This window comes from Nasonia vitripennis (genome assembly GCF_009193385.2).
Source record: "Nasonia vitripennis strain AsymCx chromosome 1 unlocalized genomic scaffold, Nvit_psr_1.1 chr1_random0001, whole genome shotgun sequence".
Classification (NCBI taxonomy): Eukaryota; Metazoa; Arthropoda; class Insecta; order Hymenoptera; family Pteromalidae; genus Nasonia; species Nasonia vitripennis.
The window spans coordinates 555,816-699,994 of NW_022279587.1; the positions used below are offsets into that span (position 1 = coordinate 555,816).

The 144,179-nt window shown below is 37.7% G+C and overlaps 3 protein-coding genes across 6 annotated transcripts; all 3 read left to right on the forward strand.

Moving 5' to 3' along the window:
• The first annotated feature begins 9,742 nt into the window (after positions 1-9,742).
• Positions 9,743-83,605, forward strand: Crc (calreticulin). Of its 4 annotated transcripts, XM_032601200.1 has the most exons (9): positions 9,743-9,934; positions 10,011-10,276; positions 13,778-13,882; positions 25,108-25,311; positions 48,473-48,624; positions 58,711-58,977; positions 67,101-67,337; positions 72,426-72,569; positions 83,122-83,560. In XM_032601200.1, the coding sequence occupies exons 2-9, from the start codon at positions 10,192-10,194 to the stop codon at positions 83,137-83,139; spliced, it is 1,212 nt and encodes a 403-aa protein (XP_032457091.1). In that variant the 5' UTR covers positions 9,743-9,934; positions 10,011-10,191; the 3' UTR covers positions 83,140-83,560.
• Positions 83,606-92,806: 9,201 nt separating this feature from the next.
• On the forward strand, positions 92,807-94,431 carry LOC103317082. Its single transcript, XM_008213808.1, has 3 exons — positions 92,807-92,908; positions 93,385-93,951; positions 94,048-94,431. Exons 1-3 carry the CDS (start codon positions 92,807-92,809, stop codon positions 94,429-94,431), a joined length of 1,053 nt encoding a protein of 350 aa, XP_008212030.1.
• A 16,817-nt stretch (positions 94,432-111,248) lies between these two features.
• On the forward strand, positions 111,249-112,382 carry LOC116416375. The gene has a single exon (XM_031924778.1). The coding sequence runs from the start codon at positions 111,249-111,251 to the stop codon at positions 112,380-112,382; it is 1,134 nt and encodes a 377-aa protein (XP_031780638.1).
• The last annotated feature ends 31,797 nt before the right edge of the window (positions 112,383-144,179 follow it).

Consider the following 144,179-nt stretch of genomic DNA (forward strand, 5'->3'; position numbering starts at 1 on the left):
TCGTAATCTTAAGGTTCCGGGTTCAACTCTCCTCGAGTCTAAGTTTTTTTCAATATAATATTTATTCAAAATTAAATTCTATAAGTATCTTACAAAGCTGTGGTAATAAAAAAGAATCTAATAAAAGTCAGAATGCACGGTAAAGTAAGTAATGTGGTTATTTATGTTTATGAAAAATCGCGATATATCATATGAGAGCTCATATGAGAGCTCATATGAGAATCCGGTCGAAAATCTCATATGATCGCTCATATGTTTGCTCATATGATGGCTCATATGATCGTTTATATGATGGCTCATATGAGCTCTCATATGATTATTTTCAGCCGGGCATAGGATTGCTCATGTTGTAAAAATTCCCATATGCGATATAAAGCTTCAGGTGCACATACATATCTGGTGGAGAGATGTTGTGATATTTCATCATATTTATATGTATCGTTATTTTCGTTTAAATTGTCTTCATTACCTGGATTATGTTGATTTACAAAATTCACATGCATTAAAACTAAGGGTCCTAGTTATGGTTCTAAAATGTCTTTTTACGTTATACTAAAACTAAGTATAAAAGTCCTCGAAAATTTGTTGAGCTTTCGTATTAGATTTCTGGTGATAAGTAAAATTGTTTTCCCGAAGATTAAACTTCTCTTAAATTATAATAACAAAAGTATAACAAATGACTATCGCGGTTTATGCGTGTGGAATGGAACTGTTGGTTAGTATTAAATTTTTGAATTGTCGACTGAGGAAAGTACTTCGAATAAGTAAAAGAGTCCTTTAATAACTTTAATGATGGTATTGCAGTTTAGTTAAAAAACAAATAATATTTTTGTATAAGATGTTGAACATTACTTTGCGAATTGAGCGGTATATTCTGAATTAGTAGAATTCTCAATCTGGTCAAGTCAAATATTGTCAATCATGTGGATTATTGTGAATAAGTAAAAAAGTCCTTGAGATAATTCAAATAAAAATATCGTAAATCAAGAACATAAATTTTCACTTCCATAAGTAAACAACACGGGGATGCTCGTGTTTACGTCGCTCGCGCGACCTCTGAAATTCGCAACGGTTTCTCGCTCGCGCCTAAAATCGCGAAAATTACAATATTTGCGCGTTCCTTCCTAAGTAACCCACGAACTGGGCGCCAATGTAATGGGGTGTAAATTCGATCAACGAATAACTCGTTAAACGACTAGATCGCGTTCCCTGGATGCGGCGAAGAACTCCTCTCCGCCCGCGAAACACCTCCGTTGCATGCAGCTGTCTCAGCTGCTTCTGTTTTGCTGGGTCTACGCGTCGCCTGGCGCACGCTTGGCTGCCCAACTGCGTTAAATAAGTACTAATAAATAACGCCCGCGGAGGCGGCGGTATGTGCAGGAAAGAACAGGAATCGGAAGTAAGTGAGCGAGGTTTAGAAATGACGACCAATCACGTAAAATAATAAGACTATGGTTATATTTGCTAGTCGCGAAATAAACGTGAATTTACAATCATAAAATAATAATACGGGAGTCGCCAACAACTTTGCGACTCGCCGCGACGCCAGAATAATCGCGCTCGCACGCGTATATCGTCGTGAAGGTAGCGTTCGCCGGATCACCCTTGTATGGGTGATACACACTCGCACATACACTCTCTCCCATACACTGCGCGTCACACAAACCTTCTCTCTCCCGTCGACGACGTTCCTAATCCTGGACAGGCTGCGAGACTTGGCCACTGCGCTGGACCGCTAGGCAGGAGGATCAGGATTACCCGGACTCCGCGTCGCACTCACACACAAGGTACAATTCGATCCGCTGGACACAGCACAGCTCACGATATCACGAAAGTTTCCGAATTGTACGAGCGAAGTCCTGTGTTTACCTTTCGAAGGCCGAGAGCTATCTGAGCGCGCACCTGAAGGAATAGCCCGCGCGCTCGCTCTCTCTATCTCTTTCGCGCCTATTGCCGAATTCACACATTTATTATCGCGCGCGCGAATCTACACTGTTTCGGCGCGGCGCAGCGGTACTCACCGCTATGAGTTAGCCGCGGTGCTCAACTCGTTGCAACCTCTTTCTAAAAATATATATGTAACAGTTACTGCAGAATACTGTTATTAGAATGTTTTAGGGACAAATTTACTTAGCAATATTATTTAAAAATTTCTGAAATCTATTTTACTTACCCAAAATATTTCGCTGTTTATGCAAATGAATATCGGATATCATTTAGACAAATAAAATTTGTGAATCAACTGCAGCCGAACACAGCGAATAAAATTATCTGAGGACGATTTCACTTATCCTGGCTATGTCGTAAATTGATAATAAAATACCATAATTATAACCATAAGTACCATTCCACATACATCATCTGTAATAGTCATTCGTCACAGCGTTGTTATTGATAATCAATAGAGCTCCAATGTTCGTAGGGTCAAATTTACTTCTTTAAAGGAAATATCTAATGAACCAAAATTATCTTATAAAAATTATATGTGTACCAGTTACTGCAGATGACTCTTATTAGAATGTTTTAGAAACCAATTTACTTAATACTATTATTCAAAAATTTCTGAGGGCTATTTTACTTACCCAAAATATTTTGCCATTTATGCAAATGAATATTCGATATCATTTAGACAAATAACATTTATGTTCAAATTTCAAAAGAAAATTGGCGGAACTAAAGAGAATCAACTTCTAAGATGACACCTAAGTGATAAAGTGACTAGAAATTCTAGTTACAAGTCAAAAACCCCAAAAAGCACAATGATTCCTTTAGAGAAAGTGGATTTTCTGCCAAAGTGTGCCAAAGTGTGCAATAGTCTGCCATAATGTTCCAAAGTGTTCAAATTCCGAAATTTGCTACACTTTGGCATACTTTAGCACTCTTTGGTACATCTTGACACATGAGTTTTTTGGGAATTGAGGACTTCTCCTGTTAAGGCATGTTTTTCCAACGTTTACGGTGGATAGCAGCTTTAAGGCAATTACGGGCAATTATTAATTAATATTGTAAAAGTACTAAGTATCTAAAGCTGTTTAAAGTACATAAGTCTAAATTCTGGTATTAACTGCTCTACTAAAAAAAATCAGATGATAATCAACTGATAATCAGCTGATAATCAGCTGATAATCATGCCAAAACGTCAATAACGCCAAAACGTAAAAATGCCACCTAGATACCGCGTTTAAATGATTTTTACACCTAGACACCAAAAACCACAGTGCGACCTACCTGGACATCCTCATCGGCCATCCTGTACTAATTGATCATTATATAACTTAACTTTAAGTTAAGTAAGCCCTTTATCGACCAACAAAAAATGTTCAGAATTTTTTTCAAATTTTCAAACATGTTCAAAATTTTGCTAAATAAAGTTGTTTCCCGCATATTGCGAATTGGAATTGAAATAAAGAGTTTATTTCCCGCAAATTTACTTTATTCCCGCATTTTGCGGGAAAAAGTAAAATATGAAGAATTAAAATGCTACTTCAGTCCTGCATTTTAGGGAATAAAGTGGCTATTATAGTTCAATCGTGAATAAAAATACTTATCATTACTGTTGGTAAGTTTTTTTGGCTTATGAGAATGTTTTCTGAGTTAAACTACGATTTCCAACAAAAATATTGTTGAAAAGGCTGTTTATTTTATAATATGTGAGTGTATAATCCACAAATTCTAAAATCACGTTTTTCTTCTTCAGTCTGAAATGTGTTAGGACTGATGGGAATTGCTTTCTCTAGAAAATATAATAATATATAACGATATTTAGAATGAAGAGGTTGCCAGTGCATACACTGCATTTCGGAGCAGTAACCGTAACTAGGTAGTTAGAGTAGCCAATTACAAGGTTCAGGTAGTTTTGAGGGTCTAGGTGTAAAAATCATTCAAAGGCAGTGTCTAGGTGTACAGGGTGTCCGATAACGAGATATAGGAGGCTAGCTTCGTGATTCTTGGTGTCTAAGAGTAAAAATCATTCGAACGCGGTACAGAGTGGCCGATGACGACGTCCAGGTGTTACTCATCACCCACTAAGTCGCTGGCGCACGATTATTTCCCCCTCTACTACTCCCGTCGGCGTTACTGAGCGAAAGCGAATAAAAGCGGGAGCATCTTCTTGCGCGAGACAGTCCGTTCCCGGCCTCCGCTCGGTGAACATCGTTTCCCTCTCTTTTGTCACTCGACTCTCGAGAGAGGTAGAAGTAGTCCTAGGAGTAGAAGCGTGAGTCGAGCGAACACCGTGCGCGAACTATATAAGCGGCCATGATACCGTGAGCCCGCAAGACCATTCCGGCTACCTATGTAGATCCCCCCCCCCTCCCCACGAAACAACCGGCCCTTTTCAGGGCCACCAATACGTCCAGCGTATGACTTTGCGCACACGTTCACCGGCAAGGTGTAACATAAGTAGTTCGCACCGCGGTTTTTGGTGCCAGGGTGTAAAAATCATTTAAACGCGGTATCTAGATGTACAAGGTGGCCGCTGATGAGGTCTAGGTAGCGCACTTCGTAGTTTTTTGTTGCTAGGTGTAAAAATCGTTCGAGAAAGGTGTATAGGTGTACAGGGTGGCCGCTGACGAGGTCTAGGTGGTGCGCTTCGTGGTTTTTGGTCTCTAAGTAGTAAAATTATTCAAGGGCAGTATCCAGGTGTACAAGGTGCCAATGACAAGGTCTATGTGGTGCTTTCTGTGGTTTAAGGTGTCTAGGTGTAATAATCATTCGTGAAGGGTGTCTAAGGGTACAGGGTGGCCGATGACGACGTCCAAGTAGGTCGCACTGAGGTTTTTGGTGTCTAGGTGTAAAAATCATTTAAACGCGGTATCTAGATGTACGGGGTGGCCGATGACAAGGTCAAGGTGGTGCGCTTCATGGTTTTTGGTATCTAGGTATAAAAATAATTCAAGGGCAGTATCTAGGTGTACAAGGTGGCCAATATCGAGGTCTAGGTGTTGTGCTTTATGGTTTCAGGTATCAAGCTGAAAAATCATTTGAAGACTGTGTCTAGGTGTATAGAGTAGCCTATGGCGGAGTCTAGATGGTAAATGCTCAAGAAAATTTACTAAAAAGGGACTGAAATTTATGAAAAACTTTTACTTGACACAAATAAGATGTTAGGTGACTTTAATATATTCCGAAAAATTATTATGGATGAAAATCACGTAGCATTTTATACATATCTATTTCTTCAATTCTTATATTTGTCGAAGTTATTTAACTTAACAAATGCTGCAGCAAATGTAATAATTGTAACCATAGATTAAAAAGTAATGAGATCAATAGAAAATTGTTAAGTTTTTAATATATAGATAATATAAATAATTCAACAATGGAAACTATAACTTGCCATGCCCGATTCTTTTTGATTGATGAACAACTCAAATTTCCTTTTATATCTTAGACTGTTCCCTACTGAAAAAAAATCAGATGACAATCAACTGATAATCAGCTGATAATCAGCTGATAATCATGCCAAAACGTCAGCTGATTATCAGGTGAATTCGACTCAGTATTTTTAATAAAGCTGATAGTTATAAATATGCGTTTATGTGAGATAAAATGTTGATGATAATCAGGTGATAATCAGGTGATAATCAGGTGATAATCATTCAAAATTTGTAACCTTTAATATATTTATTATAAGTTGCTGATTATCATCAACATTTTATCTCACATAAACTCATATTTATAACTATCAGCTTTATTAAAAATACTGAGTCGAAATCGCCTGATAATCAGCTGACGTTTTGGCATGATTATCAGCTGATTATCAGCTTATTATCGGTTGATTGTCATCTGATTTTTTCAGTACGGTTATATCTAATTTATCAATAGTTTAAATTTGTACATACATTATATTGGTACTTATAAAGAGTTCTTTGTATGCAAAGTTGATATTAATCTTTTAAAGAATAATTGTTATGTCGTGTTATCTACATTGATGATATAACATTGTATCGAAATAACTATTTTATAAGTTTATGTACACAAATAAGCATGTACAAGTAAGTTACTAATAGACAACACCATAAGTACGATAAATCGGGCATGGCAAGTTACAGTTTCCATTGTTAAATGTATTATATTATTTATATATTTGAAACTTGACTATTTTTCATTGATCTCATCCCTGTTGAAAATATATACCTGGATATCCAGGTGGATTTTCCATATGGATAATCTATATGGATTCATGTGGATTCCAGGTGAATATTCCACATGGATATCCACATGGATATCCGTCTAGTTTTTTAAAAAGTCAAGACAGTTAAAAAATTTGTATGCGCCTGTTATGTATAGTTCATCTAACCATTAAAGGAAGTACCATCCGGATGATAACACCTAATCTGGGGTAGTGAGCTCCAAAATCTTAATTTTTTTAGCATTACAAAAAATTTTAATTTCTATAAAATAATTAAAAAGTGAATATTTATGTCTCTACCCCCGATTTTACTTTTTTTAGCTGAAAAGAACGTAGGTCTAAAGCCCCGTAGAGGTAGCGTAATTTAGAAGCATAGCACACAAGACAGCATGCTTCCGCTTGCCTTCGCCGCAAGGGCGTAAGGTTTTAGAATGGAATAAAAAGGCGTTTTAGCAAAATATCCTAACTTTATACCAGACTTTTCCATATCACAGAATATTCCATGACCTAATTCCTTTTCCTTCATTTCCAGATTTCCTCGAAGGCCTAGGCATTCTCATTCTCCGATCACAGTGAATTAAAAGCATAAAAAAACTCTATTCTGATGCCAACTTTTAAGGCTTTCTTTAAAGAAAATTCGATAGAAATAAATGTCTAAAAAAGTATCAGTTGTTACTCATTATCTGTTTATTACTAAGAAACTTATTGTGCTTAAAATGGCTCCACGGCGAAGTGGCGCGTTTTGCACACACGTACACAGCTACTCTGCCTTACAGCATCGGAAAATCTGCGGCAGAGGGACCCTGCTCGTTTTCCGGAAAAGTTCTCCACCTTAACTGACGTTTTCGCAACGGCGAACGGTAACTCATATTAATTCGCTGTTCCGCTCTACTAAGATTTCTGCAAAAGTGCGCTGATCCAAAGAATCTTCCTTCTCTTAATTTAAAATTAAGAGACAGAAAATGTAATTTAAAATTAATTGACTTGATACTCAGCTGACGTTTTGACACGATTATCAGCAGATTATCAGCTAATAATCAGTTGATTGTCATCTGTTTTTTTTTCAGTAGGGTGTAACGAGTATTCGTGGCTAAGTAGTAGACCTCCAGCTTACTAACCCAAGGGATCCAAGTTCAAGTCTTACCATCGCTTGAATTTTTTTGCTTTCATCAAATTATTTATTGTTATGTACTATTGGCACTTTAAGCTCCACGCATGCCGTCGATATGACGGCATCGTGCAGTGGCAATGTTTTGGCGCGCAGGCAGCGGAATATACCTCACTGTGCAAAAGTGTACTAAATTGTGCCATAGTCCGCCAAAGTATGATAAAGTGTGCCATGCTGTGCCATACTCTGCCATACTGTGCCATACTGTGCCATACCGTGCCATACTCTGGTATACTGTGTCAAAAAAAAAAATGTTTGTTTGCGAAAAACCCATGTATGTTAAAGTGTGCCAAAGTGTGCCAAGGTATGCCAAAGTTCAGCAAATTTCCGAATTTGAACACTTTGGCACAGTACGGCACAGTATAGCACAGTATCGCACACTTACGCACACCTTGGCATACTTTAGCACACCCAATTATTGCCACCAGGGTCATTGCGATTTTACTTGATAGTCATGTATGTTAATGACTTTAGTGTCACTGAAGAGTCACGTAAGAATCACTTGAGTATAATGCCGAATTCTCAAGTGATTCTCAAGTGAGTACTTTCAGTAGAGGCAAGAAATCTGCGATCACATAAATTTGCAAAGTTTTTCCCTCGAGATACAAATATTATTTTTTGATGCTGTGGACGTATAATTGTTATTTAAGAATCGACAGAAAGTGCAAAACAGTATCTCAAAGAAATTTACTTTTTATAAAGTAAGAGGTTAGGCGAGTTTCATGTTTTCTGCAAAATTATTATGGATGACAATCACGTAGTATTTTATGCATATATTTATTAACATACATGGGTTTTTCGCAAACAAACATTTTTTTTTTGACACAGTATACCAGAGTATGGCACGGTATGGCACAGTATGGCACAGTATGGCAGAGTATGGCACAGCATGGCACACTTTATCATACTTTGGCGGACTATGGCACAATTTAGTACACTTTTGCACAGTGAGGTATATTCCGCTGCCTGCGCGCCAAAACATTGCCACTGCACGATGCCGTCATATCGACGGCATGCGTGGAGCTTAAAGTGCCAATAGTACATAACAATAAATAATTTGATGAAAGCAAAAAAATTCAAGCGATGGTAAGACTTGAACTTGGATCCCTTGGGTTAGTAAGCTGGAGGTCTACTACTTAGCCACGAATACTCGTTACACCCTACTGAAAAAAAAACAGATGACAATCAACTGATTATTAGCTGATAATCTGCTGATAATCGTGTCAAAACGTCAGCTGAGTATCAAGTCAATTAATTTTAAATTACATTTTCTGTCTCTTAATTTTAAATTAAGAGAAGGAAGATTCTTTGGATCAGCGCACTTTTGCAGAAATCTTAGTAGAGCGGAACAGCGAATTAATATGAGTTACCGTTCGCCGTCGCGAAAACGTCAGTTAAGGTGGAGAACTTTTCCGGAAAACGAGCAGGGTCCCTCTGCCGCAGATTTTCCGATGCTGTAAGGCAGAGTAGCTGTGTACGTGTGTGCAAAACGCGCCACTTCGCCGTGGAGCCATTTTAAGCACAATAAGTTTCTTAGTAATAAACAGATAATGAGTAACAACTGATACTTTTTTAGACATTTATTTCTATCGAATTTTCTTTAAAGAAAGCCTTAAAAGTTGGCATCAGAATAGAGTTTTTTTATGCTTTTAATTCACTGTGATCGGAGAATGAGAATGCCTAGGCCTTCGAGGAAATCTGGAAATGAAGGAAAAGGAATTAGGTCATGGAATATTCTGTGATATGGAAAAGTCTGGTATAAAGTTAGGATATTTTGCTAAAACGCCTTTTTATTCCATTCTAAAACCTTACGCCCTTGCGGCGAAGGCAAGCGGAAGCATGCTGTCTTGTGTGCTATGCTTCTAAATTACGCTACCTCTACGGGGCTTTAGACCTACGTTCTTTTCAGCTAAAAAAAGTAAAATCGGGGGTAGAGACTTGAACAGGGGACAAAGTGGATCGCTCTTAGCGTCGTGCCCCCTGAAGTTAGCATTTGGGTGTCTCTCCGAATAATTGTGACGCTAGCACTGGTATATATAAAATATACAAAAATTCGTATTTCGTATAGTGTGTCAACTGATATACACCCATATACTCTGTATGTATGTATTTAGAGATTGATGGTTGGATCTCTTCTTCTACGCTCCCCGATAGAAGATAAGGTAGGAAAGGACGAACAGACAGGGTACAAAGAATAAAGATAATACTGAGTGCTGATTGTGACTAGATTATATTAAACTATGTACAAGTTGACTAGGTCTGTTCGCACCGGCAGCCAGGCCGTGACTGACTGTCGAAAGTGACTGAGCTTACAAGCTCCCCTCGCGCTCGCCACGTCGTAGTGCTCCGCTAGGCGGCGCGTCAGGCCGCGTGTGGTGGTAGGAGGGGAGCTTTACATGTATATTAGCGAATATTTCAATTACTATGCAGTTAACAATATTGCTAAGATAAACAAAATATAATCGGTTTGCATGTTTTTCCGCGTATTCCCATCCGATTATTTTAACTATTTATATTTTAAAACTTGTCATCAAAGAGCATAACGATAACTGGTTTTACCAAATAACGATAAAGTGAATTGTTTGAATTGTAGAAAGGGGAAAGGTCCCTGGACTGGACTCTGGAGGATTTTGGTTCGTATCCACATTTGATCGTTTCTTAAACATCTTGGGTCTTCTCTATCATCGATGAAATCGTCTTTAACTTTAGGAACGTATTAGCGTGGTGAAATCTGATTCGCTACTGGCGAGTAACCAATCAGTACGTTCCATCTGTCTGCGGGAAATCGCATATTCAGCAAATGCACAAACTTCTTGGCCGCACTTCTCTTTTTTAATTTGTTGAAGAAATTAAAGAAATCCGAAATCTACAAATACTACATTCCTTTAAAATGATTCATTTTTATTTGTGTTATACGATTTTGTTATTATATACTGTAAGAGCTGAAGTTTTTTTTGAAGAGAAGTTTATTGATGGTAAGTAACCATGTATTTTTCTTGTTTATCCACGCGATGTAAATTGTAAGCGTTTGTTTCAAATGCGAAATCTAAAATATTTTACATTTAAAGGTGTTGGCTTATTGTAACCCTAATATATATGAAAAAAAAATTTTATTTATATATGCGTGTATATATGTTCAATTATATATAGATATTATATACTTTTTTTATTGAAAATATTTTGAAAATTTTAAAAAGTATAATGCATATAAAGAATGAGTATATAAAATTTTAAAAAATTATTCTAATTACTAATGGTGAGTCAGTACACTGTAAAAAATCCTATATAGAATTACTACACAGAGACTTGAACAATTTTTATACTCGTCTCAGTGTAGTATATTTTAAGCATTTTTTAGTAAATATACTGCACTGCGAATAGTAAATTTACTACACTATAACTAGTATAATTTTTTTCCAACTCATTGTTATAGTTCTACGATAGGATTTTTTACAGTGCACACTGTAAAAAAAGTTTTGGTAAAATTACTGTGTTGCAAGTAGTATACCATCACAATCTATGCCTGAAGTAAATTTACGACTGTATACTAATTTTACTATTCAGTGTAGCTATTTCTTGCTGGCAGTCTTATTTGATCGTCGCACTCATTATTTATTTGGTTACTTAAGTCTATTCCAATTTGATTAAAATAATCTTTCATTTCATTCGCTATATTCGTCTTGTTTACTATTTTTTGGTTATTTACCACCAAACAATCAGGCGATTTCATTTGTTTATTGCTTTTGCCCATTTTACTGTTAATGATGCTTCATAGCTATCTTGGATTATCGCCACTTCTTCTTATCTCATTATTTTCGAATTTGTATTTAGCATATTTTATTGTTTTGTTCAAAATTTTTTCATAATTTTTATATTCATGCTTTAGTTATATTTGTGGAATTTTTTTTCCATATGTTATATAGATTTTCTTTATTTTTACACGATACTAATATTGCTTTAGTTATCCATTTTTTTCTAGGTAATTGTTTATTCTTAGTTTTTTGTCCAACATAGCTATGTATCATTTTTATTAATTCATCCAAAGCAAGATTTGGATCCTGCGAATGCAAACATGAATTCCATTCTATTTTCTTTGCATATTCCTTTGACTTTCTATAATTAATATTTTCTACTTCACACTCTACCTTGCTTACTTCTTCAATGCTGATATCCTGATCCATGGTTAATTTTTGTTTCTACCTTTATTTGTTATATTATCATTGAGTGTGTTAATCTGACACAGTCGAAGCATGGTTCAATATTGCAATAATTATAAAGATAGATATTAGATACTAGATTTTGAGATATGGTTTGATTTTATCTGGCGACTATATGCCTTGCCTCATTACTCAGCGTTTCTTTACTTATTTTTGAGGTTAGATCAAGATCATGATGTTTATTGCATATTCCTAATACACTACTTAATTTAATCGCACCATCTAATCTTGCAAAATCACTTGTGAGATACAAACTCACAAATTAGACTAACAACTGTTTTCACTTTTATTTTAGGATGACATTTGTAATAAATTGTCGCTTGTGCTCACAACAAGCCTGCGCTCGTCTCTGCCATGTTTGGCATAAAAAATGCGCGATAAATTTAAGATTGTTTAAAAATTCTGGTCTGAATTAAAAATTAATTAGATGAATTGCATAGAAAAAATTATAAGGATATCATTAATAATTCGAAGAATTGTATTAATTATTTTACAAAATACAGATTGATGCACAAGTTGATTCATTGTTTTTGGACACTACTTTATCACAATTAATAAGTATGCAGCTTACTTAAAAAAAAAAACAATAACATAGTACAGATATCTAATTAATTCTAAATTACTACTTAATTAAATCTAAATTACTACTTACAAGTATTCAAGTTTTTAATTGCTTTTGCACAATATTTTGCCAATAAAATACACTGACAAAAATAGGCTGCAATCACAAGGATCTCTCATTTAGTTTCAGCTTCTAGGCTTCTGCGGTTATTATAGCGGATCAAACTGTAGACTTTGGCTGTTTCCTTCAACATTATGTATTGCTTTAGTATCAAAATTGTTTTTACTTCATATATACTTCTATAAAGTTTTTGTACTCTATCATTTAATAGATAAAATTATTTTGAATCAATTACATTTACATAATCAAAAGGTAAATACTTTTATTCTTTTTCAGGTACATATTCAAGCAATTTACTTTTATCAACTTTTCCAATAACTTTATTAGAAAAAACACAAACTCCAAAAATTACTTTTACTAGTCTTTCTTGAGAAGAATGCACAAAAATCTTGAAGCAATACATAATGTTAAAGAAAGCTACATGCCAAAGAATTGGCAGCGGTTTTTTTAAAAAGGTACAACATTTATTTGAGTTGTAATGGTTAGGATGGTTCGCGGAATGTGTCTATAATCGCTAATAATAGAAAAATTTCCACGAAAAAACGCGAGACTGAAAATCTTATTTTTTTTACGAATTGGGATAATAAAAACGCTGCCAACTTCATTAAATGTATGTTTCCTCCAAGAGATGTGATGATTAAAAAAATCATTTTTCTTCAATAAAATGATTCAAAGCTACTTAATAAAAATATTAAAAACTTAACACATACTTATAATAGCATTGTTTATGTCCGCCATGCTCATCTAGTTTAGAATGCGTGGATCGACACATAAAGCAATCATAACTACTAAACAATTTCAAAACGTATATATATGCATAGATTATTAACAAATACAATTATTTTTCAATTTTTAATGTTTAATAGAAATTTAAAAAAACACGTTATTTTTGTCAATCTGATGTTAAGAGGATGTGAAAGCTAAAAACCCTGTTTTTTTACTTTATGTAACTTTTTATATAAAGCTTGCCACGAAAAACCAAGACCAGAGCGCCATAGTGTTGAGTTTAATGAATCATTCTACCGAAAGAAAATGTCAATCAGACTTTTTTTAGTTTTTGTAGAAGTTGTGAAATACGAACGGGTGTTTACGTGTATTTACGCGATTGCAGCACCAACCTCAAACCCCAATTTTACTTATTAACCTTTTTTAATTTAAAATTTCATCTATATAATGAGCACAGCGGCATAGGGTTAAGATCAGTGAATCATTCTACCAAAAGAAAAGGTCAATCCGACTTTTAGTTTTTTTTGGCATTTGAAATACTAAATACCATGTGGCGCATTTGCGAAGCTTTAGCTCCCACTCCCCCTTAATATGTGATCCTGATTGATTACTAAATGAAGGTGATTGGTTCCCATAGTTTATTAGATTTAAAAGTCACGAATTTTATTTAATAACCTAAAAAACTTTAAACTGTTAGTGCTCAGCAGGTGGTGAAATTTAAAATCTTTTTAGAAAGATAATTAATGACATAATAAAGAGTGCGTGACCGCATTTGGATTTCCTAGTGTAAAATTAAATGTCGTGTAATATAATTAATTATTTTTCCTTATATTTGTATTTATGCATTGTAGACTCATGGGAACACAATTGGATTTACTCAGAACACCAGGGACAAGAATTTGGAAAATTTACACTCAGTCAAGGACAATTTTGGAATGATCCTGATAATGATAAAGGTATGTATAAAAAATATTGTTTTTAAACATAAATTATAATCTATTAAAAATAAGGATATTCAAGTTTGTCGATTTCTCTCAAGCAGGTTTTGGGTGTGAGGGAGGGAATGGCTATTCCCTTATTTTTTTCAGTAGGCTAGAAGGTTAACGGGTTTTGCCTGTTAAATTTTTAAAAAGTAGCTAGAAACGGTAGCTAGAAATAGTAGATAGAAACCTATTTGTTTGGCAGCTTATTTCCATCTGAAACCTGCTAATAACCTGTAAAGATATTTAAAGCGAACCCTCTGTCGGTAAATTATCGACGGAAAATGTAAACATTGGAATAACCTCATTGCGCTGGAGAAAAAGAAACAGCATGACACTTTGCACAATGCACGGAAATTCGTCGTCGCGATGGGAGATTTTTATTTAATATCACGTTAGTAATTATGAAAATTTTATTCTCACTCACGCCGGTGCGCTGCACGACACCCTACTGAAAAAAAGCAGACGACAATCAGCTGATAATCTGCTGATGATCGTGTCAAAACGTCAGCTGATTATCAGGTAATAATCATCAAAAAATTTTTAACCTTCAGTATATTTTTTCGAAGTTGTTTTAAATTAATAAAATTTATAAAATTCACATAATGAGAACCAACACGGTTTTACCATCCAGTTGATAACACCAAAACACTGGCTGTGAGCTACAATAATTTGATTTAAACAACAATTTTTTTAAATATTAATGAATAAAAATTTTGTAGCTCACAGCCAGTGTTTTGGTGTTATCAACTGGATGGTAAAACCGTGTTGGTTCTCATTATGTGAATTTTATAAATTTTATTAATTTAAAACAACTTCGAAAAAATATACTGAAGGTTAAAATTTTTTTGATGATTATCACCTCGTAATCAGCTGATTATTATTAGCATTTTATCTCATATAAACGCATATTTGTAACTATCAGCTTAAATAAAAATATTAAGCTAATATCACCTGATAATCAGCTGACGTTTTAACACGATTATCAGCATATTATCAGGTAGTAATCAGCTGATTGTCATCTGCTTTTTTTCAGTAGGGCACACCGTTACTTGCTGGCTCTCTCTCTATCTCGCACAGACCAACGTCAATCAATCCCAATTTAATTGTGGGTTACGATCGCTATAATAACATTGATATATAATTTTGATTTTTCTCCACATGGTGCGTAAAGTTTGTACTGAATGCCCTCCGTTAGGAAACTACACTATGCATTTTACGTTTCTTGTTGAGAAATAGTAGATGATGCACCAAGGGAGTAAAAGTAGAGAATATCTCAAGTCGCATATTTTTCGAAATTCACATGCAATCTGAGACATTCTATACATTTTGTTGGAACATCAGGAATTTGCGTAGAGTGTGTGATAATATAAAGATGCTTCATTTAGTTAACAATAATTAAATAGATGTACAAGACTGAATATTTAGAATAACTGTATAAGTGAATGCTCTGCTTGGTGTGTTACTCTGGTCGTGTCCGTACTCCCGGTTGAAAAAAATCATATGTTTTTATCGATGTGTTAAAAATATGTACTTTTAGCATGTGTTTTGTGGTTTCAATTTAACATATGATAAAATCACACGATAAAAACATGTAATAAAAGCATATACTAATAACTCTTCTGATTGTTAATCAAAAATAAAACCTAAAAGCGACACATTTATTATATTTGGTGACTATAAATGTTAGTACCATGCGGATGATAACACCAAAAATAGGTCATATGTCTATTGTCATAGACGCGCACGTCTGCAACGCGAGCTGCGAGACGAGTCAGTGATAAGAGTCCGTGAAGCCGTACTACGATGCATAGCATGCGCTTGCATCGTAGACGTTAGCTCAGTGGTTAGAGCTCCCGCTTGTTAATCTCAGGGTCCGCGGTTCAAGCTCGCGTCTACTCTTTTTCGCTTTCCGACTCGTCTCCTCTCCGTCCATTACACTATGTTATATGCAACTTGACTTGTTTTGTTTAAACTTTTAAAAGTTAAGTGGTAGATAACATAGACATATGGCCTATTTTTGGTGTTATCATCAGCATGGTACTATCATTTATGGTCACCAAATATAATAAATGTGTAGCTTTTAAGTTTTATTTTTGATCAAAAATCAGGTTAAGTTATTAGTATGTGTTTTTATTACATGTTTTTATCGTGTGATTTTATCATATGTTAAATTAAAACTACAAAAACATATGATAAAAGTACATGTTTTTAACATATTGATAAAAACATATGATTTTTTTCAACTGGGCTGGAACTGATGCGCTGTTGCGCTGGGGGGCTTAAGTCCGGCGGGGGTGCAATAAAATCCAGGTAGGGGACCTTCAACGTGGGCCTCTCTGTATACTGTAGTCTGTAGTGTGTGCGTGTGTGTGTGTGTGTATTCGTGTACACATTTTTGGCGTATTCCACACTTTTACATAACACTTTTACTCCCTTCGTGCATAATCCACTATTTCATTAAGTTTTTTTATGGTTTCTTTCGACAGTCCTATGCGTAATTTGTTGCTGTCTGATCCCGCGGATACCCAAGACTAGGACGTTTCACTATGTAGAGCCACGTGGAGATATGTGACCCTGAAATCTTTCAGTGCTCGAGGGGCGCGCCTGTGGCACTCGATTCCGCTGGGTATGAGAAATCTACCGTCGCTGTTGCACTTTAAATCAGTGATGTGTCGATTGCTGGAGTTTAACTCCGTCGACATCAAATTGTAATTTTTGTGTTACCACTGGACGCGATATATATTAGTTGAAAAGACTGAACGATATAAGTAAGGAAGCACTGCATGACGTGTATCTGACTTGATACCTGGTATTAACGTATCAGTCCTCTTTTTCATACGTATTTCTAATGTTATCGTTATTTCTGACTACATCGATATCCCTATACATTTATCTACGACTCTGGATCTATCACGAATTCCATCGTTATCCTTATTTCTGTCTTTATCTTCTTATTCTCAGATTTCCCATCTATCTCCAATCTGCGTCATTACGTTTTTTTTTTAAGTTTTTGTCGGAATCGACATTTCTACCCATATTCGCGTCTTTACCCATATTCCCGTCCTCCCTTTTTCTTTATGGTGAATTCTATTCTTATCTTTAATATAATTCTAACATTTTTATCTTGAACTCTATCTATATTGAAATCTATATTTTTATTATTTTGTTATCTTTTGAGACTTCTCTATGTAAATTCCAATTTTCGATTTTATTTCTTTATTTTCTATTTCTTTTTGACACCCGGTCCATTGCCTCTATGTTTTATAAAACTTTCTATGTGGATCTACACGGGGAATTCCTGATCGCAGCTGTACCTACAACGTCTCTTCGTAGAGAGGGACCGTAGCGCTCAGGTACAGCAGTTGCCCCTGTATACGACAGCTACGGACATTTATGGCAGGGAACGCTGCGGCCTGTAAAGGGACGCTGCGGTCTAAAAAAGTTAATGCGTACAGGTCGAGTTGCTGACTGCCACTAAAAAACAGACAGCACCTTTCCCTGAGACTGCGCTGCGTACCCTGTGAAACAGGAACTGCAGCCGTATCTTAAATATACGTGGTGCTCTGTCCTTGCTCAAAGACGGCTGATGTCAGAAATTTTTCTCGTGTATATTTCTACCCTTTTAGAAACCCAGCAATAAAGATAGCACTACATATGTAGCTTTATCTTTATTGCTACCCAAATCTCTGATTGGTCTAATTTATCTCTGTCTGTCACCTAAACTTTTACGCGCACCTTCGGAAGTATAGACACCTTTTGTATTTCTTACTCTATAAGGACGCCTTTTGTATTTCATACTTCATCCCTATTACTCATCTCCATCTCTACTTTTATCTTTGAGTCTATCAAGAAAGCCATCGATATCCCGAAATCTGATTGTAATTCTATCTTAAACTTTTAATCTTATTCTTTTTCTTCATCTCTAATTATTTTCTTTATCACCATCTCGATCCTGAATTGCATATCTATCTTCCTTTTCAGGTTTCATCTCTATTTCCGATCTCTGTATCTGTCTTTCTAAAATGCTTCATTTAAATCTACAGCTCTACAAATTATTGCATTTTATTTGTTTGTATGTCTGTCGCGATCTCTACCTTTGCTCGCTTTCTATTTTTTCTCTTGTTCAACCTTTGTCTATATCTTGAATTCTATTTTCATTTACTCATCCTGAAATTTGAGGGGGGAAATTGAGAGGGGAAATTGAGGGGGGAAATTCTTGAACCAGCGGGGGCGAAACTTTTTTTATAATATAGAGAGATACTACAAAAAATTAAAAGGTTATGCCATCACAAATTTTAATGAATTTTCAAAAACAAAATTGGATGCCATGTTTGATTTCGATTTTGATGAATCAGCAATTATGGAGAATGACTTAGGTAGCATGAGTGAAATATGTGAATTCTGTAATGCTAAACATTTTAAATTTAAAATATTATGTGATAAAAAGTTTTCTAATTGTTGCAATAGAGGTAACGTTGTATTGATATCTGACAATATCACTTATCCTTAACGTTTAAAAGAATTAGTTTCTGGAAATACTGACAAAAGTAAACACTTTTTAAATAATATTATACAGAAAAATAATGCACTTGCCTTCGCAAGTTTTGGAGCTAGATTTGACGCTCTTTTAGGGAAAGGCCCTGAAGTTATTCGAATATATCATTGATAATGAAATCGCCTCGCAATCACGATTACAAATGAATGTGTCATGTTTTTTAATGCTATTAAAGAAATTAAATAATTTTTTTCGATAAGTAAACATGTACGCGAAATCATACAAAATGATGCACGAAGTCAAAATGGAAGAACAAAATCGTTCGAAAACCAACAACGTTGAGTATAATAGTAAAGAAATTATAATGTATTTAACATGCAATTCTAATCATGATAAACGTAGATATAACGCAGTTAAATGTAATAAAGTTGCTGTGATATTTGTAGGTGATAATGGTCAACCACCAGAAGATCGATATGTAGGTATATATTCAAAACATAGAGCAAATAATAATATACCGTACATTAGTAAACATGTAGATCCTATGTCATATCCACTTGTGTATCCTAATGGAGGTTTTGGATGGATGCCTAATATGAATAATAAAAATTACAAAAACAATATTTTAATGCTACAATTTTATCGTCATAAATTCAGCGTTAGAAATGATTTTAATCCTTACTTAAATTTAGGATAATTAACTCAATAATACATTGTTAATGCTTAGGTAAAAGTTGAAGATTCACAATTATTTTTTTAAAAATAAAAATAAACACCGATTAAGGACAGTTTTATTCAAAGCTGTGATGGATAACTTAAAAAATAACAATGACAACGTAAAAATTGGAAAAATGGTTATATTACCTTCAATATTTTCAGGAAATCCACGATCGTTACAAAAAAACTTTTTAGATTCAATAACAATAGTTGAAAATTATGGTAAACCAGATCTTTTTATTACTATGACATGTAACCCAAAATGGAAGGAAATTAAGCACAATTAGAGAAAAAATGAATCAGCTCTTGATAGACCTGATTTAGTAGCAAAAGTTTTTGATGCAAAAGTTAATGAATTATTAAATGAAATTCTTAAAAAAAAAAACATTTTTGGAAAATGTATTGCATATACTTATGTAATTGAGTTTCAGAAAAGAGGTTTACCACATATGCACTTGTTGGCTTTTATTCATAAAAATCATAAACTGAACAATGCAGATGATGTTAATAAAGTGCAGAAATACCTGATGAAATAAATTATCCAAGGTTACATAATATCGTTAAGCAATGAATGATACATGGCCCTTGTGGTAAAAATAACTTAAATTCACCATGTATGGATAGCAAAACGAAAAAATGTACCAAAAAGTTTCTGAAATAGTTCAATTATCAAGCTACTTTTAATAATACTGGATATCCCCTTTATCAACGAAGTAACGATGGAAAACAAATTCGTTTCAATAAAAACAATATAGCTGATTATCGATTTGTAGTTCCATACAATCCGTATTTATTGTTAAAATTTAATTGTCATGTTAATGTTGAAGTATGTTTAACTATTCAATGTGTCAAATATTTTAAATATTTTTATAAGGGGCATGATTGTGCATTTATAAAAATGAGTCAAGGTAATAATGAAAACGAATGTAAAGAAGAAAATTTCAACTACGATGAAATAAAACAATATTTAAATACAAGACATGTAAGCCCTCCAGAAGCAATGTATCGTCTACTACAATATGCAATGTGCGTTTTATCACACTTTATTTACCGATTAGCTGTACATGTAAAAAATTAACTGTTTGTATTATTTAAGGAAGGAATCAGAAAAAGAGTTGATTAATAAAAACTTAAGGGGGATCTGCACTGATTTTCAATCTTTCTTATCTTTTCACCATCCATTGTCAGCTTTTGGGGGCTTGATTGTTGGGATAAAAGGTTACATACTAATTTTGGGCTATTTTCATCCATGCATACTCAAGTTATGATATAAAATCCAATAATAATCATTAAAATTCAAGGTTTTTGAAAAAGTTGCTTGCTCACAGGGCTTCGACTAAATCAATTCCAAAAATTTGAAAATACATTTTGAGCCGTACTCAACAAAAGTTGGTATTTTTTATTACGAGAACCTCATTGTTTATCTGCAATAAATCAAGATTTTATCAAACAGTAAAATTCTTTTAAAAAACCCATAATTTAATAATATTCATAATTAAACAAATTTTTACAGAACAGATACCATAAACAAAAATTCTAACTTCTTTTCTAAACATTTAACATGTTTAAACAAGGCCAAACATTTAACAAAGTTAGTGTCTATTTACCAAATCCAGTTTTCAGTCATGGTCTATTATATGTAGCATTATCCAGGGTAACGGTAAAAAAAATTAGAAATTTTACTTTTAAAAAATTCAAGTTATGAGGATAAAAATAATGATGATTCAAATAAGATATATACGAAAAATATCGTATATCATGAAATATTAAATTGATAATAAACTAATAAAGTATGTCAGTTATTGAGAAAAGATGTTAATGGATTCACGGCACACATACCTTAAGCATACTTTAATATAATAGAAGAAGTAAATATATATAAATTAATAATAAACAAATAAATTATCTCCTATATATATATATATATATATATATATATATATATATATATATATATATATATTTATATATTATAACACTCGGTTAATACTTTTCTGCCGTATTATAACCAGGGCCAGAAGGACCCTGTTTATTGTAAATTAACGTCGGGCGTGCAGAAGGCACGGCTCGGCCGACTCAGATCATGCACGTGTTTTTACACGAGCCCGCGGAGGCGGCGTAGGTCGGGTCGTAGGAAATAACACACGAGAAGTTTAGATAAGGAAATGTATATTCAATTGTAACTACACACGGAGGTGCAAACGCCGCACACTTCGACGAACGATAAAGAGAGACGAGAGATATTACCCTGTCGACGTGAGAGAGTGAGAGTGCAGGTACTTACAACTCAGTAGTGGAAGTAGTATTTGACGCAAACGAACGTGGTCCAGTCTCGGACGTGGAGATGCAACAGTTCGGACGGGTGTCGCAGCGACTCGTCGGTAACGCACGGACGAATATCGTTCGCTCTCGAGATGCTCGCAGGACTTACAACAAACCCGCGTATAGTAGCAGCGCGAGCTACTCGTGTGGATAGCGCAGCGAGACTAACTCTAGTCGCGGCTCTCCCGGCCGTCGGCACATCGTTGTCATATCTCGCCAACGCTGTGCGGCCAGGCGACAACCGCGCTACCTATGCTCTCACTCTCTCTGTCTCTATCTTGCCTCGTCTCTCGTTCTCCCTCGTTTCGGCGCTCGTTGGCAGCTTGCTGAAACAATAATCTTATTACAATTAGTACATGATTAGCCGTTAGACATTTGACGTGCACTCGGCCGTCACAATATATATATATATATATATAATCGAGGCAAAAAAAAACTCATTTTTTTCAGTTTTCGATTTATTACTGAAAAAATAAGTTGTCAAATCACTTTATATTTTAATGGGATATAGTTTGACACATGACCCATCGACATGATTTTTTTAGTAAGGTTATGATGCTTAGTTTCAGAGATATGAATTTAAAAAAAATCACCTTTTTCGTTTTATCTGCCGAACAAAGCGGTCGATTTCGAGGACCAAACTAGGAAAAGTAGGTCATTTTATTCTCTTTTAAATGCATTATAGCTGAATTGTTTGTAACAATGGAATGATTGAAAAAAACGTAAAATAGTGTTTTTCAAAAATCAAAAAATGGCTATAAAAAAAATAATAAAAAAATAAAAAATAACTGTTTTTTCCTAATTCAGAATCCAAAAATAGATATGCATGTCAAATTTTATTGACATTGACGAAGTAGTTCCAGAAATATTACGGTATACATACACACACACACACACACGCACACACACACACACACACTGCTGCTAGACGAAGGCCACTAGGTATTAGATACGAAACGCTCTTCGGACTGATGCAGAGAAACGTAGGTCACAGAGTTAAGCTCTCACTTCCCTGCCCGATGCAGAGGAACGTAGGAGCTAGGGTTGAGTACCTCTAAGTGCTCCTCAGACCGATGCTGAAGAACGTAGGTAACTGAGTTGAGCCCAGACTTCCTCACCCGATGCAGAGGAACGTAGGTGTCGGGGTTGAGTCTGTCTAGAGGATGGCCGGTCGATGCTGCTCGAAGTAGACAAGCTGACGATGCTGCAGGAAGCAGACGGCTGGACGATGCAGAATGAAGAAGACGGCAGGACGATGCAGAATGAAGAAGACGAGTTTGATCCTGAACCCCTAATCACCTTGGTGGATGGAGGGTGTATGGAAATGTCAAACTTCAAAGGAGAAGCCAAAAAAGGCTAGTTAACGGGCCCCACGGAAGTATTGTTCAACGATAGTACCTATGGGGATCCGGTGTCGGAGGGCCACTTGTGCAGAGCTTGCTCTGACTACACCACATAAAAAAAAAACACACACACACAATCTATACGGACATTTTCTAAAAACACTTGATTTGAACTTCTAACACACTAAAAAGTATTTTCTAGAAGTTTTGACGAAACTCAAAATTTTACTATTACAAAGCTTCCTCTAGGAGGAAGCAATAAAATATGTCAGTTGTTGAAAAAAGATGTGAATGGCTTCACGGCACACAGGTACATTAAGCACTTTAATATAATAGTAGATAGATAGATAGATAGCAGTAGATAATTAATACAGTTCAATTCCACTATATGTATAAAGTTTATGTGATACGCATCCTTGCCCGGACAGTTTGCCGAAAAAAATTCACCGAATCAAAATTTGCCAAAAATTAATTCGCCGAACGGACAATTCGTCGAGAATAATTTGCCGAATATACAATTTTCCGAAAAAAATTTGCTGAATGCACAATTGACCAAAAGCACAATTTGCCAAATGCACTATTCGCCAAATACACATTAGTTATACAGATAAAATTGGAAACGAAAGAGGAATCAATTGGCGCAATAGAGCAACTTGATTCCTCTTTCGTTTCCAATTTTATCACACTTTTATTTGTGAATCCCTGCTGACGCGAAGGAAGGTGTTGCTGAGTGTCTGGTGGGATTGGAAAGGTATTGTTCATTATGCACTGCTCGAACCTGGACAAACCATTAATTCGACTGTCTACTGTTAACAACTAATGCGACTGCAGCAGGCGATTGAAAAAAAAAACGCCAGATTCGATCAATAGGAAAGGCGTTCTCTTCCATTACGACAACGCTAGACCGCACATATCTTTAATGACTCGTCAAAAATTGAGAGAGTTTGGCTGGGAAGTTTTGATGCATCGACCGCATAGGACCTTGCCCCGTCGGACTATCATTTGTTCCGGTCTCTGCAAAACTCTCTTATTGGTATAAAACTGGATTTAAAAGAAGCTTGGGAAAATCACTTGGTTAAGTTTTTCGGCCAGAAACCTCACAAGTTCTACAGTGACGAAATTATGGTTTTGCCAAAAAAGTGGCAAAAGGTTATCTATCAGAACGGCACATATATCATTGATGAGTGTTCAAAATTTATATTAAAAAATTAACCTTAAAAAATATTTTAAAAAAACGCTTCCACTCCTGTTTTCAAATCATGACATTATACGCATGCGCAGGCCTTATAATTTACTGTTCACCCACCAGAGGGCAACTATTATAAAACTTTCGCTACTTCTAATTTAAGTTAGTTATATTCGAACAGCCAAACAGAGCCGTAGTATTTTACGCTCATTTTTATATTTTCCAACGAAGAAAGAATAGTTTTAGTTTGCCACAATAAACTTCAGAGTGATTTAATTCGTCTCCGTTTAATCTAAAGGTGCATCCGATTAATTTCGCGTACACAACGTGTCTACAGACTCGCTATAGTGAGCCTCTGAGCGATACGCTAAGTCGAGTTGAAACAAGATCTGTAAAAAAACATTAAAAACTGAAAAAAGTTGATTTCTATGAAAAGCGATAACTGGAGTAAAAAAGCAATAATCAGGTTCAAATTTTGGATATAGTTAGCATTATACAGCACCTTGATCCATTTCTTTGGCCTGTTTACAAAATTAGTTAGTTTCGAAGATAATAAGGCTCAAAAATTTTTGTTTCACCCTGTATACTCTGTTTACCTGAAAACTGCATTATTTCCATCTCAGCTTCTAAAAAATGGATTTTAATTTAGTTCAGGATCAGATCTACCTAGACTCGTTTTTTCTGTTTCTCTTTTTATAAATTCATAAAAAAAAAAGATTTTCAGTCTTACATGTGCGTTTATTTTATGGCGAAAACTCCCCTTATACTAGTAAGGTGACAATCCTGTTTTGGGCTGGATCCTCCGTATACGCAGAATGCGATCATCTCGCAAAATCGCTAAAAACGGTTTTTGAGCTGAACCTCGAATTCTAAGCATTTTACTATAAAAGGTGAACGGGAAAGATGTTGATATTTAAAAATTGTAACTTTCCTATGCATATCAAATCAAGAAAATGCTTTAAACTCGAGTAAAGAACCAAAATCTGTTATTTTACAACGATAAATCAGTTTTTTATAATTAAAAAATACAACTACCTGCCTCATATGCAAAACGTGAGCGTGCTAGTTGTATATTTAATAGACACATTCGATTTACATATTTAAGAATATACTTATAATTGTTTTATTTTTTCAGGAATACAAACATCTCAAGATGCAAGATTTTACGCTGTCAGTCGAAGGTTTCCTCCCTTCAGTAACGAAAACAAATCACTAGTAATTCAATTTAGTGTAAAACATGAACAAAATATTGATTGCGGTGGAGGATACATCAAAGTATTTGATTGTTCATTGAATCAAAAAGATATGCATGGAGATAGTCCTTACCTCATTATGTTTGGTATGGGAAAGTAATTTTCTTATTTCAATGGATTAATTTGTTAGCAGTTTACCTACGCTATCTATTAATCTGGATTTTTTTTTAATATACAATATTTTTAAAAAAAATTATTTTTTCTCAAAAATTAAAAATGTTAAAAATTTAATATAATGTTATATGTATAAGTGTAAATAGTGGTTAAGATTAATACATACGTGTTAAGTAGTACCAATGGCATACAGTGAGCTTTTTAGAACTAGTGTAGAGTTTGCAGTACGAGATCAAAAATTCAATGTACCCTTGGTACACAGTAGTTGGTACACTGTATGTTTTGTAATACCTGTACGATTCTACGTATTTTGGCCCCATTAAGGATCGTGGTTTCAGGAGGGGGTGGAGCCCCGACCTGGAGCCCCTAAAATTCGTCAGAAATGCCTTCAAAGCAAGAATTTTCAGTTTTTATCGGATTTTCTTATTTTAGACGATTTAAAATGGGGTACTACGAGCAATTTAAAATAGGGTGAAAATCTTTTAAAATGAGATTTTCGACAAATTTTATCCTATTTAAAATAGCTCGCAACTTTTGATAGAGAAGGTTATTTTTGACAATTTTTTTATAAATTCAAGATCTCGGGCTACCACCATTGATGACAGAAAAAATTTCGCTCAATCAGGTAATCAATTATCCGGGGCGCAATAAAGGATATTTCCGGTGATTAGTAATTGGCATCAAAATAATATGATTTGATTCGTCTATTAAGTTGTATCCGATTCGCTTAATGGTATCCCGCGTGAAAATTGAAATTCGTTAAGAGAGGTCAATGAGATCTACCTGAGAGTTTAATGAGATCTATATGAGATAAATCTGAAATGAGATCTCATGTTAATCTTATATAAATCTCATATATTTTCACGTGGGATAAGTTTTAGAACGAAAAAACCATTGCTATTTCTTTGTCACGTAGCTTCCTCCAACAAAATGTATAGTTTTAGTAGATAAAATATTGTTCAAATATACAGTATATTGATGATTTTCAAAATACTTTCAATCTTAATTATTTTACCGAAGGAGCACCCGTTACAATATCAAATCATATAATTTTCATGAAAAAAATTAAACCTCAATATTTTAAATACCATAGGGTTTCCATAACCTCATAAAACCATGAATTTTCTCAAAACATTCTGAAATTTAGTTAGCGAGTTATAAGGTTTAACAAAAATAGTAATTTTCAGTTGTACCGGGTATACAGGGTGAGAGACAAAGAATTTGAATCCTAATATCTTATAAATGAAACTGTTTTATAAGCTGCAAAAAGAACCTAGCCGAGGTGATCAAAAGATAAATATTTCCCCAAAATTTCAACTTAATTAAAGCCTTTTTACTCCCGTAATCGTACGAAATAGAAATTCCATTTATTTTGGTTTGTGATTTTTAGCTCAAAAACTAGTCATCAAAATGGTTTAAAAATTTACAGCAAATAGATATTATCGTTTTTTATTGTCATAAATTTTTTTAAAACGTTTGACAATTTAGCTTTGCAAATATTAAAATTTTTTTTCAAATCACCATTTTTATTATAAAAATTGAACGGAACGGTCAATCTGGAAAATCGTATGGGAAGAAATAGGCAATTTTATGTTCTTTTAGATACACTGTTGTTGAATATATTGTATAAATTATTTCATAAAAAAAGCGTAAATATGTTTTCAGAAATCAAAAAATGTCTATAATATGGCCATAAAATGATCAGAATCATGAACAAATAATTTTTCCCGAATTCAGAATCAAAAAACATATATGCATGTCAGATTTTATTACGATCGGTGGCGTGCGTCATACATACACATACACACACAAATCCACCCGCACGGACATTTTCTAAAAACGCATAATACAAAGTTTTAGCGAAACTGAAAATTTTGTTTCTCACACGATGTACATTTCTCTTAAGGTCTCCCTCTATACTCTATAATATACTCTATATTGCTCTATATCAAAAGGTATTGATATGTACTCTTTTTGGAAATGCCAAGAGCCGATGCATAAGCTCAAGCAATCTTTATTGTGTTATCACTTTAATTGACTGATTTAAGATTTTAGTCCTAATCACCGATGCCAAGCAAAATGTGAAATTCTTATCTAATGTAATCGAAGCCACAATGAGTGTTCCAACAGATTAATTTTTAGTTTAGTTTTGTTGAACAAAACATTTTGCACTAACATTTTAGTCTATTTTAAGCCGGATTCCGTTCAGTTGATTAAGAGCTACGCGGCGTTCCGCAATTCAGATTTAGTCGTCTATAGGCTGACTCAGCCGATACTTCGAAATTTCCGTGCGTAAAAAATTAATATTTAAAAATATGACTACTAATCTATATAAGACAAGAATCAACGAACATTTTAGTCTATTTTAAGCCAGATTCCGTTTAGTAGATTTGAAGCTGCGCAACGTTCCGCACTTCAGATACAGTCGACTATAGGCTCACTCGGCTGATTCTTCAAAATTTCCGTGCGTAAAAAATTAATATCCAAAAATAAGACTGCTGATATCTATAGAAGACAATAATTAACGAACATTTTGGTCTAACTTAAGCCGGATTCCGTTCAGTAGATTTGGAGCTACGAGCGGTCTGCAATCAGATACAGTCGAGTTAAAGATGCCATTGCAGTCCGAATGAGCTCTAGGATACGATGTTATTCCACTTAGCCATCGAAATGCAATGCTAAGCCTATTCATAAAAAATTAATTTGTGCTCGCGGAGACCAATAGAAGCAATTTTACTACTGTTTTAAATTTTTACAGTTTCAGTTTTGAAAGTACTTTTTAAAATAGAATCACGTAAACCCACCTACCCTTAGTGCCACCATTTTTTGCCAAACAATATTCTTTAAAAAAATACGTCGGTAGATCGAAGAAAGGCTAGTAGATGCATAGACAATCTTCAACTCACCTAGCTTACGCGCCGCAATTCGTTACCAAAAAATATTTTGTTGGCAAAATACGCCAGTATATCAAAGAATGCGAGCAAAAAAAAACACCTAAACACAGCTACCCCACGCGTCGCGAGTTTGATAGAAAAATATTTATTTAAAAATAATAAAAAAAAATATTTAAAACTGAACATCTCAAAATATTTGCTTAAAAAATATGTTGGCACTTTAAAAAAGCACTAAGAAACTAAATAAAATAAATATGAAACTTTTAAATTTACGTACCTGACGCTCTACCAATTTTATAAGAGAAAAGTATTTTTAAAAAACGGCGTATCGGAGGAAAGCTTAAGAAAGAAGTTAAGTTTCTTGAGCGAGAATAATCTTTAATCCTAAAATCTCCGAACCCACCTACCCTTCGTCCTGCGACTTTTTGTAACAAAATATTTATTTGAAATTACATCGGCACATCAAAGTAATGTTTAAGGAAGCAAGAATGGTTTTTAAACTCAAAACACTCAAAGGCTCCCACCTGTCTCACTTTTATTCGTTACCAGAAAATATTTGTTTGCAAAATACCTCGGCATATCGGAGGCCAAACCATGAAAACTAAAATCCTTAAACATACCCGTCCCTTGGAACGTGACTTCTCATAAGAGAATATTTATTTAAAAGCAGGGTGCATTAAAAGAAGGCTTAAGGAAACGAAATTAGTTTTAAGAGCTAAAACACTTTATCAGATAGAAAATGTAAATCATCTATACTTAGATATGTCCGAACTGGGTGCATCTCTTTGACGACTATTTATAATATTACACTTAAAACGACACGACCATTATACTACTTATTATTAATCGGCTATCCGTTATTATGCGCAATCTCATTATTTTTAGGCACGACCGCGTTACGGAAGTGCCTTATAGTTTTGTCAGCGGAAAAGGTGCAAAATGCGATATCACGCAATTTTCGACTGTTTGTTCTAAAATTTAAGAAGCTTCATTACGATACGTGTGACTTAAATAGTTCTTTTTTACACGGCGCAGTTAGCACCCGAGCGTTGCGAGGGCTCTAAGCGCCGTGTAAAACTGAATCAATCAAGTCAAGAGTATCGTATAAAATTTCATAGCACAGACTGCTGAAATCCGCAAGTCTTGCCTATTCGTGACTAAAGTAGTCCTCTTTTGCACCGTGAGTAGCGAGCACACGAGCGTAGCGAGTATGATAAACACAGTGCAAAAAAGGACTACTTTAGTCAAGCGGATTTTAACCACACTGTGCTATAAAGAACTATTTTTTTTATTCTAGTGCTCTACGTTTTTTTGAAATGCGGGCATAATTTGTTAGATTTTTGCGTGTATTTTTAAATAAAAATTTTAGTGTTACACGATTATCTCTGAGAGTCTTTAGTCGATCGAGCTAAAATGTATGTGCAATCTCCCCTTACTACGAGAACCTTGTGGTTCTATTTTCAGCTTAATCCCGCACATATACGCAGAATGCAGTCACCCAAAAATCGCAAAAAAACGGTTTTTCAGCTTTAACTCGAATTCTAAGCATTCTATAAAAAAAAGTTGAACGAAAAAGTCGTATATCTATGAAAAATACAACTTTTTCTATTGACATTAAATCATGAAAATGCTTATAACTCGAGGTAACAGCTCAATATTGTTTTTCTACAGCAAAAAAATCAACTATTTACCATAAAACTTTGCGGCTGTACATTTTACATGAAAATGTTCAACGTAAAAGTTGTACTGGTGTTTGTATGACGTTCTGATACATAAAAAGAAAATTTTACTTGTTCATCAATAATCAAAATGAAACGGGCATGGAAAGTTACGTAGTAATTATCATGAAAGTTGTTCCTCGCTTCATTACGATTATATATAATAAACTTGACTTTGTTTGATTGACCTCAGTTCTTTTCTATCTGTAATTTCGTTGCGGAATCTATCAAACTCGCCTAACCTTTTACTTTTTTAAAAAATAATTTTTTTTAAAGATTTCAATACTTTTTAGTAAATTTTTTTGAGTATTTCATATTCGACGTCGTAAAATAAAATATAAGTGCCTTTAGCACCTTTCGACCACAGATTTTTTGTAACATTTTTATCACTGATTGTTCTGATATATACCACCCTCAAATTATTTCTACACCTAGACACCAAATACCACTGGGCGAACTAACTAGACGTCGTCATCTGCCACCCTGTACCTCCAGACACCTTCCTCGAATAACTTTTACATCTAGACACCAAAAATCACGAAGCGCTCCACTTAGACCTCGTCATCGGCCACCTTATACCTCTAGACACCTTCCTCGAATGATTTTTACACCAAGACACAAAAAAAACGGTGCACTCTACCTAGACGTCGTCATGGGCTACCCTGCTTACCGCTACCGCGCCACTCGATATTAAATAAAAATAAAAAAAAAATGAAATCACATCAGTTATCCCACTGGCCTGTATAAGTATGTGGGAAAGCAATATGTGCGGCTAAATTCACGGTCTTAACACTAGCCTGTGCGGCCAACTTTATGGTCTTTTTTTTGTATAATGAAAAATCCGAATACCAATATAAAAGTAAATAGTGTCACGGGCGCCGCGGCTTCGTCTGCCTCTCAAAATCGTCTTCTTGGCGCTGCCGCGCCACTTAATAAATAAAATTCTAAACAAATTTATTAATTATATTGCTATGATTAATCGATCTTACCGCTTCCAAGAGTCAGAACAGAATGAGCACTGGAACCGATTGTTCACGCTATTTGTACATATTTTTGCGCATGCGTAGACGTCATTGATAAACAACAGGTAAGTATCTATATAAACTCAAACTGCACAGTCTTCCGAACTGCAATAATTCGAGTTAAAAATAATTGATGAAAATTCTAGAAAATTTTATTGATTAAAATACTATGATTAAACTATCTTACTGCTTCGAAAGGTTAGAGCAGAATGAGCACTGAAACCAATTGTTTATGCTATTTATACATATTTTCTTGCATGAGCAGACGTCATTGATAAAAGTAAGAAAATATTGATACTAATATGTTTCGAGTGAATTCAGAACATTCCAGACAATCTTAATGTTTAAAATATTTAAGATTTACTGATGTTTTATCTACCAAAATTAAGAAGATTATTAATCTATTTCATATAGGTCGACTTACCTATTTTTAAGTATGAAAACATTTTCATCGATGGTGTCTCGTAAAAGATTGTGATGTCCGATATTCTTGCAATTTATATGAAAAGAAATAATCGAAAATTATGTTCTCGATCCTTCCAACGTTAGCCAACTTTATTATGTTGTTACGTGGCTTTCACGGGGAGGACGTGCTGGTAAGGTATATTTTTCGAAAGACATATATATTTTGCTTCCTTCCTAAGGAAGCCTTGTAATAATACATTTTTGAGTTTGTGTAAAAACATGTAGGAAGTGTGTTTTGATACATTTTTAGTCGAAAAGTAGTGTATTTAGAAAATGTCCGTACGGATGTGTGTGTGTTCGTTCGTTCGTAGACATCTGTATCTCAGCTTTTACACTGAAAAAAAACACAGTCGTTTGTGCTATAAAGTTCGGTAGTTTTAACCGTTCTGCCACCGTAACGACATTTCAGTAAGAACAAAGGTGTGCCACTGGTAATTTTGGCGAGTCGCGACTCGTAAAATTGATCGATTATGCGGGACATCAGCAGAAACGACCGAACTGATTCTTAAAAACTGCTGAACTCTACGGTAATGTTGGCGAGTCTTCTTACAATGACGGATTACTGGTGCGAGTTCAGTTAAAATGGCTGTTTTTTTTCAGTGTACTCAGTGGATTTCAATCCACCAACTCTCATTTTCTTCGTTTTTACTATAACATGATGGGAAAACAGTCCGTTTTAAATTTTGTAGGCGCGTTTTTTTTATAGCGATTTTTTAGTTTTGAGAATCCAGTTTTGTTTCAATAAAGTTATTGAAAAAGTTTATAAAAGTAAATTGCTTAATATGCACATGAAAGAGAATAAAATTACCTATCTTTTTACCGCGGAGAATTCATATTATCGTTCGTCGTTCATTTATTATACACCATAATGTGCAATATTTTGAAACCGTTATAACTCGAAAAGTAAATGTCGAATCTATCTAAAATATTATATGATTATTGAAAGTAATTATAATTATATATCACTTTAATTTTAAGTCATTTTATGGAGCAGATCCGGAGAAAAACATCAAAAACTGAAAAAAGTCTTTTTTCTATGGGACGCGATAACTGAAGTAAAAAGGCAATAATCAAGTTCAAATTTTATGATTTTCAGCACATGCATTTATCTTAAAATACTGCAATTGTTTCACAAAATTTCCTTTAAAGTATTTCAGCTTATCCATTTATTAAAATGCTGCAGCCGTTCTATAAAATTTTCTATTATGGTTTTTGCAGATTAAAACAATTTGCAGGCTATACATATTTACAGCATATTTACAGGAATGTTAAAAAATGCAAAGTTTACTTGAACAGTATTCCTTAAATATATATAAACACACACGCACGCACGCACGCACGAACACACACACACATTAATTCGTATATATGCATACACAAACATAAAACTGGCGATGTTTTATAACGGGGTGAAGTTTTCGGCAGCAATCGCGCAGACGTTAGCTGCGTGCAATGCAACTGCTGTCGCGTGAATCACCTCGCAATAATCGAGACGAAGTCTCGTTTCCTCGAGATGTTCTCGAGGTTCGCAGTGAACCGGCCAAGGTCGAGTGTGGCTAGCTGCAGCTTACATGCACGTGTATCGTGAAGCGATACGGGTGCCCGCGGAGGTGGCAGGGAACGTAGTTTATGTGGGACGGGAAGCAGGTCCGCAGAAATGAGTGACTCCGAACTCAATCGTTAGATTTAAGAGAAAATGAATATATATTGTCTGCACTCAAAATAAAGTACACGAGCACACACGCGGGTGTGCGAGACGCCGATGGACGGTGTGTTCAGAGATCGGGAGAGAGCTAGTGTGTGTGTGTGAGAGAGAGAGAGAGAGAGAGAGAGAGAGAGAGAGAGAGAGAGAGAGAGAGAGAGAGAGAGAGAGCTGATACTTACAGTTCGTATTTCTCGCTCGTTCTCGGGAATGCTCGAGCCCAGGACGTCTCCTTCGCAGGCGAGTCGGCGTAGTCGCAGATAGAACGTAATCAAGGCGATGTCGCCCGAAGAGGCTTCGAAGATAGCTGTGATAAAATACACCGGTCATACACACACTCGAATCGATAAACAAAAGATTAATCTCCGGATAGCGCGATCTAGCGAAAGTGCGATATGCTCGATTAGCCTGAACAGATCTGTCGCGCGCGTTCTAAGTCTCGCGCGCGAAGCTCTCGCTCTCTCTCCCCCCACTCACCGTCGCGGTGTGCTCCCTCACGTTACTCTGCCGCTGCTCACCTATAACATGTAACTGATTTACATTAAATAATACAATGATTGTATGCTGGGGAGGTTATGACGAGTTAACAACGTTTCTCGTCATAGTATACAATCCCAAAACCCTGCAAAAACTTGTTTCCTTTTTTTCGCTAAAACACGGGCGTTTGTGTGTAAATGTGGGTTATATGATGTATTTACTATATAGTTTATATAATCAAACAAATATTTTTATAGTTTTATGGCTGTATAGAATGAGAAGAAATCCTACAGAGTCATAAGAGACCTTTGACAATTCTACAAGTTTTTTCCCATTTTCTAAATGAACAAAAAAATCCTACAAAATTTCAAGGGGCAGATTTGGATTCAGCGTGAAAAAAATACATATAAATAGTGTTTACAGGCATTAAATTCAAAAAAATCCATTATTCTACCGTGACTTTAGTAAGTTTTTTTGCGAAAACCGTCAATTTTAACGAATTTTCCTAGGCTATACAGTCAACATCAACCTTTCTGCTTATTTTTCTGTGATTTCTGATAGTTAAGACATCATCTTCCAAACATTTCAGATTGATCGACTGGAATGGAGCTATTTGATTTTGAAACACGAAAAGTCGAAATATCCCATAGTGCGACGGGTTTTTGCATTGTCGCCTTACCCGCTTGGGGTAGTGTTATTGTAAACTCACTCGTTTATTGTTCGGAGTTCCTATTCCTAGCCTGTTCGGTCTACGGAGCATATTTTATTTCTGCTCTACCTTCTGACACGGAGGCCTTCACGCGCTGATGAGCATATATATATATATATATATATATACAGGGTGTTTCATTTTAATCCGACCACGACAAAAAACCATGGAAAAACTAATTTTAACGAAAAATGACCTTAACAAAAGTTGAAGGGGGTAAAGGGGGCCATCGAATGACACAAACACCTAAGACCTTGAACTCGATTTTCAAGGTCATTTGAGGGTAATTGTGATTATTTTAAATAGGAACCTCTATTTTAGACATTGGAATCGGATAGAGCGGAAAAAATTACGTCGCATAGGATATTTTAAGTTTGCTTTGGTGACCTTGAGAAGGTCAATTCAAGGTCATATAACAAAAAATATGCTAAACAGCTGATTGTCTGGTTTTATTTTACTGATGTCGAAAGATGACCTTGACAAAAGTTGAAGGGAGCAAAAGGGGCCATCTAATGACACCATCACCTTTGACCTTGAACTCGATTTTCAAGGTCATTTGAAGGTCATTGTATTTTTTTAACGGGAACCCTTTTTTTGACCTCGGAATACGGAGCATCGGAAAAAATTACGTCGGAAATGACATTTCAAGTTTGCCTTAGTGACTTTGAGAAAGTCAATTCAAGGTCAAATAAGAAGTATCAGCCTAAGATTGTTTTCCTTTCAATTTTTTCGTAGAATTATCATTTTGTTATTGTAATAAACATTAAGAGAATAATTGACTTAAAATGTGTATGCTTTGCTGACTTTGGGGTGCTTGATTAGAGTGAGTCTCCTTGCCTCTCACTTTTATTATGTACAGATTTGAATGTAGGTGCCCAAAGACACCACCATGTTTTTGGATTCTATTCAGTTCTTGGGATGTTTTCGTAAGCGAATTTTTATCCTATCTTTAGCGTTACTCAGGAACGACGTGGACACAATTGGCTACTAATTTTCCTCATCGAATTTTGCATGAATTTATTGTTGAAATAAATAATTTATTTTGTAAAGATGATTTTTCGTGTTGAATTTTCCCGCGACTCATTGTTGAAATAGACAATTTTTCTAATAAGAGATCTCTTTTCATATGAATTTATCCTCTACTCATTGTTACTTACACTTAGTATTCAATAGTTTACTAGTTATTGAATAGTTATTGATTAGCCAAACTAATCAAATATCATTTGTTTAACATTTTCTCTTTTTCATTCATTGACCTTTATTTTTTCTATTAAAATTTATTACTCATCGAAAGCTATCTAATTTGTTTGGTAAAAACAAAATTTTTTATTGAACTTTTATAAATTTTTAACAATGGCTGATTATCCAGCCGCTGAAAGGGTTGATATTTTATTGATTCTTGGTGAATCTAGACGTAATTATCGACAAGCTGCAGCCTTGTATCGAATTCGATATCCCGATAGAAGACATCCAAGTCATACAACCATTCGTGAGATTTACCGTAGAGCTCAACAAGGGCAACTAGCACGGGTTAGAGATCGTCGTAATTACAACGAAGATGATCTTCGTGTAATGGTCGTTTTAGCAATGGTTCATTTGAATCCCCACGTTAGTACCCGTGAAATTCAAAGGCAAAGTGGTATACCTATGGCTACTGCTTCGAGAATACTAAGAAGTCAACGTTATCATCCATATCATATTACTTTGACTCAGGATCTCACACCTGCTGATATGAGGTTAAGGCTACAGTTTTGCCAATGGGCACGACAAATGATTGCTAATGATCGTCACTTTTTTCAATACGTAATGTTTTCTGATGAAGCAAAATTCAAAAGCAATGGAGAGCTTAACCGACACAACTGTCATTATTGGTCGAATGTTAATCCGCATTGGTACAGGCAGATAGATAACCAAAATCGTTGGAGTCTTGATGTTTGGTGTGGAATTGTTAACGGATACCTTGTAGGCCTATACTTTTTCGATGAAAATGTAAATGGCCATAATTTTTTACAGTTCCTGAGAGAACGTCTTCCAGTACTTCTTGGAGAAGTAGATTTATACACAAGAGCAAGAATGTGGATTCAATTAGATGGAGCTCCTGCGCACTATACTCGAATAGTTAGACAATATCTTAATCAAAATTACCGTGACAGGTGGATTGGACGCACTGGACGTGGAGATTTGGGTGTTCGATGGCCACCGAGATCTCCAGATATGACATCACCCGATTTCTATTTGTGGGGGTATTTGAAAGATGTTGTTTATGAACATGAAACTACAACAAGGGAAGATATGATCCACAGAATTCAAACCGCTTGTGAAAACATCCCAAGAGCTGTAGTACTCAGAACAGTAGAACATTTTCAGCAGCGAATTGAATTGTGTATCCAACAAACTGGTGGTGTCTTTGAGCACCTGCGTTGAATTTTGAGCAAAAGTGAGAGGCAAGGGGACTCACTCTAATCAAGCACCCCAAAGGGAACACATTCCTATTACGTCCACGTCGTTGTTCCTGGGTAACGCTAAAGTTAGGATATAAATATGGACTTCACATAACATTTTATATTGCATTTTTGCACTTTTGACCTTACAAAATGGCTTTAAAGTCAGCAAAGCATAATAACATTTTAAGTCAATTATTCTCTTAATGTTTATTACAATAACAAAATGATAATTCTACGAAAAAATTGAAAGGAAAACAATCTTAGGCTAATACTTCTTATTTGACCTTGAATTGACCTTCTCAAAGTCACGAAGGCAAACTTGAAATGTCATTTCCGACGTAATTTTTTCCGCTGCTCCGTATTCCGAGGTCAAAAATAGGGGTTCCCGTTAAAAAAATACAATGACCTTGAAAATCGAGTTCAAGGTCAAAGGTGTTGGTGTCATTAGATGGCCCCTTTTGCTCCCTTCAACTTTTGTCAAGGTCATCTTTCGACATCAGTAAAATAAAACCAGACAAACAGCTGTTTAGCATATTTTTTGTTATTTGACCTTGAATTGACCTTCTCAAGGTCACCAAAGCAAGCTTAAAATATCCTTTGCGACGTAATTTTTTCCGCTCTATCCGATTCCAAGGTCTAAAATAGAGGTTCCTATTTAAAAAAATCACAATTACCCTCAAATGACCTTGAAAATCGAGTTCAAGGTCTTAGGTGTTTGTGTCATTCGATGGCCCCCTTTACCCCCTTCAACTTTTGTTAAGGTCATTTTTCGTTAAAATTAGTTTTTCCATGGTTTTTTGTCGTGGTCGGATTAAAATGAAACACCCTGTATATATATTCATATTTATACATATTTATTACAGTCGCAGTTTATACACAATACATCGCAGCTTTACAGAAATGTTCTCCCGTAACAATTGTTAATTATTTATACCGTTAGCGAGTTGGAAATACGACTCCACCTAGATGAAAGATTAATATATCATGACATAAAGTTGAATTCTTATCGCAAAATGGCAAGTATAGTAGACAAGGGATTTTTGACAAATTCAAATCACAAAAGTAAAAAATGGTGTGCGTCTTGGAATGCCCGGCAAAAGTGATAACTTTTTTAGCGTAAGACTTATTAATTATTATTTAACAGAGTGCGTCGCAGCGTCGGTAGAGAAAGGCTGTGAATTTGCACATGCACGAATGAGGTGATGTGTCGATCGGCAACGTGGAGTCAAGAGACGCGCATGTACGATTTAAAAGGAGAGAGAGAGAGAGAGAGAGAGAGAGAGAGAGAGAGAGAGAGAGAGAGAGATATTAGATTAAAGAAGTTTTATTTCTGTACATTGTGTTGTACAATTCAAAAGTAACAGTATAAAGTAAAACCAGTTATAATTTGTGTGTGTGTGTGTGTGCGTGAGGGAGATGATATATATATATATATATATATATATATATATATATATATATATATATATAGAATGAATGTGAAATGATATATATATATATATATATATATATATATATAGAGTGTAAGTGTTTGTGAAATGATTATGAGTTTTCAAGTGCATAAAAATATTCTTTAGCTAATTGTTTGAAGTGTGACATGGATGTAGTGTTGTGAAGGCGTGATGGTAGCGAGTTCCAGAGGTAAGAGGCGCTTATATGGAATGAACCTTTCAGCGTCTCCGTCTTGAAAGTCGGGATGTCCAGAGGCGTCACCTCCCCCCTCACAGGCTGTGCACGACGTGAAAGTCAAAAAAGGCCAAGATGTAGGAAGGCACAGCTGTGTTAAACAGTTTTCGTAGAAAACAGGCTGCAAATTACTTTCTACGTCCGGCAGTTGTAAGCCATTGCAGTTCACGCCTGTAGGGGGTGATGTGCTCGTCCCTCCTTACACCATAGATGTATCGAATTCCCGTGTTTACGAGTCTCTGGAGTTTTGTGTCAAGTTCTTGGGTCAGGTCACAGTATACCAATGAGCAGTAGTCGATGATTGGAAATAGGAGTGCTTGCACGAGATGTTTACGCACCCTGAGATTGGTACTTTTCCTGAAAAAGTAAAGCCTATACATTAATGAGTGAGCACGTTTGCATAGTTGTGTAACGTGCTCTTTCCACGTTAGTTTGGAGTCAAGCACCAACCCCAGATTGCGCACGGATGATTCATAGTCGACCCGGGCTCCCCCTATGTTGATGTAGGTGTTAGCAACAGTTGGTAAAGCATTAATGTAGTAGGGGGAGCCCAGGACAATTGCCTTAGTTTTCAGGACATTAAGTTTAAGGTGATTTTGTGCAGCCCAGCCCATTATCCTTTTGGCATTAGCTCTCATCTTGTCAGAACGAGAATCGAGCTCCTCAACGTGGCATTGGCTGTATATTTGCAAGTCATCCGCATAGATTAGATGGGACACATCTGAATCCAGCCAAAAACCAATGTCATTGATGTACAACGCGAACAGCAGGGGACCTAGAACCGATCCCTGCGGGACACCGGCGTTCAGGGGCCGGAAGGTGGAGAGCTCGTCGTTGTCACCAATAACGGCCTGCTTTCTTCCCGTAAGGTAAGATGCAAGCCAGCGGATGACCTGCTTGGAGAAGCCGAAAGAGGATAGCTTTCTCAGGAGCCTGACGTGACACACCGTATCAAACGCCTTGCTGAAATCAAATAGAAACAGAAGCGTGACTTTCTTTTTGTTTATGACAAGCCTTACATCATCAGTCAGCTTAATTAAGCCAGACAGTGTGCTGTGACCGGTGCGGAAGCCTGTTTGTAGGTTGTCAATGAGTAGCCTTGATTCAAGATATTCCGAGACTTGCCTGTGCACCAGCCACTCCGGCGCCTTTGATAAAAAACAGAGGAGAGAAATTGGACGGTAGTCAGTCAGGGCTGTTGGTGAACTGGCCTTGTTCAGTGCTCGCACCAGCGACATCTTCCAGGCAGAGGGGAAACGTGACTCGCTTAAGGACAGGTTGAAAATCCGACATAGTAAAGGAGCGAGTACGGATAGTGTTGAAATTTCAACACTATCCGTATTCCTTTCCACTATTCCTTTGAAATTACAACCTGTGGGATGCCATCGTTGCCTCTGGCCTGAGTGTGGAAGTGCGACACAGCAGCCAAAACGTCCGATTCTGTAATAACCTTGAAGTTGAAATGCTCAGGGAAGTCTAGACTCTCGAGGGTACGCAGAAAAACCGCAACTGCAGGAGCCAGTGGATCATTTGAGATGGAACTAAAGTGTTTGTTGAGGTCATCTGTAGAGAAGCGAGAAGGTGATGGTGCTTTAGAGGTGGTGATTCCAAGGTTCTCAAGCTCTCTCCAGATCTCAGCGACATCAGTTAGGGTTGACAGGCGTGAATAATAATAATTCAGCCTGGCCTCCTCAACCTGTCTGTGAGCGTCGTCCCTTGCTACTCTACAATAATGTCGATCACAAGGTAGACGAGTTCTGCGAAACCTTCTGTAAAGTCTGTCCCGTTCAGTCAAGAGGTCACGAAGAGCCGTGGTAAACCACGGGTGACGTTTACGTCTTGGGGTAACAGTCCGTGATGGGGCGAGATGATTTATGGCGTTCGTTAAGTTAGCGTTAAGAAGGGTGATGCATTCGTCGAGTGATGACGTAGCGAGAGATGACCAGTAACATGTGCCAAGGAAGTCCCTTAGCTTCTCGGCACAGATTCCCTTGTAGTTTCTGTAAGAGTGTGATTTAGGTACGTAGCGTGGGATCTGTACGTCGAGAGTGGCAGTGATTAGGTCATGTCCGTTGATGAAAGGAGTATCAGTCTTGTAGTGTGATAGCAGGCGATCCTGCTCATCAATTAGCCAGGTGTCGGAGTCCTGTTTATGGTGCGTGGCACCATAAGGGACCGACAATAAGGAGTTTTCCTCAATATAGGCCTTGATGAACTTGTCATCTTCGGATGAGGATAGTTGGTCAGCGTTGAAATCACCCATAATGACCTTTGTGGAATAGTTGTACATAAAAGTAGTTAGCTGTTCAATGAAGTTATTATGTTGAATAAAAGGGGCATGTGGTGGACGATACACGACTCCCACAAAGATGGGTGAAACTCCCTTCGCGGAGACCTCACAGAAAATGTACTTCGGTTTGCCTGGCTTGCCCGACCAAGCTCCATCAGATGATGATAATACGTTTGCAGTCAGTGAGTGATGTATATAGAGGGCCACACCTCCCCCGTTCCTGTTTCTGTTACGTCTGTAGAGCGTATAGTTTTCCAGTGAAGGGATAGAAGTTACCTTCTCGTCAAGCCAGGTTTCCGTCACAGCTATCACGTGAAAGAGGGGGCGAGTGGACAAGAAGAGCCTGACCATCTCAATGTGACCCGTAAGAGAGTTCGCATTGAAATGGCAGACTCTTAGACCCTCAGACAGAGTTACCTTAGGAGTGATTGAAGATGTGGTGGACGATTCAGATGATGGTGATCTACGTGGAATGAGGGGTGTTTACTTCAGTTGGCTGTGATCGAGCCTAAAAAATTCTTCAGATCTTCATCCGACGCAATCTTCACAGCACGATCCTCCTTCTTTAGCTTGATGTATATTCGACCATCCCTCACAAACTTGGTGCAACCGTGCTCTCTTGCAGCCTCCCTTACAGTTTTGCGGAGCCGAAGGACATCAGATAGCAACCATTCGTTGACGTTGGCCAACGTGGGCCTTATGCAGCAATTCGCTAGACAGCTGCGTAGTATGTAGCTTCCGAATCTTGATTATAGCAGAGATGAGCGAGTGCATGAGCGTCCTGGATAGTAAGACTGAGAGCGGCAACCTGACTGCTCCAGGGCTTGCATCAGAAGCGTCCACAGTGTCATTGCGGGCTACTCTCACCCTTCCCAGGGGTCGCACAGAGATAATGTCTCTCTCCGTTAGCTCAGCGTCCAAGGTCCGAAGAGCTGAATAGGCAAGGTGCCTTAAGGATGTCGTCTCCGAAAAGGTCAGGCCAGTTATGACCAATTCTGCAGAGAGCTTTGCCTGGGACGACACAACGCCATCCAATTGCGCCTGGATTCTCATGTTGGCTTCACAGAGCTGCTGGATGGTATCGGTAAACAGCGCAGGAGCATTCGATGGAGACGAAGAAGAAGAGCCAGCACCACTCGCCAGCAGTTGTTCAAGCTTAGCTTTAATCTCCTCCTGCTCAGCCCTCAAAGCAATCACATCCCCTTCCACCACCGTTACACGGTTAATCAGCGCCGGTATCTCCTTCAGCGGCTCCAGGGACTTCTCAATGGCTGTCATTCTGTTCTCCAAAAAACTGTTGCTCTCAGAAAGCTGGTTACTCATTGCATTCTGCTGCTTCTCTATGTTGTCAAGTTTATTTAGCTTGTCCAGTATTTTGTTGAGCACGGGATCTTCTTTACGTGAAGGACTAGAATAGCGCGATGGTGGTGCAGAAACCGGTTTCCTATAGCGTGTTTGTTGTTGGGGCAGAGGGCTGCTGCTTCGTGAAGATGGAGAAGAGGTAGAGGTGCTGCGTGGAGTTTTATTAGCAGCTACCAAGCAGTTCATGCAGACTTGTATAGTCTTGCCACCTTCCTTAATTGCCTGAATAGGCGTACACTTAGGATGGTACACTGAGCGACTTTCCGCGCGTCTCATACACTTGTGTAGGAGCGCCCGAAGCGCCATGGGTCCAGCGCATGCGGTGTCCCGAAACGGAACTTCCCCTACTCGTATAACGCGAGCACTGCATGCTCTGAGTGATCGGAGTATGGGGTACTCCAATTGTCGGAGCAAACTTGGAAGATAGTGCGGAAGCGCGCGTACATCACTACAGCGCGTACTTTTTAGGATGATAGTGATCATTAGCATTACATGTTTTATTGTATTACTATAATTATATAGTTTATTTTTTTACTTACTTTTTTAAACAATGTTCGAATGTTGTAACAAAGTAGTCGAAGAAATAAAGCAATGGACTATCGATTTTTTGAGTAGTAAGACGGATCTCAATGCGGTCTTTTGCATTCGATTCGTGAGAGCGTCTACAAATTTTGTGCCCTAGTGTGATTAATTACTTTTTTGAAAATGCATTATTGCAACAGTATGCAGAACAATATGCATTTTAATAATGCATTTGTAAGAGACACTAAATAAAAAATTGACAACTCGGTAAATATTGATGGAAATGAGTCCAGTTTTGCTTCTCGGGGGTTTTTGACGTCGTCTACGAGAGTTTTACGGGAAATCGTAACACAGTGAGTCGAAACTCGTTACTCGGGGGTTTTTGGGGTCGCTGAACACAAATATCGCGACGGCAACGGTCTCCGAGGTACCTACCTGGTGCCCAGGGTGGACGGTATATGAACGTCGTCTACTAGAGATTTACGGGAATTATTAACATAATTAGTCAAAACTCGATAAAATCACGATATAAATAAATGCTGTATACAAATATTTATTTTGCTTATAAAAGTTGAATATACAAAATATTATAATTATAATACATAACGTGGTATAATCCAATAATGTTCTCCTTTTTTTAAGGCAGCGACAGTTGGCATACTCGGTATGTTACTATATTTAAGCGTCACAATTTTTTCGGTACTAGCAATGACGTAGACCATAAAGTGGTCATCGAAGTAAACCTCTTCGTAAATAAGAACAGTGAATTGTACCAGTGATTCAATTTGATCTCTACTTTGATCAGTCAATGAAAGTTTTTCAATTTTAATTATTTTTCCAAATTGAATATCTGGTTCATATACACTAATGACTATAAAACATTTAAAGTAAACTCCAACAAATTTCTCCACGTGCATCAGCCGCCCGAGAATCGACATGCTTATCGAACGCTTCAACAGTATCACAGATGCTCTTGAGGTAAGGTTCGTGGGTTACACCGACTCGTGGCGCTTCTGGGACACTGATTCGGAGCATGGCATACTCCGATCGGAGTATGCCATGCTCCGACGGCAAGAGTAGCCCGTGCTACACCAGTTCAGAGTTCCCTATGCACTTCAGGAGTATGGGGTGCTCCAAAAGTCGCTCAGTGTAGTACCAGCCACATTTGTCGCATTTGCGCGGATTACGCAAAGCAATGGCATCAGTGCAAGTCTTGCACGATGTATGCACCAACAGTTGTTCGTCATCTCCCTCAGGTTTCAACATAGTGTTTAAAACAAATGACACAATCGACTTTATCCACGGGAGGTAATTCGGCTCAGTCGACAAGTGGTGCAGGAAATAAGGTGAAGAGCGCTGTGGTGTGCGGTGGCCAGAGTAGGCTCTGTATAAGAGCCTTCAGGACGCTCTTTTGGGTGCGTGTTTGCGTACGCCGTGTCGGGGCCACCTGGCGGTGCAGTTGCTGTACTATACTGCAGTTCGCTGGCTCGGAGAGTGCTTCCCTCTGGTGTCAGAAAAATAAAGTTCCGGCTTAGCAACCACAGCGACTGGCAACGCTGTGACGAATAGAGAGAGATAGAGATATAGCTATAGCTATAGCTGCTCTGGTAGTCTATAAACACCGCACTGCACGATTTCACTCCACTCATAACACTGTACTGATTAAAAATACTGAGCTTGTTCCTTGCAGGTACGATAACTGAGTCGGAGATTGGCGGAGCACAACGATAGTAAAGCACGTCTTTGGATGATTGAGGTTATGTAGCACAACTTTTTGCGGAAATCCTTCCCGGCTCTTAAAATTGCAAAAAGATTGCAGTTTTTTTGCCTGACGCTTAGGAGCCGTTGGGAAGACTCTTCCGCTGTAAAAGGTTACTCGAAAGAGTGAAGAGAATATTAATAACTAGTATTATTGCACAGAGCGAAATAGAGTGCGTGCTTAGCTTACCACCAGCGCCAGAGAGAGAGAGAGAGAGAGAGAGAGAGAGAGAGAGAGAGAGAGAGAGAGAGAGAGAGAGAGAGAGAGAGAGAGAGAGAGAGAGAGAGAGAGAGAGAGAGAGAGAGAGAGAGAGAGAGAGAGAGAGAGAGAGAGAGAGAGAGAGAGAGAGAGAGAGAGAGAGAGAGAGAGAGAAGAGAGAGAGAGAGAGAGAGAGAGAGAGAGAGAGAGGGAGGGAGAGAGAGAGAGAGAGAGAGAGAGAGAGGAGAAGAGAGAGAGAGAGAGAGAGAGAGAGAGAGAGAGAGAGAGAGAGAGAGAGAGAGAGAGAGAGAGGGAGAGGGGGAGAGATTAGATTTAGATTTATTTATTTTATTTTTCTGTACATTATATTGTACAATATTTACATTTTAGTAATTTCTGTATATAGTGTTTTTAATTTAGTTTGGGTGATAGATGTGTGTGAGATGGAATGTGCAATGGAATGTGATGTGATGAGGGCGAGATGGGAAGATGCGAGCTGTATGTGGAGAGTGAGAGAGTGTCGACTAGGACTCGATGTTGTCCTGAGCCAAGAAGTGGCGTTTGGCCAGTGTTTTAAAAAGTGTGACAGAGTTTGTGTTCCGCAGATGAGATGGTAAAGCGTTCCAGGGATATGAGGCGCTGACATGAAATGACTTCCGCAGCGTCTTCCTCCGTGGCGAAGGGAGGTATGTCCACGGGGGTCACCTCCCCGCTCACAGGGCGGAGTGCAACATGGAAGTCGAAAAAGGCCATGATATAGGCTGGAGTGGCAGTATTAAAGAGCTTCCTTAAGAAGCAGGCCATGAAGTATTTTCGACGTCCAGCGGTGGTGAGCCATTGCAACTCACGCCTGTAGGGGGAGATGTGTTCGTCCCTTCTTACACCATAGATGTAACGGATTCCCATGTTTACCAGTCTCTATAGTTTGGTGTCTAGTTCTTGAATCAGGTCGCAGTACACTAGTGAACAGTAGTCAATGATAGGGAATAATAATGCTTGCACAAGGTGCTTGAGAGAGTGTCAAGAGAGAGAGAGAGAGAGAGAGAGAGAGAGAGAGAGAGAGAGAGAGAGAGAGAGAGAGAGAGAGAGAGAGAGAGAGGGAGGGAGGGAGGGAGGGAGAGAGAAATTAGATTAGTTTTATTTTGCGTACATTATATTGTACGATTATAAGTTTACAGCATTACAAATGAGAAAAGAAAAAACAATAAATAATAGATTGAGGCATGTTTAGAGTATGTATAGTGAGAGAGTGTGGCGATAGTGAAGGTGGATTGAGCGAGAAAGTAGGTGTGTGCGTGGACTGTGTACGAGTTATGTGTTTTCGAGTTGAAAAAAGTGATCCTTAGCAAGTTTTCAGCGTCAACGTTTCCGTCGCGAAAGCAGGAATTTTCAGAGGTATCACCTCGCCCCTCACAGGCCGGAGTGTGACGCGGAAGTCAAAAAAGGCCAGTACGTATGATGGTACGACCGAATTAAACATTTTGCGTAGGAAACAAGCTGTGAAGTACTTCCTGCGTCCGGCAGTGGTTAGCCACTGCAGATCGCGCCTGTACGGGGAGATGTGCTCATCTCTCCTTACACCATAGATGTACCAAATTCCTGTATTCACGAGCCTCTGTAGTTTTAAGTCGAGTTCCTGCGTCAGGTCACAGTATACAAGAGAACAGTAGTCGATGATCGGAAATACTTGCACAAGCGAAACGCTTGCACAAGATGCTTGCGCAACCTGAGATTGGTACTCTTTCTGAAAAAGTAGAGCCTGTACATTAGCGAGTGAGCACGCTTACACACTTGTGTAAAGTGCTCTTTCCACGCGAGTTTAGAGTCAAGCACCAATCCCAGATTACGCACAGTGGATTCAAAGCTGACCTGGACACCCCCGATATTAATAAAAGTGTTAGCTGTTGAGGGAAGTAAATTTATGTAGTAAGGGGAGCCCAGGACAATTGCTTTGGTTTTATTAACATTGTGTCTAAGCCTATTTTGCTCAGCCCAGCCCATTATCCTCTCAGCATTAGCACTCATCTTGTTTGATAAAGAATCGAGCTCCTCGAGGTGGCATTGACTGTAAATGTGCAAGTCATCCGCATAGATAAGATGGGAAACATCGGAATCAAGGCAGAAACCGATGTCGTTGATGTACAATGCGAACAGCAAGGGACCTAAGACGGAGCCCTGCGGGCCGCCGATGTTACGACGCCGCGGAGAGGAACGCTCGCTATTGTCACCAACGACGGCCTGCTCTCTCCTAGTGAGATAGGAGGCAAACCAGCGGATGGCCTGCTTAGAGAAGCCGAAGATGGATAGCTTTCTCAGGAGCTGGACGTGACATACAGTGTCAAACGCCTTGCTAAAGTCAAAGAGGGGGAGAAGTGTCACTTTCTTTTTTTTTATCCCGATCCTGACATCATCAGTTAGCTTAATTAGGCCGGACTGAGTGCTGTGGCCAGCGCGGAAGCCTGTTTGAAAGTTGTCTAGTAAGAGTCTTGATTCAAGGTATTGTGAGACTTGCCTGTGCACCAGCCACTCCAGGGCCTTGGAGAGAAAGCAGAGAAGTGAAATCGGACGGTAGTCAGTCAGGACTGTTGGTGAACTGACTTGATCATCTCAATGTGAGCCGTAAGCGAGTTCGCATTAAAATTACAGACTCAAAATGAGAGAGAGAGAGAGAGAGAGAGAGAGAGAGAGAGAGAGAGAGAGAGAGAGAGAGAGAGAGAGAGAGAGAGAGAGAGAGAGTAAAATTGTCCTGAACGGCACCCTCGCTGTACCGCCGAAAAAGTGCATCAGCTCTTTCTTATTAGATCACAATTAACGCACTGACACGGGGCGCACATGATCACTGCCTAGTCGTTCGCATAGAACTTGCAATCCAACAACCTATTGCAAGTTTGTGTAAGTGATAATAGTTATTATTCATATACACAATGGACCAACATTAAACAGGGTCTAATGGTGTGCGAATTATTTAATTCGATGGAAATAGATCTAAAACATGATTTTAAATTATCTCTCGATGATAGTGATTGTAAAGCAAAAGTGTATTTCGACACATTTTCAAACAATTCGGAATATTATAATGAAATTAATGTATGGAACATTTCATGGAAAATCGAATCATTTATTGTTGTCAATATGGAAGAAAGTGAAAAGCTATTTGGTGAATTAATAAAGATCGTAAAAATGAACGATGATATATTTCTTCGTGTTAATATTTTTTAAGATATAACATTTGATAGTCATTACCATGCGTTAATCGCAGAAAATACCAAGAAAACTAAATATTCTAAACTATCTAAGTTGCCATCATTCTGTCCTGTTTATCCTCAAAACAACACAATCGTCATTTTATAGTTTGGTTTTTCAGTGTTATGTATATGTATACTCATTGCAGCGCCCGGAGGGAGGGTATATGGTTTTAAGAGAGTAAATCTATATTTAGCTTTGCGCGCGGAGAGGGTGGGCCTGCCGAGTCGAGACCTAAGAGCCCTATAGCAGTATACCTTTAGATATGTAACGCATTCCAGAAACTACAAACATTGCAGGTTTACCGCCCCATAAGAAGTTATCACTTTAAATATAAAAAATATTTAAAAATCGTTATTAATTTATATCCATATTCTATTTATATAATAATAGCCATCTCGAAAATCATTTATATCAAAAACTTGGTAAGCTTGCGGCGTATATCCCTGACCTAGGTAATGGATCGATGCTCACGCTGAAACACAGCTGCTGCACTGCGTTGCTATACTAAAAACTCAATGTGACCGTGCACTGCTCCGTATTTTCTATACTTAATTTTCAATTCATCGAGTTTGTAGTAAATATTAGTATCTAGTTTTTTTAGTGTATATTATATCAGTATCAAATAGAATTTTTTTATAGGGCCAGATATTTGCGGACCAGGGACTAAGAAAGTTCATGCTATTTTTAATTACAAAGGAAAAAATCTTCTAATAAAAAAGGATATTCGCTGCAAAGATGATATTTACACGCATTTATATACCTTCGTGATAAAACCAGACAATACTTATGAGGTAAATATTATTATTATTATTATTATTATTATTATTATTACTGTTGGTAATATCATAACGGGCTGTTGACGGCGATATGTGACGATTACAGTTTGCAAGTATATTGACGGCTAAGTAGAAGAACCCGCTACCTCGGCTGCCCATTGAGAACGTTCTGTTTCAGTTGCCGGTTTAAAGCAAATGTTTTGAATATAAGGTGACTTCCTTGAAGCCTTTATCAAGATAGAGTATTCTTTCATTCCGTCATACATTTAAGCTGATTCAGAGAGAGAAAAAAGTTGAACTAACATTTTGAAATATTCAATATGTTGCAATTACGATAATTTACTGTGTAAGGCAAAGATATCATGATAATATGCCCACATTATGTTGAGTTCACCAATGGGTTTATAACCTAAAATCCATAAACTTAATAATCAAAATCATAAATTTTAAAATCACTTGGGTCTAAAGGAAGGTTTTTACAATCAATTTTGAGAATAGAAGGTAATGTGTTAAGAGTAGTAACCTAACTTTTTTTAGTTGACTGTCTTTGCTAGTTGTTCCACACCAAAGCTTATGATTCCGAGGACAAAATAGAGTGCAAAACGAAAATTGTAAAACAAGTAATCGTAGAACCATTGAGAATTTTGTTTTGATCTGAATTAAAAACTGTCATACTTAGAGGGCTGGAATTTTGCATGGTGGTTTGTTTCAAGCCGTTAAAAGAACATACCTACTTGTCATTATCTTAAGTGTTGTAGTTTACATTTCCATGTTAACACCCATTAGTAAATTTTGTCATCGGAACCATAGGCTTCGGCGTGGAACAGCTAGCAAAGATAGTTAAGTAAAAATTGTTTTACAATAGTGTAATATACGATATATGATAGTAAGTGTTGTGTACGGTCATGTTTGTATATGCATAAACGTGCAAGGTTAGGTTGCCATTCTTAAAACATTTGCCACAACTCTTGACAGATTATGCTCAGTTACCGTCGCCTGTTAACAGAGACATATGAACACAATATGTCTCATAATCTGGCTATTGAGGATCAAATCGACCATATCGAGGTCATATTAGCCTCGATTTTCTATCACGGAATTTTTAATTGAAGCTACTTGGTTAAAAAGCCTTCTCTGCAATTGACAAGATTACAGAAATACCCTTAATGAGAAAAATGGCACATCTCACAACCATAGGTACATATTGGAATATGCAATAGCTTATAATTACAATAATTTGCAGTGTACAGAATTTCTCCTATGATTATTAAAATCAGGATAAGAGTTAACGGTAGTTGGAAAGGCTCTCTTTAAATGCATTTTAAAGTCTAAAATTAATAATGACAGTTTTCTATACCACTCAAGAGAAACTGTCAGAAATGTATTATATCAATATCCGGACCTGCGAACAGGAAATACTGTTTTCCTCTGCAGGATTTGCGGCGTTATAGTGTGTTATTGTGTGAATAATATCAACTCTGTATCGGATGCAAATGTTTGTAACTCTGGAGTTAAATAAATAAATAAATAAATAAATTTAATCAACACTCTAAACCTAAAGTTGAAAATCTGGAAATGAAAAGATTAAAACCTACATTTTAAACTTAATGAATATTAAAAATTGATTGATATCCTCAAAATTATAGCATTACAATTAAGTGTAAATCTGTAGATTTTATTTGCATAAAGATTAAAATCCATCAATTAATTGTCTGTGAGGATACCATTTACTTTTAAATACTTATAAAATACTATTAAAATGTAGGTTTTAATCTTTTTACTTCCTGATTTTCAAATTTAGGTTTAGAGTGAATGCATTTCCGGCGTACCGATAACGATACGATTAAATATGATAGGCTAAACAAATCAGCTTACATAGCTTGTTAAACAGATTTTAATAAAGGCTTAAAGAATCAAATCAGCGTAACAATAACGTTTAATTATATTTAACTAAAATTCCTTAATTAAATTCTGCAACATTAATCGTTGTGATGTGATGTATCAAAACTGGACACTTTATATTTTTAGTCTAGACTTTAAGCAGATTGATAAGATAAGCCTCTTATCAGTTTCCGATTAGAAAATCTATATGCATCGGGCAGAGAAGTGAGAGCTCCACTCAGTTACCTACGTTCCTCTGCATCGGTCCGAGGAGCGTTTCGTACCTTCTTTTCTTTCCCGTTTGTCCTTTGTAACCTTCGTGAAAATGGTATTTACGTAGTTGTTTACTGCGTAACAACTATCCATCGACTTCAACATAGCTGTGATCATTGACTCAGGTGTCACTCTGGTCTGGAGATAACACTCTGTGTAGATACGCCTGAGAGCATCCGTGCCCCGTCAAAATCGGTGTGAGGTAGTAATTTATTTCCCCATATCCTCTTTGAATCCAGTCTTCTATTTTCTGCCCCGTTTCGGATTTATAGTATTTTTTCCTTGCCCGTACTTCTCGTCTTCTGGCCCGGTGGCACTTGCTACGTGCACTCTTAACCTTCTTGTCCCACCAATATACTGATGGTCGTCTACTGTCATGCACTCTTCTTGGCATGGCTGCGTCACGGCTCGGGTGATATTATTTATCACCTATTCAGCCTTGCTGTTTGCCGATTCTAGTAGTTGCATTTCTTCCAATGCCAGCAGAAATATCTTTTTACCATAATCCTTTGTTTTCTAACTGAATTTATTGGGAGTACGCAATTCAGTTGACTCTTACAACCGTTACTTCGGTCTTCTGTTGTTGTGCACTGGACGGCGTGGGAGTAAAAACAGCAAAACAATATATTTTTCGTCAGTTTCTCGAAAACAGTGGTAGCTACAGAAAAATAGATGCCACCATCTTGAAGAGCGTGACATTTACATCGGATATGTCTTAGTACTCAACTGATCGTTGTTTATTTATTATCTGTGTGACGAGACACGAGTCTCGCACAGGTAAATACGTGTGAAGGCGGCCGCAATAGACGCGGCATGCACAGCGAGTTGTTTATTTATTATCTGATTAAACAGGTTTCTTCATTTACGCGAGTAAAACAATATATATATATATATATATATATATATATATATATATATATATATATACACAGGGTGAGTCATTTTAATCTTTAATCTCAATTATCTCGTTGGCAAAGCATGCCAGCGAAAAAAGTTTCGGGTAAAAGTTTTAGGATTTTTCCCTGGCTATCTGATGATGACCTTGACAATGTCATTGAGCATGACCTTCAAGGTCATTTGCAGGTCAAGTCGATTTTTTTCAAATAGAAACCCCTACTTTTGGCACCAGAAATGGAAAGAGCGGGAAATTTTACGTTCGAACATGTGATTTTGGAAACAAATCATCTTTTGTGCGGAAATTACGTTTGACATCAGCCGAACCCAGGATGCACCATCGAGGAGGTTGTCAAAAGAATTTAGCATCCCATTTTTTGTTTTTTGTTTTATTTTTTTTTTATTTTTTTTATTTGTTTTTTTTTTTTTGTTTTTTCCCTTTTTGTTATTTTTTTGGTATTTTTATGGAATGTTAACTGGAGTTAACCATTGATTAATTGTTCGAAATTACCGCCGTTTTGTTGGATGCAAAGATCAAGTAGAGCTCTGAATTGTCTTATGGTTCTAAGTAGAACATCTCGAGGGATTGCTGCACAAGCTGTACGAATGCGTTCGATCATATTATGTCGCGTTGTTGGCCGTTGAGCATAAACAACATTCTTAAGATATCCCCATAAGTAAAAATCGGGAGGGATTAAATCAGGTGATAGAGGGGGCCAGGCAACTGGGCCACCTCGCCGAATCCACCTGCCATTGTAGCGGGTGTTTAAATAATCACGAACAATGCGTGCATAATGTGGTGGTACTCCATCTAATTGGATCCACATTCTTAGCCTTGTGGCTAGGTCTACATTTTCTAGTAATTCAGGTAAAATGTCTCGAAGTAATCTCAAAAAGTTTACCCCATTCACGTTCTCTTCAAAGAAATAAGGACCAATCAAATAGCCATTGATGATTCCACACCAGACCATAACACTCCAGCGGTGTTGATTGTCTATGGGCCTGAACCAATGAGGATTTTCATCTGACCAATAATGACAATTATGTCTATTCAATTCTCCAGTGTTTCTGAATGTTGATTCATCTGAAAAAAGAACGTGCCTGAAAAAGTCTTGATCTTGTTGAATCATTCGTATTGCCCATCGACAAAAACGTACTCGCAAAATCATATCATTTGGAGTTAACTGTTGTGTTAATGTTATGTGATAAGGATGATATCTTCTCGCTCTCAATATTCGGGATGCTGTTGATTGAGGTATACCTATTTCTCTTTCTATTTGTCGAGTACTAATGTGAGGATCAAGATGAATAATCGCTAGAATGGTAATAACACGAGGATCGTTTTCGTCGTATTCATGATGACGGCGTTGACGAACAAAAGCTCCATTTCGAGCTCTCTGAGTTAAGGTTTGGATAGTAACATTACTTGGGTGTCTCCTATTGGGATAGCGTTCAGCATAAAGTCTGGCAGCTGCTGCATAATTATTTCGACTTTCTCCCAAAATCATGCTCATATCAACGATTTCGTTGGGACCATAATCAGCCATGATCAAAATCAAAATAATTTGTTACAGACCAGTAAACAGGGAAACAGATTTTTTTCAATAATAATTATCGATTTACAAGAAGTAAAAAACACGATTAAGCTTTTCTGCACTAATTTGCTATCTACATAACTGTTAAGAGTAGTTCACTCTCAAAAATTGACACTAATACAAAATGATGGAATGACTTAACTACATCAAGAATTTTGAAAATTGACACTAATACAAAATAATGGAATGACTTTGAAAATTTCTGGAAATATTGACAATTTTTTCATTTTTGAACGCATGTCACTCTCATTTCATTTATGACCTTGACAATCAACTTGACCTTGAAATGCCCTTGAAGATCCTGTTTAACGACAGGGTCAAGATGACCATTCGTCAGCCGGGGAGAAAACTGAAAACTTTTGTGGGTAACATTTTCTCCTTGAATGCATTAGAGTTCAGCTAATCAGTTGTACTGTTATCGGCATGACCAATGACCTTGACCATTGAATTCAAGGTCAAGGAAAGGTCATATTCAAACGTAAAATTTCCCGCTCTTTCCATTTCTGGTGCCAAAAGTAGGGGTTTCTATTTGAAAAAATCGACTTGACCTTCAAATGACCTTGAAGGTCGCGCTCAATGACATTGTCAAGGTCATCATCAGATAGCCAGGGAAAAATCCTAAAACTTTTACCCGAAACTTTTTTCGCTGGCATGCTTTGCCAACGAGATAATTGAGATTAAAGATTAAAATGACTCACCCTGTATATATATATATATATATATATATATATATATATATATATATATATATATATATATATATATATATATATATATATATATATATATATATATATATATATATAGAGAGAGAGAGAGAGAGAGAGAGAGAGAGAGAGAGAGAGAGAGAGAGAGAGAGAGAGAGAGAGAGAGAGAGAGAGAGGTATACAGAAGCCTGCAAACACCGGCTAACTAGAGCTAACGCTATGGTTGCATATCGTGCGGTTGCAAATTGTTTAAGCTAACGCGGTTAACAAATTACAAGAATATATATGCGATTTCGTTACAATAATGATTCGGCGGACGCGGCTTCGGTGAATCTGTTCGGTGGCGGTATGACGGTTCGGTGGCGGATTTCGAGGTTAGGAATTCATTCAGGACGTTGGAGTCGTGTGCGTACGGCTACGCGGATCCGAATGTGTCGTGTAACAACGATTCCGACCGTTCTGTGTGCGTACAGGAATGGTCGGGATAGTGTCACGGTGTTTTGAGGTTATCCCACGGATTTTTGGGGTGGTGAGCGCACGGCTTCACAAATCTTCGTCGCTCGTGTCGTTCTTCTCTTTATCCTGTTTGCACACAGCGATAAAGCGAGTCGTGAGATGTCGGCGTAAAGCTGGCTTTGGAGGTTAGGAATTGTTCTTAGTTTCACCAGGACGTGAGCGCACGACCTGGCGAATCGCCGGCGGAACTATTGTTACTCCCTTAACCCTGTAGGCTCACAGTGGCAGAGGGAGGCAGCAATATTTCGGAATATAGGTTAGGATTTTACGGGGGCACCGGGTGTCGCCTACGTGTGCTTACGATGGCAATTCGGAGTTTCGGGTTTCGGTTCGTCTACCAAATCGTCACGTGGGCTCACGAGACGATTTCGCCGGCGTAAGTCTATCTCTCGCTTTTCCTTGTAGTAACGTGTGCGCACGATACTACCTGGAGTGGAGCTCAAGTAGAACTGCCCGTTGCGCCGCGCGATTCGCTTTATAAAGGCGCGCGGCGCGGATGTGTATAGGTGCGTTCACGGCGCGCCGCCTGGCGCGTTGCCGCTAAGTCGCTCGCTGACTGCCGCGCTCCGCGCTCGTGCCGACTCACCTTGCGGATGTTGTGCGCGCGCTCAATCCGCGTCGTGCGGATTCGCCTTTTGTTCGTTGTGCGCGCGCTCGCTGCGCATGCCGCGTCTATTGCGGCCGCCTTCACACGTATTTACCTGTGCGAGACTCGTGTCTCGTCACACAGATAATAAATAAACAACGATCAGTTTAGTACTAAGGCATATCCGATGTAAAATTTCACGCTCTTCAAGATGGTGGCATCCATTATTCTGTAGCTACCACTGTTTTCGAGAAATTGACGAAAAATATATTCTTTGCTGTTTTTACCCCCACCCCGAGTAGATTAACTGCTCTAATTACTGGCGTATAATACGTAACGCGCCTGAAGTTACGTGACCGGAGGAGACAAAATATCGGGAGAAGAAATACACCGAGCAAATTTTTAACATACAATATTAAGTTAGTCATAATCATAGTTAGGTAGGCGGAGGTGAACGGCGGCGGCCCCTGCACCGGAACGTGCTGGTTGAGCACTCAGGCGAAGCTCATTGTGTTGTGCCTCCTGTATCTTATGATATTACTTTATGATCCCTTGTTTATAGCTTCGACAACTCGGCAGATTGATGCCAAGCTGTTTGACGTTAGCTCGTCTGACCCCATCATAGAAACACCCCACACCCTCTATCTTGTCCCCGCAAAAGCTTGACATTAACACAGCAGGTGTGAGGTGGTCTTTATTTCGTACTCGCACCACCTGCAGCCTTCGGAGTCCCTTAGTCCAAGGTTCCACAGGTGGTACCCCACTCTCCAATGCCCCGTTAGACAGCCCACGACCAGCCTCAGCCTGTTCCTGCTTAAGCCACTAATGGTCCGCAGCCACTCTTCTGGTGAGCCGCCGCACATCAGAGTCTTAGCCTGTCCTACTCCTTTGGCGTTAGTCCATTTTTCGCTCAGTTGCGAGCTGAGCCAGTCCTTGATTGCTCTGTTTACCTCACAGGTAGGAACGGCGACTGCGCATCTCCTTGCTCAAATGCCATCTGCGCCTCTACTTGCTAGCCTGTCTGCACGTTAGTAGAGCCGGCAGTGAACCACACTACACTGTTTTTGAGGAGCTTGTGTGATCTCGTCTTCCATTCTTCTCATTCTGGGATCACCATCAAGAACGGTTTGGAGAAATTAATTACCTGTTCCAGAAGTGCCGCGACCTTGAAGTCCGAATAATTCGTTGATTCCGCTATTCTGCAGAACAGCCTACAGGCATTTGTCCTAAATACCTTGCCTAGTGGAGGAAGTTTCAACAGTGTTTCCATAGCGACCGTAGGTATCGTTCGCATGGATACCGTGATTCCTCCCATAACCAATCTTTGTTTTCAACTCACATTTGTGGCCCCATATCAGTGCCCCATGAGTGAGTCCTGGTTTGATGATTGCATCATATAGCCATCTCACTTTATCCGGTTCTAGACCCCAGGTATTGCCAAAGGCCCTCCTGCAAGCCCAGAATGTGCCTATCGCTTTATCGCGTTTTTCTTTAATATGTTTCCCCTAGTTGAGTTCAGCGTCGAGCGTGACTCCCAGGTATTTGATCTCCTTTACAAATTTCAGGGGGACACCATGGAGTTGAAGCCCTTCCGTCGGCTTGGTCTTATACCTCTTCGTACACAGCATTACACTGACTTTTTGGGGTTAACCCCCAGTTTTACTTTATTATACCATTTCTCCACTAGGCCCAGTGCGAATTGCATTAGACCTGCTAGTACGTCCTCGTTGTCCCCTATAATCAGGATGACGATGTTGTCTGCATATGCCTGTGCGTTTATACCGGCTTCGTTTAGGATACGGAGTAGTCTGTCCACCACCAGGCACCATAGTGTCAGAGACAGCAGCCCTTCTTGTGGGCATCCCTTTCTCACCACTCCTCTGCTAGAGTACGATCCCCAGGTTGCAACTATCGTCCTGGTTCTCAGCATAAAGCTGATCCACCTAGCGAGAATTGCCGGGATTGTGTGCTCCTTCATGCCTGCCGAAATCGTCTCGACAGTCATGTAATTGAAGGACCCAGTGCTGACTTTTTAATATATCTGTCAACCAGCCTTTTCAGAGTTTTGAGTAAAAACGAGGTCATGCTGATTGGCCTGAAGTCCCTTGCGACCGTGTGTCGCCTTGTAAGGCTCAAACGTCCCTATAGCCCACTTGATCCTTGTCTTGTCTGTTACCCGTTTCGCAAGTCTCCATTCCTCTTTGTGGGCCGTCAGCCGCATGCCTCTGATCCCGCCACTTCTCTGAAATGTGGAAAGTGGGTTTCCATCAGGCCCTCTAGGACCTCCTGTCCATTACTTGCCCAGTCCCCTGTTTCGAGTCTGATCGAGTCAGTCAGGGGCTTCCTTGGGTGCTGCAGGACACTGCACAGCCTGGCCGTATCTGATAACGTGCTTCGGCTTTTGCAGTTTCGCTTTCAACCCTCCACTCCAGTCTTTTCGATCTCCTTCTTATATTCCTTTTGCTCCGCTGTATACGCCCATTCGTCCTTGTCACTCTTTGTTTGCATGAACCGATTGTATAGCGGCCTTACTTTCTTCCTGCGTTTCTCTAGTACTTATTCCACCAGAGAGCGCCTTTCGTTTGCCTCTTCGCTCTTAGTTCACAATTGTTCTCGAAAGAACTTATTATTATGTCCCTTAGGATCCTGCAGCAATGATCGATGTTCTCCACCGTCCCTTATATGACAGAGAAGTAGCCGATCTTAGCTGTTAATTCTTCTCTGTAGCTTATCTATTTTGTTTTCCTAGGATTCCTTATGAATTAATTGAGCGTATTTTGTCCGCCAAGTCTGAACACAATATGTTGGTGGTCTGACATGGAGACGTCGCCCGTAACCTCAGACCACGCATTCCTGGAGGCCAGGGTGATGTCTATGACCTCCTCCTCTCTTACGGCGTTTCGGAACGTGGGTCTGTTGCCCTATTGAGAAAATCCATGTTCGTTGCTGCTAAGAACTCTAATATTGCAGTCTGAGCTGCCCCAGCGTGTGTTATACGTGTTTGCGTTATAAGCTTGGTGTCTTCGGCTTCGCGTTCCCTAATTAATGCGTCCATTTCCTCCGGGGAACACGCTTTCTCATAGCGAAAGTATGCCGTGGCAATCATAATGACCTTTCGTTCGCCTCCGATGCCCTTGTAGCTTAACCTTGCTGTACATAGATCCCTTGAGCAGTGCTTTGTCACCGTCTTTACATGAAGCCCCTTGGCAATAAGGCACGTTCTAGTCGGAACGGGACTGCCACTGATCAGTGTGCCTATTCCGTTTAAGCCTGTGATTTTGCCATTGTAAATCCGAGGTTCTTGGATTAGCCAACTTAAAATATTAAGTTGATAACGTAATTTTTTCGAATAAATCTTTTTTAAGATAAAAGATTGGGTTAATGAATTTTAAGTAGATACTAATAGATTGCGCATACGCGCAATACTCACGATTTCAATGCAATCGAGATTTTTTGAAAGTCAAGTAGCCCAACTTCAAAGTATATAGGGTTACGTTGTCGTCGAATCGAATCGTATTTTTTCTTGCCAACGCGACGCTATCGCGCCTCTTGATAAATGTAACAATGTTGGTAATGTAAAATAAGCTAGTATTTAATAATTGTAGAGGTAAAAAAAAATTGCTTAAAATGAATTTATTACATTTTACAGATATTGATTGACAATGAAAAAGTCGAATCTGGTCAGCTAGAGGAAGATTGGGACTTTTTACCTGCTAAAAAAATCAAGGATCCTACACAGTCAAAACCAGCTGATTGGGACGACAAACCTACTATACCAGACCCTAGCGACAGAAAACCAGAAGATTGGGACAAACCTGAGCACATCCCTGATCCTGAAGCTACAAAACCAGATGATTGGGATGACGAGATGGATGGTGAATGGGAAGCTCCTATGATTGATAATCCCGAATTCAAGGTATTTATATTAATTTTTAATTATGTTATTTAGATTAAATATAATTATACTCAAATTTGAAATTTAAATATACTTTATTGTTTATTATATTAAAAATTGTCTAGTCGTTGCTAGTTCTCGAGTAAGTTCACTTTTCATCCTGAACGTTCTCTTCTAAGGTATAACAATCTCGATACGGGCCGATAAAAAAACTAAATATTAAAAAAAAACATAGAAATATAAAAATCTTTAAAAAAAAATAACTCTTAAAAAAGTAAAAGGTTAGGCGAGTTTGATATATTTCGCAACAAAATTACACATAGATAAGAACTGAGATCAATCAAACAAAGTCAAATTTATTATATTTAATCGTAATGAAGCAAAGAACTCTCAAGATAATTACTACGTAACTTGCCATGCCCGTTTCATTGTACTTATAGTGTTTGTATGACGTTCTAATATATACAAAAATAAAATTTAGTTGTTCACCAATAAACAAAATGAAACGGGCATGGCAAGTTACGTAGTAATTATCTTGAGAGTTCTTTGCTTCATTACGATTAAATATAATAAATTTGACTTTGTTTGATTGATCTCAGTTCTTTTCTATGTGTAATTTTGTTGCGGAATATATCAAACTTGCCTAACCTTTTACTTTTTTAAGAGTTAATTTTTTTTAGAGATTTCAATACTTTTTTTAAAATTGTTTAGAGTATTTCATATTGAAAGTCGTAAAAATAAAATATAAGCATCTTTAGCACCATTCGACCACAGCTTTTTTGTAACATTTTTATTACTAAGATGAAATCACTGATTGTTCTAATATACATCACCCTCGAATTATTTCTACACCTATACACCAAAAACCACGGTGCGAACTACCCAGAACTCGTCATCGGCCACCCTGTACACCTAGACACATTCCTCGAATGATTTTTACACCTAGACACAAAAAACCACGGAGCGCGCCACCTAGACCTTGTCATCGTCTACCCTGGCAAGCTAGTTACTGTTACAGCTCCGAAACGCAGAGTATGCACTCGCAACCTCTTAATTCAAAATATCGGAATATATTATTATATTTTCTTGAGAAAGCAATTCTCATCTGTATATAGCTTTGCGGTCAACTTCACGGTGCTAACACTTCTTGCGGCTAACTTAACGGTCCTTTCACATTTCAGGCTGAAGAAGAAAAACGTAATTTTAGCATTTTTGGATTATACACTCACATATTATAAAAATAAGCAGCCTTTTCACTAATATTTTTGTTGGAAATCATAGTTTAGCTCAGAAAACATACTAATAAGCCAAAAAATCTTACAGACAGTAACAATAAGCATTTTTTTCTGTATCATGAAAAATTCGAACACCAATATAGAAGTAAATAGTGTCACGGGCGCGCGGCGTCGTCTGCTTCCCAAACTCGCCTTCGTGGCGCTACCGCGCCACTTGATTTAGCAGTTAACGCGTCTACTAGTGTGGACGTCGTAGAGAGACTTGCGTCAAAACGGAAGACTTCTTTAAAAATACTCTGAAAAGGCAGACCGATGCCGAACTAATCACCAAGCACTAGCAGCGGTTGACTGGAAATGGAAACGGAGGAAGCGGTAGCAGCAGTGGCTCGGCACTAGAGCGCTTTACAATTTAAAGAAGAGCTTGCTGAGCTCGTCAGCCTCACTCGCTCGACTAAGCTCAAACGGTACAGAGCAATATGTCTCCCTACTTAGCCGAATTTAGATAGGAATACCTTTTGGGAGCGAGTCGATGCTTCCGCATTATGTCTGAAGACATTGACTTATTCGCTTTTAAATACCGTCTTGCAGATCACATAGTTATCATTTTATATTTAAAAAAAAATAATAATAAAAGACAAAATTATTAAAATTGGTACTGATTACGTTATGTACTCAAATTACATCATGATATGATGCTACGAGCCAAACCCAGCTCCGGTAGTTTTAAATAATTTGCTGCGTACTGATCTTTTAGTATACTTAAAGCTAGCTGCCTAAATCTGTTGGTATTGATAGACATGAAATGTACTAAGTTATAAGTGTCAAATTAGGCAGCATGGTAGTGCCACGAAAGAGAGCTTGAGAAGTAAACGAAACTGCGGCGCCCGTGCTACTTCTATGATGTTAATGTTCGCTTTTTTCATTATAAGCAAATTATTGCTTTTGTTCATTGTCTCTAAGTTATTTTGACTTACATCATATTTTATTATGCTTATCAAATATGATTTTCAAAAAATATTGATAAAAAAGCTACCTTTTATATGTCCTCTCATTGTTTTTTTTTCTCTCAACAGTGGAGTCGAATAATTGTTAAACTTAGCTTAAACTTAAATAATAAATAATTCAATTACAAACCACTTAATTTACTTACTACTTAACTTGTATAACGGGGTAAAGTTTTCGGCAGCAGTCGCGCAGACGTTAGCTGCGTGCAGTGTAACTGCCGTCGAGACAATCACCTCGTGATAATCGAGACAAGGTCTCGTTTCCTGGTGATGTGTCGAGGCCAGTAGTGAACCGGCCAAGGTCGGGTAACGACTAGCTGCAGCTTTCATGCACGTGTATCATAAAGCGATACGCGTACCCGCGGAGGCGGCAGGGAACTTTAATAAGGTAGGGTTCGCGTTAATAACCGATGCCGAATACAGGTTTTAAGTAAATTATAGAATGAATATATTGTTGACTCTAAGATATGTTACACGAGCACACACGCGGGTGTGCGAGGTGCAGACGAACGGTGTACCCAGAGATCGGGAGAAAGCTAGTGAGACAGAAAAAAGTAGAGAGCTGACACTTACGGATTGTCGATTCCACTTGCTCTCGGGATCCAGCTCAAACCCCAGGACGTCTCCTTCGCAGGCGAGGTAGCGTAGTCGCAAGGTAGACAGGCTCAAGGCGATGACGCACGAAGAACCTCGGAATAGCCGTAGTCTCGGGAAAGATAACACACACAATTCGATCTAGCGCTTCTCAAGGATTAAAATAACAGTTCACGCAATTTAGCAAAAAGACAGCCTGCACGGTAAGCTAGCCCGAACGAATCTCTCGCGCGTATACTAAGTCTCGCACGCAAAGCTCTCCCTCTCTCCCCCCACTCGCCATCGCGGTGTGCTCTCTCTCGTTGCTCTGTCACTGCTCACCTGTAACATGCAACTATTATACAGTAATATGATACAATTATTGTATGCTGGGAAGGTTATTGGAAACGTTTTTCATTGGAAACATTTTTGTGTTTACTATATTATGATAAAAATAATATAGTAATAAACTTGACTTTTTTATTTTATCTCAGTTTTTTTAACCTGTAATTACTTTCTAAACAAAATTATGTTATTATCTTACATTATTTTACTGACATGTATGGTAGTACGGAATACATCAAACTCGCCTATCTTTACTTTGGGTAGAAGTCCATTTTTTTAATTTAGAAATTTCATTTCTTTTTGGGCAAACTTCTAGAAGTACTTTAACTCTGTTCTCAAAATTAAATATAAACATTTTTTTGGAACCGCTTGACCATTGTTTGTTTTAAATAACAGTTTTTACGAAGAACCATCCACTTAAAATAAGTCGATGCACTTACAAATTGTCAGCAAAACAACTTCTTGTCTGTGTTAATAAGGGTTGGTTTAAGTTTATTACGTTATGTTTACAGCGTACGGCATTGCTTTCCCAATACTTTCTATCGTATTATAGTTCATCTATTTTTTAAACTCGCCTTCACCACCCACTCACTCCGCTTAATTTTTAAAGTTTACTTTGTCCTTGTATTTTTATATTGTAAATAGATTTTCATTCGTTAATCATAAAAGATGTGAAATTAAAAATATTATTATAATATTCAATTCATTCTCTAAAATCATATCATATAATAATTGATTTTTTAACTCATTATTATATTTAATTAGAAGACAAACGAATTTTTCCATTATGACCGATTAAATTTGATCTTTCTTCTTTTCAAAATTCACCATAGCAATGTTTGCATTCATGTTATTTTACCATAATTTAATAGTGCAACATAAAATTATTCACTAGCATTATCAATCAAATGTTAAACTGAGATTGATGATTCTAATTTTTTCCTCTGGATAAAGATTAATAATTAATAGAATTAATAGATGGTATTAGCCTGAATCTATATTTTCAGTAAAAAGTAATGTTAAGTTTAAACTACTTTCTAAAGCAAAATATGTTATTTGAGTTATTAATAATCTAGGAACGCAACAACGCTTCGATAGTAAGCAACACTACGCGCTCACGGACAAGTTGAAGAAGTCCACTTTTAAGCAAAAGCTGCAGCAGCTACTGAATGGTGCTTCAAACAATTAGAGCTTGAGAACGAGTTCAAGTCAGAACGCGATTGCCTATGACAACAACCTCATTCGAAGACGAGGAGGAGGCGGACGTTAAAGAATCGATATGGTCCCGGAGATAGGCAGCGACAAAAGCATGTCCAGCTTCAAAGTATACCCGTAACACCAGATAAAATGTCCTAGCCTACTACGCTGCTGCTGCGCCGCTTCCTACGAAAAATATCTCGATTTTCAAACGAAGACTAGTGAAACTCAAAATCCTTCCTTTTTTTTTACAAAAATGGTCTTATAATTATAATTTTTCCTCTAAAAGGTTATGAAATCTTTTAGTAATTATAAAATATTTACAGTTCATAAAAGTTTTTCTAGATTTTTATTAATATACGCTAATGAATGTAGTGAACTGAATTTTAAAAATATCAAGTATTAAACATCAGGACACTGACAACAATCATTTATTATTACCCCAAGAAGAATTATGCTCACGATAGCTTCAAGACAAAAATCCGCTTTTTGTAACACACGAACAATTTTTGCGTTTTTCGTACCTGTTAATCGGGACTAACGTGACTCTTTTTTGACCGGCGGACAAAATAATATATTGTGTAACAAGGGCGCAAAGTGGTATTCTTTAGTCCGAGTAAGGATATTGCAGTACGAGTCAAGACAAGTAGCCCAAGCCGAAGGCAAGGGCGATTACGAGCGACAAGCCCGCAAACTAGTACTACAATATCCACTTGAAGTCAATAAGCTCACTTAGCCCTTGGTGCACACCATAGTTTTTGTGTCGTATATATTAATTTCCGCGTTATTGTGCCTATTAGATGAACTAAGGTAACATTTTTGACACAGCACCTCAAAGTATTTAGTTCTATATATGATACATATACCTATATTTATATATGTGTCATTACATGTTTTAATCATTTTTACAAATTTTTCAAAAAGCGGAAAGTAAAAGCTTTTTTGGCCAGTTTCTTCTAAAAAATCAGGTTTTTCTAAAAAAAATAGGATTTTTGCCCGCTTTTTCAAGCCGGTCAAGAATATTTCCAATTGATAAGTAAACAATACCTTAAAATTAACAGAATTTGTAATACTAATTAATGATTTATCTAGAAATTATAATTAATTATATTCTTATACAAAAAGAATTTTTTAATTATATGCTGTTTATTTTCAATTTATCAAAGTTTGATAATATTAGTTTCTTCTTATGTTCAATTCATTAATGATTATTACCTGAAAATTATTTATTTATTATTATCTTATAAAACACTACCTTATAATTATCGATTTGGCATAACTATAATTCATTTACAATTTAAACATATTAAGCATATAATGAAAGAAATAAAAGGAAAAAAGTATTTCCCTGCTCAAGGATCGAACTCAGATCCTCAGCGTGACAATTCATTACACAAGTACCTCAGCTATTCAGACTATTATAGAAAGCTTAAAGTTTCTTTTCAACTTATATCTCATAACGGATAGACTTAGTTTATATTCATACAAATTCCAAGAGGAAATATTTATAAATTATAGACAAGTTTTTAATTAAACTTACTTACTTCGCTAAAAATAAAAATGATCAATGAGATTTGGTCTCGATGACCAAATCTAGAATAATTGATGATTCAAGTCCAAGTATAGGAATTAAATGATTCAATTTAAAAAATTGTCTGTTATTCGAACATAATATTTCTAATTTTTTGTATTTCTAAAACATTTAATTCATAATTATAGATGTAATTTTTATATTTTTAATTTTATTGAATCTCAATTTATCTCGAGTAAAAATGTTCTTCGGGCGTGCCCAAATAAACCAGTGGCGCCCATCAGACTCCCGGACTTGGCCCCCACTAAAATGTAATGGTGCCCACGTTTGGGTCTGGTGAGATTGCTCGAAAATTGTCATTCAATCGATATAGATTTTGTGGTCAATAATATTTAATGCGGGAATCAAATAATTTAAAATCAAAAAACAATTCTATTATTTCATATAATCTGATATAACATATCTTCGAAAGCCAAAAACTCAATCATTTTTTACCCTACGTAGGCCTCCTTCGGTTTTGGACTTCAAAGAGCACTTTCTACCTGAGTTTGAAGCAGATGAGGAATTGTAAAAGTCTTTTTAGAAGCCAAAGAAAATCTATTGAGGCTGAGAAATCATTATAATTTGTAGTTTTTGAAAACATGTTATACTTGGTTTATAACAGGCTGGAGTTTTCGATAGTAGTCGCGCAGACGTTAGCTGCGTGCAATGCAACTGCTGTCTGGATGATCACCTCGCAATAATCAAGACAAGGTCTCGTTTCCTCGGGTTGTTTCGAGGCTCGTAGTGGACCGGCCAAGATCGAATGATGACTAGCTGCAGTTTTTATGTACGTGTATCGTGAAGCGATACGCGTGCCTGCGGAGTCAGCAGGGAACTTTGTCTATGAGGAGACGGGAAGCGAGTTCGCGGAAATAACCGACGCCGAACACGAGCTTTAGATAGAATAAGGACAGAGTATATTGTGATAATTTTAAAATATATTACACGAGCACACACGCGGGTGTGCGAGACGCAGACGAACGGCTTAGTCAGAGATCGGGAGAGAGCTAGTGAGAGAGAGGGAGAGGGAGAGAGAGAGAGAGAGAGAGAGAGAGAGAGAGAGAGAGAGAGAGAGAGAGAGAGAAGTAGAAAGCTGACACTTACGGATCGTAGATTCCACTCGCTCTGAGGAACCAGCTCAAGCCCCAGGACGTCTCCTTTGAAGGCAAGGTTGCGTAGCCGCACGATAGACAGGCTCAAGGCGATGACGCACGTTGACCCTCTCAGTCGAGCCGTAGTCTCCGGAACCACACACACGGTTAGATTTCAAGCGTATCCAAATAGTTAGCATGGTCTAGCAACGAAAACTCTACCCGATACACTGAAAAAAACACAGTTGTTTCTGCTGTAAAGTCCGGTAGTTTTGACCGTTCTGCCACCGTAACAACTGTTCAGTAAGAAAAACGGTGTGCCACTGGTACTTTTGGCCAGTCGCGACTCGTAAAATTGGTCAATTACGCGGGACACCAGCAAAAACGACCGAACTGATTCTTTAAAACTACTGAACTCTACGGTAATTTTGGCGAGTCTTCGTACAATGACGGATTACTGGTGCGATTTCAGTTAAAATGTCGAGTTTTTTTTTCAGTGTAGGCTTAAAGCTAAAACGGATCTCCCGCGCATATACTAAGTCTCGCGTGCAAAGCTCTCTCTCTCTCCCCGCTTACCGTCGAAGTGTGCTCTCTCTCTCTCTCTCTCTCTCTCTCTCTCTGCCCTGTCGCTGCTCACCTGTAACATGTAACTATTGTACATTAAAATAATACAATTATTGTATGCTGGGGACGAGTTAACAACGTTCCTCGGTTATGATACCTGGACATGTATGAAAATTGTTTGACTATGTTGACAGTGTGCATGGATGTATATTACAGTTTCATGAAAGTGAAAACTTATTTTATGTTCTTAAAATTTAACATTTCCTGAAATGTCATATAGTGCAGCATCTACCTAGCCCTCAATGAATGTATGAATTTAGTAGGCAAATTAGCACCTTGGGCACAGAGATCCTTGCGGTTAACTTCTTTGCGCTAGATTACTTTTATTACAAAGTCTCTCAGAGATAATTTAGTAACCACAAAATTTGTATTAGAAAGTACCCGTAAAAATCTAAAAATTCAACAAATTGCGTCTGTATTTTAAAATGAAGTAGATGATTGTACAGTGTAAGCGACCTCTACATATTAATTGTGAAATAAACTATTTTATTTATTTTATTAGGGTGACTGGAAACCAAAACAGATTGATAATCCAAATTATAAAGGACCTTGGGTGCATCCGGAAATAGATAATCCTGAATATTTACCAGATCCAGACTTATACAAACATAATGAAATTTGTATAGTAGGACTTGATTTATGGCAAGTTAAATCAGGAACTATATTTGATAACATTCTTCTCACAGATGATCCTGAATATGCTAAACAATTTGGACAAGACGTTTGGAAACCTACAATAGTAAGATATTTTTTATTAAGCTTTTTCTTCTTGTATAATGTATTATGAGAACTAAATTTGATGGTTATAATTATGTCTCATCAAGTTTTTTTCTAATGATCTAGAACTCTGAAACATATTTTCCATCAACTTAGGAGGTCACTAGAATTCATTTTCACAGGAATTTCACAACTTTTTACGCAATTTTTGACTATAATGAAATATCAATGACATTATACTTTGCAATAAAATGCAACAAAATCATTCATATGCAAGATAAATAATAATTTCGATAAATTAAAAATAATATACTTTTCTAGTCAAGAGGCTGATAGAAAAATTCATCTGCTACAAAAATCATAAACATTAAAGAACCTGCAACAATAAAATAAATTCCACAAAGTAAATGCTTAATAGAAAAAGTTTTAAACAATAATTTTTGTTTTTAATTCATAATAAATCACTTATCTAATAATTCTATTGAAGTACTTAATTGAAGGCAGGATACGCATACATGGAACACTTGTGCAATTTAACGAATTATATACATACACGCTCATATATCACTAATAATTAGAGAAAAATAATAACTATTAAACAATATTATTATGCACCAACAATATATGCAATACAATTTACAATTAAAATTGAAAAGTCAAAACAAACTGAAATCTAAAATACTAACTAAATATAGAGTGTAAACTTCAAAAAAAAAATTTTTTATCTCTTCATTACTGGCGCAGCTTTTCGGCCCAGCTGCTGGGGGCATTACACCACCTCTGTGTAAAAGTAGTGCCCAATCCTATCTCTTTTTTACCTTGCTATATCCATACTTATATTTTTATTTATACTACTACTACTTTATAGAGACATCTCCGGTGAGGACCATATTTTCAGACACATCTTACTGATTAAGCCAGCACTCTTCGCCCCCGAGAGGGCATCGGGTCCGTCTCACTGTGTAGCTTTCCCCGGACAAGGTCCCGTATTAGACCAGCTCCACACCGGTGAGGCCGGCGCTCCCTGTCTAATGCATCGGGTTGGCTACCTTTATTCCTGCCTTATCTTCGGTCCCTACCACTGTTTCGCATTCGCCCAGGCTTACGCCTGTGAGACAGGAAAAGCCAGGAATTACACTAAAGGAAAATCCCGGGGAAAAACCTGCCTCGAAACAGCCGGAGTCTTGGGTACTTTTTCCGTTGAAACTAACTCAGAAAAAATCCGAGTGATTTCACCGGAAATCGAACCCACGACCCCTTGAGCGAACGTGTTTCGGACAGCTAAGGCCTTAACCGACTGAGCCACGGACGCTCTCATAAACTTCAATATTAAAATTGGACAAACGATCCGAATCATAAACTACATAAATATAACTATAGAATAACACTATTAGTAATCAAAGGCAACTTCACTCCTTACACAATTTGCTAGCATGACTCCTTGGCTTTTACGGAAAATCTGAAAATTATTAATTTGACAAAATACATTAACTTCTACTTTTAACGCACAGCACATGATATAATTTGGTCCATAAATATAAATCTCATTTAACCTTAATAATAGAATTATGAACTAGTTAGATAAAAACACATCTATTTAAGAGAGAGCACACAGTGGCGCTGTCATCATTCAACGAATCCAAAACTATAGGCCGCAACAACGCGACATAAACCGTCATAAGTATCATACGACATGTCGTAGCTGACGGGACTATCGTACGGCTCCTGCAGGGTCGTACTGCCATTCCGGCTCCGGCATAGCCGTGGCTGCTAGACAGATGGGAGTGTTGCCACTGTCGTAAAGGAAGATTAGGCCCGTTACACGCAAAAATGAACAGAAACAAATAAATACTGACCCACTATGTTAAATAAGTATTATTCTGTAGTGCAGCATTTATCAGGAATAGTTTATAATAACAGTATTAATTTATATAATAATAGTCTATTTTGTTAGCTGGAATAATGCTATTGCGAAAAAAGTCTCGTTGATTAATATTTTCTAATCCTATCATTAACTTATATATTTTATATGTTATTATTATTACAATCCCTAAAATCTTTTATACACAAATCAATTGTCATTAAAATTCAACATTATTTTTTGCTGCAGCAGATCAATAAAAGTATTCGAATAAAACTGACAAGTGAGTAGTTTTATTTAGATTATGCAATGGACGAATCTGAAACATTGATCTGTTTTATAAGAATACGAATTTCTTGTATAAAGCATGGTCAGTATATTGAAAATGCTATCCGGTAATACAACCGGTAATTAGAACAGGAAAAAAAAGACGATGTTTCCTCTCATCGTCAAGTCTTACCCCATTACAGTTTAATTAATTTATCAACAATATTTGAATATCTGCATACTTTGTGTGGCTACGTGTGTGCATGTATGTGTGTTCACCAGCGAACCTTTAAATATCGGCGAGTGCCTTATGTGAAAAGCGCAGCGTTTCGTTTTTAGCGATGTTTTAGTTTGCAATTGACGAAATATACAGCAAATAACAAGTATGGAAACGTAATAGTTACTTCTCTTGACGGTCGATTTAATTTGCAATAGACAAACACTAATTAAGAATTTGTGAAATCTCAAGTTTTAACATACTTGGGATGACACGTATCTAAAATTAGTCCCAATAATCTATAGTCCTTCATCTTCGTATTAGTTTGAATCTCTCTCTTTCTCTCTCTTTCTCTCTTTCTCTCTGTCTGTCTTTAATTAGTTTGGTAATTGCGTATATCAAATTTATCTCCATGAACTAGTTTTATTATAATGAAAATAGTTTTCAAAATTTTTTATCATACTTTTCTCAATTAATGCTATTATACAGGATCTCTGCGATATTAGACGTTTAACTTTCAGCAATTATAACACTTATACATTCTTTATTCATAACTAGTTCATTGTTAATATCGACATCGATACTTGTTCGTTCACAGTCGAATGCTCATCAATATCATCTACATCACATTCTGTTACATCATACTCATATGATGATGACAACTGATTAGATATGTTGTTCATTTGAATTAGTGTCCTTTAAATGAACCTAGTTTGAAGTGCTTCATTTCTTGATGCAGTTTCTATTTCTTTTAGAGTAATGGGCAGGTTGATCGGTGAGTTAGTGTGTCTGTAATATTTATCAGGTAGTATAAAATTAGAATGTTTGATATAGTATGAACTACTATTTTTTTGTGTCTATTTTCAATGCTTATTTCCATTCATGTTACTTATTTACGTTTTAAATAAGTTAGTTTTCATTACGCCTTTCTTGTTGGATCAGGGAAATTTATATGTCTGATCATTGTTTTATACCACAACGCTTTATTGTTATTGAAATTCTAACTTAACTTTTTTAAAATTCGTACAGTCGCAAAACTAATGCACTGATTGCCATCATTAAGGGTCAACATGATTTTTTTGGTTCATATAATGTAATATCTCTGCAACAAATAGAGGTATCGATCCAAATTTTTTATGGTTAAAGTTTAAGTTATAAGAATTAAGAGAAAATTTTCGAAAATGTCATCTCCTATTTTGGGATTGATAAAACCATGTAAAATAGTACAACTTAAAAAATTCCTATATGGCCTGCCTTTTATCATAAAGTAAGAATAATTTATGTAAACCATGGTATTAAGTGCATCTTTTCGACGCACCTATTAGATTACGTTACAGCAACAGAACAAACTGCCATCGTGAATTCATATCCAGTGACCGCCTTGGTAGCTCATATCGTCATTCCAATGCTACGTCGAAAAGATGCACTTAATACCTGCTCGTCCAACCGCCCCCTTAAGGAGGTCCACCACTAAACTCATTTTCTTAGGAAATTAATGAAACTTCACACACTGCTTTATAAGGGTATTGTTTTTACACATCTGAAATTTCAGATCAATCTGACGTCTGGAAGCTGAGATATAAGGCCTCAATGTTTGGGCTTTCAACACGCGATCCGTATGCTTGGCCCGCGAGAAACGTACATTTGCGTTGATTGTAGCCGAACGCTTCTTACGATCTTGTTGCGAAACTAAAGTAAGGTTGAGAACAATATTACGAATTTTTTGAGACCTCGTGAACAATGATTTAACGTTTAGTTTCCAAGTTATTGTAATCTAAAGTAGGCTGTCGTCCGGCCGCACGTGCGTACGTGTGAGTTACGCTCACCAACGCGGCGCGCCTAACAATGCGTGCGTACGGCGGGTAGAGGCGCATTCTAAACTCTGCGTTGCGCTGAGGGGGTAGCCATGTTCAAAAAGCGCAGCAGAGAGCTAAACTTTTGGCAGGGACGGTCGGTTGTGAACCTCTTAAAATTACTCTTCACAAAATTAAAGTAAATCATTTAAAATTTTTTATAGTGATATTTAGTATAAATACCTTTAACTTTACCGTGCTAAAACATCCATTATCCCTGCTGGCCCTTTGTGGCACTCGGTGCAAGGATTTGTGAATTTGTTCACTGTCCGTAAAATTCCAAGTGAACGAATGGTTCTTTTGGGCTCAAACTCAAGGAGGATACTTTGTACACCTGTAGTTTTGGTATGAATGCAGGGATTTTAATTTGAATGCTTAGAAATGATTTGGCGATGAAAAAACTGAATTTTTGAATTCAAATAAATGTCCCTACGTTTCGATCAGAGTGAATGTAAAAAATACTAGTTTTTTACCGTAGTAACAAACTAGTATTTTTCACATTTTCTATGAAAATTTCTTTTAGATTAAATTTATAAAACTTAAAATTAAAATGATATGTCGCATTAGACATAAAATGAAAAATAAGCAATTTTACGGAAAAAATTTGTTTTAGTATTTTGCTTACAACTATGCAATAATTTTTTTTTTTTTTTGATAAACGGGTTCTAGGAGCATGTTCTACGGAAAATTTCCTGTCAAAATAAGCAATAAAAAAATCTATTTTTTCGAAGTTTAAAAGTGTTGTGTCCCCTTAAGTTATAGAAAAGCGTAACAGTAATTTTATTACCCCAAATCACGTATATTTTTTTTATGAAGTAGCGATATAGTTTACAAGAATATCAAAGTTTTACACTATAAAACAACTCTTTTTTACTCTATGCATATCTATTTATGCGTCTATAATGTTTTTAGGAGGGAGAAAAAAAAATGAAAGAATCGCAAGATAATGAGGAAAAAAAGTTGAAGGAACAAGAGGCTAAAGATAGTTCTGAAGATAAAGAAATCGATGACGAAGAAGATGATGATGTCAAGGATAACAATATACCTGAAATTGAAGTAAGTAAATTCAGAACAAATAATAATAAAACTAATAGTTTTTTTTTTATCTAGAAGCGAAGTACCGCTCCGATAGAAAGTATAAAGTTTTGTATGCACTGAGTCGTCAGGAAGCACCGCGACTGCTTCATACTTCAATTTTGCTGCTTAGGTTATAAAAATTTTACGAATCTATCTTCTAAATAATTTGATCCGTCGCTAACGCTGGCGTATGAGTATCATATTTTAAAGATTTTAATACCTTTTTTCTAATTACCTAAGTATTTAGTTTAAAAAATTGCTCCTTCAGAACAATACTTTTGAAAAAAAATTTTAATTGATTTATAATTTTTTTTTTTATTTCTGCCTCCCTTATTATCCTTCTATTCAATTCAGCCAGATCAACTTCGAAAAAACTAGTTTTTAGGAGAGGTTAAGTAACATATTCCTCAAAAATTTTCGTCACATCGTTTCGGAATATTTACGACGTTGCGAATAAAATCTCTAGAGTCTGTTTTGCATTCTTTCAACACATAGACGAGGTTGACAGTGAGTTAATATTCTAGGCAGACATGCAGCCTTGCGCTTTTGAGGCTCGACATGCGCTCACTCACAATCCGTAGAAGCTTCACACCTAAATACAATACATTTCCCTCCATTCAATTTGAACTTATATGTTTTTAGTTAAAAACTGTACTTTTATTCGTATATTTTTTTATTTTATTAAAATATCTTTTTCAACGCGTGCATATAAAAGGTCCTTTTATATGCACGAAAAACGAATGGAAAATCTCATTTTTCACACAGCGAGAGGAAAAGACTTTTCCTCCCGCTGCAGAGTGAGGTGATAGTACATTATGCAACTAGAGACTAAAGTCGTAGACTATTCCAGCGGCACAGTGGGAAATTTTGGTATATTAAGGGGCAAAACTTTTTTTACAAGAGAACTCTTAACAAATCGTAACAAATTTTTGGTAGAAATACTCAAAAATGTCCTTAATTCCTACGTAAAGTATAACTATTTTTGATTATTTATAGCACAAAATTATTGTGATTTGTTAAAAATTTTGCTGTCTCCAGTGTTTTGTCTGAAAATATATGCATATTTGAAAAAGCGTGATTTACGTGTTTTGGCTTTATGTGATAGGTCATCTTTAGCGGTCGCAATATATCGAAATTTCCGCAATTCCTACGTAAAGTACAACTATTTTTGAATATTTCTACTATAATGCGAAATATATTATACAGAAGCCTTAAAAGCTCTGTCTTTTAGAACTTCGTAGACATGCTAGAACCCAAATTATAGAACAAAATTAACAATGTATCGTCCAACGATTTTTTGTATATTTTTCGTAAAAAATTCACCTTAACTGGGACAGAAAGTCTTGAAATACAGGGATCAAAACGTGGCGATTTTGGAAAACTAGGCTGCCTTGTAAGGGCTGTTACTTTAGCTTCAACCAATGAAAATGAGCTCACCAAAAAGGGAATTAAAGGCCTTTCTAAGACAAAAACGTTAACAAATTTTTTTGTTTAAAAATCCCCAAAATTAAAGTATGCTAGTACTGCGCGACCGTCCGTCCTATAACGCAAAATATGGTTAAAGAATGCCCTTAACCCAAACCTTGAGGACTACGTAGATATGCTAAATAAACAAAACCAAAATAATTACATCTTTTTCTACTATATTTTGACTATCTTTCCTAAAAATTTGAGCTAGATTGGGACAGATAGACCTGAAATATAGGGGTGCCAATATGGCGATTTTGGAGAATTAGGCTGTCTTCCGAGGTATTTCGTCCAAGTATAACTTTGTATTGGAATTATGAATTTAAGCTCTTCAAAAAAGGAATTAAAGGTTTTTCCAAAACGAACATTTTTTAAGAGGTTCAGGACTCAAATCCACTGTAAAACAAAAAAATGGCATGAGATCGAAGATACGCAAAAAGTCCAAAAAATTAGTGTTTACGTTTTGCCCTACAGAAAAGGCCCCTTTAAGTCTGAGGTTCTCGGACTATTTTTGCCGGTAAACTGACGTTATAACAAGAAGATCCCTATTTTTTGGCTTAAAAAAAGTGACTAGGTAATCCTGTGCAAATTTTTCAAAATAGGCATTTTTTAACGATTTTCGAAAATTTAATAATTCATTGCGGGAGCTAGGGGGCACCTAGAATGCTGTAATTTTAGGAATAACCGTTTTTAGGCACTCACCCCGAATAAAGAGTTTCGAAGAAACGTCTTATACCCAGAGCGAACGCCTATTGGATTTGACAAAAAATGTGTTGTTTTTTTAATTCTTTCTGTGCCAATTTTTACAAATGGTGTTTCATAAAAGTATTCTGGCTATTTTGTAGAAAATTAAATTCTAAACAAATTCACAGTATTTAAAAATTCTAAATACCCAATTGAAAAAAGTCTTTCTAGTAGCGAAGCCTCATTCTCCAAAAATTGACTTTACGTCTGTGCGCAGGACCTGATGTTCATAAGAAGTGACCTTATATTACACAACATACTTGCTCAAAACAACTTTTTTTAGTCAAATTCACTATGTTTATTAAATATACTATATTCTACATGATCACCATGTATATCCATCTTTTTAGACATACTTTTGTAGACTAATAAAGGTAGAAACTGACATTTCTTCACTATACCCATACTAAATTCTTGAAAAACTAAACTTCACACTTGCTTCTATGAAATACTTGTACAATGACTATATATGTTCAATATACTATATTCTAAGCCATGACTGAGCATATGTATATCTATATATACGTATATTTGATATTTTATCCCTCTGTATAACCTTAAATCTTAAAAAAATATGAATTGTTTTCACTCTAACTATATTAAACACTTGCACTGTAACTGTATATTATCATACTCATCACCATGTATATGTATGCATACTTTTACTAATTTTTATACGATCTTATATTACACTTCATACTTTTTTGAACGAGCTTCTTGCCTTACACTCACTATATATAATGAATATACAATATTCTACACACCTAGACTAAATTTTTAAAAAAACCTTATATTACATGTCATACTTGCTTAAATCAATTTTTTCACTTGAATTCACTATATATACTGAATATAAGATATTCAGCACAACGCCTAGACTAAATTTTCAAAATAACCTCATTTACACATACTTGCTCATACTTGCTTGGACTAACTTTTTTCACTTAAACTCTACACCATGCCTAAACTAAATTTTTAGAATGTTTTTACCCTACTTTCTTTTACCTTCTTTCTGACTAAACCTTCTCTTTCTTCTGTCTTCGTCAACCACTACTTTGTCATGTTGTACACAAAATTTGTGCTGTCCTGCTATGGCTGACAGCAGCAAGTCACTTATATTGCTTTTATCGCCATGTGTATACAGGGTGGGCCATTTTAATCAAACCAGTCTAATAACTCCTAAATTAAGCCATGAACAGAAAAATTGTTCAGATGCAAGTTGTCCAGGATCAAGGGGACATCTTTTTGTGCAATTAGTTTTGACCTTGAACTCAAATAATCGTAGTTAATGTACTTTTATGATGAATATTCAAACCCAATGTGACAATGACCATGAAAATATTTACCTTGAAAACAAAATAATTCCCTAATTTCAGCGCTACCCAGGAGCAACGACGTGGACATATTAGGATTATGTTCCCTTTGGGGTGCTTGTTTATCGTAAGTCCCCTTGCCTCTCACTGGGGTGCTTGTTTATCGTGAGTCCCCTTGCCTCTCACTTTACTAAATAAATGCTCAAAATTTCTTCCATTTGCTTGAAGACACAAATTTAACCTCCTTTGAAAATGCTGTACCGTCCTGAGCAAAACTCCTCTTGGGATCGCTGCATAAGCTCTGCGAATGCGGTCCATCATGTCATTTCTAGTCGTTGGCTGCTGTGCAAAACAAATATTTTTTAGATATCCCCACAAGTAAAAATCAGGGGATGTCATGTCTGGTGAGTTTGATGGCCAGTTAATTGGACCTCCGCGACCAATCCATCTTCCATTATAATTTTCATTCAAAAATGTACGCACTGTTCGCGCAAAGTGGGGACCTGCGCCATCCTGTTGAAACCACATTCTTCTTCTCGTTTCCAAGTCAACATCCTCTAAAAGCTCTGGCAGTCGATCTCTGAGCAATGCCAAATAGCTATTCTGGTTAACATTTTGACCGAAAAAATATGGCCCAATCAGGTAACCATTAATGATCCCACACCACACCATTAAACTCCATCGGTTTTGATGGTCAATAGCCCTGTACCAGTGGGGATTTACAGGTGATCAGTAGTGACTATTGTGCCTATTTAATTGACCATCACTGCGAAATATAGCCTCGTCAGAAAACATAACAAATCTGAAAAAATCTGGATCATTTTGTAAAACTCCTAAAGCCCACTGGCAAAAGTTAATACGCATTAGAAAATGGCGTGGCCTCAGCTCATGAACTAATCTTATGTGGTAATCGTTATAGTGGAGATTATTGAGAATTCTCAATGCTGTTCTTCGTGGTATACCGATTTCTCTTTCAATTTGTCGACTACTAATTTGTGGATTGAGATGAACAGCTGCTAAGGCGGCTATAACATTAGGATCATTTTCGTTGTATTCGTGGTGTCTGCGTTGACGACGAAGATGTCCATCACGAGCTCTTCGAAGTAATCTGAGTAATGTGTCGTGAGTAGGACGCCTTCTTAGAGGAAAGCGTTCAGCGTAGAGTCGCACCGCGCCTCTGGCATTGTTTTGGGTTTCGCCTAAGATCATTATCATATCAACAATTTCATTGGATTGATAAACGCCCATGTTGAACATTTTGTTTATAATAAGAAAAACTATTTTATTTACATTCACTCTTTATTGAAATTGAAGCTAAACCAAAATAAGAAAGTGACAACAAAAAAGGAGGAATTTTCAAACTGTATAATTTTTAAATCAAATTTGTTACTTCTTATTTTCTTACGTTAAGACATTGTGATTTAAATTGAAGACAGCGTGAGAACAATCGTTACAATTCATATTAGATTAAAGAAATTCAACTTAAAAAAAACATCTAAACTGGAAGTGATGCACTTTTGCAAATACAATGATGTAAGCGGGCTAGTCGGGGTGGTCTAAAAAGGTCGGGTGAAGAGAAGGAGGCACGTGCGCTCGTTGCGACATGCAGCCCGCTGGTGTCAGTGGAGTTCGCTCCTTGGAGAGCGGAGTGATGAAGAGGCCTGCTGTAGAGCAGGTGGTGAGGAGGCAGGCAGGCAGAAAGGGCCTGCTGAGGCTTACAGTCCTTGGCTTCTTCGTTGCCTAGAGAGCGGACACTGCTCGGACCTCTCTAGGTCGACTCTTGGATCGAGTCTGGACGAGGGAGGGCCGCCCAACCCGGTATAGGTTACACCACCCAATTTACAAAGGGGAAAGTGGGGAGTCTTATCCTTTTGTTATTACGGGGCCTATCCCAAACAGGGATCGGTCCACTCAAAAATGACTAGGGGGCGCGTAGCGCTTTAGTCGGAAATCGTGAGATCAAACGCCACCGAGGCCATGGGCCCCGGAGGAGTCTTCTCCTTGACCAAGGGTGCCTTCCCTAGGGGGAGTAGCAATGGAACCTTGAGGATCTCATTAGAGGTGATCTTCGGTTTGCGACGCTGTCCTGGGAGTCTGGGAGCAGTTGGCCTTCGCTTCGTCGGCGACAGCTTCCCTGGTGGCGGCCTCCTCTTCCGAGGAGAGATGGCGATGCTCCTGCGTTGTGCTGTTTGCGCAGACTGCCTGGCCGCTATTTTCCGACTGATGATTTGTAACTGCGTTGTCGGATTTGTGGCTGCCGGAGTCGGGGTTGTCCGATGGTAGAGACGAATGTCCTGGAGCTCTGGATCAATCGTGGGCTGCGCAGGGACATCTATCAGCTGTAGATGTTCGGGCCATTCGGCGTTCAACACGTCGGATGATGATCCTGGGGTGTGTCGCCTTGACCCAGGCGGCAGATCCGTTTGAGCACTGCTGTGTCGGCCTGTGTATATACAGGGTGACCCAATTTAAACGGGGACCGGTGATTAGGGACAGTCCTAATAAAACAAATGGTAAAAACAAAAGTTGTAGGATATCGAGGGGAAAGTCTGATGATGACTTTGGATTTGACCTTGAGCTTAATTTTCAAGGTCATATCAAGGTCAACTTTGATTTTTTTAATAGAAACCCTATATTTTATTGCGGGAATGCAAAGAGCGGGAAATTTTACGTTCAGAGTGTTATTTTTGTTTTGGGTAGCGAAGGTCATCTCGAAGACATGCAGCCAGTTCAACGCCAGAATCGAAAAAATCGTAGATATAAGTTGTACGATATCGAGCGTGTACGTAACGGTGACCTCAAATTTGACCTGCTCTTAAAGGTCATTTCAAGGTCAAATTGATTTTTTTTTTTCATAGAGTACCCATATTTTCGACTCCGGATTATGAAAGCACGTAAAATTTTGCGTTTCAAACAAGATAGTCAACTTAAAATCGAAGAAAGGATTTTTAACATCTAGCGGACCATTTCCTGCATTTCGACATTATTATAAAACTTGATGTCCAAGACCCACGACGAGAACTTGGTTGGACCGATTCACATCATGATTTCTGGATAATGGCTGGACGAAACGGGTTAAAATTTTTTTAACATACTTCAGAAACTATTAGTTTTGATGTGAATAAAAAAAATTTAATTTGAATGATCAGAACATTTTTTAAAAATCAAACAAGTCAAAGTTTCAACTTTCATTCAATTATTTTCATGACACGCCGTGGCATAAACTTCGATTTAAGTCACGCTTGTGCAAAAATGCACTCGCTAAATCTCGCTTCGCTCGGGCGATATTATCCCCGCGGGGGTGAAACGACTTTACCGCACTAGTATCGTAATATACTATAACTTGTTTGATTTTTAAAAAACTTTTATAATGATGTCGAAACGCAGGAAATAGTACACTAGATGTTAAAAATCCTTTCTTCGATTTTAAGTTGACTATCTAGTTTAAAACGCAAAATTTTACGTGCTTTCAGAATCCGGAGTCGAAAATATGGGTACTCTAAAAAAAAAAAAAAATTTAATCTTGAAATGACCTTTGAGAGCAGGTTAAATTTGAGGTCACCGTTACGCAACACCTCGATATCGTACAACTTGTATCTACCATTTTTTCGATTAGGGCTGTCCCTAACGAGTTATCACCGGTGCCCGTTTAAATTGGGTCACCCTGTATGTGTGTGTGCCTATATATGTGTGTGTGTCTGTGGCCACACGCACTGGGCAGAAGCGCCGCCAGCGCAAGCAGACGCTGCGGCCGAGACCCGCATTCGATTAGCGAAGTCACTACCGAAGTCAACGCCACAATGCCGTCCGGCCGACGACACGCCGTAGCGAGCGGGGAGCGCGCCCCCGGTCGCCATTCTGGGTTCGGCCGCCGAGTAGAGCACACGCCTCATAATCTCTCTGTGATATTAATTAATAAAGTCTTCGAAGCATTAGTTGTAAAAACCGGAGTGTTTTATTGCGGCGCCTATCTTGTGTCCCGTCCTTCAGCAATAACGCGTGAAATCTAAGGAAGAAGAGACTCGTATAGTGTGTGTGTGTGTGCGTGTGTGTGTTGTGTGTGTGCATTTAATATTTGCATATTACTTGAAATCTTAATTTGGTACATTTTTTATTATACTCTTGCGTCCATTAAACACTTACATATGTGTAGATGTGTATAACATACATATACAACTACCGCATATAAACACAAAGTCTAAAACCATAAATCTCTAATCTCGCTTGCTCTAAACGTAACACTATGCCTCATAATTAAAAAAATACATATAAATTATAAAAAAGTAAATCATTAACTCAATGATATATGGTTACTGCATCTCAGAATCAACTTCTTATACAAATATTGAACGAGATACTTTTACTAAATTGTAATTTATGCATTGTATACATTAATTAAATTGTAATTAGATTATACATAGCAAATTATAACAATCATAAATTAACAATCATTATTGCATCGAAAAATTAATCATAATAATAATAAAAATTAAAATAAGAACAATGGTTTAATCATAATTTTACCCGTAAACAAATTTTTATGCAATTTTTGACTAAATGAAATATCAATGACATTATACTTTGTTACAATAAAATGCAACAAAATCATTTATATAAAACATGAATAATAATTTTAATAAATTAAAAATAGTATATACTTCACTAGTCACGAGGCTGATAGTAAAATTCATCCGCTACAAACATCATAAACATTGAAGAACCTGCATCAATAAAATAAATTCCACAAAGTAAATGCTTAATAGAAAAAGTTTTAAACAATGTTATTATGCACCAACAATATATGCAATACAATTTACAATTTAAAATTGTAAAGTCAAAAAAAATAAAATCTAAATACTAACTAAATATAGAGTGTAAACTTCAATATTAAAATTGGACAAACGATTCAAATCATAAATTACATAAATATAACTATAGAATAACACTATTAGTAATCAAAGGCAACTTCACTCCTTACACAATTTGCTAGCATGACTCCATGGCTTTTACGGCCCTTACAGCTAAAAAGGCATAGAACACAATACACAAGATTTGCATTAGTTAGTATATTTATAGATATAAAGCACTAGGTCTTGTGTGTTGTGTGTTTGAGCTATATAGATATACTAACCAATGCTAATCTTGTGTACTATGCTTTATGCCTTTTTAGTTGTCACGGCCCTTACGGAAAATCTGAAAATTAATAATTTGCTAAAATGTATTAGCTTATACTTTTAACGCACATAATGATATACTTTGCTCCATAAATATAAATCTTATAGCAATAGAATTAAGAATTATTTAGACAAGAACACATCTATTTAAGAGAGAGCACACAGTGGCGCGCTGTCGTCGTTCAACAAGTCTAAAACAACGCGACATAAACCGTCATAAGTGTCGTACAACATGTCGTAGATATCGGGACTGTCGTACGTTGCAGTGTCGTACTGCCATTCTGGCTCTGGTATAGCCGTAGCTGCTAGTCAGATGGAAGTGCTGCCACTGTCGTAACTGAAGATTAGGCCCGTTACACCCAAAGAGGAACAGAAACAAATAAATACTGACCCACTATAATAAATAAGTATTATCCGATAGTGCAGCATTTATCCTGAATAGTTTAGTCTGTTTCCTTAGCTGGAATAATGCTATTACAAAAAAGGTCCCGTTGATTATTATTTTCTAATCGTATTATTAACTTATAAATTTTATATGTTATTATCATTACAATCCCTAAAATCTTGTATACACAAATCAATGGTCATTAAAATTCAACATTATTTTTTGCTGTAGCAGATCAATAAAAGTATTCAAATAAAACTGAGTAGTTTTATTTAGATTATGGAATTGACGAATCTGAAAAATTGATCTGTTCCATAAGAATACGAATTTCTTGTATAAAGCATTGTCAGTATATTGAAAATACCATGCGATAACACAACCGGTAATTAGAACAGGAAAAAAAGACGATGTTTCTTTCCATCGTCAAGTCTTACCCCATTACAGTTTAATGAATTTATCAACAATATTTGAATATCTGCATACTTTGTGTGTGTATGTATGTGTGTTCACCAGCGAACCTTTAAATATCGGCGAGTGCCTTATGTAAAAAGCAAAGCGTTTCGCTTTTAGCAATGTTTTCTAATGCACTTTAATTTAAGGGGTCAAGTCTGGGTTAAATCCTGCAAAAAACAAAAAGATATTCTTCTTACCAAAAAATTTTTGATTTGATGTAATTTGAAAAAAAAAAATTCTATTGAAAATATATAAAATGTACATCTTTTTTATCGAAAAAAAACATGTATATACCTTGTAAAATCATTGACCAAAATTCATGACATTTCACTATATAAATAAGTGTTTTCAGTCACTTGCCACGGCTTTTTGAAAGATCCAAACCGTCTTCTTTACTCTATCCGGGCTTAAAATGTACTTTAAACATGCCCCCTCGGACCGATCGAGAGACATTGCTAAAAAATATGAATTAAATATAGTTAGCAACAAATTTTGTTATCTAAAAAATATCAATTAAACACAACTAGCAACAAAATTTTACAAGGTATATACATGTTTTTTTTTCGATAAAAATGGTGTACATTTTATATATTATCAATAAAATTTTTTTTTCAAATTAGATCAAATCAAAAAATGTTTGGTAAGAAGAATATCTTTTTGTTTTTTTGCAGGATTTAACCCAGGCTTGACCCCTTAAAAATCGGATGGCTGATTGGGCGACCCTCCCGCCCCCTCCCCCTCTCTCGACACCTATTGGACGAAATTTATATTGGAATGACCCACAAATATATGTATATATATATATATATATATATATATATATATATATATATATATATATATATATATATATTCATGTCTATTTATTTACTTAATTATTTACGATTATGGTAGACATGAATATATATATATATATATATATATATATATATATATATATATTCATGTCTATTTATTTACTTAATTATTTACGATTGTGTAATTTTTGTTTGCAGGAGCATGATGAATTATAAGCGTGAATAAATATAATATAATTTATTGGAACAAAGAGAAGCAGATTCAAAATATTCATAAATCCTAGACAAATGAATTCGTATGTTGAAAGAAGTAACTGCCTTCAGATAATTATAAATTCAATTTACGGTCAAAAAGTAATGAATGCTCTTCCGCTTTTTTCTACTTATTCAAACAAATTTGAACTGTACAGTCTAATAATTGTTAATTTCAACTTATAAGATCATTATAAACTTATACATTCACGCATACACATTTGCATATTCACACGTATGCAAATATACGTATACAGACACACACGCGCACACACACATATACATAATACATTTTATAAAGAACATTCAAATTTTTTTGTATCTTGGTTTTTTTATGTCATTGGATTGTATAATAAATGTATATTGATTTTGTCATAAAAGAAAATTTCGACCCTTTCCATTTTATTAATATAAAATATAACGAAGAAAATTACCTATTTTTGTAACTTATTAAACCCTCTGTTTTTGAATTGTTTATATTCCTGCAGCTATACGGGATCATACCGACATTTAATAGGAAGAAGAAAACGCCTAATCGGAGCTCATTTGTTGTGAGGGCAATATAAGTTATCAGAATTCATGTTTTATTAAAATTTTGCAAAAACAAAAGAAATTATAGTTATGTCGGTTTTGTAATAAGATATTTTAATCTGTTCCCCTTTTTACGACACATGTTTTGTAAAAAAGGTGTCAGTACAAAACAGTTTAATTCGGAGGTACCGCACTGAGTAATCCATCATAAAGTACCCATTTATTTCCCGCCAAGTTGGAAATAAAATGCTTCGTTTATTCCCCATTTCAGTCTTTAATATCACTTGCATGTGTAGTACTTTTTTGCTTTTTCAGCTCACAAAATTGTCTTTATTTACGTTTTTATTCAATACAGAGAATCGCTTTATGAACCGCTGTTGTTAATCGTTGTACAATTTTGTTGTACAATTTTATCATGATGAATTTACTATTTTATCCCATAAGAGCATGTGTACAAAAGCCTAACTTATAAATCAATAGTCTTGAAAACGACATTGTCCAATACTTTTAGATTTTACACATCACTTGATTTTTGCCACCAAACCTCCTTAAATAGTACATTATTTTCCAGAAGTGCTTTATAAGGTCGGTGCATTGCTGTTCAGTTTTTATATCAATGGCAATCAAGACCTTTTTTGTAGATGTGACGTTGGCCATATTCTTTACGCGGACAACCTACAGGTTTACTTACGGATATAACGTGATTTAAGGGGGCACAACACCTTTAAATAAATTATTAAAATTTTGCATCCAATAGTGCACTACGGTACATCTGACCTAAGTAGCACTTTTTTGCAGGGCGTGAGGCAGAAGTGTTACTTAGGTCACGAGTATTTCCAGTATCAAGTATATCATTTTATAGCATAGCCTATCTAAACTCGCTGTCACGCCTATCCGTGTGATAAGCAGTCCTATTTTGCACCGTGAAGTTAGCGTACGAGCGTAGCGAGTGTGATAAACACGGTGCAAAAAAGACTACTTAGGTCACGGATAGGCGTGACTTAAGTACGGTATTACATCACACTGTGCTACAACAAATTTTACCTTCGTTGCAATCAAGACGATTTGTCTCGATTCTCGTGTATTTGCGAGACGAAATGGACCTTGCACAAGTTGATCTTGTTTTATATGAGGGAAAGAAAGCGAAGTCACAGTGTATAATGAACTCCTAACAACAAAAATAACTTGAATTTGGAAATGCATTGTAAATCAACGGTTTTTGCTGCAAGATGACGGTAACCGCATGATCTCCGGATGTATACGTTACGGTTGGACAAATCTCAGTAGTTATCCTAGCACTATGGCGAACCCAAATATCGCCATAGTGCTGGGGTCGCCACGGCGCTAGAACATAGGTGGTGTATCATATTACTGTGTGGGGGGAGGTGAGTCATTTGCTCGACTGGCGCCATTGATAGCGTGTGTGTGTGTGTCAGCGACCCGCAATGCACTTCTCCTATAAACTGTTGACAGCTTTCATGCATAGGACTTCACCAACATAGTGTTCGCCTATATTGGAGCACCGTATACCATAATTGATGTAGTTACACTGGCTAGGAGTAACCTTCGACCCATCGTTGGTCCCCATCCACATTTGGAATTAGTCGCGATAGTGCAGCACCGAATTTTGCTGCCTTATTGCTCACCCTCTCGAGATGCTGCTTAAACGTTAGACTGGCGTCCATGGTGATTCCCAGGTACTTAATCGCTGGCTGAGAGTCTATTTCGTGTTCGTCCACTGTCAGCGTTATTGTCTCTACTTTTTCCTACTAGATATAAGGATAGCCTCCGTTTTATGGCTAGCAAGCTCAAGTCCAGTCTGCTTTAGCCAATCGTAAATTATACCTACTGCCTCGTTAGCGATTTCCGTCACCTCTTTTGCTTTTGTTTTGCTACTACCACTACTGCAATGCCATCTGCAAACCCTACAACCGTTGCCCTTTCGGGTAGCTCTAGCCTAAGTACTTCATCGTACATGATGATCCACAATAGTGGGCAAAGCACTGACCCTTGTGGGACCCCTCCGGTTCCGTCTTTCAGGTAGTCAGACATAATCCTTCTTATATATGCGGGTACCTCTTTTTTCCATAGTGCCTCGTGTATCTTGCCCCAGCTAGCTGAGTTAAACGCATTAACATCCAGTGTAACAATAGCACAGTACTCCTTGGCTCCTCCTTTTCATCTCTTCCCTTCTATTGTACTTCTAGCGGTGTCGACTACTAAGCTTACAACGTCAAGAGTGGATTTTCAATGACCTGGTCCATTCAACGCCGATTATGCGCTCTAAAATCTTGCCCGGGGTTTGATCTTGCATTTTGACCAGCATACAGAGTGGTCTGTATGAGGCAGCTTCTCAGGTGGCTTATCTCCTCTTGGTAGTAGTACCAGGTGTTGCTTGTTTCAGTTCTTAGGAAACGTCCCTTTTTCGAGACATATATTGTACAGGTCCACAAAGACACCGGGGCGTGCCTGTATAGCTTCTTTCAATGCAATATTGGGTATGACATCCATACCTGCAGCCTTGTTGTTCCCAATTCTTTTGCATGCAGCCAGTAATTCCTCTGTGGTGATTGTTGGAATGATTTCGTCATTTGTCTCCACTTCAGGGATAGCTGTTACATCTGGTTTTAGGGGAAACAGCGTGGTCACAATACGGTCTAGCAATTCTGGGCTCTTAGGAGGGGGGATATAACCTCCCTTTATCTTCTTCTTTACTACTTCGTACAGTTTGCCCCCAGGGATTCAGCTCAACCTCGTCCTGTAACTCTTTAAGGCAGCGTCGTTTATTTTCTCTGATTTTTGCTTGAGTATCCGTTTGGCATCCTTCATTTCTTTGTTTAGGGCGTCTACTATTTCTCTACCTTGGCCAGTCTTGTAGTATTTATTCTGAGCCCGCAGTTCCCGTCTTCTGGTTCGATGACACTCGCTGCGGACAGCGTCAATTTCTTTATCCCACCTGTATACTGGCGGTCGTCTATTATTGGGAGCCCTCCTTGGCATTGTTGCGTCGCAGGCTCGGGTAATATTTGATATTACCTACTTGACCTTATCATTCGCAGATCCAAACAGCTGTATTTCTTTTAGAGCCAGCAGGAATGTCTCATTATAATCCTTCGTTTTCCAACCGACTCTTTTTTTGTTGCCCTCCCGTTAAATCTCTGTTTTGATATTCCTATCTTCATTATTATCGCTTGATGGTCACTATTTGTGTATTGAATTCTTATCCGTCCACGATCTAACTAAGCTAACCAGACAGCTGGTAACAAACGTGAGATCTATGATGTACCCTGCGTCTCCTCTTTGAAATGTGTAAGAACATCCCTGGTTAACTAAGACCAAGTCAAGGAGGACGAATGCTTCCAATAGCGCTCGTCCTCTTTCGTTCGTTCTTTGGCTGCCCCACTCTACTGCCCAGGCGTTAAAATCGCCTGCTCAGTACCGGTTTTCTTCCTACAGCATCCTGTACCAGCCGGTCCAACAATTGTCTGAATTGTTCTATCGACGCGTTAGGAGAAGTATAGCAGCTGTAAATGTGTGCGCCTGCGACCTTATCGCGTACGAATCCTTCATTATGTCTTGTCATTTTTCGCTGGAAAGCGGCGTCTCCGCATGCCCATATCGCCGCTTTTCCAGTACTGTCCATATTCCACGATGGTTTGTCCAGGTCTCTGTATTGTTTACAGACGATGGCTATGTCGATCTCTGTCTCACGGACATACTGGCTTAGTAGATCCTGTGCAGTGTCTTATATTCAACTGCACTATTTCCATTTTCTTCGTCTGTCAGTGGCTTCTGCTGCGGCTCGGTAAACTCTCTACCTGTGCACCTTCCACAGAGATCTTATCGTAGAGTCTTCTATGATGTTATTTTCGCCAATTTCCTTCTGTAGTGCTTCTAGTACCTCCTCTTTTGAGGTGAGCATGTCCAGATTTCTTACTTCAATAGTTTCTTCTTGCAAGAGTGCGTTTATTGTGGCGCCTTCCTACTTTAACTGCTTATTGGAAGTCCGAGGTTTTGTCCTGATCAGAAGATCTCCTGCAATTGTTCTGTGTATTTTATTTACGCTATTCCCCAGCGTGTTAAGTGACGGAGCCGCTTTCATTTTTGACAAAATGTCTGCATAGCTCTTTCCTTCTGTAGCCTTGATGATTAAAGCATCCGGCCAGGAAGGTCTTGCCCGCTTCGGTCCATCCTTGCAGGTTTTATTTTGGTTTGTAATGCCAGGGACACTTTTATCCTCTTTGCTTGCCTTTTTCTCCTTTTTCTCTGACTGTCTTGTGACGACATCCTGCCACGCTGCCTTTTTAGGTTGATTATCCTTTCCTTTATTTCCTCCATTTCCATCCAATCGACTGCTTGGCTATGACAGTCTTTACTGCTGGACACGTTCACTGTATATATCGCATAGTATCTTCTTACCTTGATTTCGTCAGAACTCGGAATCGTTAAAACCGATACCACTGCGTGTATTTTCACGTGTTGTTGACTATGACATTACTACAGCGACGAACTCAAAAATCGCCAAAGTGCTGGGGGGCTACTAGAGCGGTAGCGATGATAGATACAACGAACGCGCGACAGCGACTGATGCTATTCAAGTAGAATTAATAGAGAACTAGCAAAACCGATTAGTTGACTCCCCTTCCTATATATTTCGTAGGGTATATCCTGCTAGTTAATTTGCAACAGAGATGTTCACTTGATAAGAGGAAATTTTATTACCAATCGACTGTTTGGCTGTGTTAGTCTTCACTATTAGTCACGTTCACTGTAGATATCGCACAGTATCTTCTTACCTTGATTATGTCAGAATTTGAAATTGTCGACGTGGATAGTACTGCGTATCTTCTCACGTATAGGTGGCTATGACATTCCTCGTCGACATTGCTATAGCGACCAACCCAAACACCGCCAAAGTACTGGGCCACCAGAGCGGTAGTGATATAGTCATCCTCCAAAGAGTGTTCATGTGTAAGTGATACCCTGTGTTCGCGAGAGTGGGGGGGGCCCGCTCGCTATTGTACAGTGAACATAGAAGATTAGGAGGAAACGTAGGGCAATAGAAAAAGCAGAGGTGTTGAATATAAAACTTTTAAATAAAAAATGTTAAATTATTATTAATTTTTATAATATATAATAATGAGTAAATGGAGATAGAAAAAAGGAATAAAACTTGTTCGTGTTGTTGATGTTAAAAATACGAATAAAATTAGGCTTACATTTTTTTTTATTCAAATAATCTGTGAAATTGTACAAATGTAATGAAGTAATTTCGTACAATATATATTGAATCTCATTTTTGAAAAGTGAGATTTAATTTTCAAACTGTTCAGAGCGCGAATCAACACTGTTGACGATACGGGTCAACCTACGTCATCGAATAAATTTACATACTGTTTAACAATAGAAAGTGGATAATGTGTGTCTCATGCCTCAGCCATGTCAAATCTACTTTTATTTACAATGTATTCTACAATTTTTTGTATCGCAAAACTTACATTACCCGATATAGCTAATAAACATTCGAGACGTATATCAATACACTTTGATATATATTCATTTAAACAGTCAAACTTTATCGTGATGTCCTCGTGTAAACTTTATCAACCATCCAGTACCACAAATTTTCTGCTTATCCGAATCCTCTGAGACTTCAGAAAAATAATTGGAGATTTCAGCGAAATTGGACTTCAGTTCTTGCCACTTGTGAGAAAGCGATGCCAGTGAAGTCCGAATTTAATAATCGCACCACTGGTTTGAAGTATGGATCGTCCAAGAAGTCGTATTCCAGACCGACGATAACGTTCTTCGAATAAGACTTGTTAAGCGGGTAGAAGGCGCAAAACAACTGGTGTGGTTGTTGGTTAATGGATGCTTCTTGATGCTCCATTTTTAAAGTCTTTTTACCTTCTGATCTCACTGACTTGCTCGACTCTTCTTGAATAAATGCTGTGCAGCGCTCTAGAGTCAAGCCTCTTAGTCAATGTAACGCGGAGGTAGAATGCACAAACTTTTCATAAACAAAGTGAACATTACCAACGTACGACAAGTATCAAATTAGAGCTACAGCTTTGTAAATGTCTGACTATGCATCCACCGTTTCCAACATAATCTCTGTCAGCATTTGCTCTCGTATTTCACAAACTTTCTAACTATTTTATCATTGTTATTTTATCTAAAAACTTTTTAAAACTAATCCACTACACATATAATGTAAAAACATAATACGATATTGTCCGTATACATCAGATGACGTATCCTGCAGTCGAACCGTATTCCAACGAAACTTTACAATTTTTTCGCAAAGGATTGATATGAGCCGGTACAAACGGTGGCATACCAAAACCATCAAAATACATTGGTATGATCGTCAGTATTTACAACAAACGCAGCCGGTTTAGACCAGCACACGAGGTATCTGGTCTGCAGGAAATACACCCACAGTGTGCGAATGTATGCATGATAGAATTTTCATTATTTGAAGACTATCCATTACAAATTTGCTCTTCAGGATGGAAGTATCGATCTTTTTGTAAACGCAACCAATTTTTCAATCGATTAGCGTTATTCAATGCACATATATATCTTTGGTAGAAGGGTTTAACAACGTGATGTATACAATATGTTTTGGAGGATAAACGATCAAAAGCAGAACAGGTCTTATCGTTTTCTAAATTAATAATTTCACGAGCAATAATTTTATATAACATAGCCCTTTTCACGCTACCTCTCACGTAAATTTTCCTCACACTTCTTGTTATGTCTTCGATAAAGCATTTTTAAATTCACTTCACCTTCAAAATAGTCTAATCCGTGTTTCTCTTTTGTCATCCATTCAATTTGCTGTCGTATATCTTCATTTAAATCTTGTATACCAAACAATGATGCGACTACCCAATGAGCACTGAAATTATTATAGAGGCCAACTATTGCAACTTCTTTCGGTACATTACGGAATTTCGGACCTTTGAAAAACTGAATATCAATGATGATGTCCATGTTTCTTCAAGATTCTTCACAGCACTCGATAGACAAGACACCACTGACTCACGAGCTATACTATCATTTAGTATATATAATATGAGGAAGCGACATTTGCATTTAAAAATTTTAACCGCTGAAGTCAATGATTGTTTGACGTGATGCATCTATTTCCAAGATATTGTCGTATTCTGCGTAAACGATACAATTTACAGTATCATCTAAATGATCATCGAATCGTAAATCTAATCGAACACTACCATGTTTAATTAAATTCCAATGAGTGTTATCATTAGCAGACAAATCGGGTGTTTAATAAAATGCGAATAGACAGTACACATCAGGATATCATTCTCGCGTGATTTGATTACCTTCATTGAGAAAATGTATACCCGTACTCGAATATAAGGTTTGTTCAGATTCGTATAGTTGGGGAGAGCCGGAAACAAGCAAAAGTGCCAGGATCAGTCGTACTTTGAGAGTAAGGAGTTTATCGCGGTACAAAGTGCGTACATCGACACAAAGTCGTTTTTGATGGGCGAACATCTGAGTACCACAGTATACCGCTTCATATTCTGAAATTCTCGGGTAAACCCGCTGATTAGGAGTCGTTCAAGGAGAAATTTTGTTTGATGGTTAAAGACAAGCCAATAACTGCGCCGTCGAAAAAGCAGTATCTGATTGATTCGCTTGAGGGTTCTGCTGCTCTGAGATTGAGAATGCTCGAGGTTACGGCGTCCAGTTTCGAGGTCGCGTGGAAGAAACTCCGCTAAATACGTTATGACAACTTATACGCATGCACACATACATGGACGTGCTTATTAATATGAAACCGGCTAGAAGCGAATCTGCCGAGGATTTGATTCGGTTATTGGATACGGCACAGCTTACAATTAAAGTCTTCTTCAATATTAAATGTCCAGTGGATACATGGAATTGTTGGATGATGTATTTGGTAGAGCGGAAGCTGGATCCGGAAACAGCCAGGAGTTGGCGTATTTCGCGAGAGACTGTAGTGGGTTTCTCGACCTTCAAGGGTCTTTCCAAATTTATTGAGACTTGTGCTCAGTCCTTAGAGACAAGGTTGGACTTATGTCCCGATTTTCCCTCTGAATCGGCAAATCGAATAATAAAAATTCGGTGTCAAATCGTTCTTCAAAAAGAAATTCAGTGTCGGCGAATCTTGCCAGTACAGCTACAAGCAAGGAAAGCAGTAAAAGTTCTCAGAAGTGCTGCTTGTGTAAAGTTGCACATCAGCTGACTGCATGTTTAAAATTTATAGATGTGAGCGTGTCGGCTTGCTTCGAATTCTGTAAAAAGACGAGACTTTGAATCAATTGTTTGAGAAAGGTTCACTTCGTGGCTGATTGTAACAGCTCCTTTCGCTGTGCCTCCTCCAAGGGCAAGCATCATCCTAAGCTTCATACTGATAGGCGTAGGTCAGGCGATGATTCTGGTGGACGGAGGGATATGGCTGGCATGGAGGACTCTTCAAGGTCCGAGGTCGCTGCACATGCTGCAGTAGTTGGCAGGACTCGGCTGTTGGCCACAGCTCGGGTCTGGCTGCAAGCCTCTAATGACAACTTGGTTTCTGCACGCTGTCTTGTGGACCCATGTGCAGAGGTCTCCTTTGTATCGAACAAGATTGTCCAGTGCTTGTCAAGCGCAGTAACACCGGTCTCTGTGGCGGTGATTGGGGTCGGAGTAGGAGCTTCAGCAACGACAAAGGGCGAGGTTTCCCTTTGCTTGAGGTCTCATCTCGACTCTGATTTTTGTATGTCGTTCAAGGCGTTGGTTTTGTCTAAAGTCACACGGTTTAGACCTCGGGAGGAGGTTGAATCGGTTTCGTGGGGTTATATCAAGGATCTTGAAATTACTGACCCTGATTAAGCAAGACCTCATTGTATAGATTGTGTATTGAGCGCGGAAGTTTATGCTGCGATAATTCGACCTGGCTTAAGGGTGGGAAAACCTGTCACCCCTGTCGCTCAGACTACTGCTCTCGGCTGGATACTAACGGGAAGAGTAACGTCGGAGAATGATTCGGTTAGCGCGAAAACAGGTGTGTCACGCTCGAGTGGAGCCCTCTCTCTCATCAATTTTGGAAAAGTTTTGAAGTATGGAGAAAGTCTGCTCTTCAAAGGTACTGTCTGAGGAGGATCAGTACTGCGAGGATAATTTCAGTTCAACTGTGCATCATGATTCCCAGGGTAGATTCGTGGTACGGCTCCCGTTCTCAGAAAAGTTGTCGGAGGTTTCTTTTGCACATACGCGACAACTCGCCGTAGCATGTTTGCTCTACTCTGAGAAGCGTCAAGCACTAAATTCGAAGCTGAATAATGTTTATACAATTTTTAGATAATTGTGTGGCGTGATGATCCATCGAAGTCTATTGAGGATTTTCGCTAATTGACCGTTACCTACGGTACTCGATCCGCTCTGTATTTGGCATTTCGGACTTTGTTGCAACTCAGGAGGGATGTAGAGAGTTTATACTCGCTTCGCAGGTTTTGCGTCATAATATGTACGTAGATGACGCCTTTGTTGGAGCCGACACTGTCGCGGAAGCAGAGCAGATAAGAGATCAGCTGATTGCCTTGCTTGCATCAGCCGGCATAGAGCTCAGAAAATCGGCTTGAAACCGCGGTTCTTGAGGGTATCCTAGCGGAGAAACAGAAGGAAATGTCACTTGATTAGACTGAGGCGGTGTCCATCTTGGGATTAAAATGGGTGCCGCCTAGTGACTCGTTTTGTTTTGAGGTTACTTTACCTGCTTCTTCTAAGGTCGTCACAAAAAGAGTAATCCTCTCAGAAATTTCTAAGTCGTTTGACCTGTTGGGTTGGTTGTCTCCAGTCCTAGTAAGGGCTAAGCTTATGCTCCAAGACTTATGGATACAGAGTGTTGATTGGGGTATCCCCTTGACTGGTGACTTATTGGATCAGTGGCAGTTGTTGAGAGAGCAGCTTCCGGAGTTGGCACAAATCCGCATTCCGCGATGGTTCGGTTCTTCGGCTCAGACTGCCTGGGAACTTCATAGGTTCTTAGACGCCTCACAAAGGGCATTTGTAGCCACGGCATACATGGTGGTCCCTGGAGAGAAGTCGACGTTGATTATGTCAAAGACTAAAGTATTGCCGATAAAAACTGAGAGTCTGCCACGGCTTGAGCTTTGTGGAGCGGTGTTTTTGACCAGACTTTTTAAGCATCTGTTAGATGGTGTATTGTTGAAGCCGGTAGCTGTCTATTGTTGGACTGATTCGAAGGTGATGCTGGACTAGCTGAGCAGTCATCCCTCACAATGGCAAACATTCGTCGCTAATAGAGTTAGCCAAATAGTCACGACGTTGCCTGGAGTGCAGTGGCGACATGTAAGGTCGGAGGACACCCCAACCGATTGCGCGACGAAGGGATTCACCCCCGAACAGCTGTTGCAGTCTTCCCTGTGGTGGGAGGGTCCTGAGTGGATCAGGAATGATTGGACGGCTGACAGATCGAACTACACTGCTAAAACAACCCTGTCGACTGTGTTGGCGCAGGTGGCGCTTGAGGAGTCTGCTGAGAAGGATGATGTTTCGCCGCCATTAGTTTGTTTGGAAAAATACTCCCATTTTAGTAAAATAATAAGAGTTTTAGCTTGTGCATTTAGATGGCGTCGCAATGCTGCAAAGTCAAAAGGAGATCGCTGCGCTGGGCCATTTATTACTGAGGAGCTAGATGATACTCGAGTCGGGCTGCTCCGCTAAATACAGGCTTAGCATTTCAAGGGTGAACTGCAATCAGTCCAGAGTGGTCAACGCTTGTCAGCCCGCAGTCCCCTGCTTCGTTTGATGTCATTCGCCTGCAATCGTGGCCTGCTAAGAGTCGGAGGCAGACTGCAAAACTCCCTTCTTCAGTTCGACAAGAAGCACCCGATTATTCTGCCTGGTTCCAGTGTTCGTCAGAAGGTACATTAAATAAGTTCACCGCGACACAATGCACGGTGTTATACAGCTGATGCTCCGCTGCATAAACCGTACCTTTTGGATTTTGAGGGGTCAACGTGTCGTACAAGGTGTATATCGCCGTTGTCTGCGTAGCATCAGATATGCCGCGCAGCCGCTTCAACAACAGATGGCGCCTTTGCCTGCCTGCCGAGTTGAACTGGCGTGAATTACGCTAGACTTTTTTCAATATTGTTCTTTCGCGGTCGTGGAGCAAAGACCACAAAAGGGTATGTTTGCATATTTGATGTATGGTGATCCGAGCAATCCACATCAAGGCGGTGTCGAACCTATCAACTGTAGCATTTCTGGCTGCCTATCGAAGATTCACGGCTCGACGAGTCTGTGTTGTGGTGGTCAGCGACAATGGGACCAACTTTAAGGGGCTATTGGAGGAGCAGCCAAACGGTGCCGCCGCAACGTCTAAGTGGCGCTGCGGTCAGGTGGCAAAATCCCGATTAAACAATAAATGGCGTTAAGTGCATGTTTTCGACGTAGTATTAGAATTACGATATGACCTACCAAGGCACGGTGACTGTATATAAATTCAAGATGGCCACTTGTTCGGCTGCTCTTTTGCTGTAACGTAATTCCAATACTACGTCGAAAATATGTACTTAATGCGATATTTTGCACGAGTTACTATTACTTAAAGATAAAAAGAAGGGCGGTAAAGAGCGATTTTTTTTCTTAAGTACGCGGTCCTGTTGTATTTGTTGTTCAATTGGGATTTCGCTACTAGGACGAGCGAACTCGTCGCCGTTGCGGCGGCACTGTTCGGCTGCTCCTCCGACAGCCCCTTAAGAAAGCTGCAACTGAGATAGATCGACTCTTCGAAAGGACTTCATCATTTTCGCAGGCGGTATTATCCAGGAGGAATGAACGTCTCACTAAGTGGACGTTCATTCCTCCTCGAACCCCGTATTTCTACGTCGTTTCGGTGGGTTATGGGAGGCCGCAGATAAGAGCTTTAAACATCATTTCCAGAGAGTCATTGGTGAGACCGATCTTACATTTGAGGAGATGTCCACAGTTGCAGCACAGATCGAGGCCTGTATGAATTCTCGGCCGTTATGCCCATTAAGCTCAGAGCCTAACGCCTGGACACTTTCTGATTGGAGCACCATTGAGCGTTTTGCCTGAACCGTTTGATGAGTTGGATTTAAGTTCTAGGGTATGCAGATGGCGACACCTCACGATCATGAGAAATCATTTTTAGTCCAGATGGAGAACTGAGGTGCTGCATCATTTCCAGCAGCGCAATAAATGATTGTTTCCTGGTCGGCAGTTGGTCGTGGGCGAACTGCAACTTCTGAGATTCAACGTCCTGTGATGAAGGTTATATTTCTACCCACTGATGAGGGGTCCGAGCGGGCTCTCTCCCATTTCAAGTGCACGTCCAGTCAATAGTGAGGAGCTGCTGCAGTCGTTCCTGATTTACACACAACACCTACACTGGTAAAGTCATGTAGATCGTGTTTAGCAGATTACGTAGACTCAATAGAGTTGACTTTGGTTATTTATTTGCTGAAAATTAGTATTTTAATCTTGTTGTAGAATCATTAGAGTTAAAGTCACAAATTTAAACTTGTTACAATTTGATGCGAAGTTGTTTTGCTGTGAGGCTTATCATGTTGTAAATATTTTATTATATTGTAATTGTCAGTATATTAAGGGAAATTCCCACTCATTTTGCTGAGATTGAACAATTGTAGAGTCAGCTTAGGGATCAGCTCTATTTTGACATAGGCTTTCCTGTCTTTTATTTTGTATTTACTTGTCTATTAATAATAGCTCGCCGCTGGCTCGTTCCCTCTCTCCCTCTCACTCCCGCTCTCTCTCACTCTCTCTCTCACTCTCTCTCTCTCTCTCTCTCTCTCTCTCTCTCTACTATATCAATGCTCTTCCCTCTACTGCCAACACCTATATAAATATGGGGGTAGCCCAGGTCGACTACGAATCATCTGTACGCAATCTGGGGTTGGTGCTCAATTCCAAACTATCATGGAAAGAGCACGTCACACTAATTTGCAAACGTGCTTACTCTTTAATGTATCGTCTCTACTTTTTTCGGAAGAGCACTAACTTCAGATTGCGCCAACACTTAGTGCAAGCACTCCTGTTTCCCATCATCGACTACTGTTCACTGGCTTACTGTGACCTGATGCAAGAACTCGACCTGAAGCTTCAGAGGCTTGTCAACACGGGGATCCGTTATATCTACGGTGTAAGGAGGGACGAGCTCATCTCCCCTTATAGGCGTGAGTTGCAATGGCTTACCACCGCCGGACTTACGAAATACTTTATGGCATGTTTTCTTAGAAAAATCTTTAACACCTCAGTACCCTCTTACTTATTAGCCTATTTTGATTTCCAAGTCGCGCTCAGGCCTGTGAGGGGTGAGGTGACCCCCCTGGACATCCCGCCCTTCAAGACGGAGACGCTGAAGAACTCATTTTTCATCAGCGCTTCCTATCTCTGGAACAGCCTTCCATCTCACCTACGTAACACCCTGTCCACATCACACTTTAAACAGGCGGCTAAAAATCACTTCTTCAATTTGGAAAATACACAAACATGACGCAAACATTTCATCTCATGAACACACTTTCATCTCATCTCACTTAATTCCATTACTCACTTTCACACTTACACCCTGACACAACAATTTTTATCTTTATTTCACTAAACTACTATAATGTATATGTACAACATAATGTACAAAAATAAAACAAATCTAAATCTCTCTCTCTCTCTCTCTCTCTCTCTCTCTCTCTCTCTCTCTCTCTCTCGCCGCTGCTGGCGACTCGGCAGGACTGCGAGTCGAGCGGAGAGTCAGTTTGTCGAGTAGAGCTATAGAGTCAAGTATAGTTTCGACCGCTCCTGTGCGCGTCGACCGAGAGATACAGTATTCACTTAAAATCTTCTTACTTGCTTTCTCACATCTGTAAGCACACTCTTTAGACCAAATATATTTAGCTCCTTGTGAGCATTTATTGGTTACATGATTAAGTGTATTATTTGTTGCCACCTCCTATCGTTAAACGATCCAGCCAATAACTTGATTGTCACAAAAATGAGGTGTGATACGCATCAAAATATAATTTATTTCTTTTAAAATCCGGTTGTAAAGGTTTCGATGGTATCTGTACACCGTCAACATATAAACATAAAAAATTTATATTGAAGTGTTCAAAATTAAAAGGATTGAGTCCTCGATCACCATTGAAAGCTTTGTTATTTATAAATCTTATTATAATTCGTTTTGGCAGCTGTCCTAATAGGATATTATCCAAAGTTTCACCATGAATTTCACTGTGCATCGTTATAGCTTTAACCTCTACCCTTGTGATAGGGTATTTAGCAGTTGTCTTTAAAAGTACTTTAGCGTGAGCGAATAATATACTAGGACTAACTTTGACGCGTCTGATTAATAAATTTGCTTCTTTTATATGTACGGAGGAGCAACCCAGCACATCCATCAAACAAAAACTATCTCAAGATTTTACAAGTCACACTCTTACCTCAACACCGTTTAACAAAAGTTTTTCTTGATTAAATATGTTACAATGAAGGCGACCTTTCAAGTCAATTGACCGTGTTGCTAATAAAAATTTTCGACGTTCCACAAGTACGGTATTATTATTAATGCTGTCCATATGACCGGCTTTGTCGTCACACCACAAAACACTTGTCAAATGTGAAGTTTTATCAGCAGGTCCATAGTTTAGTAAAGTTTCGATATATGCTCTATAAGCGTAGGCATTAGTCGATGGTGATACTGGTTTTTGATTGAAAAATACGTCCACTTGATTAAACATAAAGTGCATGAAATTATTATCTGGACCAACTTTCGTGACATTAGATCTAAAAGTTGGAAGTTGAGCTTCAGCTACATCGTCTGCAGTCATACTGCTTTTTAATTTTACCGGAAGGGTGAGCATCGTGTGAGCGAGGTCGATATATTCCTCGCTATTCCTTGGTAGCACAAATTCTATAGGTGAATCATCAGTAAATGATGATATTGGTTTGTAGGTCATCCAGTGTGAACCTTCGATCGTCGTTTGGGTAGGCGGAATTTCAAATAAGAGCAACTCGGATTTTAAACACTCACACGAGTGGGTATGTAAAAACGGCATCTTTTCTTTCTTTCAGTTATCAAAAATGTCTCTGGTTGTCCTTTTCTTCTTTTTCTTTGATTGTGTTTTCTTATTCTCCTTCTTCTTCTTCTTCTTCTTCTTTTGCTTCCTGGCGTCACTCGAGCTATCTCTTCTAACTCTTGTACGACTTTTTGAAACCCCCTTCGTTTTTGTGGTCTATTACGTTTCACGATGCTACCAGCTCCACCAAGTATTGGCAACTGAAACGATTGGCCGCGACGTAACCGTTTATATTCTGACCCCTCCATCAACTTATCCAACTTGTCTTCAGCCTTCTTCTTAAGATTTTCACCGGATTCTCTAACACGATTGCGAAATGACTCCTTGATGGAGGTATTATTCATTGTTACGTCAGGCATGATGTTCATCCCCGAGCGCAGTGCCTCCTTACCAACAGTTTTGGCACTGCGTGTCAAGAGCAGTAGTACACGTCGAAATATACCAGCCAAAAAAGAACCAATAACACCATGACCTTTCTGATATTGGGCGCCAATGTATATTTGTCCGACACCACCGCTGTAGCCGTATCCAGCTTGTGTGTTGAAATATGCTTCGTATCTGTCTATTCTGCAGTTCTCAATCACCAATTTTTTTTTTTTAAATGAAGTGTTACTGTCAGAGTTCCATAGTCAAATGGTATCGGTTACCCCCATTGATCGCTTATATCAATTTCAACGGTCTGAAATGTGCCGAATAATAGAGGTAGGTACATGGGTGGGGAGAAACTTTTAGTTTTCTTACTGCCATAGGCGTAGCTATCCATATTAATCGAAACCTACCTTAAAAGCCCGATTAATGCTGATCCAAAAATTGGATATTACCAGTCATGTAAGGTTCAGAAAAGTCGGTGTAGGTCATAAGCGTGGACGGTAAGGCATTGGAAAGGTTGGCTGGTCTATTAAACTCGATCGAGTCGTTCCTCTAAAGACAAGATTTCTGGCTTCAAATCCTAAGATTTTTTGTAATTTTTCGGCTTAACATACTTCATGTTTCAATCCTGGACATGTGCTCTCTGCAGAGACTCCACTGATTGATACGTAACCTCCATGCTCAAGTTTGAATTCCAAGTGGTTCTTTGTACAAACTAAATTGTTCAACTTACTCACCAAGGAGTCTATATCTTTATAAACTCCTAGGTGAATTAAAGATGCACCTTCACTTAGAGTGTCCAATATTATTTTATGCTGATTAGTGAAATCATACTTTGTATTTTCTATCAAAGCAACATTTTCCACAGGATTAACAGTATATTTTTTACTAATATGTATCTTTCTCTTCTCTCTAATGACACGTGCTGAAACGTCAGCGGAATTTGAACCTTTGTGAAAGCCACGCACCATTGACCTTGGAGTCGTATTTGCTGAGGCAACTGCGTAATAAAATGTATAATAGTATTTTCAGAAAAATAACTCACTGCTATTTCTAGGTAAAACGACGTAGAATTGATATTTCATTTTTATATTCTTTTAATGTCATATGCTTTTACCCATGAATTAAATTTATCTGATACCCCTTCCAGCTAACGTAATATTCCTATTTACGTCGTTTACCTCTGGTTTTTAAAATGTTTTCAAACTAAAAAATTCTTCGGCGTAGAAAAATCCATCAATATCTTCACCCGCTAGATCTTGTAAATAGCACACTAGTGGTTGACGTGTCTTCAAAACTCGAGTAATCTTGAATATCTCTAGTGTCCAACCACTCTCGTATCCTTTCGCAAAACCGTTCTGCGCACGACTGACTCGTACCAGCTGCCCGGGCTTATGTTTAACTGGTCTGCTAAGATGATGCTTGTATCGTTGTTTTAGATTTTCACGAGCTTTAGCAACGTTGTACAGAGTCACAGATGCAGGCGTCATCTTTGTCGCTGAATATTTGGTGTTATTATACGATTCTAATATTTTTGGCAAAATATCGATGTATCGTCGCGTATTTTGGTGTGTAAAGTATCTCCAAATTCTCTCTTTTATAGTTCTTATGAATCTGTCCAAAATGGCTGCCTTAATATCAGGACTACGTGCCACTCTGTACGTTATTTCATGTTTTTTCAAAATTTCTTGCATATTACGACTGACAAATTCTTTACCCTTGTCCGTTTGGAGATAAACAGGTTGGCAATTTTTGCTTCTTGGCAAGATACGCTGGAAAGCATGAGCAACATTCTTCGAAGCTCTATTTTATGATCATGCCAATGACTGCTATAACCATCATTAAAAGTTTTTATCGATTTTATATTCATTTAATCAGCTTTCCATAAATCACCTATGTTTCGAACATTGTAATTACGTCTAATAAAATAGCGTCGGACTGGATCATGTAAATTGTATGAGTCTTGACTCTAACCATTCAACGACACTGACGCCTGTGTTTCTTGCATATAACTTGTGAAAGCTCATCAACACCAGAGTACGCGGAAGGATGTGGAGTGATGTACGTAGTATACGTGTATGTGTAAAACGTGTTTGCTCAGTCTCTTGTGTCTTTTATCAAGAGACACGTTTCCAACTAGTATATTTAAAGCACACTTGCAGATATGTCTTGCTAGTTTAATATCTGCTTTCTGCAAGAAAGCCTTTCCTTGTTTTCTACTAAGATGATAAAGTGCTTGAAGGATGACACCTTCTTTATGATAAAAAGGTTGTTGATGCAGACGAGGAGCCATGAAAGATAAACGATTAGTACTACATCAGATGTGTCACCTTTGCACTTCCGGAAATATACTAGTGCAAAAACGACAATTATCAGGTGTTTCTTGTTTCAAATTCAACAGCAGATAACCGTAAGGTTTTGCTGAAGCGTCCCAGTATGCTTCTTGCAAAAATTGAAAGTTATCTGGGCACACTTGGCAAGACAGATGTAATATTTGTGATCGATCACGCAAGTTTCTAAACGTAAATATATATTGAACATTCAATGATATGACGCGCTATCCTTTACCTTGATGAATTATGTTCTGGCTGATTTAGAATACCGACAACGATGGATGATGGGACCCTTTTAAAAAAATATCAACGATTGATCCGCCTGACGATGACAATTCCCGCATCAAATCGTCAATAATCACTAGTTTCGGTCTTGGATCGTTGGCATAGTTTGAGCCTTGTGGTAAGCCCTCCCGAAATTCCACGTTTCTACCAATAAAAGTCTTGTACTCTGCTTGCCATTCAGCGTAATATACAACTAGCAGCAGATGCCTCGCTCGCTGACGCTCGCTCGGTTGTATATCGATGGCGATCGTATATATAAATACATTTTGAATATGTATATTCATAAATACATTTTGTAGTATTGAAATTTATAATTACAGATAATCTGACACTGTTAAAATATTGTAAAATTATATTTTGAAACTTGTAAAGGGGACAAATATATCCTTAATTCTCACAAATGTTTTTTTGCTATATTTTAATACAGATGTTTGCTTGAAATTTTATACAATCAGGGCCGACTAATATACAGTAAATTATTATTTTTGTACAATAAAAAGAAAGTTGAGATCTGGTCTTGTACCCGTGTTTTTTTAGTTTATAGATTAAAGATTACATGATGTAACGAGTTGAGCACCACAGCCAACTCGTAGAGGTATGAGTACCGCTGCGCCGCGCCGAAACCGCGTCGAGCCGAATGCGCGATAATAAACACGAGCGAATTCGGCAATAGGCGCGAAAGAGATAAAGAGAGCGAGCGCGCGGGCTAATCCTTCAGGTGCGCGCTCAGATAGCTCTCGGCCCTCGCTAGGTAAACACGCGACTTCGTTAGAATTCCAAAAGCTTCGCAATATAGTGTACTGTGCTGTGTCCAGCGGATAGAGGTGTACTTTGTGAGTGAGTGAGACGCGGAAGCCAGGTGTTCCTGTCTTTAGCCTGGTCCAGCGTGGTGACCAAGTCTTGCGGCCTGTCCGGGACCAGGAACGTCGTCGACGAAAGAGAGAAGGTTTGTGTGGCGCGCAGTGCATGAGAGTGAGTGCATGTGTGAGTGTATATCATCCATGAGGGTGATCCGGCGCGCGCGACCTTCACGTCGATACACTCGTGCGAGCGCGATTATTCTGGCGTCGCGGCCAGTCGCAAAGTTGTTGGCGACTCGCGTATTATTATTTCATTATTGTAACTTCACGTTTATTTCGCGACTGTCAAATATAACCTTAGTCTTTTTATTTTACGTGATTTGTCGTCATTTCTAAACCTCGCTCGCTTATTTCCGATCCCTGTTCCTTCTTGCGAATACCGCCGCCTCCGCTGGCGTTATTTAATAGCACTTATTTAACGCAGTTGAGCAGCCGAGCACGCGCCAGGCAGCGCGTAGACCCAGCAAACAGAAGCAGCTGAAACAGCTGCTTGCAACGGAGGTGTTTTGCGGGCGGAGAGGAATTCTCCGCCGCATCGAGGGAACGCGATCCAGTCGTTTTACGATTTAGTCGTTGATCGAATTCACACCCCGTTACAATGACTAAGTTCTTTTAAGAGTTGCAGTGTTTAATTATAAATCATTCTATATTAAAGAATTTTGATTTTTTTAAGTTTAAAATTACAATAAAATTTGATTTAATTAAGAATATTTTTATATTTTTTAAACACATCCACTTTTTATAATACTTTTAGAAGAAAATCATAAAACATGTTTCAATATACAATTGATTTATTTTAATTTAGAAAACTAAGTAGTAAATTAGCAATTATTTTTTAATATTTATATTTAAATTTCATGTACATGTTTAAAATTAACAATATTTATATAGAATTAAGTAATTGTGTTCTAGTATACTTTGCATTTTTTAACATTGCTGTAAATATAGTCTGTAAATTTTTTTTTGTACATTTAAAAGACCACGTTGAGTTTATAGAAAAAAATTATTCTGTTTATAAATAACGTCCGCTCATGCACAACAGAAGCAGTAACTCAGTAAATCTAATTTTTTTGATTATTAAGTTTATCTGAAATATACTTTAATAGTGATCTACACAAGTTTATTGCAGTATCAGAAGTAGACTAAACGTTTAAGACTGCGCACGTTGAGTTTATGAAAAAAAAATTTTATTGATTATAAATGACGTCCGCGTATGGGCAAAAATGTATAAATAGCTTGAAATATTGGTTCAAGTACTCATTCTGCTGTGACCTTCAGAAGCGGTCACATCGGTAAATCCTACTATTTTGAATAATTAATTTACCTGGAATATACTTTTATAGTTATCCACACAAATTTATTGCAGTATTAGAAGCATAACAAATGTTCGGAATACTGCGCACGTTAAGTTTGAAAAAAAATTTCTTTTGTTTATTAATGTTCTTCGCGCAAGCGCGAGAAAATGTATAAATAGCGTGGAATATTGGTTTCAGTGCTCATTCTGCTGTGATCTCTAGAAGCGGTAACATCGGTAAATCCTATTATTTTAAATATTAAATTTATTTTGACTATACTTTTATAGTCATCCACACAAATTTATTGCAGTATCAGAAGTTGACTAAAACTTCAGAAGACTGCACGTTCAGTTTATAAAAAAAAATTTCTTTTGTTTATAACCCTTGTAGAAAATACACCATAAGACAGTTGAGATAAAGACAAGTGGATATATTGTTTTATGATTACTTTTATGATTATTCTTTTGCTCTCAATTAAAATCTATCATACTCAGAGGGCTGAAATTTTGCATGGTTATTTGTTTCAAGCTGTTAAAACAATATATCCACTTGTCTTTATCTCAAGTGCTGCAGTTGTTTTTATTTTTTTGAATGAAATTGTTACGCAAATATCCCTGAATTCCTATCATTACAAAAGTATTCCAGTATCAGTATAAAAACGAATTATAATATAACTTTAAAATAAGATTGTTTTTATTTACTTACTCACAAATCTTTTTTTTTTGTTGGTATTTCAGAAAATTTGATTTTCAAAGGTTTATTTATTAAAACATTAAATTCTCCTAATTTAGATATAGATGAATAATGTTGTAAATTAAGATCATAAAATATACTTTCTTTTGAATTATTTTTGGCCTTTTTGACAGTTCTACTAGACACTTTCTAATAAAATTTTCTACAAAATAATATTATTATTGATTAAAATAAAAACTAATTGAAATAAAATCGAGTTACGTAGAATTTAGTTAGTTGTTTAAAATGAACTTGAAAATTTTAAATTCGTTATTTTTTTGCGATTGATAAAAGTTTTTTCTCCAATGATTTCGTCTATGTAGCTAACGACAGAACTAAAATAAACAGATTTATTTGAATCTTAAATAATTATATTTTTATAATAAAATGTAATTTTATAATTAGGCTGATTTATCTCCTATTTGAACTTTCGTCTTTAAAAATTCTGAAGATGATAATGCGGTCGTTTTACTTTTTTTTTCTTCTACATCAATATTTTCTGAAGTTTTCCTTTTGTTTGCTATATCAATACTATCCCTAATTAGAAAATATTTAAGGTATATAAAACGTATTCATGCAAAATACATAAATATTAATTCACTAGGATTTTAACTTCAATACATTTTCTAAGATGTCTATTATAGTTATCTGTTCTATAAAACTTTTTTCCACAATGTATACATTGTGACGAGTGAACGCGAATTCGTATTTTGCGCCCTCGCCGCGTCGCGCGACTATTTCATGCGTGATGCGACGTTGCCAGCTCGGCGATACTCGGCGGACTCGGCGCGCGTGGGCAGATAGGCAAAAGCGCTAGTACAGTCAAGACGTGTGAGACCTTTGATCGGTACATCACCCGCGATTATCTACGAGCACGAGACGAGAGAGAGAGAGCAGCGACAACCCGAGATCCGCTGAAAAAGCATACCCGAGCCATCATCATCTCGAGCACCCGGGGTACCCCAGCACAGCATCGCTCAGCCAGGAGGGACGCCTCCCGGCCACCCAGGACTTTTCCCCGTAGGCAGCAACAGATACGCGGCGACCGAGCATCCAAAGCGCGCGTCGAAACTGTAAGTTCGTCACCTTAGCTATTGCGCGATTTATATATTATCGAGTCGGCTGCAGACGCCGAAGCCGAGGCTCGCTGCCACCGAGTCATCGGCTCGTCTCCAGTACGAGTCGCGAGTGCGATCTCGTCCTCTTGCGACGCGCGATCTATTGTACCAACATCTTGAAGAATATAGCCATCTTTCAATTGTACACGAATGCATGAGTATTTATTCCGTATTCCCGTTGCGTCCTTCCGACGAACCCGGTAGAGTAAAGCCGGTTACATCGTGGCGCGGCTACAGAGCTCGCGCCTGGCCGGAGACTCTATACGCGAAGAAAGCGAGGCGAGCTTCGCACGCCGCGCAGTTGTACACCGAGGCAACCCGGCTGCATAGTACGGGGTCGGCATGGCATCGACGGCTAACGTCCGTCGCCGACTTCAGCATCATCGAGGGATAGCCGTGCGAAGACAAAAAGAGTGAATAATTCCCCTCGTTGACGCGACAGCATCTTCGCCTAGTTGCCCCGTAACGACATATTTTATTTTTATTTTGATGCAACAATAAATGACGTTTCAAATGATAATGTCTTATAAAGCATTTTCCACATTTTACAGAAAAAAAAATTTCTTATACGTGTGTGCTCGTTCAAATGTCTTGCCAAATTGTACTTATTTTTAATATTTTAATCACAAAGTGTACATTTTTGATTTTATTTTATATGCTTTTAACTTAAATGTTTTCTTAAGAAATCGTCATTTAAGAATACTTAGTAAAATTATTATATTTATTTATACATTATAGAAATACACATAATAAAAGAAAATTTTATTTGTTTATAAGATTGATAATTCTTTTCAGCCAATAATTATTATATTCTGTTATAAACATATTGTTCAATATTTTTATTTTTCTTCTTGAAAAATTAATTTTGGTGGATTCTTTATATAAACATTTAGTCTAATAATAGATGATTCAATAGGTTTTGTATATCTATGATTATGACATTTGTTTTTATCTTTTTCTATGGTAGCAGTACAAAGAAAGATAATTAATAAGTATCAAGTAGGGGTAACATAATTATTTATTTTTATGAGAATTTACGATATATAATATGACAATCATATGGTGAAAACTTTGGTACATGTATCTAGGACTTCCTATATACGTTGATGACAAAACGAATAAATTACCTAATCTTTCGTTATTTCCAAAATTTTTATTATTATTCAGAGCACTTTTTGTTACGTGGTCAACAAGGCCTTGATAACATTCTACACGTAATTTTTTCTGATTATATCTTAAGAAGTTCAGTCTACAATACTCTATAATAATATAAGCTTGAATAATATACTGTTCAGATAATCTTCCACAAAATAGAATAGGACTAAATTTTGACATAGGCCTATAGGCTAATCGATATGAATAATATTGCAAAGAAGATAAATTTTTATCATTGTTATGATTTTGTTTGAATATTGAATTCCATCCTATATCTCCATAAGGAAACCTTATAGGGAAAATCATAGGATCTATGTGAAAAGATAATTTATTAAAAATAGAAGTTGGACCTATTTCTTTCGGAGGATTTTTTGGATAAACACAAAGATCATAATCTAATGGAATCTCTCCATCTTTCGAAACGATTAATGCTGCACATTGCGCCGTGGAAGGTTTATTATATCTATTTTTATCCAAATTGATATTTCTCGTGAAATATGAATGATATTCTGTTAATTTTTCAGACTTTGGTAATTGGTAAGTTTTTCAATTTTTTTGTGTACGGATTTTTTGGAAAACTTGAGAAATTATTTTTGTATGTTTTTCAACTAAATTTTCATTTTTGTTTAATATAGTATCAATGGTTTCCCAATCATCGTACAAATAAATTTGTCCTTTCTGAGAAGTTTCATCTATAGTTTTAATAGAATTGAATGCTATATCACAAACTTGACCTTGAATTTTTAAGTTATAGATTCCAGAACCCAAATTATTAACAATGTTTGCCTTAAAAGTCGCAAAAGAGAAAACATTGTTATAATAGCGAATCAATTCTCTGAATTTTTTATCGTCATATAATAATGTTTTGAAATTGTTAGAATAATCGCTCAAAGGGGGTAATGTTACTTTACCATTATGGCAACAACTTTTATTTGAGTACTCTATAGACCAAAATGAAGCATTACAACAATGAATACAAAATGACTTGATATAGAAGGACGGTCAGTATTGGCGCCGAGGTCCCAAGACTATCCCCCAAGACTACATAGGAGAGACCTATAACACACTATACCTGTCCCCCAAGTTTTCGTCCCTTCAATTTAACCCGTGACCGTTCTTCTATACCAAGTCTATATTCGTTGATTATAATATTGACAAATATAGTCCATTTCGTCAAAATCTGCATCTGAAGCAGGGGATGCCTTGTGGCCTTGAGTGTGTGGCTGGGTGCAGAGGGAAGACGAGCGGCAATCACTGCACAGCTCGTGACCGACACGCGGAGTTGACTCTTACTAGGAATGGCAGTACCCGGCGACACACCAAGAACACGCTTCCGTTGCAGCACCAATCCTCCGGTATTCGCACGCGTACAATGTACAAAGTTAAGCAGTTTTACAAAATCTCAACTATTTAGTTCGACGGTCGGTAGCTTGGTCGCGTAGCGCGGAACGTGGCAGCATGGGCAGCGCGGACTTTCTCCCACTCTCTCTCGTACTCACTCTTGACGACACACTCACACACGTGCGCGGCTCTCTCTCTCTCTCTCTCTCTCTCTCTCTCTCTCTCTCTCTCTCTCTCTCTCTGTGTGTTCGGTAGCTGGGCATTCTGCTCTCTCACTTACCTTGCAGCTAAAATAATGTATGAAACAATACATAGATATATTTATATATTTATAATGTATTGAGGGAGAAAGACATAACGAGTGTACGGGAGTCAACTCGTTATAATGTATATATTTATGTATAAGAAAGGCTTCAAAATTATTTACAGTTTATTCATTTATTTACATTAACGGGCTAAAAGCCCCCAAATACAATACAAAGATAAGCATATAATACAGTACGGTTAAAAAGAGAAGACGAATGATTTGATACAAGATTTATATTCAATAAACGATTCAATTTCGGTAAAACGATTAGCTAGAAGGTTCCACGACCTTTTCAATCTACTAATAGTAGAATAGAAAACAAAAGTCGAGTGACAATTGCTCGTTGGCAGCTTGAATGCGCTGATGAAATTTTTTTATCTGTGGATCGGCAAAAAGTTCCGGATCGCTCCAGTTGAAAATTGTAGGGGAGGTGAAAGCGTTGATTCGGGACATCGCCTCCGCAACATCATTTTCCTCTCCTGGGAGGTAGTAGATCTCCGTGTTGTACTGGGCGATGTACGACAACCTGCGTGAGCGAATGGCAGGCATTTTGTCATGGTTTTGTTGTAGAGTATAGATCAACGGTTTGTGATCTGTATAAGTCTTGAACTCTACACCTTCGAGGTAATGATGAAAATACCTGATGGCTTCATAGATCGCTGTAAGCTCTCTGTCGTAGGTGGCATATTTCATCTGCGCAGGTGAAAATTTCTGCGAGAAAAATGCCAGAGGTTGCCAGTAGTCGCCCGAACGCTCCTCGAGGGCTGCCCCCATGGCAGTGTCAGATGCGTCGGAAATGAGACGCAGCTCTGCATTTTCATTGGGAAAAGCAGTAAACGTAAGGCTGACGAGGTCGTCTTTGCACTTTTGGAATGCTGCCTCAGCTTCTTTGGTCCATGGGACAGGACGTTTGTCTTTTTTCTTGGCACCTTTGAGAAACTCGTTCAGGTGACGTTGAGTTTCTGCTGAGTGCGCAAGAAGTCGTTTGTAACTATTGACTGGGCCTAAAAATCTGCGAAGCTCTTCTATCGTCTGCTTTGACCTTCTCTGGGTTTGGTTTGAACCCATTTGGCGTGATGAGATGGCCTAGGAAGATGAGCTCTGAGACGCCGAGACTGCATTTCTCTAAATTGACTTGCAACTCGTGCTCGTTGAGACGACTAAGCACTGTTTCCAGGTGTTTTTTGTGCTCTTCTTCCGATGTTAAAGCGATTAAAATGTCGTCTATGTAGACGAAGACAAAATCGAGATCTCCAAGAGTAGTATATGGGCTGGTATGGAGAGACTGGGCGTGGTCAGCTGCTACAGCTTGTAGCACGCGACAAAACGGACTTTGAAAATATAATATGCATCGCGCACAACGCCCGAGGGTACAATGCGCAATTCATTTTACGACGGCTTGTCGAACGTAAAATAAATTGCGCACCAAGCATCATACTGAATGGTCAGAAAATACTGTGCATCCGGTATGGACGCACAAAGTTCATCGATAGTCTCAGCTATTTTCAAATGAAGTTGGCCGCGTTGCCTGCTACATTTGGTTTAGGTGAGACTACGAAAAAAGGCTATTTTCCGCACCTTTTTAACGCCTCGGCTAACGCCAAATACCGTGGCGCCATACCGGATGCGCACTATTATTCGCCCGACACTATGTCGTCGAGCGAGCGCGAGCAGTTCTTGCTGTGGCACAGCGAGATGCGTGCAGCGAACGCAGTGTTCGATTTCAGCAAGGAAATTGTCGACTACTGTCGCATGGATGTGACGATTCTGCGTCGCGCGTGTGTGGCTTTCAGAAAAATTTTTCTCGAGGTCGGAGACACGGACCCATTTGTAGTGGCTACTACAATCGCATCCGCGTACTCTCATCTCTATAGAAAACATTTCTTAAAGCCACAGACTATAGGAATAGTCCCCAGGGGCGGGTATCGGCGCGCCGACAAGCACTCCCAAAAAGCCGTCGAGTGGCTGCTACAGTGCGAGCGAGTGATCGGTCTCCAAATCGTGCATGCAGGCAGAGCGCGTGAATATCGGCTTCCCGAGGGATTTTTGGTCGACTGATTCTTACCATCTACCAATCCAGCAGAAAATCCCATTGTTTTTGAATACCAGGGCTGCTATACGCATGGCTGCCCTGAATGTTTCAAAAACAATCGCAACAAGCCGAATGCCTGGGGTCGTAATTTCGACGCGTTGCTCGAGAATACACGCGCTTAAATCGCGCAGATCCAACAGCTCGGTTACGAGACGCGCGAAATTTGGGAGTGCGAGTTTGACAGAGTCAAGCGTGAAAACCCCGAAATCGCCAAGTACGTGTCGGAGCATCCGCTCATCAGCAAAATAACGCTTAATCCTCGTGACGCGTTCTTCGGCGGACGGACCGAAAATTTCGTCGCAGTTTACGATGTTAAGCCAGGCGAGCGTATTCTGTATACAGATATATGCCTGCTGTATCCTTATGTTTGTAAACGAGGCAGATTTCCGCTCGGTCATCCAAAGGTTTACGTCGGCGAGGAATCTGATTAGCTGACAGGTGGCAATCTCAACAATTTTTCGGCCATAGATGGGCTGGTAAAATGTAAGGTTTTACCGCCGAGAAAATTGTATCAGCCTCTTTTGCCGATAAAAATGCACGGCAAGCTTCTCTTCGCACTGTGTCGTACATGCTGCGAAGAGATGCGGCAGAGCGATTGTTGCCACTCGGATGCGAGTCAGCGAGAGTTCAGTGGAATCTGGGTTGCAGATGAGCTGCGAAAAGCCATCGAACTCGGCTATACTATAACTGAAATATTCGTCATATGGCAGTATAGTATGATCGAGTACGATCCGCTCACAGGTGAAGGAGTACTTTTCGCTGGCTACATCAACACTTTCTTGCGATTAAAGCTGGAAGCATCGGGGTTTCCAACTTGGTGCGTTGACGCGGAATCGAAAGCGCGTTACGTTCGCGAGTATCGCGAAAATGAGGGGACATCGCTTGACCTGGAAAAAATCGCGAAAATCCCTGGCCTGCGCACTGTTGCGAAGCTCTGTCTGAACTCGTTCTGGGGTAAGTTCGGACAGCGCGATAATTTAAAACAAACGGTGATCGTCAAGGAGCGCGAAGACCTCCTTAAACTTCCAACGGCCGAGGATAAAGAGGTCTTGAGTCTCCTGCTGGTCAACGAGGAGGTGATGTACGCGAGCTGGCAATACATCGATGATGCTGTGGAGTCTACTCCATATACGAACGTAGTTATAGCAGCCTACACGACAACTCTGGCCCGCTTGAAACTATTTTCGTATTTGGAGAAGCTCGGCAAGCGAACGCTGTACTGCGATACTGATTCGTGCATATTTGTGTGCATCGAAAACGCACAAGAATACAGGCCCCCGTCAGGCTCGTTGCTCGGTGATATGACCAACGAGCTCGACGAAGGGACTTATATTACGAGATTCCTCTCGGGTGGTCCGAAATTTTACGGCTACAGAACCGTGAATTCGAGAACTGGCGAGGTATCCAAAAAATGTAAAGTCAAGGGTATCTTGCTAAATTTCTCAAATTCTTTGAGAATAAATTATCCTAGCATTAAGAGTATGATTGAAAATTATTTTAAGCCTGATGAAGAGAATGAATGCATTACTCTTAAGTTTAATTCTATTAAAAGATTGCCAGATCACACTGTCGTCACGCGAGAAGAGGTCAAATCGTGTAGCATAGTTCTAAAAAAGCGTAGGTATGTTACTCCCGGGTTATCACTCCCGTACGGTTACAAAAGTTAAGTATAGTATGTAAGTTATTTGTGAATAAATAAAAGTAAATTTAAGGATCTCGGTTTTGTATTAGTTTTAAGTAATATAAATTGTTCTGCGTTATGTTTAATATATTTATAATAAAAATAAAAGTATTTTAAACTTTTTCTTGTAATTATAACATCCTTCTCGCTCCTTTACCCACTCATCATCGCACGCTTATAGACGAGCCGTACATGCACGCGTATAGACGGCTCGTCCGCGGATGATACTCATAGCCGATAATATACGCTTATAAGCGGCCCGCGTGAGTATACGCGTATACGAGGCCCGCGTGAGTATACGCGTATACGCGGCCCGCGAGAGTACACGCGTATACGCGGCCCGCCGCCCCCCGCGGTAGAGGAATAATATTAGTAAAATGCGCTTTTCGGGAAGAGAGCGCTTTAGTCGAAAAGATGGATACGCGTTGGAAGCATCCTTTTACGGCGTGCATAGCAGGACCAAGAGGAGCTGGAAAAAGCTGGTTTCTGAAAAAATTTCTCGAGCATCTGTCGGACATGTGCGATGTTCGACAGGGTTCTGCTCTACTATACCGAGTGGCAAGAGACGTACCGCAGTGAATTCAAAGTTGGCGGGAGTGCTGCTATACATATCGAGTTTCGAGAGGGACTTCCGCAGCGAAGCGATTACTCCGTGGATACGGGAAAGAAAAAATTACTGATTCTCAACGACTTGATGCGAGAATCATCGAACGATATAGTTCTGGATTTGTTCTCGCGTTCGTCTCATCATTTGAATTTGTCGGTCTTTCTGGTGACGCAGAATATTTTTCACCAGGGAAAGTCTCAGCGCGACATAAGTTTAAATTCAAAGTATCTTGTTATATTTAAAAATCCTCGCGACAGAGCTCAGATTCGGCATCTCCCGCGACAAATTTATCCGGAAGATCCGAGGTTTCTGCAGGAAGCTTACATAGACGCTACGCGCGGACCTCACTCGTATCTTTTTCTCGATCTAACTCAAGCAGCCGTGGACGAGTATAGGGTTCGCACGTGTATATTCCCAAGCGACGATATTCAGTACGCCTACGTGCCGAAATTCGGTAAAAAGTAAAAATACAAAATAGGTATGCAGAGCTCTCGGCATAGACACTAGTCGAGAAGTTATGGCGCCAACAACATCGAAGAAGAAACAGGCTGGCTTTTGTATACCCGTGGCTGCGCTCGACACTAAGCATTTCAACAGAAAACGAGTAGCTGTACTGAACGCTCTTTGTCACACGGACGGCCAACAACGTACGGCTCTTTTACGCACAGCCGACAAGAGACTCGTGCGTTGCATATGCGAATGCGCTTTGAATATCTTGCAAGGTGTGATCAAAATCAAAGACTCGCATAAACGACGACTCAAAAAGCACAAAAACGTGCTGAGAAAATTGACGATTTGCAATAATAAGAAATCTGTCAGCGATTGTCAGAAAAAGAAACGAGTTCTCGTAAAGCACGGTGGTGCTTTCTTACCGCTTCTACTCGCACCTATTATCGGGGCTCTTGTCTCGAAGTTATTTAATTCAAAGTCAGCAGCAGCAGCAGCAGCGGAAGACTAAAATGGATCGTGCCAGAAAAATGATTATCGTGCCCGAAGATATGATTTCGTGCATGCAAAACGTTCAGCCAGCAGCAGCACCGCCAGTAGTAAACGAGTCGTGTGAAAACTCTGTTCAAACGTGCGGCGACAATCTCTCAAGACTCGATTCCGAGATGCACACAATTCTACATTCGAATAAATTTACAGATGAGCGTGAAAAATGTCAAAACTATTTACAAGTACTGCGGCGATATCTGTTTTTCAAAGATTCCGAACGTCACGCTGAACACGATTACGAGCGCGACGTCGACGAAATAGAGGCCACATCGGCACCAATGACTGAAGAAATAATACTCGACAGCGTGCCCAAGAGTTACGCTCAAAAAACGCGCCTTCTGCTGAAACACTGGAAAACCGTTGCCGGCGATCGTCTCCAGTGGGATAGCACTGGCAGAGTCAGTATAGACGGCCGGCCCATACAAGATTCCAACATTATAGAACTGATTAGCGACGTTGTCGCACGCAGGAAAAAAACACTGGATCAGTCGGAAGTGCCCATCGGCCGTTTACCTTTCGCCAAATTCATCAAGACAGTCGACACGCCGATAAAGCTGATTGGAAACCCGGAAATAGTGAAAATTGGTAAAAATTTGACAGAGCCGAATAATACAGCGAAACGACGACTGCCTAGTAAAGAGAGTATCGACGCGTTGATGGAAATACACAACTCTAGCAGCACCAGCAGCAGCAGTGAATCACCGGCATCGCCTGCTTTGACGAGAAATCGAGCAAAGAACAAGTGGCTACGTCTCGCAAACTTTTAAGCATGGCGTCGTCGTCGTCGTACGAGCAGCAATACTACGATGTCTCGCACGAGGCTGGTTACGCGGGTGCGCGCAATCTCGTGCGTGTAAATCGAAAAGGCAAATTATTTAGCGCGGCTGACACGCGGGAGAAAGAACGTTTATACGAGTGGCTTAGTAATCAAGACGCCTATACTCTTCACAGACCCGTTAAGCGTAAATTTCCGCGATTAAGTTACAACGTGAGCAACATTGACGACGTATGGGAGTGCGATTTGCTTCAATTAACCAAGATCAAAGAGCACAACGACGGATACTGTTACCTACTCGTAGTGGTGGACGTATTGAGTAAACACGTGTGGCTGGAGCCTCTACGCGATAAAACTACAGCCAACGTCACCGCAGCCTTCGAACGAATACTGGAACGCAGCAACGATCGCGTCCCGATACTCTTACAATCCGACAAGGGTAAGGAGTTTGTAGGCTCGACGTTTCAGGAATTTTTGAAAAAACGCGACATCAAATTCCGTACAGCTCGAAACCCCGATATCAAAGCGGCTGTGGTGGAAAGACTAAACCGTACTATACGCGAACGAATGTGGCGATACTTTTCTCACAATAACACGCAACGTTACATCGACGTGGTGCAGAAAATCATCGAGGCTTACAATCATACGACACACAGCGGTACAAAGATGCGCCCCTGTGACGTGAGCATCTACAATGCTGCGAAATTGACCTCAAGCTCTACGCAGTCAATGGCTCCACCATCAACGTCTACGGCACCGTACTTCGTGAACTTGACGTCGGATTGCCCTATAGACTTACATGGAACTTCACAATTGCAGATGTTCCGCATTCAATCATCGGAGCTGATCTCCTCACACATTACCATCTGCTACCAGACCTCAAAAACAAAAGGCTGGTAGACGGTAATCAATTTACGCATGCGCCTACGTTTATCAAGTCAGTGCGCCCTATGCAAATTTAGTTTCTGGCACCAAGACCCAAATACGCCAATATAATCAACAAGTTCCCGGAAATTTTTGGCCCTCATCAATTTAGATCGACCAATAAACGTGGCGTATTTCACCATATCTTAACGACGGGACCTCCAATCGCACAGCGAGCAGGGCGTCTCAAGCCAGAAAAGCTCAGGATAGCGAAAGCAGAATTTCGTAGGATGGTCGAGCAGGGCATCTGCCGCCCATCAGACAGCAGATGGGCAAGCCCGCTGCAAATGGCACCGAAGAAAAACAGCAAGGTACGGCCGTGCGGCGACTACCGCAAACTTAGCATTGTTACGGTACTCGATCGCTATCCAGTGCCACACATGCACGACTGCATGGCATTTTTACACGGCAATAACATTTTTTCGGCTCTGCATCTGCGTCAGGCATATCATCAGATACCCGTCGCACCAGAAGACATTCCAAAGACGGCAGTCATTACGCCCTTTGGACTCTACGAGTTCTCAATCATGACGTTTGGCCCCCGCAACGCGTCACAGACGTTCCAGCGCTACATCAACTCAGTGCTTGGAGATCTCGATTTTGTCTTCGTCTACATAGACGACATTTTAATCGCTTCAACATCGGAAGAAGAGCACAAGAAGCACCTGGAAACAGTGCTTAGTCGTCTCAACGAGCACGAGCTGCAAGTCAATTTAGAGAAATGCAGTCTCGGCGTCTCAGAGCTCATCTTCCTAGGCCATCTCATCACGTCAAATGGGTTCAAACCAAACCCAGAGAAGGTCAAAGCAGTCAACGACTTTCCCCTGCCGAAGACGATAGAACGGCTTCGCAGATTTTTAGGCCCAGTCAATAGTTACAAACGACTTCTTGCGCACTCAGCAGAAACTCAACGTCACCTGAACTAGTTTCTCAAAGGTGCCAAGAAAAAAGACAAACGTCCTGTCCCATGGACCAAAGAAGCTGAGGCAGCATTCCAAAAGTGCAAAGACGACCTCGTCAGCCTTACGTTTACTGCTTTTCCCAGTGAAAATGCAGAGCTGCGTCTCATTTCCGACGCATCTAACACTACCATGGGGGCAGCCCTTGAGGAGCGCTCGGGCGACTACTGGCAACCTCTGGCATTTTTCTCGCAGAAATTTTTACCTGCGCAGATGAAATATGCCACCTACGACAGAGAGCTTACAGCGATCTATGAAGCCATCAGGTATTTTCATCATTACCTCGAAGGTGTAGAGTTCAAGACTTATACAGATCACAAACCGTTGATCTATACTCTACAACAAAACCATGACAAAATGCCTGCCATTCGCTCACGCAGGTTGTCGTACATCGCCCAGTACAACACGGAGATCTACTACCTCCCAGGAGAGGAAAATGATGTTGCGGAGGCGATGTCCCGAATCAACGCTTTCACCTCCCCTACAATTTTCAACTGGAGCGATCCGGAACTTTTTGCCGATCCACAGATAAAAAAATTTCATCAGCGCATTCAAGCTGCCAACGAGCAATTGTCACTCGACTTTTGTTTTCTATTCTACTATTAGTAGATTGAAAAGGTCGTGGAACCTTCTAGCTAATCGTTTTACCGAAATTGAATCGTTTATTGAATATAAATCTTGTATCAAATCATTCGTCTTCTCTTTTTAACCGTACTGTATTATATGCTTATCTTTGTATTGTATTTGGGGGCTTTTAGCCCGTTAATGTAAATAAATGAATAAACTGTAAATAATTTTGAAGCCTTTCTTATACATAAATATATACATTATAACGAGTTGACTACCGTACACTCGTTATGTCTTTCTCCCTCAATACATTATAAATATATAAATATATCTATGTATTGTTTCATACATTATTTTAGCTGCAAGGTAAGTGCGAGAGCAGAATGCCCAGCTAGCGAACACACAGAGAGAGAGAGAGAGAGAGAGAGAGAGAGAGAGAGAGAGAGAGAGAGAGAGAGAGAGAGAGAGAGAGATTAGATTAGATTAGATTAATTGCTCTTTATTTTTGTACATTTTGTTGTACATATAACAAATTATAGTATATTATAAAAAGAATAAAAATTTTGTGTAAGGGTGCTAGTGCGTGTGAAGAGTGTGTAATGGAATGAAGTGAAATGAGATGAATGAGAATGTGTGTATGTTTGTGCGATGTTTATGTGTTTTCCAAATTAAAGAAATAATTTTTGGCTGCTTGTTTGAAGTGTGATATGGATAGTGTGTCGCGAAGTTGAGATGGAAGGCTGTTCCAGAGGTAGGAGGCGCTGATGAAAAATGAATTCCTCAGCGTCTCCGTCTTGAAGGACGGGATGTCCAGTGGAGTCACCTCGCCCCTGACAGGCCTGAGTGCGACGTGGAAGTCAAAATAGGCTAGTAGATAAGCTGGTATTGAGGTGTTGAAAATTTTTCTAAGAAAACAGGCCATGAAGTACTTCCTACGTCCGGCGGTGGTGAGCCATTGCAACTCACGCCTGTAAGGGGAGATGTGCTCGTCCCTCTTTACACCATAGATGTATCGGATTCCCGTATTGACAAGCCTCTGCAGTTTTAAGTCAAGCTCTTGAGTCAGGTCGCAGTAAACAAGTGAGCAGTAGTCGATGAGGGGAAATAGGAGTGCTTGCACCAAATGTTGGCGCAACCTGAGGCTAGTGCTCTTCCGAAAGAAATATAGCCGATACATTAAAGAGTGAGCACGTTTACAAGTTTGTGTAACGTGCTCTTTCCACGTAAGTTTTGAGTCAAGCACCAGCCCCAGGTTGCGCACAGATGATTCAAAGTTGACCTGGGCCCCCCCTATATTTATATAGGTGTTAGCAGTAGAAGGTAGAGCATTGATATAGTAGGGTGAGCCCAGGACGATCGCCTTAGTCTTACTAACATTCAGCTTAAGTCTGTTTAGTGCTGCCCAGCCCATTATCCTCTCGGCGTTAGCACTCATCTTGTCAGAACAGGAATCGAGCTCCTCAAGGGGGCATTGACAGTAGATTTGCAGATCATCCGCGTAGACTAGATGGGATACATCTGAGTCAAGGCAGAGGCCAATGTCATTGATGTATAACGCGAACAATAAGGGGCCCAAGACTGACCCCTGTGGGACACCGGTGTTTAGTGGTAGGAATGTAGAGAGTTCGTTGTTGTCACCAATGACGGCCTGTTCTCTACCAGAAAGGTAAGATGCAAGCCAGCGGATAACCTGCTTGGAGAAGCCGAAGGAGGGTAGCTTTCTGAGTAGCCTGACGTGACACACTGTATCAAACGCCTTGCTAAAATCAAAAAGAAGCAGAAGGGTGACCTTCTTCCTGTCCATTCCAAGCCTGACATCATCAGTCAGCTTAATCAAGCCGGACTGCGTGCTGTGGCCAGTGCGAAAACCAGTTTGGAAACTATCAAGATAGAGTCTAGTTTCAAGGTATTCAGAGATTTGATTGTGCACCAGCCACTCCAGCGCCTTGGATAGAAAGCAAAGTAGGGAAATCGGTCGGTAGTCAGTTACAGCTGTAGGAGAGTTGATCTTGTTTAATGCTCTTACGAGCGATGATTTCCAGGCAGAGGGAAAGCATGCCTCACTCAAAGACAGGTTGAAAATTTGACAGATTAAAGGAGTGAGTATTGGTAGTGCTTTAGAGATTACAACCTGTGGGATGCCATCGCTTCCCCTGGCCTGGGTATTGAAATGTGAAACTGCAGCTAACACGTCCGATTCTGTGATGGCCCTGAAGATAAAGTGTTCAGGGAGGTCTAGACTCTCGAGGGTCCGCAGATACTCCTCGACAGATGGAGCTTGAGGGTCATTTGAGATGGAACTGAAGTGTTCGTTGAGAGCATCTGGAGAGAACCGAGCAGGTGGAGAAGATTTAGAGGTGGTAATGCCAAGATTTTCAAGTTCTCTCCATATCTCTGCAACGTCGGTTAGAGTAGACAAGCGTGAATAATAGTAATTCAGCCTGGCTTCCTCGACCCGTTGATGAGCGGCATCCCTTGCGATTCTATAAAAGTATAGATCCCAAGGTAGACGACTTCTGCGAAAACGCCTGTAGAGCCTATTCCTTTCAGTTAAAAGGTCACGAAGAGCCGCGGTGAACCACGGGTGACGTTTACGTCCAGGTGTCACAGTCTTTAATGGGGCGAGATGATTTATGGCTTTTGTGATGTTTTCGTTGAGGATGGTGATGCATTCGTCAAGTGATGGTGTGGTGAAGGATGACCAGTCGCATGCGCTAAGGAAGTCCCTTAGCTTCTCAGCACAGATTCCTTTGTAGTTTCTGTAAGTGTAGGTATTAGGTACGTAGCGTGGAATCTGTACGTCGAGTGTGGCTGTAATAAGGTCATGTCCATTAATGAAAGGTGTGTCAGTCTTCCAGTATGAGAGCAGGCGATCCTGCTCATCGATTAAGCAAAGGTCAAGCCAGGTGTCAGAGTCTTGTCTATGATGAGTTGCACCATATGGCACAGAAATAAGGGAGTTCTCGTCGATGAAAGCCTTGATGAAATTGGCGTCTTCAGACGAGGAAAGTTGGTCAGCATTGAAATCACCCATGATGACCTTCGTGGAGTAGTTGTGCATGTGTGTTGTTAGTTGTTCAATAAAGTTAGATCCCTGGATAAAGGGAGAATGAGGAGGGCGATACACAACCCCCACGAAGATGGGCGATATTCCCTTAGCTGTGATTTCACAGAAAAGATACTCCGGCTTACCTGGTTTGCCCGACCATTCACCATCAGATGACGAGATGATACAAGCTGTCAGTGAGTGATGGATGTAGAGAGCCACACCTCCACCGTTCCTGTTTCTGTCCCGTCTGTAAAGAGTGTAATCGTCCAGTGAAGGGATGGACGATATCTTGTCGCTTAGCCAGGTCTCGGTCACAGCCACTACGTGGAAGGGGGAACGAGTGGACAAGAAGAACCTGATCATCTCAATGTGACCCGTAAGGGAGTTCGCATTGAGATGACAGACCCTGAGACCCCCAGACAGAGACGCTTTAGATGTAGATGTGGATGTGTTTGATGTTTTAGACGGTGGTTTTGGTGGAATGATGTGTAAGTGTTTTAATGTGTGGTGTCCTTGTTGGCTATTGGCGGTGTTCGTGCTAAAAAATCTTCCAGATCAGCCTCTGTAGTGATGATGGTGGCCCGTTCATTGTCTTCGCCAGAACGGATGAGGATCCTACCATCCCTCACAAAAGAGCGGCATCCTTTCCTCCTCTTTGCCTCCAGCCTTGCCCTGATTCGCAGCTTGTGAATATCTGGAGGAAGCAGCTCATTTATATTGATGAGTCCCTGATGGTCTGGACAGAGAGCTCTCGCTTCCTCCAGTAGCGCAGCATCCAGTTCACTAGTGTGAAGTTTGCGCTTCCTGGCTTTGGCCACTATGATGGAGCGGGCCAGTGCACTGGAAGAGAGGGTGACAGCAAGTGGTGGAAGTCTGCTGTCACCCGGCGCACTGATGTTCGTTGTGTCCAGTCTCCCCATGATCCTGACGGACGCCACATCCCGCTTCAGGACCGTGGGATCCAGTGCAGCCAGGACCGAGTAGGCCAGGAGCTGCAGTGATGTCTCCTGGGTGTAGCCCAGGCCGGTGATCACCACCACGTTGTTGGAAGTACGCTCCTGCTTCCTCTTTAAATCGGCCAGCTCGCTGCGGATGGTATTGAGCTCCTCCGAGGCCGGCGCAATGCTGTTGTTCTGCTGCTCTACAGGGCTCCTTGACGACAGCTGTTGAATTTGTGCCTGCAGCTCAGAGATGGAGGACTCGGCTTTACTTAGCCGAGTGTTGAGCGCAGGCAAGTCGTCAAGGGCTTTGAGGCGTTTCTCAAGCGGGCCAAGTCGCTTCTCGATTTTTGAGACCCGTTCAGACACGGTGTTTTGCGCCTGAAGGGCCTCATTTTGGACCCGCTTGATATCATCCAGTGCCGCAATGATGTCCTTGAGGGACGCCTCGATTGACGCCTGTGTCCTCGCCGGCGACTGCGCTCTGGAGCCGGCAAGAGATGGAGGCGCAGACCTATTCTTCTTGGGCACACCTGTTAAAGAGAGAGAGAGAGAGAGAGAGAGAGAGAGAGCCGCGCACGTGTGTGAGTGTGTCGTCAAGAGTGAGTACGAGAGAGAGTGGGAGAAAGTCCGCGCTGCCCATGCTGCCACGTTCCGCGCTACGCGACCAAGCTACCGACCGTCGAACTAAATAGTTGAGATTTTGTAAAACCGCTGAACTTTGTACATTGTACGCGTGCGAATACCGGAGGATTGGTGCTGCAACGGAAGCGTGTTCTTGGTGTGTCGCCGGGAACTGCCATTCCTAGTAAGAGTCAACTCCGCGTGTCGGTCACGAGCTGTGCAGTGATTGCCGCTCGTCTTCCCTCTGCACCCAGCCACACACTCAAGACCACAAGGCATCTCCCTTGCTGCCCAGCGTGGGCCACGGTCATTCGCTTTGCGCCACTCGAGTCACGAGGCATCCTTGCGAATCTGCACGAGGGCGAATGTAAATATCCGCTTGATTGCTATTCTCTCTCTCTGTATTAGGACCTGCTTCGTCACTCTCTTGCCTCGCGCTGCATTTGTACCCTGCTTTGCGTTACATAAAGCTAACTGATATCAACTTGCTCTTTGTTATTTCGGTCCCGACTCTGCGAGTTCAAGTCAGAATATGGATATTAAGAATCCAGTTCTTACAGTTTTGCCGAATGGTGACGTTCAATTCATCTCGTTTGCGGTAGCTACAGAATTACGGAGAGCTTGGATATCCGAACGCGAACTGCAAAAGAATGCAAGAATGCAAAAATGAATGAACTGCAAAAGAAAGAAGAAGGGGATCTAGCCTCAGGCGTCTAAGAATACGCTCTCGCAGTTGAATCCCCATGCGACTCATCATGCTACGTAAGCTGCGCCAAGCAGCACCAGGAATACCTCGGATACCTCCCGTCCGAGAACTAAGAACCTCGATAAAACTGTTCGAGAATGGAAGTTAAAATTCTCGGGCGACAAAGGAGTGAGTATTGAAGAATTTTTGGAGCAAGTCGAGGAGAATAGACGTTTGGATAATATTCCCGACGAGCTTTTAGACTCCATGGTCCCTATGTTTAAGAAGCCTGCGCTATTCTGGTATCGTACGTTAAGGCCTTCGTGACAAACGTACCAAGATTTCAAAAGGGTAGCCTTTAATAATTACAGCAGGACAAAAAGGAATAATCGGAACCCAGCGGTCGAGGCCCACTTACGCACGCAAGGGGAGGACGAGCCTGTAAGGGATTATATCGTCTTTCTTCTCACCGTTCTAAGCTGATTTGACCAGCTATGGGACCTGCAAGACCAAGTTAATTTAGTCATCGACAACATGCTCCCGAAGCTCAAAAAGAAAATGAAGATTTACAAGGGCAGACTAACTAATGTCCAAGAGTTTCTCGACAAAGCTCAAGAGGCAGAAGACGACGAAGACGGCCAGTAGAGGCCGCCGCCTCCAGCAGATAAGAGCATGCTACCGAAAACCGCGTACAGGCCTGCCTCTAAGGCTGTGTGGCCAAGCTTGCCTCAATGAACGCGAAATGGTCTCTGACAGAAGCGGATCTTGAAAAGCGCTTCCAAAGGTTTTTCCAGAAGAAAACTCAAAAGTCTGGCCCATCCGGCTCCAAAGCATCCGGCTAAGGAAAGAACTCCTCCGAAAATAATACTCCCTTGTCAGGAGCAGATAACTCGCCGAAACAGGGTGACTCCAATCAAGCGTCAACCCGTGGTGGCGACCGAGGTCGCGGAGGAAGACGCGGAAGAAATGGCTGGCAGCGAGGAGGTAGTCGTACTGACGCGATTACTTCCAAGTCTGAGAGAAGTAAAGGCAAACCAGTAGGTCCAGATGGCGACAAAATTCTCTGCTGGAATTGCAGTTGGCCTGGCTATACGAAGTTCACTTGTCCGGACTACTCCTCAGAGCCGTCAACAAACGAGAAAGAGAGCGAGTAATTAAGATCCCTATCGCTCTAGAGAACCCGCGGACCTTCAACACTACAAGCGTAACAGGAGTAGCGCAAGCACTGCACGGCACGGCGAGCGACTCACCGCTAGCAATGAGTAATTCGACCGATGTGGAGTCATCTTGCGATCTAGGTACTGTTGCCAGCGCTTTAGTAGAGAAGTACCCACGGTGTATTAATTCAGAGGACTCTACGACATTGGAGCATCGCGCACCGCCCTCGGCCCCATAGGCATATCTATCGCGGCTTCATTAAATAGGCGCGGCCGACCCCATGTGGGCCACGGAGCTAGAGCAGTCGACGGTCATTACATTCCTATAATCGGTAGTGTCAAGTTACCCTTTACAGTAGGAGGAATAACGCATTTGATCGACGTTTTTATTTTAAGCGAAGTTGATACGGAATGCACTTTAGGTGCAGACTTTGTTCGCGCTTTTTCGGTGATGCTCGATCCCCTAGCAAATAAGTGAGGATTTTTATCATAAAATTTCTTTTTTAAGATATTATACAGTGTTATCTAACGTCAAAACCTTACAATTCATAGTATCAAACATTAGAATAGAGGTATAAATTGTTTAGAATATAAAATACTCTCAAAACTTATAAGAGAGAGGAACACTGCGCACCTATATAGATATACTGATACCATGGAATATACAGGGTGGGCCATTTTAATCAAACCAGTCTAATAACTCCTAAATTAAGCCATGAACAGAAAAATTGTTCAGATGAAAGTTGTCCAAGATTAAGGGGGACATCTTTTTGTGCAATTAGTTTTGACCTTGAACTCTAATTTCAAGGTCATTTGAAGGTCAAATTTTTTTTTTAAATAGGAACCCCTATTTTTGATAGCAGATTCGGAAAGAACAGGAAATTTTACGTCCGAAACGGTATTTAAAAATTTTTTTCATGACCTTCACAAGGTCATTTCAAGGTCAAATGTTAAGAAATACTGTAATTGCTATTTAATCGCATTTTCTGATAGAATAATCGTAGTTAATGTACTTTTATGATGAATATTCAAACCCAATGTGACAATGACCATGAAAATATTTACCTTGAAAACAAAATAATTTCAGCGCTACCCAGGAACAACGACGTGGACGTATTAGTATTATGTTCCCTTTGGGGTGCTTTTTTAACGTGAGTCCCCTTGCCTCTCACTGGGGTGCTTGTTTATTGTGAGTCCCCTTGCCTCTCACTGGGGTGCTTGTTTATCGTGAGTCCCCTTGCCTCTCACTTTACTATTTTACAATAAATGCTCAAAATTTCTTTCATTTGCTTGAAGACACAAATTTAACCTCCTTTGAAAATGCTGTACCGTCCTGAGCAAAACTTCTCTTGGGATCGCTGCACAAGCTCTGCGAATGCGGTCCATCATGTCATTTCTAGTCGTTGGCTGCTGTGCAAAACAAATATTTTTTAGATAGCCCCACAAGTAAAAATCAGGGGATGTCATGTCTGGTGAGTTTGATGGCCAGTTAATTGGACCTCCGCGACCAATCCATCTTCCATTATAATTTTCATTCAAAAATGTACGCACTATTCGCGCAAAGTGGGGCGCCATCCTGTTGAAACCACATTCTTCTTCTCGTTTCCAAGTCAACATCCTCTAAAAGCTCTGGCAGTCGATCTCTGAACAATGCCAAATAGCTATTCTGGTTAACATTTTAACCGAAAAAATATGGCCCAATCAGGTAACCATTAATGATCCCACACCACACCATTAAACTCCATCGGTTTTGATGGTCAATAGCCCTGTACCAGTGGGGATTTACAGGTGACCAGTAGTGACTATTGTGCCTATTTAATTGACCATCACTGCGAAATATAGCCTCGTCAGAAAACATAACAATTCTGAAAAAATCTGGATCATTTTGTAAAACTCCTAAAGCCCACTGGCAAAAGTTAATACGCATTAGAAAATGGCGTGGCCTCAGCTCATGAACTAATCTTATGTGGTAATCGTGATAGTGGAGATTATTGAGATTAATGGAAGATGGATTGGTCGCGGAGGTCCAATTAACTGGCCATCAAACTCACCAGACATGACATCCCCTGATTTTTACTTGTGGGGCTATCTACAAAATATTTGTTTTGCACAGCAGCCAACGACTAGAAATGATATGATGGACCGCATTCGCAGAGCTTGTGCAGCGATCCCAAGAGAAGTTTTGCTCAGGACGGTACAGCATTTTCAAAGGAGGTTAAATTTGTGTCTTCAAGCAAATGAAAGAAATTTTGAGCATTTATTGTAAAATAGTAAAGTGAGAGGCAAGGGGACTCACGATAAACAAGCACCCCAGTGAGAGGCAAGGGGACTCACAATAAACAAGCACCCCAGTGAGAGGCAAGGGGACTCACGTTAAAAAAGCACCCCAAAGGGAACATAATACTAATACGTCCACGTCGTTGTTCCTGGGTAGCGCTGAAATTATTTTGTTTTCAAGGTAAATATTTTCATGGTCATTGTCACATTGGGTTTGAATATTCATCATAAAAGTACATTAACTACGATTATTCTATCAGAAAATGCGATTAAATAGCAATTACAGTATTTCTTAACATTTGACCTTGAAATGACCTTGTGAAGGTCATGAAAAAAATTTTTAAATACCGTTTCGGACGTAAAATTTCCTGTTCTTTCCGAATCTGCTATCAAAAATAGGGGTTCCTATTTAAAAAAAAAATTTGACCTTCAAATGACCTTGAAATTAGAGTTCAAGGTCAAAACTAATTGCACAAAAAGATGTCCCCCTTAATCTTGGACAACTTTCATCTGAACAATTTTTCTGTTCATGGCTTAATTTAGGAGTTATTAGACTGATTTGATTAAAATGGCTCACCCTGTATATACTCTAAACTCTTGTCTTGTTATTGCAAACTTTGAATTGTTGTATTTTAAAAAAAGCCTCGTTTGCCCTATCCAACTGTTTTCTCTGATTTGTATTGCTATATTACACCATAAGCTAGATTTTTTAACATAACCTAAGAAAACCTACTTTGCAATTCAACTAAATGTCCCCAAAATTTGGACTTGGTATAGGCTTTCCATGTTAAAATACAAAATTTCGAAGTTCAATATCTCTAAAAATGATGTCGCTTGGGGGGTAAAAAAATACCACGTTGTAGAGGACACTTAATTAAACATGTAAACAAAGTTTGAGCAATATCCCAAGAAAATAAATATGCCGGTGAACTACCGTAAGTACTCAAGAGCAACTCAATAAAAAGTTCCTAAAATATCTGTTAATAAAAACAATAACAGCTATATCGATGTCATGAAATCGGTTATTGAATGTGAATCTCACAGCCGAAATAAACATTAAAAAAAAATATTTACGTTAATAAAAATGATGAAGTCATTATAAGCTGCCTGAATGATAACAGAGTGAATTAACGGAGACAGCCCTGTTGAAAATATATACCTGGATATCAGGTGGATTTTTCATATGGATAATCTATATGGATTCATGTGGATTCCATATGGATTTATGTCGATTCCATGTGGATATTCCATATAGATATCCACATGGATATCCATCTAGTTTTTTAAAAAATCAAGACAGTTAAAAATTTTTTATGTGCCTGTTATGTATAGTTCATCTAACCATTCAAGGAATTACCACCCGGATGATAACACCTGAACTGGGGTTGTGAGCTCCAAAATCTTAATTTTTTTAGCATTACAAAACATTTAAATTTCTTTAAAATAATTAAAAAGTGAACATTTTGACATTTGGAGGTTAGATTGGTAATTTTCTACAGTTTCAACTTGAAGATTCAACACAGTGACCAAAAGAAAAGATAAGTATAAAGTGTTATCATTATCAAGGATAAAATAACCTTTTTATTACATTTTTATGAAAATTCATGAAATGCCTATTTTTGTTTGCAGATAAGAAAAGCCGTACATGAGCCCAAAAGTATAAGTGAATATACCACATAATTGCTGAAAGGTGAGGTCTATGTATTTGGAACATAGAAAACTTGGTCCCAAAGAATTTGGTAAGCACTAATTTGAGTTATACTTTCACCAATAATCATAAACTTTGATGTTGATTTTCTCTAAATGTGGTTTTAACTGATTTTAGCTCACAGTCCGTAAGATTCCAAGTGAACGAATGGTTCTTTTGGGCTCAAACTCAAGGAGGATACTTTACACACCTGTAGTTTTTGTTAAGTATAAGTACATTTGTGCTAGTGCACGAGTCAGCGGTGTTCTTGTGAGCGCGTGATGTATGAGTGAGAAAGAGTGGAAAGGGAACTCTAGTTCCAGGGCGCTCGCTTGAAAGAGAGTTGTTAGAGACTATATAGAGTCTTCGGTAGTAGCATCACGCTTAATATAATTATTATCTAGTCTTACGTTTTATTATATTAAATTACACTTAATAAATACTTAATAGTGTATTTATTTTCCATCACCTTATCATGGTAGCAGAGCGTGGTTTATGAAATTGTAATAAGTAATAAAAGTATCAAGAGAAGTGATTATATTAAAAAAATAAAAAATATCTAGACTAGTGAACATCAAGAAAATACAAAAATGACGAATTACGGTGATTTTAAAATACCAGTATTTGATGGAGAGAATTACCAGATGTGGAAAATAAGAATTACAATGTATTTGAAAATGAAAAAATGTGAAGAAAATATTAAAAAAAAAAAACAGTAAGTGATAAAGAGTCATGGGATGAAGCTGATTTGAAAGCAATTAACTATATATACAGCTCTATTTCGGATAGACAAATGGAGTTTATTTGTAATGAGACAACGGCTTATGGAATTATGAAGAAATTTGATCAGATGTATTTAAGAGAATCTACGGCAATGCAAATAGTGTGCCGAAATAAACCGGAAAAATTAAGATTGAAAAATTATAGTGATACAGCAACGTTTTTCTTGGATTTTGAAAAATGTGTTAATGATTTGAAAAGTGCTGGTGCTACTTTAACAGAAAAAGAACAATTGAATTATATCTTAAATACATTGCCGGAGTCGTATAGCTATATAGGCGACTTAATAGATACATTGAAAGATGAAGATCAAACGGCAGAATATGTGAAAATAAAATTAAAATGGCTGAACTGAAAAGTAATAAAGGCGAAACAACCATTAGAAATTCGAGTGTATTCGCAGTGAATAAAAATCAAAGACAATGTTATAAATGTGGAAATTTTGGACATATGATGAAGGACTGTAAAAGTTAAGAACAAACAGAAGGACAAATTTCAAATAGTAGTTGGACTTGGAGGTCAACAAGAGGCTACAGAGGTTCAAGAGGAAGAGGTAAAATTACTGATAATTGTAGAATTGTTTCGGAGAAAAAGGCTATAGCCGGGTTACTATGGTGAAATGGCCCCCTTGGAAAATGTATATATGTTATATACCATTCGATGGGGGATAAAAAAAACTCCCATAGCCAAATTTTTAGCTCTCTGCCTAGTGCGCATGCGCAGTAACGTCGATAAACGTGTTTTTTTGATTTTATTTTTTTCTGAAGTCCCTATAGGATAAAAATTTTTTAAAAAATTCACATTGGTGTATTTTTATGTCATGAATAACTGCAATTTTTTTGGGATTACATAACCTCAAATATCGGATCTAAAAAAATTATTAAAGTTTTCAATCGATATTTTGACCCCCTTGTTTTTGAGGTGCAACTTTTTAAGTAGACTTTTTTTGTGTACTTTTTCCCGTTCTTTACGATGGCACTAACGTTTTTTCCTTAAAAATGGTGGCACAACTCGATTTGAGCCAAAAACTGATTTTTTTGCCATTTTTTCACGTTTTTAGCTGGTTATGTTACAATTTAGTTACTAAAGTGACTCCTTTTGAGTAGTTTTGCATATCTTCCCATGAAAACATAATCAAATGAAATATTTTGTTCGCTCCAAGCCGTATTTTTTATATTATCTTACGTTTTCAATGATGGTCTTATCAGAATTGTGATATCACCTTATTATAAAACTGATGGCTAATGTTATGTTCTTTTTAAACGTTCTGTGATTGGTCGAAAGTATTGTCTCTGTCGCACTTTTTTGTTTATTGTTTATTTTTATTTATAATAAAAGGTTATGCTTGGCCGCGCGGTTGACGCGGCGGCTGCAATGCAGACGATCTGCGTAGTGAATGGTCAATCATAAAATTAAGAATTATCAGGAGCATAAACAAATAAAGTATTTTGATTTCTTAATTAATTAAACGATGCGCAAACCAATGGCAACATTGTTTTTTTCAAAACTAATTTTTTTTTTTCTTACAATTGTCTATATAAGGGAGAAAGTACAATACGTCCCGTCCCGTCCCGTACCGACCCCGGGACATACCGTCTGAAATAAGTCACTTTTATATTATTGGCTAATTCTGTTCGATAACCCAATCGACGGTACAGAATTAGCCAATCCCGTAAAAACAGCTTATTTCAGACGGTATGTCCCGAGGTCGGTACGGGACGACGGACTCAATTGTACTTTCTCCATAATATACTAATACAAGTGAATGGTGAAAACGCTGTTAGTATAAGTTTATAACTTTTAAAGTAAATTAAAATCTAGCAAATAAAAATTGTTTCGATTTTTCTTTTTACTATTTCGGCTTTTGACTGATAATTGATAGCAATACTAGAAAAAATAATAAAGTAGTTAAGTATTTATTTTCAAATACATTGGAGTTAGTTGGAACCGAAGGCTGACGCGGCTACTTTAAATCTTTCTGCTGTTTACTTCAAAACTAACAATCTTGTATATTTAAAGTGAGTACTATATATTTTACATATCTTTTAAAAAAATGAAGATTTAACAAAGTTTTTCAAAAGTTTTGACATCACAGATTATATGCTTTGATATTAGGGTTATATGTATTTATAATACATATTACACAATAAATTAATATTTTGTTAAATAACTTCTTTAAAATCAAAACCTATTATTAATATCTAAAATGTTATTTTTATGCCGACACTTTGAGTTTTGAAAAAAATACTGTAACCAACCTACTGATAAATAAAAAATCTCCCATGTATTTATAATAAATACACTTGTATTTTACCGGTATATGCAGAGTAAGACTTATTAATGGGTAGAAAAATAAAATTTTTATTATAAATTCTGTAGTATTAAGAGTAATTGTATCAAAAATAATGACAGATAATATAGTAATATAATAATATGATATAATAATATAATAATATGATATAATAATATAATAATATAATATAATAATATAATAATGTAATAATAATAACAGATAATTATTAGACCTTTTTATACGCTAAATAAGAAAAACATGTTGTGTACGTTATTAAATTCTTGCATAAAATCAAAAGTTTAAACCAACATTAAATTATAAACTGTTTTAGTACTCGCATAAAGATCCGATCTTATCCTAAAACAAAAATAGCAATCAGATTTTAAATCAATAAGCTAACAAAAAAGTAATTAATAAAAATGAATTTTCAATCCTATAGATATAGATATACGTACAATGCATGTAAGGGGAACGAGTCTTTATCTATTTAACTTAACCAATTTAGGCTAATCACATAAAGTAAAATGAGAAATTAGTTAAACATAAAGTTGTTGAAACTATTAACTAAATAAAATTAAGAAGGAAAAACATTTGAATAAAATATGACAATAAACTTTTGCTAGAAACGGATTTGACGATTGATGAGTTGCATGTTTTGATGTAATGCGGTATATTAATTATACAAGTATGATTAAATTGATAAAATATAGAAAGTCTTGAACAATAATTAATTTGTTTATGTATAAAATACTGTCAAATTAATAAAAAATGCACATAAATATCTGCATATGACTATATATGATGTGATTTTTACTATAGTTAATTATTATGAGATGAGAAAAAATATTTGGTTTTACATAAAAACAATACATGAGAAATAATAAAAATGAAAAATAGAACTAATAGGATGCGAACTTATTAATTGTCAATTAACTTTTAAGTTAAAAAAATGTAAAATGAATAAAGTAAACACAAGCTAACCTATGCTTTAAACACATACGTATATGAAACATCATTAAAAACAACATTATTTATTTATTTTAAAATACACTATTATTCATGTCTAGATACAAGAACATATTTTTACAAAAAAACAAATTGAATATAATAATTTCATAGGTTTGTTGATTTTATAAAATCACTAGGTGCAAGCACTTCAATACAGTTTTTATGACAAAAAAAAATTATTTGCTTAAAAAACTTATAAATGAAATACAACTTATTTCACTTTTACTAGGCAATATTATTTTTTTACTTTTCATGTAAAGCTACTGAGAAAACTGTACTATACAAGAACTTAGATTATAATATTTTTGTAATATTTATTATTCATTCTAGTTTTTAATTTAAAAAAAGGCAAACAATTTTTTTAGATTTTTAAAAACTAACTAACAGCATTTTTAAATGTATTGTAAAATATTTATATTTTATTATTTCAGAAGTGATCTTCTTGTCTAATGGTTAAATAAATATGGCATCTAATAGTAATGAAGAGTCAGATAACATCAGGAAACGCGATGATCGAAGATGTGCCATGTGTAATATTTATATTAGAAAATCAATTGGTCGAGAAAAGGAAATCGAATCTGAAGTTGAAATCGAATATGCTAAACAATTATCAAATAAAGATATTTACATCCATGATGTAATTTGTGATTCATGTAGAAAGCGATTAGCCAAATACATATTAAGCTCTAAACCTAAAAAGGTTAATGTTCCAGCAACTGCTTCGTCTCAAGATTCAAATGTTTCTGAATCATTTTCTCAGCTAACTGTCACTTCATCATCTCAGGAAAGTACACAATCATCTGTATACACAATAAAGGAACAAAAAGTACGAGCAACCACGGAATTACTTATTCAAAGGACGATTGCGGCACATAAATATTGCTTTGTTTGTGGGTACCAAAAACAGACTAATAATATATTAGTTCCTTTAGAGGCCCGAATTCAAGTTTATAGTAAAATGAATGTTTTTATTCCACATGGCAATAGATGCTGTTGCACACATTTAATTAAAAAAAGATTTTATGAAGATGAACTAAATAAAATTAATATTTTTTCCACTACAAGTACGGTATATATTGATGAATTACTACAATTTTTGAGTCAATTATCAATGAAAGCAGACGAAACTTTATTAGATACAGTAGCTGAATTTTCCATGCCTGAAAAAAATTGAAAGTTTTTACGGGATTAACGTGGGAAAATATTAATTATCTTAAAGATCAACTCACTTCTCTGAAGAATTCCTGTGTAAGGACAGCGACACAAGCCATTGTCGTATTTTTATTCAAAATGCGCTCTGGGAATTCTAACTCGCTCATCTCTACAATATTTGACATTGAAAGCGAACAACAAGTATCTCGTTTTTGTCAATCAGTATTATTATCTTTCGAAAAAGATTTACTACCAAAACACTTTGGATTAGAAAATGTAGACAGAAATGAATTGATTGAAAATCAAACTTCTAATATGGCAAAGAAATTACATCCTGGTAAACAACTTATTTTGATTGCTGATGGTACTTATATAAGGCATGAAAAAAACTCTAATAACGAGTACCAAAGAAAATCTTATTCAGGCCAAAAAAAAGTTCCTCTGACTAAACCATTTACTATATGTACTACTAATGGTTATGTTGTTGACCAGTTAGGTCCATATCTTGCAAATAAAAATGATGCTACAATACTGATTGAAATATTGGAAGAGAAGCAGAATATTTTACAGAAACTTCTTCGCCAAGGGGACATTTTTATACTGGATAGAGGTTTCAGGGACATTAAACAAAAATTAGAAAATATGGGTTATATTGTTTTGATGCCTGCACTCAAAGGTTCAAAATCTCAACTTTCTACGCAAGAATCAAATGAAACAAGATTCACGACAAAACTGCGATGGGTTGTTGAAGCAGTGCACGGAGTTCAAAAGAAAAAATATAGGTTATTAGATCACAAACTTGATAATAAAATGGTGAAAAATACTGGATCTTATTGTAAAATTTCTTGCTACTTAAATAACTTGTTTGGCAAACGCCTAGATTCTGATGAAGACATGCAAGATGAAATATTTAGTGCTATGCAATCTAGAAAAAATGTTGAAAATACATTAGCAGTTTTAGTAGCAGACAAAAGATGGAGTCGTCGGAAACTACCATTTAAAATAATAACTTCGGATGATTTACCAGACTTTCCTGAATTAACAATAAAAGATTTGAAAATTCTGTTTACAGGAACATATCAGCTTAAACAGACAATATGTTACTTAGCGGAAATGCTTGACGCAGATAATAATTTGAAGATTGGATATTCAAAAGAGACTAACAATATTCTCAAACTTGAAGTTCAATCCAGGCATATTAACAGAAAACAATACAAATGTTTCGTTGAGTATAAACCAAATGGTATTGGTTATTCTAGCATCTTAAGACACTGTTGTGATTGTGCTAACGGTAACCGTACTATAGGATGTTGTGCGCATATTGCTGCCATAATCTATTATCTTTCACATGGAAGATATTTATCAAAAATCATACGACCAGCTGAAATTCTGTCTAAAATGTTTCTTAATGATCAAATTGAAGTGTGTATTGATGAAGATAGTGACAATGATGAGTGAATCATTTTTTCTATTGTGAACATTCGTTATTTTTAAAAAGCTACTTGTATACGTTCCATAATTTATTTTAAATAGCCTATGAAGATAATAAATTATACTTTGTACGAATTGAACATACTTAACTTCAATTCCTTTTTACCTGATAATTATTACTGTCAATAGATTTTGAATAATCAATTAAGTAGAGGCAGATAAGCCAAATATGGCCTTTTTAAGACCACAAGACGCCAAAAGTACCCTCAAACGATCGATTTCAAGGCTATGTTTAGCTAAAAACAGGCTTTTTTGCGTGAAAACCCTTGCATTATGACATTTTTAGGTTAGTTTTGGGTTACATGGTACCAAAAATGGCCTTTTTCGGCGTTAAATCACTCAAATGAGGGCATTTTTAGGTTAAAGAGAAAAGCAGACACTGACAGCGGCGATATTCTTTTTATATATAGAGAGAAACCCTTTATTACCTCAAATTCTGATAAGACCATCATTGAAAACGTAAGATAATATAAAAAATACGGCTTGGAGCGAACAAAATATTTCATTTGATTATGTTTTCATGGGAAGATATGCAAAACTACTCAAAAGGAGTCACTTTAGTAACTAAATTGTAACATAACCAGCTAAAAACGTGAAAAAATGGCAAAAAAATCAGTTTTTGGCTCAAATCGAGTTGTGCCACCATTTTTAAGGAAAAAACGTTAGTGCCATCGTAAAGAACGGGAAAAAGTACACAAAAAAAGTCTACTTAAAAAGTTGCACCTCAAAAACAAGGGGGTCAAAATATCGATTGAAAACTTTAATAATTTTTTTAGATCCGATATTTGAGGTTATGTAATCCCAAAAAAATTGCAGTTATTCATGACATAAAAATACACCAATGTGAATTTTTTAAAAAATTTTTATCCTATAGGGACTTCAGAAAAAAATAAAATCAAAAAAACACGTTTATCGACGTTACTGCGCATGCGCACTAGGCAGAGAGCTAAAAATTTGGCTATGGGAGTTTTTTTTTATCCCCCATCGAATGGTATATAACATATATACATTTTCCAAGGGGGCCATTTCACCATAGTAACCCGGCTATAGCCTTTAGCAAAAATATTTGATAAAAATGAAAATTTAATGGCAGTCGCAGAAAAGAAAAATGGACTATATCACATGAAGAGTAAAATTAAAAAAAATAATTTGATAGTAAATTATTCAAATAAAAAGATTAGTAATATGAACTTAAAAGAAAAATGGCATAGATTATTAGGTCATGTGTACTTTAAATATTTGAATACCATGTGTAATAAGCAATTATTAAACGGAATACCGAATGAATTAAAAGGCGAATTTTTGAAATGTAAAACGTGTATAGAAAATAAAATGCATAATGTACCGTTTAAAAATAATAGATATCGAGCGAAAGATTTATTAGAGATTGTACATACAGATGTTTGTAGGCCTTTTCAAAATACGGGCTTTAGAGGAGAAAAATATTTTATTACATTTATAGACGATTACAGTAAGATTGCGAGAGTATACCCAATAAAATCTAAAGCAGAAGTGTGTGAGTACATTAAATATTATGTAAATGAATGTGAGAATTTAACAGGAAAAGTAAAATATTTAAGATGTGATAATGGAAAGGAATATTTAAATAATGAAGTTTTTAATTATGCAAAAAGTAAGGGTATCGTTATTTTTCCGTGTCCTGTATATGTTCATGAATAAAATGGTGTAGCAGAAAGGTTTAATAGATCGATAATGGATATGTCGCGTTGTTTCTTAGAAGAAGCACAGATAAGTAAAGTATATTGGCCAGAAATAGTTCAAGCGGGAACTTATTTGAAAAATCGAACGTTGACGAATACTATTGAAGAGAAAACACCATATGAGATATTTTTCAGAAAAAGACCTGATGTTTCACATTTAAAAATGTATGGTAGTAAAGTCTTTGTTAGAAAGCCAGAACAGAACAGAATTTTAAAATGGGATAAAAAAGCTGAAGAAGGAATTCTAGTCGGGTATAGTAAAAATGGGTACCGTATATTAATAAATAATAAAATTATAATAGCAAGACACGTAGAAGTTATAGAAGAAAAGGAAAAATGTATCGGTTTAAATAGCGATGAATCTGATGAAGATGAAAATGAGAGTAAGTTTGATAGCGAGGAATCAAATGATAAAGTTTTTGAAAGCCCAATCAAAGATAAAATTAAAATTAATGAACATGAAAATCAGCTAAAAATTCCTAGAAGATCAGAAAGAGTTATAAGTAGTCCTGAATATTATGATGAATATAGAATGAAAAATAAAATTGTTGCGAATTTTTGCAAAACTGATGTTCCTGCTACATTTGAGGAGGCGATTCAATCGGATGAGAGTAAAAAGTGGATAGAAGCAATGGATAAAGAAATGAATAGTATTAAATTAAATAAAACTTGGGAATTAGTCGATAGTAAAGAAAAAAGGGCCATTGATGTAAAATGGGTGTATAATAAAAAATCGAATGGTACATATAAAGCTAGATTAGTAGTTAGAGGTTTCCAACAAAGAGATGAAGTAGATGATATATATGCTCCTGTTGCAAAAATGCAAACGCTAAAATTTTTATTAGTTTATTGTTGTAAAATGGGTTTGCATATAGAACAAATGGACGTTGAGACAGCATTTTTAAATGGAAAAGTAACGTCTGAAGTATATGTTAATCAACCTAAAGGATATGAAGACGGAACTGATAGAGTGTGTAAATTAATAAAAGCATTATATGGCTTAAAAGAAAGTCCCAGGGCTTGGTATGAATGTCTAGATAAATTTGTAATAAAATTAGGATTTATTAGAAGTAATATTGATTATTGCTTGTATACATTAAAATTAAAAGAAGATACTGTTTATTTGCTTTTATATGTCGATGACTTATTAATTTGCAGTAAAAATAAAGAAATAATAGAAAAAGTAAAGAAAATGCTGTCTGAACGATTTAAAATGAAGAATCTCGGAAAAATACGAGAATATTTAGGGATTACCGTAAAATACGACGTGTTATGTAAGGAAATGAAATTATCGCAAAAAGATTATATTATTTCATTAGCTGAAAAATATGGTGTAGAAAATTGTAAAGCGTATAAAACACCAATAGAAGTAAACTTAAAACTCGAGAAATCCGATGATTGTGAAAGAGATATCAAATATAGAAATTTGATTGGTGCTTTGTTATATATAAGTTCGGCTACAAGGCCAGATATAAGTTTTGCAGTAAATTACTTGAGTAGATTTCAAAACTGCTATAATAATACGCATTTTAAATATGCTTTGAGAATTTTAAAATATTTACATGTGTCTCGAGATTTAAGTTTATCTTATAATGGAAATAAAGTTTGTGATATACTTGATTGTTACGTAGATGCCGATTGGGCAGGCGATAATAATGATAGAAAGTCAACAACCGGCTTTGTGATACGATTATTCGGTAACGTTGTGTATTGGTGGTCAAGAAAACAAAAGTCTGTTACAAAAGCGTCAACATTTGCCGAATACGTTGCTTTATCAGAAGCAGTAACTGAAATTAAACTAGTCACAGAGTTATTAAAATGTTTTGATATTAAATGTAGAAAACCAGTGAATATATATGAAGATAACACTGGAGCAATTAATATAGCAACGTACGGCAATTTTACTAAAAACTCTAAACACATAGAAGTTCATTATCATTTTGTACATGAGAGCGTAAATGAAGGTAAAATAAATATTGTAAAAGTCGATACAAATAAAAATATTGCTGATATATTTACGAAATCATTAAGTAGAGAAAAGCATGAAAAATTTTGTAAAAAGTTAAATTTGAAATAAATGATAATATTGTAAAATAGCACAAATGTAAGGAGGCGTGTTAAGTATAAGTACATTTGTGCTAGTGCACGAGTCAGCGGTGTTCGTGTGAGCGCGTGATGTATGAGTGAGAGAGAGTGGAAAGGTTACTCTAGTTCCAGGGCTCTCGCTTGAAAGAGAGTTGTTAGAGACTATATAGAGTCCTGGTAGTAGCATCACGCTTAATATAATTATTATCTAGTCTTACGTTTTATTATATTAAATTACACTTAATAAATACTTAATAGTGTATTTATTTTCCACCACCTTATCAGTTTTGTAAAGTAAAAGGTATTTATACTAAATATCACTATACAAATTTTAAATAATTTACTTTAATTTTGTGATTTTTACTTATAATTCTTTTTTTCAGGGTTTAAAGGTGTTGTGTCCCCTTAAGTTCTATCCTAATGGAAGTTGCAGCTGGAATCTACAAGCGCGTAAGAGAAAATAGCAACACAATTTTCGTTTGGTATCAACAATGTAAAGCCTATGATTTAGTAAATATCTGTCCATGTTTTAAGTGCGGTAGATTTGGGCATAATGCTAAGAAATGCAGGAATAATACCTTGTGTTTAAAATACTCTGAAACCCATAAAATAAGTGATTGTGATAAGGACAGTGCAAAGTGCATAAACTGCCACTATAGTAATACGAGATATAAATCAAATCAAGACACAAAAGATTTCACCAATGACTCCAGCCAGTGCAACATCTTAAAAAAAAATTGATAGATATATCGACTCCATCGATTACTCGATTAAGAAAACACAACCCCTTTGAATCCTGAAAAAAAGAATTATAAATAAAAATGACAAAATTAAAGTATATCATTTGAATTTTTTTTAGTGAAATTTAGTATAAGTACCTTTAACTTTACCGTGCTAAAACATTGATTATCCCTGCTGGTCCATTGTAGCACTCGGTGCAATGTTTTGTGAATTTTTCCCGATGTTGCAAAGATTTTTGAGCAAATTTTATATGTAATAGAATTTATGATTTTGTAGAACTGAGCAATATAATCTCCAAGCAACAATTTGATTTCATGAGAAAGATTGGTACGAAAGATGCTCTAAATTACATAAATAATCTTTTACACTATATTAAAATTGTATGTTTGGTCGATTTTGTAAAAACTCTTCGAAACTTATAAAAATAAAAAAATTTAATCTATTTAACGGTAGGAATGTTCTTTGAACTTAAATCGTTCAAGTCACCGAAAAGAAAATTTTATCTGTATCAAATTTCAATAAATTTTTAGCAATAAAAGCGTTTAAGAAATATCCATCCGATCGTCCGTCCAGATTTTATTTTTGAATATCCCAAAAACTTGATGTAATTTATAAATAATAAACTATTTTATGATATAAACAGGTACATATAATAAAAATATACATTCCTACCATAACATTTTTTTGAGATTTGGTCCAGATGCTCCGGAAACTGTAAGAATCCTACGAAAAAATTTTTTAGTTAAAAAAACATTTTTAACTAAAACTACCCAGATACTATTTTGGAAAATCTTATGAATTATTAAATAAAAATATTTTTAAAGCCCTATATATATATATATATATATATATAGGGCTTTAAAAATATTTATATATATATATATATATATATATATATATATATATATATATATATATATATATATGTGTGTGTGTGTGTGTGTGTGTGTGTTAAGGCTACCTTATTTGCATTTTAAACCTCAAAATTTGAAAATCTGAATGTTTGATCCGGGGTCTGACCACCTCAATATAGTAAAAAAGTACCTTTTTATAGTAAAAATGTAGCTGTAAAGTTTCAGAATGGGTCTGACCTACTACTAGAAGTTATGTAGAAAAGAAACATGACATAATGGCTGATAAGTGGTTTTATACGCAAATTTGACACATTTAACTCAGTAAATTGTAAGTCTATCGATACAAAAATGGTTACACGGTTCAGTTTGAGTAGTAAAAGAGCATTAAGCAACAAGTAGTTCACAACTTTAAGAGCTGGGCTGAGCCCGTAGCAACATATCATGATATAATATCATTATATAACATAATCAGTGCAAACTTCAATATTTTTGTCTCGAATTGTTTTAGTAAGTATAAAATAATATTTTTTTTTGTGCTGCAAGATAATAGTATTTAAAGTTTACACATTTATGATGACTCGAAAGTTTAAATATCAATACTGGATTATTGCGTACCCATAATTTACCAATTGATATTCTTTTTTTTCTGCAACAAACGTATGTACCCTGCCATATTGAGAATTATTTTGATGTTTCTCTAGTTCCAGCAGCCATCTTTATGACTATTTTTATAGTAATTGGATAAAACAATCCAATTTATAGGCATAGGTATAAAATTGGAATATTTATTTTCATCACTTTTTAATTAAAATTATATCATGATTTGTTGCTACGAGCCAAGCCCAGCTTTGGTAGTGGTAAACTACTTGTTGTGTACTGCTTTTCTACTTGTACTTAAAGCTAGGTAGCTGCGTAACTTTGTTGGTATCGATAGACATGAAATGTACTAGGTTATAAGTGTCAAATTTGCATGTAAAACTACTTATTAGCCATTATATCATGTTTGTTTTCTACATAACTTCTAGTAGAAGGTCAGACCTATCCTAAAACTTTACAGCTATTTTTTTACTATAAAAAGGTATCTTTTTACTGTATTGAGTTGTCGGAGTCCGGATTGAACATTTAGATTTTCATATTTTAAGGTTTCAAATGCAAATAAGGTAGCCTTAACATATATATTTTATAAAATTTCGCAAAAAAAAGTATCTGGGTAGTTTTAGTTAAAAATGCATCCCTTATAAGCTACAAATCATTGAACATAGGCAAACAATGCAAAAATTGCTTGAAACCTCAACTTTGACCAGCTAGAACCCGGAGCCAAATGAAGGAATCGCGCTGAAATTTTTTGGGAGTCAGGTACAACATATAGAACATACATATACAGTTTGGGTAAAAATAAAAATTTTCATCTTCGATTTCACAGAGAACCACCCATATGTATACGCATGGATTAATAAAGATTATTTTAAGATTGGTCCAGATGAAAGTGATGCAGCAAATAATTATTTGTGCATATATGATTTTTTTTTAAATTTATTTATTTGTAAATATAAAATGACGAATACTGTGTATATTTATGCATATCACAAAATGTAATCTGCAGATTTGGTTCCGATACAAGTGATGCTGCAAATAACTATCTGTGCATATATGATCGTTTTTTTAAATCTATGTGTTTGTGAATATGAAATGACGAAAATCGTTATGTAATCATTTATGTAAAAAGCACTCACATGAGTTTTTTTAGTAGGGAAAGACAAATAAATAATAAACAATATAAATTTCTTTAAATAAACCATAATTTATAATTAAGTAGGTGTTTTGAACAAACATTGCAATAAATTATGCACTTTGAATAATGTTGAGCTTAGCTTAACCTAAGTGCAACTTGGGAAATCTTAACACAGTTTATATAAAACCTGACTTTATTCAACGTCGAGCTTACCTCCTGTTAAGTGACGAAGTTCCTGGATAAATTATTTAGAAACATTATATAAGAATTACACAAAGCCAGTAAAAAGAAGATCCAGAAACTTCGACGCTTAACTAAGCCTCGAAGGAATGTACCCGAAACCAAAACAAACTTCTCCTCCCTCGGCTGAAGCGCGCGTGCACAGCCGACGCTGCAGTTTAGCCGCTGACCATAGTATTAGGCCCATAAGGCCTAATGAGTAAGACAAAGAGCGCGGCTAGGCTGAAGTAAGAAGAGAGGAGAAGTAAGTACCCCGCGTGGGAGAAAGCTTCGACTCTCTCTCAAGCATCACCTCCCCCGAAACGCCACTCCGTAAATACGAAAAATATTAAAAAGCCATAAGTGCGACAAAGAGAGAAACGAGAGAACATAAAAAGCAAGAGCATTGATAGGAGTTTGAAATTCGAGACGCGCGCGCAAGCACACAAAGACGCCGTAACGTCACTGCAGCCACATATCGGGTGGGACGCGCAGTAACGTCAGTGATTTTAAAATAATTTTTTTTTATTATTTCTTGTGACTCTTACAAATAAGTTCGGACGTTCTACTAGAAAAAAAAATCATTGAGACCCAGTGGATATTAGGAGAGTTACCAAAATAAGACAAAACCCAATAATATTACACAATATCTTTTCTTTACACACTCAATGCACAAGCAGTTTGATGAGTCCTGCCACACAACATATACACATAAAAGTTCATTACAAGTACTTTGATATTACACACAAAGAGTAGAATCAAGATTTTGAAAATTGGCATCGCATTCGAGTCACACACCAACAATCTACAATATACCTCCGTAGTTTGATATCACACATTATTGTTCACTATTGAAATACACAAATTGAATACAGAACACACGTAGGGGTGGGCCCGTTAGGACACTGCTCGTGCTCCAAAATAACCGAAACACCCAGAATTTGGTCGACGAGTAGCACTAGAGTGCACTGGCAAGTGATCGCCAGAAGTCGAGCCAGGGCCTTGACGAGACTGCGGCGTAGAGTCTTGGACTCCGGCTTTCGCAGGAGAAATTCTGGGCTCTTGCACTCGAACCAGCTAACTTGGGTGTTGACACGCCTATTGAGAACCTGTAAATACCAAAAATAATTAATTTCATGCGTATTTGTACCCCAGATAATAATTAATACCATATTTTGACCACTGAGCGAGGAAACACCCATGACGTCATGCAGACTCAGCACTGTCCTCCTTGACCTTGAGGATGTTTGTAAAAAAATTCAAGCTGCTGCTGACTGCCACGAAGGCTGAAAAGAAAGACAAAACAAGTTTACACAAAGCAACAGTTCTCGGGTTGTTTGCAAGAAATTTAATATTTATTTAAAAAAAAAAAACTTATCTGAGTCAGCTGATAGAGTTGCAGCTGCGACATTGGGAACAATCCTGGGCCCGAACTTTGACCTTTGCAGGAACACCGTGATAGCACGCACACGCACTTTTGATTGAACGATACGAGACGACACGCACGGTTCACCTTTTGCAAAACAATTAGCAATAATTTGAAGGCGAAAAAGTACACGCGACGCAACACGAGGCAACAGCTGACGCAAACGGACTCGACTAGGGAGTTTGACTGTAGCGAGAAGTTAGGCGCGGAGCGGTGCCACACCCAAGCTAGTGACTATAGACTCGAGAGCGGGCGGACGCAATTTTGAGTGCGGCGGAGCGCGCGCGAATATTTGAATTCGAATATTGGACTTCGAGACTTTTCAAGAGAATTATTGTAAAGTAAATTCAGTAATTAAACAATTAAACTATTGCTACTGTATTTAGACAGGATTAACGAAAACAAGGGCGTGTCCATTGGAATTAAATTATTTCCTTACGACTTTGAAATATTACGTGACAGTTTGAGATCATTCAGAAACAATAGTTTTTTTTGCATAATAGGGCTTTTATATAAATATAAATAATCTTTACGGTTAAGACTATTATTCAAACATTATATGTTAATAATTATAGGCGAATTAATTTCGAAAAGACTATTTAGAGGAAATTCATTTACATAATCGATAACAACAAATAGTCATCTATTATTTTTTTTAAATAAATAAATTAATTTTGAATTATACAAAATAATTAGCATAATTAAATTTTCTTTTCGGGAATTTTTGCGAAGAAAATAAATGACGTAAATATTTTAATTGAATTTACAAAACCGGACCATCACTCTTAATTTAAATTCGACTTAAATTTTTGACAGAGGACAAGACACAAATTTTCTTTTTCCCATTAAAAAAAATGCACGATTTGACGACTCTCGTTGGATAAGCCTTTAGTTTAGACATATACCCGTGAACACTTAATATTAATTTAGTATTAATATTTTATTAAAATATTTTATTGACTACTGGTTTTATTATTAATCATTATGACCATTTATTATTATTTATCGAACCCGACAATAATTAAACGAAAATTAA

Excerpts from the sequence above, each read along its gene's own strand:
- LOC103317082 (XM_008213808.1), top strand. The coding sequence starts at position 92,807 with ATGGAGAAAGTCTGCTCTTCAAAGGTACTGTCTGAGGAGGATCAGTAC. Across the intron at positions 92,909-93,384 it reads ATTCCCAGGGTAGATTCGTG|ACTGAGGCGGTGTCCATCTT; the intron begins GTACGGCTCCCG and ends TCACTTGATTAG. Across the intron at positions 93,952-94,047 it reads ATTGTTGGACTGATTCGAAG|TGGCGACATGTAAGGTCGGA; the intron begins GTGATGCTGGAC and ends CCTGGAGTGCAG.
- Crc (XM_032601200.1), top strand. The coding sequence starts at position 10,192 with ATGATTCATTTTTATTTGTGTTATACGATTTTGTTATTATATACTGTA. Across the intron at positions 13,883-25,107 it reads TGATCCTGATAATGATAAAG|GAATACAAACATCTCAAGAT; the intron begins GTATGTATAAAA and ends TTATTTTTTCAG. Across the intron at positions 58,978-67,100 it reads TTGATAATCCCGAATTCAAG|GGTGACTGGAAACCAAAACA; the intron begins GTATTTATATTA and ends TTATTTTATTAG.
- LOC116416375 (XM_031924778.1), top strand. The coding sequence starts at position 111,249 with ATGCACGGCAAGCTTCTCTTCGCACTGTGTCGTACATGCTGCGAAGAG.